The sequence below is a fragment of the Nelumbo nucifera genome, chromosome 7, assembly GCF_055504915.1.
Source record: "Nelumbo nucifera cultivar China Antique chromosome 7, China Antique-T2T, whole genome shotgun sequence".
Lineage (NCBI taxonomy): Eukaryota > Viridiplantae > Streptophyta > Magnoliopsida > Proteales > Nelumbonaceae > Nelumbo > Nelumbo nucifera.
This window is the reverse complement of record NC_142655.1, coordinates 51,418,627-51,562,805: the sequence shown is the minus strand read 5'-3', so window position 1 is coordinate 51,562,805 and position 144,179 is coordinate 51,418,627. Positions and strand designations below refer to the sequence as shown.

General features: G+C 38.8%; 2 protein-coding genes across 11 annotated transcripts; one reads left to right on the top strand and one right to left on the bottom strand.

Annotated features, from left to right (window-relative positions):
* The first annotated feature begins 11,019 nt into the window (after nucleotides 1–11,019).
* Nucleotides 11,020–41,212, top strand: LOC104586504 (zinc finger CCCH domain-containing protein 65-like). Of its 10 annotated transcripts, none has more exons than XM_088890961.1 (11): nucleotides 11,020–11,224; nucleotides 11,372–11,510; nucleotides 12,981–13,165; nucleotides 13,303–13,338; nucleotides 31,775–31,819; nucleotides 32,444–32,509; nucleotides 32,833–32,898; nucleotides 33,608–33,727; nucleotides 33,988–34,284; nucleotides 34,897–35,130; nucleotides 40,791–41,212. In XM_088890961.1, the coding sequence occupies exons 2-11, from the start codon at nucleotides 11,399–11,401 to the stop codon at nucleotides 40,890–40,892; spliced, it is 1,263 nt and encodes a 420-aa protein (XP_088747087.1). In that variant the 5' UTR covers nucleotides 11,020–11,224; nucleotides 11,372–11,398; the 3' UTR covers nucleotides 40,893–41,212. The 10 variants fall into 10 exon arrangements, with proteins under 10 accessions (XP_088747087.1, XP_010242062.1, XP_088747091.1 ...); XM_010243760.3 differs by having other exon boundaries at nucleotides 34,888–35,130; XM_088890965.1 differs by lacking the exon at nucleotides 31,775–31,819.
* Nucleotides 41,213–54,969: 13,757 nt separating this feature from the next.
* Nucleotides 54,970–133,768, bottom strand: LOC104586505 (Alkaline-phosphatase-like family protein). The gene is made up of 20 exons (XM_010243763.3): nucleotides 133,299–133,768; nucleotides 132,762–132,796; nucleotides 132,405–132,526; nucleotides 131,531–131,620; nucleotides 131,274–131,393; nucleotides 131,045–131,128; nucleotides 128,305–128,382; nucleotides 121,496–121,621; nucleotides 121,319–121,408; nucleotides 121,039–121,074; nucleotides 120,894–120,949; nucleotides 103,147–103,294; nucleotides 70,725–71,181; nucleotides 70,523–70,614; nucleotides 68,800–69,355; nucleotides 68,571–68,700; nucleotides 56,182–56,223; nucleotides 55,798–55,963; nucleotides 55,436–55,519; nucleotides 54,970–55,346 (listed from the first exon to the last, which is right to left on the bottom strand). Exons 1-20 carry the CDS (start codon nucleotides 133,616–133,618, stop codon nucleotides 55,236–55,238), a joined length of 2,943 nt encoding a protein of 980 aa, XP_010242065.1. The 5' UTR covers nucleotides 133,619–133,768; the 3' UTR covers nucleotides 54,970–55,235.
* Between the last annotated feature and the right edge of the window lie 10,411 nt (nucleotides 133,769–144,179).

Below are 144,179 nucleotides of genomic sequence, written 5' to 3'. Positions count from 1 at the left end.
CCATTCGATTGTTCTCTCTGTCTGTCTCTCTCTTTCTATGACTTTCAAACTGACTCTGATAGTATATAACGGCATTTTGACAAAATACTTCCATTAGATAACCTTGTAATCTCCATGCTGAGAAATTAATTAGTTGGACCAACAATAGTTGATGAAGAGTTCCCTATGAGAAGAATATTGTCAATCGTATCGACATATATAATGTAACACAATCCTTGTTATATATAAATATAGACAGATCAGTCATTGACACTCGAAAGCCTAAATGAATAAGATAAGAACTTAAGAATGCATACCAAGCATGGGGTGCTTGTCGGAGGCCATACAAGGCCTTATTAAGCTTGCACACATGATGAGGTTTCTCAATTCTCAAAACCTTAGGGTTGGCATACAAAAATATCTTCAGTCACATACCCATTCAGAAAAGTGTTATCAAAATCTAGTTGCCGCAAGGACCAACCAAGAGAAATAGATAATGCTAAAATATGGTTCTGATGGTGATCGGTTTGACAACTAGACTAAAGGTCTCAGCGAAATTAGTACCCAAAATTTAACTACAACCCTGCACGACTAATCTTGCTTTATAGAGCATATTAATGCTTCATTAGGGCATTGAACAAGTCAATTTGGGATTGATCTGGACCAAATCCATGGATGCCTACACAAGAAAGCACCAACAAGTAAATGGGAATATTCTTGTTCACTCCTAATTATTGAATAGTCTAGACTAGTGGCTGCACCAATCTCTTCTTTGTAAGAAAATTATTTTTCCATCAATATTTTTATCTATGTCCTGCTATATTGTCAAAGCTCTCTCTCCCTCTCTCCACATCTATGATGCCCATATATGAGTACCAATGGACATTGATATTTAAAATAGGGATACAACTATCTATTTTCTAAAATCCTAGACATGTGTATGGGGTATGGGTATCATATATAATATGCCTATAGCATGCTTCTCTAACAAGTTTTTGAAGTTAAATGCCATTTCTCAATACTTTGAAAATTTTAATTAAAATTCTAACATATACAAACTTTTATAGTATGATTTGTTGAAATATGCCATTTTACAGATTCTAAGATTATTAATGTTATAAAATATACCAAGTGTCCATGTTAACACTATTTGATCTAGCTTAGGGAAATACTTAGACAATCCTAAGTTTATCACAACTCTTAGGAGTTCTTTGTTTATCCTAACTCTTAGAGAGTTTCTTGTTGTTATCTTATCTTTTCTCAAACTTATATTGTAATCTTAGAATTGTACTCTATCACATTATAATAACTATATAAACACACTTAGGATTGGTTGAAGCTCACAACATGAATCCTAGAATTATTCTCTATTCCCTTTATTATTTTTCTTTTATTAGTTTCAACTTGGTATCAGAGCTCTATGGCAATCGATCTAGAAGCAAGTAATACAGCATCCAACACTAGTGGTAGTGTAGCTCTATCGAGTGGAAGCTCTCATGTTCCTTTAATTCAGAACATGTTGCATTTTCTACTAATCAAGTTACGGAAAAACAACTATCTACTATGGAATGCACAACTTCTACCTATTCTCCGTCATCATCATTTGATAGAGATGGTAGAGGGTAAAAAGAAACCATCACCACCATAGGAGATTCAGAATCTGAATAGTACTGGAACCATTCCAAATCTTGAATTTGAAATGTGGAGTGATCTTGATCAAGTCATGTTGAACTGGTTGATCTCCTCTCTCACTGAAGGCAACATGGTGCAAGTGGTGGGTCTATTAACCTATGCAGAAGTTTGAGGAACACTAGAAAAGAGCTACTCCACTCACTCTAGGTTAAGAATTCTTCAAATGAGAAGACAACCTTAGAGTCTCAAGAAAGGATCACTATCCATCTTAGCCTATGTACAATGAACAAAATCAATTGCAGACAACCTATCTACTATCTCTAAACCGGTATCAAAATCTAATCTTGTTCTCTTTTTTTTCTAGCTGGTCTTGGTAGTGAATATGAATCAATTGTTGCTGCTATTACTAGTTGTCTTGATGATGATAGTTTCGGTATACAAGAGATTCTTGGATCACTCCTCAACCATGAAAATTAGCTTTAGGAGCAATCTCGTTTTTTGAATGATGGTTTTGTTAATGCTAATTTTTCTTGTACAAAAAATAAAATCTCTCCACAACAAGGAAAACCCAATTAGTAGTTTATTCTCAATTTCAATAACAACTACAATAGGTGTAGGGATTAAGGACCCTTTCTGTTTAATCATCAACAGTTTTATCAACAAAATAACTTCAATAATTAGCAGTAGTTTCATGATGGTGGTTGTGAAAACAAAAATCCTGGTTTATTTTATCAGATATGAAATAAGAATGGGCACAATGCTCTACAATGTCACAAGGTCAGGTATGTCTTTGGTTTTCAAAATGATAATTCACCCAATGATCCAGCGGCATTTTATGGAGGTTTACATACTCCTTGGTATCAATTTGTCAATCCACATAATGGGAGTCTGTCATTTGACCCAACTTGATATCCAAACTCGAGTGCTACACATCACATTACTCTAGATGTAGAAAATTTGCAGAAACGGTAAGAGTATATGGGTCCTAATCAAGCTAAAGTTGATAATGGGCAAGGTTTGTGTATTCTTCACACCGAGACTTCTTCTTTACAATTAAATCAATTTGCTTTAACTTTAAATGGTATCATCCATGTTCCTATTATTTGCAAGAGTTTTCTTTTAGTTAGTGGATTTACTAAAGACAATTGTTTATATTTTGAATTCCATTGTGATTGTTGTTTTGTGAAGGATTATACCGGAATAATTCTTCTTTGAGGGGTCAGTAGAGATGATCTATATTGTTTCCCATTATGCATGTCTGGAAACGACTCACTTGGTTTGGAAACGGAGTTGCCACCCATTAGTTATGGAAATGGAGGTGATGGGACCTCTAGAATTTTCACTAGAAAGAATTTTTGGTTTACTAGTGACTCCAAACCCAAGGCACCAGTCAAACCAGTCCAGATAAGACTCGGATGGGAGAGGGAGGAGGTTAGGCACCCCTCTCTCGAGTCCAATAGGCAGGGCCCACATGAAATTCCCAAACAAGCATAAACACAAAACAAGCAATTATTTAAACAAATTAATAATGAAAGCAAACCATAAGAATAGACCATCATAAAAAAAATCTACCTTATCATTTTTATTATTTTTGTTTTTTATATTTTTTTATTATTTTCTTTATTTTTATTTTTTAATTTTTATAGTTATATTGTCACTTCCTTGTAGAACCTTATTTGTTTATTTCTTGTATGGAATTACCTCCTTTTTTATTTTTTTTGTTTAATTTCAATTTTTATCTTATATATATACATTATTTTTCACCCTTTTTATTTTTATATTTTTTTACTTCATTTTTTATTTTTGTTTCTCTTTCAGTAGTTTGTTCCTTCCCTATCACCTGAGTATGCCCGGCCCCTTTGGGTTAGCCTCCACACTTCACCTTTGTCCACTTTATTTATTATTATTATTGTTTTTGTTTTCTAATATTAATGTTTTTTATTTTTTTGTAATTGGATTAATTTGTTCTTCTTAACTAGTCTTCCTCCCATTCTGAATCCACAAATGGTAGGGTCATCTTTAATCTGCTACCCGCTTCTCACTATTATTCACTACCTTCTTCCTCTCTTTTTTATTTTTATCTTTTATCATTTTTCTATATTTAGTTTTACTGCTTACTAATCTAAGAAGATCCTTGACTATGAATGTCCACCACAACCTCCCTAGTTCAACCAAAAGATCAACATGTTTCAACATCCCTCCCCTCAATATTCTGAAGCTAAAACCCAACAAATAATCCAATTCTAACATATCTAATCAGGCAGAATGAAGAACCGATAAACAATCATAACAATCCATGGCAATAAAATGACTGAAAGAAAGAGATGTAGTTGGATGTGTGATTTACTAGCCGCCTTAATCAAACAGAATTTAACCTTCGATTAGAGAAAAAGAAAATCCTAACTACAACACATCTGGGTAGGTACTGATAGAAAATCCTAACTACAACACATCTAGGTAGGTTCCAAATACTGTAGAGAAGCCAGTTTGGTGGAAGCTTCATTACCAGCTTCAATAGGCACCCTGATACCCGCTACTCTAGATACGATTTCAGCCTAAATTAGGATGATGAAATAGGATCATCTGCTTCGAGGTACAATGCTGACTCGGGTTGTAACTAGAAGATTGGTGGGAATGGGCAATAACTTAGGTGCAAATCACATTCAAAGCCAAGGAACTTGAGCTGCCTGTTACGGGGTGACATAATGGGTTGCTTGGCTAGAGGTTTTCTAGGTGTTTCCTGAGGCTCCTAGCCAATTCTGCATGTTTCTAGGATGTTCAGGAGCGTTTGGGGGTGTTCTAGAGTGTTCTCCATGTGTCTAGAAGGGTCTAGATGTTGGTGGAACTCTCTAAAACCTTGTGGAACAATCAAGGTTTGTGTGGAATGCCCTAGAGGGGTTAGGAGTAATCTAGCCTTCCTCTAGAGTGTTCTTGTATCTTATGGAATGGGCATCCCCTAGAAGAATGTAGAAGGTAGAATGTTCTAGAAGTGCTTCTAGATGATACCAAGTGTACATAGTTTTAGAGGATTACTTGAGGGGGTTAGTGTATAAATAGGGGTCCTCTCCTTCATTTGTAACATGCATCCAAGCTGTAAGAGCCTTCTTTGAGTTGTGCAATACAATATCTTCCTCCTATAATACTTGGTGTGCTCTTGTGTGCCTTGGTGTATAACCTTAGCACTTAAGCAACCTACCAAGAAGGGTCTTGGGTATGTAATTTGGTTGACTTGCTTGGAGGGCCGAGTGACTGCCACACGACTTAGCCAATAGGAACAGTCAAGTCATGACAAGTGGTATCAGAGCAACTTTGCTAGGGGTGCATGAGAACTTGTGCATGGGCATGATGTCGGATGGACTTGACAATAGCAAAACACATGAGTGAGAGAAGGGCCACTCAAAGAAGATAAGGGAAGCATCAAAGGATGTCCTTGCTGCCTTGGAGGCCAGGATGGTGAGATTGGAGCTTGCCATGGGAGACATGCAAGACAAGTTCACAAATTTGGGCAGTCAAGTTGATGGCCTGAAGGGCAAGCTAGTGGCGCTTAAGGCAACCATGGAAGAGGTTGTGGATCTTGCCTGGCATGGAGAAGACAAAAAACAAGAAGGGCTAGAAGCCAAGCTGATGGGAAACCTAGCCAAGGTCCATGCTAATGTAGATGAGTTGAAGGCAAACATAGTGTTCTACAAGAAGCTGCTAGCACAGGACAAGGTGGGGACTCTATGGGATGTGCCAAAGGTAAGGGCACCTGAGCCACCTCACTTCAATGGAGCCAGGGATGCACGAGCATTGGACAACTTCTTATGGCACATGGAACAGTACTTTGAAGCCATGCACATAAGGAATGAGCAGGCCAAGGTACGTGTTGCCACTAGGTACTTAACCGATATAAATGTCTTGTGGTGGAGGCAGCGGTGTGCAAACATGGAGAAGGGGCAGTGTCACATTGACACATGGGATGAGTTCAAGTGGGACATCAAGTGCCAATTCTATTCAGAGAATGTAGAGTACTTGGCGCGGTGCAACTTGAGGAAGTTGAAGTATATTGGGTCGATTAGGGACTATGTACAGAAGCTCTCCATAGTCATGCTTGAGATACCCGACATGGATGACAAGGAGTTGTTGTTCAAGTTCATGGATGGACTCCATCTGTGGTCAGAAGTTGAGCTATAGCACAAGGGCATGTAGGATCTAGCCACTACCATGGCTGAGGCAAAGAAGTTGGGGGAGAGCAACATGGGTAAATCAATGGAGCCCAAGTCTGCAAAGGGTGGCTATGGCATAGGTGGGGAGATCACCACAGCCTTAGGGATGATCGGGGAATGCAGAGTGATTACCAGGGCAAGGGGGCCCAGACCAAAGCTCATGACGGCAAGACTAATCCGCCTAAGTCAAGGGACAAGGGCAAAGCAAAGCTGAGTTGCTTCATTTGTGAAGGGGAGCACTATGTTCGTAACTGTCCACAGTGTAGGACACTTAGTGGACTAGTGGCACAAATGGAGCTGTAGGAAGATGGCCATGAGGATGCCAAGATCGGGTTAGTGCAATTACTTTGTAGTGTTTAAAAGCTGGAGGGGCCAGCTAAGAAGGCAACCAAGAGCACGACTAGGTCAAGGCTGATGTACATGGTGGCGTTGATCAATGGTTAGAAGATCCAAGCCATGATCAACACAAGGACAACTCACAACTTTGTCTCAACTAGGGAGGCAAAGTGCTTGGGCTTAAAGATCACAAAGAGCATGGGCATGATCAAGGCATAAGCACGTGAGATTGAGGGCGTTGCTCAAGGGGTGACAGCTAAGGAGCTGAAAGGGTGCCATAGATGTGACCGTAGTGCCAATGGATGACTACCAGATGATAGAATATTGAATTGAAATTTTCTTGGGGGGGGTATTTTAGGATATTTGGGATCTAATGGTAACGTCTAATCTGAGGGTCGAAGCACAGACAGTGGTTGATCAGGGCCATTAGATTGGTATAGGACAGATTTAATGGTGGATTTGAAGGCTTTTGGGATGAAAGTTGGGTTTCTTGGGTTTTTGGGTGTTTTAGAGAGATTGGAGGGATCTGATCAAGCATTTGAGGTAAATTGGAGATTTAGGCAGTGGACTGAGCAAAAATCGGGTGCTGACACCTATCTTCTGTCATTATCTCAGATTCATCTCCTTAAGCATTGATTGGTGAGCCAACAACAATTCAAGGTTGACATTTGCGATTAGAATATGCAGCACTCTAGACTGTGAGGCCAGTTATTTCTGAATATGGTCTTCCTTGTAGTTAAGTTGGGTCTAGTAGTTCAATTTGTGAGTCCTACCAAATGGGTAAGAGTTAGGTTGTTGCAATTGTCTTCTTTTCCATCCAAGCATCAATTAGAATTAATTTTTTCAGATGTCTGGGGACTAGCTAGGGGTGCTCACAGTTTGGTTAACTGAACCATAGGGTTTTTTTGAAACCGAACCGGTCCTACCAATTTTTCCATATACACAAACCAAACTAGTTCCACTGGTTAACAACTTGATTGGTTTGACTCTTTGATTTTTCGATTTCTTATATTTATAACATATATTACAAATAAAAATATATAAAATATTATATTATAAGTAATAAATAACATATAATATATTATAAATATGTATATTATATTATAAATATAATATATGTATACATTTATATATAATACATATATAATTATATATAATGTATAGATAATATGTGAGATATATTAAAGTATATATAATATACATATAAATACATATACCAATCAGTTCAATTAACTACTAGTTTTTTTCTAAGTTAACCTAAAACCAAGCCGGTCCTTTGGTTTTTCAAAAATGCCAAACCGATCGATTCAGTTAACTGCATTTTGATTATTTATGGTTACCCCTAGGGCCAGCCCCTATTAAATCCAATAGTGGACTTTGTTATTATGTTTTATTTTTTTATGATTATTCATAATTTTCATGGATTTATCCTATGACTCAAAAATCATATGTTGTTGGTAACAAATTTTCATGGATTATTTCAAAACTTTTATGAGCACTCCTAGGCCCAATCCCTATTACATCATATGTTGTTTAATAGCAAAATTTGATCCTTCCGATCTGACTGGGGAAGAAAATTTTAAAAATTGTCACAATATTTAAACTCACAGGGTATCACTCATCGAATAATCTGCCCTAACACTCACGAGCAGAATAAAACAGTGGAACAGAAGCACAGACACATAATAAAATCAACCCTCTCATCTCTACTGGCCTCTTCAAATCTCATATTTTCCTTTTGGGTAAATGCATCTAAGACAATAATTTATCTGATCAACAGACTTCCCACTCCCACTCTCAATGGTTGTTTTCCCTATGAGATACTGTTTTAGCATCCTCCAGATTACTCACTATTAAGGTGCTTCAGACGTGCTTGCTATTTATTTCTTAGGCCACACAACAATCATCAATTTAGTGTTGTCCTCCAGGGTATCATTGTTTTCATTTGCCCTCTAGTAAATTATTTGTGGCACAACACATATTTTATGAATCTTTATTTCCAAGTATTTCTACGCCTTCTTCAACTTTGTTAGCTTTCCTTGCCACTAGGACTTTTATTTCAATTCTGCTTTGGGATTTCGGACATGCTGCTGCTTCTCCCTCTCTGGTAAGGTAACCAATAGTTCCTCTAATAATAATGCAGTTTCTTCATCGCCTGTCAAACCTAATTCTCCTACGACTCTCTCTGATTCTGGCACATCCGAACCAGCTCCTATTCAATATTGCAATCTCCAAGAAATTCTTGCTACCAAGCCGGAAACTATTCGTACCATTCTGGCCCTTGCTCTTTCTCATAAATGGTCAATTCATCAATTGGATATAACTAATGCATTTTGCATGGTTTTCCAAGATCCCTCTCAGCCTGACCACATTTGCAAGCTTCATAAAGCACTTTATGATCCTTCTCTATTTATTTATGGTAATGGCAGTACTCAGTTTTATATTCGTGCTCATTTATGTTGGTGATAGGCAATTTTGGATTGGTTCAAATTTTGGGTAGGCTATCAAAGGCTATACCCTAACCCCAAAATGGGCTAGGTTGATCAATGGGTCAACTTGGGTGAACCCTAAAACTAATTGGAATTTCAAACGATAAAGAAAAAACATGAAAAATGCCAAAATTAAAAGAATTAATCTAGAAAAAGAAAAAACTTGAGGATTAAAAAATTGAAAGAGTAAACAATAAAGAGTAAGACTAAATACTAAATATTAAAGAGTAAAAACATCTAACCATACATAAATATTCACTATTTTTTCTTTCCCTTCTCAGTCCGTTACTTTTTATTTTAATTTTTCTATTTACTATTTGTTAATTGTTATTAGTGTAACTTCTAGAGAACATTTCGGTTATTATTTTTCTTTTATCTTTGTGATTTTCTATTATTTTTGTAATTATTTTATATTATTTTCTTTTTCTTTTTATTAATTTATAGGGTTTTTATTGTTACCTCTTGGGTAGAAATTTTTAGGGTAAATTTCTTAAACTATCCTTATGGTTTAGATAATTGAGTAAGTGTATCCTTAGTGTTTGAAAATTGATTGACGCTATCCTATTGTTTCTGACAATTGACTAATACTTCCCTTAATGTTAACATCTCTTAATATTCCATTAACAAAATGATAAAAAGACTATTTTACTCTTTGGATCTGTTTTTATAATTTGCACAAGAATCAGCCCTTTAGTGATTAAAGGCCAGCGACAGTTTGACGGAGATTTCAGGCATCAGTCCTCTTAGTCGTTGGAAGCATACTTGCCGATGATGCTCCATCTCTCTCTCTCTCTCTCCATGCCATAACCCCATCGGCGACCACCTGCGGACGATGCCCCATCTCTCAGCTCCATTTTCATTTTCATTTTTCCATTCCACTCTCTACATTCGAGAGATTCTCTATTCTCGCGCTCCACGACTCTGATTCCGATGTTCCATTGATCTAGATTTAGGCCCTGAACTACTCGAACCATCAAACGTCTACCTTTAATTTTCGTGGGCATCTCTTGCCAAAATTTTGACCCTCGACTCAAATCCCTCAAAAACACCACGTCGCAACATCCACCTGTGAGGTTTCTCTCCACTTCCTCTTCACTGAGCGAATTGATGTTTCTCTTGACGTGAAGCTTCCCCTGCAATACAAGCCACCGAGTTTCAATGCCTCTGATCCAAAACAAAGATCTCTAGATCAATGCAAATGATAAAAAAATGGAACCCCAAAGGATGCATGTAAGAGTGAATTATAACGTTTTTGATTGGCAATAACATGCTCTGTTGTTGTTGGAACTGGTTGAGAATCGCTGATTTGTGAGATGGAGAAAAGATCGTTGACGCTACTTGATCTGAATAATGGGGTGAAGCGTTCTTCGAGGTACACTCGGGAGATGGTACGACGGGGTTTGGTGAAGGAAATTTTTGCGGTATTCAACAAACACATGGTGGAGGTATTGGCCATCAGTGTTGCTATAAATGAGTTAGAGCTGAGAGAATGTCAGTGCTGTTGAGAGAATCAAGATGGACCTCCTAATCTTATTGTTCTAGTTCTTTTGGAGGGGGTTATCGCTGCCACTAAGGGAGTGGGACGAAAGGGTTGATCTTGACAAGAATGTTGATTTGGAAACTGACTGATTTGGTATTGACGAGACAGGTTGGAAGAAGATAGAGGGAAGAGATTGGTGTGAATGCAGGTCAAATCGTGTTCTAAATTGGCGTGAACTCTGCTGCCATCGATCTCTCCGGTGGCACTGCTTATGCATCAATGGCTTCCGTTGTTGGAACGAAGAGAGCCGGGCCATGATTTGCAAAGTTCGAAACCAATGACGATCTGATGTTGACGGAGATGATTGGAGGAAGATAAAGAAAAGATAGAGAGAGGTCGGAGGAGGAAGGGGACGAGGGTAAAATATTGGGTTTTAAAAAATTTTAAACGATGACGTAGTATCACGTGGTATCACGTGTGTATGAATTTTGAGGAAATATTAACATATGCTAACAATAACGATAGAACAATTGTTAAAAACAATAAAGATAGCATCAGTCAATTTTCAAACAGTAAAGTTACATTTAATCAATTAACTAAACGATTAACACGCCCTCCCTCTAATAGAATTGTTACCTCCACCCCAGTCAGTACTAGCGAGGAGTTTAAAGAGCGTGACATCATCAATTTCTGTTATGTTTTTAACGTCACACTAACGGGGTAAGTAAATATAATTTACCCCCAAACATGAGGGGCAATTTTTGGAGAGGTCAAAATTCAAAACAGGTTTAAGTAATATCAAAACTTCGGGAGAGGTTTAAGTAATTTCCCTTAAAATGAATGAGCAACGTCAGCGTCGCTTTTTGGCTTTTGCTCATACAAGAGTGAAGACGACCCTGCTTAGCATTTTCCTTCGCCTCTAAGCATGCAGAGTAGCACTGTAGCAGTTGTAAAGTAGAGTGTAGAGATACTTTGCTTAGAGTCTTTGCTCTTCATATTCGTCTACTGTAGTCCATCTCAGTCCAATCAAACTTTCGAAAAAGAAACTTTTATTTTTCGATTAAAGTTGACTCATGGATGAATCAATGAGCCTGTAGACCAAGGTTTCCTCGATTGTCTAAAAGTCTAACAGACAGATACACACACACTCATAGCTCATTCTCTCTCTCTCTCTCTTGTGCTTTTGTAATTTTGTTGTTGGGTTGGTGTGAATTTGCTCGCCTGTTCGCATTTCTCGTTCTTATCTTCAGCTAAGCGTCCGATCAGCACCAGGGAGAATGATGTCTGCGTTCTTGACTTCAAGACTTGTCTATGCGATTTTAGTATCATCCGCGGCTTTGGGCGTCCGATCGTCGATGAAAGACTGGGAGTTCAACTTCAACGTCCCAGGTGAGCAATTGATCTCTCTCTTGGGATTTTAATGTTGAGTTGGGTGAATTTACTCAAAAAACTCGGTTGTTATTTTTAAGTATTCTCTTCCGACTTGAAGATGATGTTTGTTCGATCAAACTCTGGTCTTTACTAGAATCTTGGTTGATAGGTTTTAGACAAAAATACTTAAATTTTTCCTCACTTTCGTCTAATCCTCGAACATCCCTTGGGAGATTATTCAATGGTTGATCCAGAAAATTCACTTATGCATGAGTAGCTACATTTCGAGATGGATTTTGTACCCGAGGCGACTGTATATGCTCTCGGTCCCTAAAACAAGGTTGCTTTGTTTCCAGATTAGCTTGAGGAACGAATCCATGATGACTGTGGCGGATGTCGATGGATGTTAGTAGTAGATGGGATACACTGATCAAAAACAAAATAAAAGTTAGTGAATTTGGATAGAGCTCCAGCATCCGTTACGATGCTCTGCTTGTAGAGTTTCACTTTCACCTCTTTTCTGGTTGATGTTTTGGAAAGAAAGCCCCACTATCAGACAGCCCTCCATCGTAGGACCTTCTCTTCTTACTTGAAGAGTAAAGAGAAAATTTCATGAAAAAGGAAAAAGAGATACAACAGAAGATGATAAGATATCATCCGAAAGGAGAACACAACTAATGGACCCAACAAGCAAACGTCAAGACCCCTTACCCTTAACAACACCGAAAAAACAAACACCCCTTCTCTCTCTGGTTAATCCTCCGTTGTATTTCCAGCAGACTAGAACGTTGCCAATACGGATCTGAATCTATATTAGTAGAATTTCAGGTGATTAAGAAGGCTGTGTGTTGATTGATCAGAGGGTGCTAAATGCAATTCAAATGTCCCTAGTGGGCTGATTCATGCATATGGAACTGGGAGACAAATCTGTCCATGGAGTGACCTTGTATGGTTGTATGAGGTATAATATGTTAATGAGTACTGCTTCTTAAAATTTATACAACGTTTCTACTCTCTGCCCCATGGAACATTTCTTGCCTTGTTGACATCTCAAGTTTTGTGAACCCAGTGAAATGATCAGAATTCAGAAATCAGAAAACAAATAGGAATGGTTGCGCCTGTGAGTATAGATCTCAGTAATTTAACAAATGGGTGGGCCAAAGACTGACCCAACCAAATCCAGCCCAACTTGAATAATAAACACCATTACCATTTACAAATCGTTTTTGGAAATAAGCCCAACCAATGTATCTGTTCATATGCATTAGAGTAACACAATAAGTGATGCAAATCTTCTTATAATACCAACCATGTAATTGAATAACTAAAAAATGGAAAAGAAAAAGCAGCATTTGACACATTTTATATACATACTTTCACACAGACACATATATTCTAATTGATAAATGCTCAGTTGACAGAAAAATCTTTTATTTTTTTTTTAATATTCCTGAATGGTTTTCTCACAGCTTTTTCTGGTTAATTAAGGTTGGAAATGTGAAAGGGGAACAGGAGATTGTGAGGAAGGTTCAGGATCGGAAAAGAACACTAACAAAAGCGATAAGAATGAAGGTGTTGATAATGTTGAAAATGATTCCACAGTGCAGGAGAAGAAAAATAAAATTTATGAGCTTCTACAAAAATGCAATCACCTTGTTGCAAGGAAAAATCAGGTACTGCTATTGATTGCTATTGACTCTCATCAATTCATTAATCAGATTATAAGTTGGATATGAATGGATTGAATTGGTCATAGTTTGATTCTCTTTCTTCTTGTGGTCTAATGATGGAGTACCATTCTTTTATTTAGCCACAGCAATCACCAGAATCACCAGAACCAGTAGAGGTGAGATCTTGTTAACTAATCAATTACTTCTTCTTTTTTTTATGTAGATAGGGAAGTGTTATGTGGACACCTTGTCTTTTATACAATGAGTTTGATATAGTATTAATGAGATCCACCAAAGAGAAATTTATCTTTACTAAATAGGGGATCACTACTAGAAAAATCACCTACAGAGGCAATAAAAAATGCCTCTAAAAAGAATTAGAGGCACTCAGGTGATTGCCTCTAAATGTTGTAGAGCCACTTGACTTATAATTAGAGGCACATCTGATTAGTGCCTCCAAAAACGAGATATTGAGGCACATAACCTTGCCTCTAAAACATTGATGCTAAAAGCATTTTACAGAGGCATGTATGAATGCCACCAAATATACATTTTTAGGGGCACTTTAATTAAACTTGAGGCAAATTTATTTGCCTCTAAAAGTAATTTTAAGTATCCTATTTAAGCTTTATAGCAACACTTAAAACTGCCACTAAAGTATTATTTGGTCTTATTTAGAGGCACTTGTGACTGCCTCTAAAGATCATTTATTTGTGTTTTGAAAAACTGTTTTATCATATACAAAGCTTATATAAACCTATTTACAAACATTTAATTTGCTATCTAAAACCATTCATTCACATATCTCTTGAAAGATAACCATTGTTTCATATTGATTGATACAAATTCAAAGAGAAAAGAACAATCCATCTGCAAAAAAAAAGTAGGGAATAAAAAATACAAAAAACAATTCACTTCCTACTCTAAGAAAAAAAAAATGTATTTCATCTCGACACCATCTACATTCTCTTTCTTCCACAATCTGCAAGAAAAAAATAATATAACAAGAAAAAAACAAAAAGTAGTCAAATTAGTAACTATAATTTTTCAAAAGCAAAAGATCTTTAACCATCTAATCACATATATATTGCATGATTCTTCTTACCTAAAAATCAACCTTTGGAAGGTAGTCTATTCCTAGTCTTGCATCAAAACCTTAAATCCATACCCTAGCATATGTCAAAGTAACTTTCCATACCTTGTAGTTAAAACTTGAACCCAAAACTTATAAACCACGAATCTTACTTAAAAAAGGGCACTTTGGGGGTTATCTCTGAGAACAACTCCATCTTCAACTTATTAGAATTAAATAAACAGAATACCAACCAAAATACCTAATGTCCCAAAGCCTCAATTATTGATTAATAAAAGATTATGTAATTGCCATGTTCAAGAAACTTGATATCTTCTATATATATTATATATTATATATATATATATATATATATATATATATAAACCCTTCCAGCAGATTGGTTAATTAGCTCCTAGAAGATGGCTGCGTAGCTTTACATTGTACAGTTCCAGGAAAAAGGGAACCAAGCAACAGGTTGTTTAGCTTCAAGAAGTATATTCCAGCCTATTGAATGGGGTGAAGATAGCCAAATTTATAGTGAATTGCCGAGGATATTACTACTGGGGTAAAAAGAGAAACAAAACTTTCCCTCTGATTGTCTGTTAAATCAAACTTGATCAGCATTAAGGCTGAGAATAGATATTTGCTCCTACCCTACCCTTAAGAACTGGCTTAACAATATCCCAATATCATGATATCATTCATCAAGAGCTAGGAAGCCCAGGTGGCCAGATCTACATTGCCACTTAGGGAGTGATTGGTCCTATAGCAGAATGATATATATAATTCAACTCAACTCCATTATTAAATTATATATGGGTTTCAAACCATTATTAAATTATATAAACAGATGGCCAAATCACACCACCTTGTTGCCTAGTGGTGGAACTTTTTTACAAAGAAACCATGAATTCTAGAGTAACTCCCTAGGTTCCAAGCAACCAGCAACCATCTTTCATTGATGGCTATCTATAACCTTCATAAAAAGGTATAAGCTAAATATTAAAACATAGAAAATCAACATATTGGCACAGTATTGGCAGTATTGTATCCAAGAAACAAGCCTTTTTCTATGGGCAGTTCTTAAGAGTAATAAATTTGGGAATTTGAAAAGGATAACATTTGTACATGACTTGAGGAAAAGGCCAATATAAGGTGGATTATAGGTATGGAGAATGGGGCATTGACATTGACATGGATAGACTAGAGATACCATGCAGCTGACATTTTGTGGATTGAGTTGAGTACCAACACATGGCACCAAACACATTAACTTCTTCTTTACATCAGAAGAGAAATTCCCACAAGATCTTATTACTGTGGGTCCCTTACGTATCTTTCCTTCCCCCCTTGCCTGTCACGTGCTACTATGTAATTGGCCCACGACGACCATCATTTGATGGTGTGGACCAATTGATCTCACAGACCAAATGTGATCCAATCAAATGACACAAACAATCCCATCTTATGAATGCCTAAAACGGGTAAGATCAGATGATTAGAAAATTAATTCTATATACACATTATTGGATGACTGCGATATACATCATCTGATGGGCATATTCCTGGATGAACTTTTCTTTTCTTTTCACTTTTAGGGGAAAAAAGAATTAGATTTAGATGGGATATTATATTTATATTTTTTTGAGAAAATTTAACCAAGATTTATTGAGAATAAAAGGGGGGGGGGACAAGAGGAGATATACAAAACAGGGGGGGAACCCCTGCAAGTTACAAAGGAGGAAGCTTGTTGCTATATAGATGCTCCAAGTACACACCAAATTTAGCTAGGCCATCTGTAGTATGATTGTATTCCCTAGGAATCCAAACTAAGTTAACATTCAATCCATCCAAAGAATCCCAAGCTTCAGTCAGATAGTGATAAAGTCTCCAAGGGCCCCTTTTTTTGTCTCTTAACCATTTTATTGTATTTGCTGAATCACCTGCAATGATCAAATTCTGAATACCCAAATTCTTAATTATCCTGATTCCGGTGAGAGCAGCCATCACTGCAGCCTTTGTGGAGTCGACCCAACCGATTGGGCCACTAAAAGTCCAGCAGATATTGCCCCTTTTGTCCCTTTCTGTACCACCAATACCTGCAAAGCCTGGATTGCCTAAGGCACAACTGTCAAAATTAAGGGTTTTCACACCTTCACCGATGGAAACAGGATGCCTCAAGGGAGTTTGCTGAGGATGAGGCAGAAACAGAAAGGGGTGAATATTTCTGATAATATCATTGACTGAAAGTCCTTTAAATAGATCTGAATTCACCAACCAAAGGATGCAAAGATAGGTAATATCTGAGATTAACTCCTCCAAGGTTCTTCTTTTATTGTCAAAGATACGGGAGTTTCTTTCATCCCAAATGCCCCACATTACTGCATGAGGCACTGATTGCCAAAAGACTTTACCCCTTTTGCTAAGCCCTATTCCTTGCCATTGGTTCAAGTTGTCCATAATGTGTTTTGGAAAAGCCCAGCTGTACCCTGCCATATTCAAGAAATGGGACCATATCCTTTCAGTGAAGTTGCAATGAAGAAGGATGTGATCTGCAAATTCACCCTCACTGAGACATAAAATACAAACATGAGGAGAAATGGAGCGTCTTCCCAAAAGCATTTTCTGAAGGAGATCACAGGTATTAACTTTCTGGAGACAGGTTTCCCATACAAAGAAGCAAATTCTTGAGGGGATGTGGCTGCACCAAATTTTCTTGTAAGGAAAAGAGGGATGCTGTTCTTCAGCAGTCAAAGCCCTGAAGAGAATATAAAGTTAATACCTGCTGAAGATCAGCACCAAATTTTCTTATATTTATATTTATATATTAACAAAAAGGTACCCTGAATGCAAAACTGTATTCTAATTAAAAGAATATATAGATTCTTATTGGTTCAAATATAAAGGAAAAGGGAGTTCTGTTTCAACTTTATGTCATTCATTCAGGATAATTCCAGCCCAAAGAGAAGGGAACTGATTCTGGGTTTATTAGGCCTGGACTGTAGAAAGGGTACACCACAGTCTTCACTCTTTAATTCAAACTAAAATCCTTTTCAACTTCCAAAGATGTTGGCGGCAAGAATGATTTCAGCTCATTTAGATTTTAGACAAATTCTCTCTGCATACTAGAGAATCCAACCTCCAATTTTTCTCAGCTACTCAAGTTCAAAACCCTTGTTTCATCCTCTGCAGTAGGGGTGGTGGGAACTGGGGATAAAGATGATGGGGGCAGATCCAAGCAGTTGATCTATTCAGAGGCCTACTCTTGGGTTCCATGGATTGTTTGGTCTTTGCAGATTTTCTTCATTCTAGATACCTCCAGCAACCAAATTCTGGGTTTCTGGACCTTTGGGCACTGAATTTAGGTAAAACTCAAGAAAGAAAATTTGTATAACAGAGGGTGAGTACCCTTTCTTCAAACACAGGGATATTCATCAAACAAGAGCCCCAACCAAGTTGCATTAATTCTTCCAGCTTTTAAGAAAATTTGTATAACAAAAAGGGTGAATACCCTTTCATCAAACACAGGGATATTCAAGATATATATAAAAAATAAAAAACAGTAAAACTTCTGTTGATAACAAATACCAGACAAAGAAAGAAAATGTGGTTAGTCAACTGATGCAGAGTATCAGCCTGTGATGCTCCAAAATAATCAATTGCAGCCCATCTAACCTCCAAGTACCCCATGTTATCTTTGGTTTTATTTTTAAACAGCCCTTTTTAGGTGCCAATTCAGGTTTTTTATTAAAAAAGTTATTTTGTCAATTTAGGAGTCTTCTTATAAGAGTTATTTGTCAGTTTAGAATTCCTACAATAAGAGTTAGTTTCAGTTTAAGAGTCTTTCTAATATTGGTTTCCTAAATTGTTTTCCAAGTCTTTCTAATATTGGTTTCCTAATTGTTTTCCAAGTCTAAGTATGGTAAGGTCTATTTAAGACAGAAAAAAGTAATAAAGACAATTTTTTTTTTTTTTTTTACTTTTTTTCCTGCACAAAACCAGAGTTTATCAGCCATGGTTTGTGTTAGATTCTTCAGAACCTAGCTGGTTTGACACTTCTAGAACTCATCCCTTTCTTCCCTCAACAGGTAGTTTAGGGACTGCTTGGTGGTTTTTTTTTTTTTTTGTTTTTTGATGAATGACTGCTTGGTGGATTTCTAGTATTTAATGTTATCAATAAGATAAGGTGCACTCTTATAATTCTCATCATCTGTGAATTGTTTGGTGCAATCACATTCCCTTTGTTGAAGTTCGACCTGCCCTAGAGTTCTGTTATGTTTGTTGACTGAAAAGTAAAGTAAACAACAAGAAATAGGAGAGGAAAGGAGAAGGAAGAAAGAGGAAGAAGGAGAGAAAAGGTCTGGTTCGAATTAGAGAAAAGTCATCTCCTAATTTCGGCCAGACCTATTATTATATTATTAATTTAGTGGAAAAGACTTAAGTGCCCTTATTTAAGTAAGAGGCACTCAAACTAACATAACAGTACACATCAGCATTCTCAACAGGTACGAAGACCGAAATACCCCTTCACTAACACCACTAACACTCCCCCTCAAGCTGGTGAGTATATATCATATAATCCCAGCTTGTTACATATGTAGTCCACTCTCCCCCGACTCAAACCTTTTGTAAATAGGTCTGCCCACTGGTTTCCCATACTAACATGTGCAGTCTCTATCACTCCATTCAGCACCTTCTCTCTCACAAAATGACACAACTTTGATGTGCTTGGTTCTTTCATGAAACACCGGATTGGAAGAGATATGAACCGCTGCCTGATTGTCACAATAAAGCTTCATTGGAGTACTGATGTCATATCCTATCTCCTGTAAAAGATTCCTTAGCCACACTAATTCACAAGTAGTATGTGCCATGGCCCTATATTCTGCTTCTGCACTGCTTCTTGCCACAACTGTTTGCTTCTTACTTTTCCATGTTACTAGGTTACCCCCCAGAAAGGTGCAATAGCCTGTGGTAGATTGTTTATCAGACATAGAACCTGCCCAATCAGCATCGGTGTATCCTTCTACTTCTAGTTTTCCGCCACTCCTGTACAGCAAGCCACGGCCAGGAGCTCCTTTCAAATACCTCACAATCCTTAGCACTGCGTTCCAATGTGGGACCAAAGGTTTCTGCATGAATTGACTCACCACACTAACCGCAAATGAAATATCTGGCCGAGTAATGGTTAGATAGTTTAGTTTGCCTACAAGTCGTCGGTATCTGCCAGGGTCATCAAATACTTCACCTATATCACTGCTCAGCCTCGTATTTGTTTCAATAGGTGTCTCAGTCGGTTTAGTACCCAACAAACCTGTTTCTTCCAGTAAATCAAGTACATATTTCCTCTGACACAAATTAATGCCATGCTTAGATCGTGCTACCTCTATGCCCAAAAAATATTTCAACTTGCCAAGGTCCTTTGTCTGAAAGTGTTTCTGTAGGAATGCCTTCAATCTGTCAATGCCCATTTTATCACTCCCAGTCACAACGATATCATCTACATACACCACCAGTATTATTTTGCCTGCCGGAGAGTCAAGACTGAAGACAGAGTGATCAACTTGGCACTGTTTCATACCAAACTTCTTGACCACCTCACTGAACCTACCAAACCATGCTCGAGGGGACTGTTTAAGTCCATATATAGCCTTCTTAAGTCTGCATATCTTACCATCCTCCCCCTAAACGACAAACCCTGGTGGTTGCTCCATGTAGACCTCCTCGAGCAAATCACCATGCAAAAATGCATTTTTGATATCTAGCTGATGTAGAGGCCAATCATACATAGCTGCAAGGGAGATGACGACACGAACGGACCCTATCTTAGCAACCGGGGAGAATGTCTCTGTGTAGTCAATGCCATAGGTTTGGGAGTTCCCTTTGGCAACCAGGTGTGCCTTCAGGCGCTCAACATGACCATCTGGCAAGTACTTAACAGTATACACCCACTTACAACCGACAGCCTGCTTCCCAGGAGGAAGAGCGGTGAGGTCCCAAGTGTGATTATGATGGAGAGCAGAGAGCTCTTCTTCCATAGCACAACACCACTCTGAAGAGGTAAGGGCTTCCTAGACATTCTTAGGTACAACCACGAAGGATAACAAAGAGATGAACTGGCGATGGGAGGTGGAGAGGTGAGTAAGTGAAACAAAATTGGAAATAGGGTGAAGGGTGCAGGTATGTTTACCTTTCCGGAAGGCAATAGGAAGATCGAGATCGGAGGCTGGTGTCGGAGCTGGAGCTGGATCTGTCAACAGTGATGAAGCCGGAGGAGTCGCAGCCGGTTCACGTGGGCGATGTGTATACACGTGACAGATGGGTGGACGGTCAACAGACGGTGGCACCGGAGGCAAGGACATAGGCACGACTGGAACCAGGGGAGGAGGATCAGCCACAGGAAGAGGAAGAGGAGGAGGTGATGTGGAGGAAGCAGCAGCACCGGACCCCACGAAGAATGGAGTAGACTCGAAGAATGTAACGTCAGCACATACCAAGGAACGACGAGAACTGGGATGATAACACTTGTACCCTTTTTGAGTTCGGGAATAGCCAAGGAAGATACACTTCAGGGAACGTGCATCTAACTTGTCAGTCCCGGGACCCAGATTATGAACGAAGCAGACACACCCAAATACCCGAGGAGAAAGCGGAAACGGAGACATGTTGGGGAACAAGACACTAAAGGGAGAACGACCATCAAGAATAGACGTGGGCATCCGATTAATTAAGAAACAAGAGGTGAGCATGGCATCGCTCCAAAAGGTTTTGGGGACATTCATGTGGTGCATGAGGGAGCGTGCCGTTTCTACAAGATGTTGGTTCTCTCTCAGCAACCCCATTTTGTTGTGGGGTGTAGGTACATGAAGTTTGGTGTATAATGCCATGTTGTGCCAAGTAGTCTTGAAAAGATGAAGACAAGTATTCACGACAATTGTCAGAACGGAAAATTTTGATGTGAACTCCAAATTGATTGCGGATCTCAGCATAAAATTTCTGGAAGATGGCAAATAATTCACTTCTTTCTTTCATTAAATAGAGCCACGTCATTCTTGAACAGTCATTAACAAAAATAACAAAATATCTGTATCCATTATATGACATCACTTTATAAGGACCCCAAACATCTGAATGGATTAAAGAAAAAAGATTCGACACACGGTTCCCAAACTGACATGACTCACAATCTAAAACAGAAAGTTGACTCAATGAAGGGACTAAGGACCTCAACACTTTCAGCGAAGGATGACCAAATCTACAATGCCACTGGAGAGGAGAAATGGATGATTGAAGGGCCGTTGACGTTCTTCCACCACCATCAAGATAATACAGTCCACCGGCTTCATGCCCTCCACCAATCTTCATCCCTGTCTTGAGATCCTGAAAAACACACATAGAGGGGTAAAATGTGATGGAGCAATTAAGGGACTTGGTCAGCTTACTAACAGACATAAGATTAAATGGAAGCTTAGGTACATATAAAACAGAGGATAGGGATACAGGGTCTAGGTCAACATTACCAACACCACAGATAGAAGATGTGGAGCCATTAGCAAGGGTAACAGATTGTGATGTTGAGCAATGAGTGAGAGATGAAAACACACCTGGAGTTCCCGTCATGTGATCGGAGGATCCAGAGTCAATAATCCAGGGGTTGGGTGTGGATGCCAAACAAGCCATACCTGAGTGTGCAAAGGTAGTTGTGTTCTGCTACGACTTGGATTGAACAAACCTTTCATACTCATCACGAGGAACACTCACCATCTCCTTGCTTGAACCATCTGAGGGAGTAGAAGGCATCGGATCAGCTGACCGGTTCTCCTGTCTAGAGCTGGAACTGGTGTCACTAGTCATGGCATGGTTGGACCACGTCGAGGGTGGACCATGTAAGTCATAGCAGTAGTTAATAGTATGTCCATCCAAACCACAATGAGTACACTTCCGTGGACCCGAGCCACGTCCTCTACCACGAACTCCCCCTGAATCTCTGCCTCCAGTACGACCATCACCACGGATATGTGTAAATCCACCACTACCACTCTGGCCAGGTTAGGCTCCTCGAGCCCCACTTTTGCCACCTCGACCTCTCGACACTGCAAATGCCGATTTATCTGAGACATTAGAGTCCATAGATCCAATGGAAGCCCCCCCGAAGACGAGCAAACACCTCCTCTAAAGATGGAAGGGCAGATCCTCCTAGTATCTGGGCTCGTACTGGTTCATACTCAGACTTCAGCCCCACCAGAAACCGAGTCACATCAAGCTGCTCTCGCTGTTGCTGTTGAACTTTGACATTAGAAGTGAGAGGATGATAGACATTTAACTCATTCCGGATATTTCTCACACTGGCATAGTACTCCTCAAGGTTCTGATTTCCCTGTTGCAGATTGAAGTATTCCTGATACAGTTGATATACCCTAGTGGTATTATCTTGATCGGAATACAGTTTCTTAGCATGATCCCACACCTCTTTGGCTGTGTCAAGAAACATGAAGTTCACATTGATTCTGGGTTCCATACTGTTCCACAACCATGTGATGATTTGTGCATCTTCCTGTTCCCAGTCTTCATACTCTTGAGAATTAGCGGGGGGTTTCTCCTCTCTTATGTGCTTTACTTTCTTCTTCGCCTTCAAAAAAACCTCTACAGACTTGGCCCAAGGGACATAATTCTCTCCATTCAGTTTAATGGAGGTCATTTGGACATTCAGGTAGTCAGTAGATATCATGACACTAGGTTTACTATCATTGTTAACTGCCATTGCCGAACTCCCTTATCACTGAATTCTGAGCACTACACACTGCACACTACACATAGACACTACACCGAAATCTGCACACTGATTTCAGCAATAATAAATGCTGAAAACTGCACTAATCACCACAAACCCTAATCCACAGCTACCGGAGGTTCCACCATTAAGTAGACACTACTGCCCTTCGAATCACACACAAACCAGCATAAACCCTAGCATAAATCCTAGCATACTGCAATCTGAAAACCCATCATACGAACTGTACCACACCTCTCATGTATTCCATAACAAAAATATGCATAAAAAGGAGCCTTTACCTCATCGCCTGAAGACCAACCACGCGAAGGAATGAAACACCACTGCACCACACGTACCAGCCCTAATTAGGGCTCAGAAACCACAGCAACCAATCACCAACGACACAACCGGAGGCAATAGGAACCTCCAAGGGAAGAGGGCGATCACTCCTTTTCAGCCCTTTTCCCAGTCTCCAACTCACAGCTGAGAAACCCAAGAAAAAACCCTAGTTCAAATGCGCAGAAAACAGAATTCTAGCAAGTCGGATTTGTTTAATGTTGCTCTGATACCATGTTGAAGTTCGACCTGCCCTAGAGTTCTGTTATGTTTGTTGACTGAAAAGTAAAGTAAACAGCAAGAAATAGGAGAGGAAAGGAGAAGGAAGAAAGAGGAAGAAGGAGAGAAAAGGTCTGGTTCGAATTAGAGAAAAGTCATCTCCTAATTTCGGCCAGACCTGTTATTATATTATTAATTTAGTGGAAAAGACTTAAGTGCCCTTATTTAAGTAAGAGGCACTTGAACTAACATAACCGTACACATCAGCATTCTCAACAGGTACAAAGACCGAAATACCCCTTCACTAACACCACTAACACCCTCGAAGGTGTCTTTTTTTTATTTGGGCTGCCTACCTGAATAGGATCTCTACAAGAGACAACTTGGTTAGGAGGGGCGTGTTGATTGATTCTTCAAGGTGTGTATTATCCAACAGTGCAGATGAGTCAGGGGATTGGAAAGTGCTAGAAATAGTCTTTCTCTCCCTCTGACATGTTTAATTCTCTGAAGGTCCTTCACCACTCTGCAGACCATCCTTGACCTTGACCAAGAATAATCCTCCTCAACTAACATTCTTTGAAAACTAAATAGTATATCCAAGACCTGGTAGCAAGAATACTATGCTGCCCATCCAATCTGCATGAAGGTGAAATGATCCTATGATCTCCAGTTGTTCATGGGAAGATATGGCAGTCAAATTCCAGAAACAGGACTTCAGTTGGTTGGAGGAGAATGGGAGAGGTGGTAGTAAGGATGGCCGAGAGGGGGAGGGATTGTGGTTGGTAATGGTGTAGGAGTTGAGGAGGTGAGCTGAGAAGGACATGGGTGTTGGAAAAAAGGGTCTGTATTGGCAGCAAATTCTAAGAACCATACGAGAGTGGATCCATTATGAGGATAGGGGAGCCCTAATATTGAGGGTCTACACACACACCCCTTGCTAGTTTATTGGCAAGGCAGTCAGTGGATCTCATAATCCAGCAGGGCAAGGGTGTTGATCTTAATTTTTGTCCCTTGGAACATAAAAAGTTTTCATTTCTCTTCCTGTAGCTTTATCAATTCTGTATTACATAAAAAGTCTTCAAATAGAAAAAAGGCTAGGAGCCTTACTCTAATATAGGACTTGGGCTTAATTCAATAATATGTATATGATTGTTTTATCTACTGAAACAGAAATTACATTTGCTTCTTTCTATGTGGTTTGTCCATTGTTCTATGGGGTAGAAGAAAGATGTAAATAATAAGCAATCTTAACTACAATAAAAAAGAACTGAATGATATATAGAAAACCAGAAACAAGAAAACAATATGTATGGGACACAAGCTCACCAGAAATGCTAAAGAGTTCACAAAAGAAGCTTGGAGGTCTCTAGCAAGAACAAACAAAGAAAGAATGGAGAATGGTAAGTGTGTTATAAGGTGAATAGCTGAATGCAGAGAACTATGCATTGCAACATTTTTTCCTCAAAAAGGAACATACAGATATGAAACATGTGTGTATGTATGCATGTACACATGTTGAAATCCACATCAATCATACAAGTAATCACCACATAAGTTTGCCATTTGGTGGTAGCAGTTACCTAATCAAGTTTAACTTTAAAGTCAACTTAAGTCACAATGGTTCTTCAACCCTCATTTTATGGGAAAATAAACTTCACCCCAAACAAACCCCCTCTGAAAATTAAAAGAAAAAGAGGAAACAACAAGGCAGGCTTTAGTTCCAGCCAAATTTATCCAATATTGAGATATGTTACATTGGTTCTGTTTATGCTCTGTTCTGTGGCTGTTCTAGTTTGCTTTTATCTATTGATGTCTGCATGAACATACTTAATTTTCACCACAATTTATAAATAGAGAGGTGGAATGTGCACAACCCCTATGAAGTTTCTCCCACAATCTTTTCGCTTTTCTCTCTTCCATTTTTCTCTTATCTTGATCATTTTTTCTTCCATTCTTTTAATTCCATCACAGATTTCAGATTTCTTTTGTTAGTACAAACAAGTTGATATCAGAGTAGGTCCAAAACTTGGAGAAAAACCACTCGACTGCATGGAATGTTAGAAGGGTTGATCAATATTATTCAAATGCCTAGTTTTAATAGGATTTTGGAGACATATCAAAGGTGTTTCTAGTGCCTAAGAAGGGTTTTAGAGATTCTGCCCAAAACTCAGAGAAAACCAAAGTTTCGATGTTTCAGCTTTGTTTAAGGCCAAAGTGGGGTCTTGGAAGTCGTGCCCAGTCATTGATTAATCCAATTGATACTTGTATAGTGGGCAGTTGAGATTTTTTGAAGGTTTAAAGTCTTTGGAGCAAATGCCTATCTCTTGTCCAAGTGTGTTTTGCTTTTGGTCTGGGGATAGGTTTTCCCCTTTTGAAATTTCCAGTTTTTCCTTTTTTTTTTCTTTATTCTATAGAATTGACATCTCCTACCTATGATAAGAAAAGGTTGATAAATTAAATTCTTGAGACCTATGTCCTTTGAGACTGGTCTCAAGCAAAACCTAGACCAGACCATTATTACAAGCAGTGCTGGGGAGACCCCAAATGTGCTGGTCTGTAAAGCCAAATGGCACCAACTACTTGGAGTGGGCATGATCTGTAAAGTTGAATATTGGTAGACAAGAGAAGCTTGGATATATTAGAGGAGAAACCCTAAAACATGATATTACAAATCCACAAATTACTTGTTAATTCAATGCAGCCCTACATCACCACAAATTACTTGTGGATGAAGATAACAATATATGAAAGCAAACTAGAATAACAATAAAACAGAACATAAACAGCACTGATATAAAATAATTCTACAAAAAAAAACACCAATATAAAATATCTGAATTGACTGCCCTTAGTGGTGAATAGAAATAATCTTCCAAAGATTGAAAAGATTAAGCAGTTTCTCAGCTCTGAATTTGGTATAAAATATTTGCAAGAACTTCTATATTTCCTTGGAAGCAAAGTGGCAAGGTCAGAGAGTAATTTTTTATTTCCCGAAGGAAATATGTGTTGGATTTGTTTAAGGATATAGGGAAGTTGGATATAGGATGTCCTCTTCTGTTGGCAAACTACTAGAGGTTAAGGAAATGTTCCACCACCTGGCTAGGACCTAGGGGATTACTATACTTATGAATGACTTGACCAAACATATCATATGCTAGCTATGTAAGCAAAACTGAACATGACTCGTTTCTATGGTAAGCTTGAAGGGAATTGTTGAGATGTTTTATACTGATGCTATTTATGTTCTATTATGTTGATGTTCTCATTTGCTTTTTGCTATCTACAGGGGTATTCTTGTGCTTTTTCATGCATGTATAGCCTGCTTAAATGAACTGAAGAGTTATTTCAGACATCTTTTCACCTGAACAAGCCCTTGAAAATAGTACCGATCAGATCTTTATCAACAGATTCCATTTTTTTGGAACCTTGATCAGAATCCTTCACTAGTTTCCCATTATAAGCCTTAAAAAGCAAAAACTTTTGAAAATAATGTTGTAAGACTCAAACTAGACTGGACAGTTGGGCTGTGAAACCTGGGAACTGGAAGCTATTCTGGTGTTTTGATACTCCAACTTTTTAAATAGTACTGGTGTTTACGAAAACTCTGTACTAGAACACCATTGATTGGAACAAAACTCGGAAGAACTGTTTCATTCCTTCACTTATTTAATGCCTGATTTTCTATTTTATATACCATCAATAAATCATGTCCATTAAAAAATATTTAAATAAATAGCATCAGTATGACAAAATAGTAAATCTGGAATAAGAATATGAAAAATAGTATTTGATATATGAAATCATCAGCAAACAAACAGTTTAGAAATGTGAAAGAATGAAGGAAAATTGAAGAAACTCACGAAACTTCTTAGAGTTGTGCATCGAAAGAGTTGTGAAGCCTGTGGATCCGAGACTTGGAATACTAAACCACAACTATTGTCATTCTTCTGATCTATTTAGCTTTCATACACAACTCTGCATTAGAGATTTTGATCCACTGAATCAATTTTTTTTATGTTTAAATAGAAAAAGTGCTCAAATGAAGTAGATTAGAAAGAAAAATCCAAAATCTCAAAGCCCTAACCTGTTGCAATGGAGTTGATGCCATTCTTCTAGCTACTTCAAATCTCCAAAAACCCTTGCAATGTGATTAAATCATTGTTTACTTTCAATTCCATTATCTATATCATGTTGAGAGGGGCTTTTAACAGTCGGCGACACAACCTCTGGCTTTGAACAGTTGGCGACGCAACCTCTATGTGCTATGATTGTTGCGTCTGTTCTCTGTTTGAAATGTAAGTGGAGAGAAGCAGCCTCTCTTCTCCTGATCGTCATAATCCGCACTCTGTCAAAAGCAGCAATCCAGAGAAATGTAACCTGAATCTCTCGTCTGATGAGGAGGATTGCTATGTTTCGGATTCTGAAACTGAGGATACTTTGAGCCTTGGCAGCATCGACCTCTCTCAAACAAAGGACCCCTTTGAAGATGACAGTCTAAACACTGAAGTGCTGTTCCAAGAGGAAGACGGTTGTGGCTCTTTGTTAGGATTTCAAGTGGAAGCTCCCTCCCCCCCGCCAGGATGTACTTCACATAAGGTTTGTTTGGGTTCAACGGCTGTTACGGAAGTTGCACAGGAGACATCTACTCCAACAGATAAATCCACTTGTGGACTGCAACATGCTCAGGTTATCTATCTAGGGGATCAGAACTCATTACTGTCGTTCCACGCAGAATCACTGGTTAGGGGCAACCCTCAAAGGTAGCTTCGGCTGCATTGGTTAATACAGATTTGATTGAACCTAAACAACTTCCAAAATTGAAAGGAGTTAGTTTTCATAGAAAACTAAGGAACTTGAGGACAAAATTGAAAGCCTGGAACAGGGACCAATTTGGGAGGTTAGAGGATTTAAAACCTTCCTTGTTGACTCAGATTGAAGAATTGGACAAAAAGGAATCCCAAAGGACTATGAATGCACAAGAACGGGAGTTGAGAAGGAATTTAACGAAGGAATTAGAAGAGGTACTGTTGCGAGAAGAGATTTCATGGAGGCAAAAATCAAGGTTTAAATGGATCAAGGAAGGAGATGGGAACACAATTTTTTCATGTGATGGCCAATGGGAGGAGGAGGAAAAATTTTATAGGACAACTTGAGATTGATGGAGAGGAAATCTCCTCTCTAGAAGAGATAACCAGATGCATTGTAGATCATTTTAAGTCAATTCTGAGAAGACCTCTTGATTGTAGGGTGGAAGTGGATGGTCTAAATTGGCTACGTCTTTTTGAGAGGGAGAGGGGATGACTGGAAAGAAATTTTGAGGAGGAAGAGATCAGACAAGCAGTTTTCCTAATGGATAGATCTAAGGCTCTTGGGCCAGATGGATTCATGATGGCCTTTTATCAAGATTGTTGGGACATAGTTAAAAATGATTTATTTGAGGTCTCCAGGGAGTTTGAGGATAATCATGTTGTTAGCCCTGGAGTCAATGCTACTTTTGTAGCTCTTGTTCCCAAGAAGGCTGTCGCTAAACATCCTAAGGACTTTAAACCAATCAGTTTGGTGACTAGTGTTTACAAAATTTTGGCTAAGGTCTTATCCTTGAGGATTAAAGTAGTACTTCCCTCTCTAATTAGTCAAGGTGCGTTTGTACAAGGCAGACAAATAGTAGATCAGATTTTGATAGCTAATGAATGTGTGGAGGAGATGAGGAGATCAGGTAAGAAAGGCTTTGGTGGACTGGAGCTTCCTCTTAGAGGTGCTAAGTGTGGATTTGGGGAAACATGGTGCAAGTGGATCAAGGGTTGTCTCACTTCTTGCCATTATTTTATCCTTGTCAATGGAGTAGTTAAGGATTTCTTCCCAACTTGTAGAGGCCTAAGACAAGGTGATCCACTCTACCCCTTTTTATTCACTCTTGTTGCTGATGTGTTAGGTAGATTGATATCAAAAGCAGATAGGGTGGAGGTTGTGAGTGGTTGGAGAATAGGAAGAAATAGTGTGCCTGTGACTCACCTTCAGTTTGTAGATGATACTATAATCTTTTGTGAAGGAAGCGATTTGAGGAAGGTTGAGAACCTTAAGAGTTTAATTAATTTTTTTGAAAAGGCCTCAAATCTAAAAATCAACTTTGAAAAAAGTTGTGTGGTGGGAGTCAATATGGATGCTCAAGAAATAGAGGCTATTGTAGGTTGCTTAGAGTGCTCCACCTCTTCCTAGCCCTTAACTTATCTAGGTCTTCCCCTAGGAGGTAACCCAAAGGAAAGCCACTTTTGGATTCCTGTTGTGGAAAAGTTTGGTAAGAAGTTGGCAAGCTAGAAAAAGAATTATATCTCTGTGGAGGGTAGAGTGACTTTGATCAAATCCACACTTGCTAATCTGTCGGTCTACTTTTTGTCTGTCTTTGAGATTCCTGCTAAGGAAGCTAAGAGGTTAGAGAAAATGATGAGGGACTTCTTGTGGGAGCCGGGGCAAGAGAAGAAGGATCATCTAGTTAGATGGGAGATAGTTAGTCGAAGTAAGGAGGAAGGACGATTAGGAATAGGGAATATCACTTTCAAGAATGTAGCCCTTCTAGGTAAGTGGTTGTGGAGGTGGCCTTTAGAGAGGGAGAGGTTATGGCACGAAGTGGTGGCAAGTATACATGGCTATTCCGGAAATGGTTGGGATGCAGGGGTATCTAGATAGGCAACTCTTGCAACACTTTGGAAGGAGGAATACTTATCAGTTTCTGAGCTCCTATTGTTACTTGATTCTGCTTGCCTGGACCCACTAAATCCTGATAGGAGGATTTGGACTTTGACTCCGAAATGGCTGTTTACTTGTGCTTCTTTCTTTAATTTCCTCTGCTCCAGTTCTTCTCCTCGAGCTTTCCCTGTTAAGGAAGTTTGGTCTAGGCCTATTCCCCCAAAAATTGTTGTATTTTGTTGGGAAGTTTACCACTTATTGATTTCTTGTCCTTTTGCTGCAACCATTTGGAATTGGGTATTTGATTTGTTTGAGTGTAGGTGGAACTTGCCAGCTGAGGTAAATTTGTTGTTTTCCCCTTCTATCTTTGTGTGGACCACAAGAAGAGGGAGAGTCATGTTGAAGTGTATAAGAGCAGCTCTCCTTTGGACTATTTGGGAAGAGAGAATTTTTCAGGAGAAGGAAAGAAGCATTCTTGAGGTCAAAGAGTGTATTGTTACAAGGACTATTTTGTGGCTGAAATCCTTAAAGCTCTTTGAAGATTTAATGAGGAATTGGTCTGCAATTGCCCTCACTTCCTCAACGAAGCCTAGAGTCCAAGTAACTTGGACTCCGCCGATGGAGGTAACCCAGGACCGTCTGGGATTGGTGGTGTACTGAGAGATGAGAACAGCAACATTATTGCCTTTTTTTCGGGACTGGTGGGAATAGGAGACTCTGTGAGGGCTGAACTTCTAGCTGCGGCACAGGGGGTACAAATTGCCTATCAACTCGGGGTGCAAAACTTAATAATTGAAGGAGACTCCAAGGTGGTAGTAGGATGGTTGGCTGACCCCGGTACCGTCACTTGGAACTTTAAAGATATTTTAAAAAAGGTTAAATGGCTATTGAGGGGTATGACAGTTAGAGTTCAGTGGCTGGGTAGATCGGCTAATGCCTTGGCTGATTATCTTGCTAAACAAGGGTCTACTTGGGTTTCATTGTATTGGGCTTCATTGTAATTTTCTTTTTCCTTTGTTATGTTCTTTAACTAAAGGGTTGATGGTTTCTTCCATCTCCCCTCTTTAAAGGGGAGGTAGCATCTCGTGCCTCTCCCTAAGTTGTACTATCTTTGACTTTGATTTAATAAATCTGAATATTCACTGATCAAAAAATGTAAGTGGAGAGAAGAAGACGAAGTGACACTTTCTCTGTTTGATTTTGTAACCGGGAGTGGTATCAAATACAATATAAAGGCATTTGTAAAGTGCCTCTACATCTACCTGTCGCGGTTGGCTTTCTATGGAGGCACTTTTTACCAAATGCCTCTCTGTAAAGCCTCTAAAAACATATGTTTCTAGTAGTGGATTGTGCTTGAGGTGATATAGGATCCAATTTATCTTCTTCTTGCAAGCCTTAAATGGAGTAAGAAAACCCATTTTCTTTTGTATTTAGGTATCACAATAACTATATTTTTGGGCTTGTTCTCAGTATTTGAATTGGACTCACTTCTATAATTTTTTGTCCATATTTTAACTTTTCAAAGGTTGCTAAGCAAAAGGAGAAAGAAAATGAAAGATCTCTAGAGCAGGTATATATCTGCCTTACCTTATCTGAGCTCGTATTATTCAATTGGTTTATCATCAGAACAAACAGAAAAAGGATTGTATGGTTTTGAGGCTTTAGCATGCTTTTAATTACTGAAAATGATTGTATTGAGTTATAAAGAAAAAATGATGTATGTAGTAGCCGGTATTCAAATTGTACTGATTTTCTAGACTTCCTGTTGCTTAAGGAAATTGAGGGAGAGGATGATGAAATTCCAGAAAAAGTAGTTAATCTGTTTTAATGGTTGCTTTTGATTTTCCTCTTATTGTTGGGTGCCTCTGAATTTATATTGTGTGTATTCTATGTTTTTTCCTTCTCTTTTTGGGCTTCTTCTCAGTGTTTTATTTGAACTCACTTCGATAATTTTCTATCCATGTTTTTACTCTTCAAAGATTGCTAAAAGGAGAAAGAAAATATGAGAGAGAGAGAGAGATGTAAATGCCCTGAAATTTGTATTCAAGTTTTTTATGTATCTGCTTTACCTTCTTATCTGAGGCTCTAGTACTGAAAATCATTGTTTTTACACAGAAAAAATGATATACCTAATAGCCAGTATTCAAATTGACTCATTTTCTGGGCTTCCTGACATCGGTTTTTCTTTTTAAAGGTAATCAAGGAGATTGAGGGAGAGGATGATGGACTTCCAGGAAGGGTAGAGGAGACTAAATACATGGTTCTTACCTTTTTAATCTGTTTTAATAGTTACTTTTGGTTTTCCTCTTATTGTTAGGTGCCTCTGAGGCTCTGAATTTGTATTGCATGTGTTTTATATATTTAATTCATTTTTATGCCATTATAAATTAGTTGTTGTAATTAAGAATTTTATAGGGAGGAAAACAGGGAAGGTTTTACCTTACAGTTTTGGGGTTATACCATGCCTTTAATCACTGAAGTAGTTGTTCTATTCCAGTTCTTAATGCAGACAATAAACCTTGTAGCCAGTGTTTACTTACTCTCATTTTTGTATCGATTTGTCCTTGGTTTTACTTTTCAAAGGTTTCTAAGGGAAAAGAGAAAGAGAATGACAGATGTCAGCAGAAGGAACGCCAACCAGAATGCAAGGTTATTACTTTTTATTTTTTCTGTTGGTTGCTTTTGGTTTGATATTTGGAAGATTTCTGAACTCATTTGATTCCTATTGCTATGATAATAGGTTAGCCAAATTTTGTAGTGCTTCTTTGTTACCAAAGATGAGCCATTATACTACATTCACTCTTGTAATGTAAGGACATCAGTGAAGAAATAGAGAGAGAGAGTTCAAATACTTTATGATCACTGGTTCTTTATTCAATGTATCAGTACTATGGCTCTGACCTCTTATTATGAAACCTCTATTGTGATATCTCACTACAAGTTTTATCTAGCTAGTGTTTGGCAATGCAACATGGCTTCGGTACGGGTCAGTGTAACTGTGTAAGATATTGCCAATGTTTCCCACATGAGGCAGGGATGTGGGAATTGAAGTGTCTATTTATTATAGGATACGATTCATCCTCTCCAAGATATTGTAAAATTGTAATGTTGTTTCTCACATTCTTGAATTTGTAATTATTAATTGAATATTGCATTTTATTGGATTTCATTAATATCTATTTTAGGGCCTTTCTGCCTCCATTAGTCAGAAAATATCATTGTAGATGGTAGGTATTTCTAATATGATGCTGTCATTGACATTTAATAATTCCTATTGCCACTAGTTTTTATATAATATGTTCTAGGATCAATATTAAACTATTAATCCATTTTTATATTTCTTCAATAATTGTTGTAGAACCACTCAAGGAAAGGACGCCGTAAGTTTGGGAATGATAGTAGACATAATCATCCTCAAGAAAAGCATGTGGTAGGACCACCACTAGAGTTTAACTTTTTGGGCTTGCCAATCCGACCGGTAACATTTCAATGTTCCCTTATTAATATTCTATTAGTTTCATTTTCTTTCTTCTTTTCATTTCAAATAAATATACCTACATTTATCCTATACATTCCTGAAAACATCCACCTTTAATCCAACCATAAAGACCTGTATGAGCAAATTATATTGTTAATCTCTTTGCAGAATTTTCTCACAGATAAGTATTAAGTTGTTTCCCTGGAACTAATAGTGTAATTACTCTAAACTTATCTTAAAAGGGTTTTCTTTTATCACAGGGAGAGAAAGAGTGCCAATACTACATGCGTACTGGCTCTTGCAAATATGCAACCAACTGCTGGTTTCATCATCCTGATCCTACTACCGCGGAGGACGATTTTCTTTATATTTGCAACAACAGTGTCTCCACCCCATTATGTTCATTAGGTTCATCTGAACATGCTCCAACATCTTTCTCTTTGCCAAGAACCTCAAATGAGACCATTTCCTACATGGAAACTTCCTCATCATATGTATCAGTGCCATTTCCTGAGCCCCAAGGACTGTACCAAAATTCTGAATGGAATAGTTGTCAGGTAAATTATGTTCTACTCGCTGACTAAATTAATCCACTGAACAAATTTTTAGAAATTCTGTTTTAAAACATTTTTTGTTTTGGTGTTATCTGTTTTCTGAAATAAGTTTCATGGTTCTTTTCCCTTCCTTCCCTTGATATTTGAGTGGTTGAATATGGTTCTTCTTTTCTGAGTCAAATATTTAAGTTAAACTAGTTGTGTGGTCCTCTATTTTGTTTTAGGTATCATGAAAACCTAGTTGCCATTATTGAGTAATCTAAGCCTGATGTAATAACGTGCTAAACATAATATTATATTGGAAAGGATGTTGAAATGAAAAAGGAAAATGGTATATTCTGATTCATGAGAGGTAAGTTACCTACATACGTTATATTCCTAGGATATTCTTATCAAACTTTATTTAACATTAATAGGTCTTTGGTTTAATGGTTTTCTCCAGTAGAGGTGCTTTTTTAGGGGTGGTAAAAAATCTCAGTGCTAGGTTAGGCCGATATGATTATTTTTCCAGGAACCACTAAATTATGTTTAAAGATAGTGGGTATAACATCTTTGCTACTTTCTTCTTTCGTTATACAATTACATGCTGATTGTTTGATTGTTTAGAGCTCACAGTGTCCACAAGAAGGGAATATTCGTTCCCCATCAGTTGTTCTTGAGAGCAATATAACAAAGATAATGGATGGCTCTTCACATCAACAAAAGATGCCCATCGAAGAAGGCCCTGTTGGACCTAATCCTGCAATTATTAGAACACATAACCGGATGTGCAAGAATCACCATCCAAAGAATAGAGCCCCAAAATTACCTGTTTGCAATCTTAGTCCCATGGGCCTGCCATTAAGACCTGTAAGTTGACTCTCTTATGTTAGCTTGTCATATGACTGAAATATTTGATTTCCTACTTGACTACATGAATGATTTTGTTGTCTTATTCTGAAGTTATGAACACTTGAAGCTTTTGCAATTACTGCACCCTTTTACTTGCTTGCAGCATGTTGTAGGAAATTGAGGAACATTAGAGAATCTAGTAGTCCTGCATATGCTTATCAAATGTATTTGGGTTTGGATTCTATACAATCCATGTTGCATGGACTCTTCAAAATGGGTGACCTGTCTGAAGTATCTGTGCCAGTAGGGGAGTTCATTAGACAGTTCAAACTGCAAAACCAAACCGAATTTGCAGTTTAGTTCGGTTTGATATTTTCTTAAATTACGGTTTACAGTTTTGTCTTGGTTTATTGGATTTTATAAACCAAACCAAACCAAGCCAAATCGTATGTATATATATATATATAATAACTTCTTTTATTTTATAATGAAATCATAAAAGTTTTAATTTTTAAGTTTTGAACTTTTATCTTTTAGTTATAAGTTTTTAACTTAACTCTCCAACTCTCTCTTCTAACCCTCGACCTCAAGTGGGAAGTTGAACTATCGAAAAGCTCTAGCCTCTCAGTCTCTGAACTCTCCACTCAACACCCTTCTGCCACCGGCTGGCTACTGTCCATTCATTGTTGCCACCCCACCATCACTGACTCACCATTCCTCAGCTGATCTTCATCGACCACTGGTAATCCCTGTATCTGCAACTGTGGTCTTCCACCTACTGATATGGACGCATTCATCGGGAGGAAATATCATCGCCGCCGGCAGCAGCAGTGATCCGATGTTCTCATCCAATTCGGCAGCAACAGAATTCTTATCAATTCGGCAGATTGGATTAGATTACCTTATCTTATTATATTAGGATTAAGAGAGACTTATCTTATTAGATTAGGATTAAGAGAGACTTATCTTATCAGTCTTATCAAGATAGAACTGGAGGTCTCCTTATTCAGCAAGGAGTCTCCCTAAGAGCAGGACTCTTGTAATCTCCTATTTAAGGAGCCACTATTATTGAATAAAGGCATCGAAAATTTCAGTCAAGAAAGAGAGCAAGGAGAGTTAGGTGATCTCTTGGACAAATCACCATTAAGGCGCCAAGATAGGTACCTCAAGAAAAGGAAGGGACAAGGGAAAACAAGAGGGTTTTCCCGTGGACCAACCCGTGACGAGATCCTATTCCCGGGCCCTTAACACCTACCATGCCATCCATCATCATCAGCGTCGTATCTTCCAATCCTCCATTGTCAGTGTCGCATCTTCTTCCAATACCTGTATCTGCAACACTGGATCCTTATCCGTCTCCCCATCATTTTTCTGCCCATATCTCTTTTCTCTGTTTCTCCAATCTCCAACTCAGGGGAGGGCTGAAGTGTAGGGTCCAGATTCAAGATAAAGGACATGAGAAACTGAGATTACAGCTACAAGATACAGGACTGGAACAACTGGAATTAGGAATCAGGTAAAATATCAACTTCTTTTCATAACTTTTGAACCAAAAATTAGGGATTTTTTTTAATTATATGTTTACATATGCATGTTTTTAGTAAGAGAAGGTTTAATTACTCTTCTATTTCATGCTATTTGAATCAAAGTCCCTAAACCGCATTAGAAATCACACCAAACCATAATAAAATGGTGTGATTCCATTTTCTTAGAGGTGTGAGTCCTCCTAATGATTGGTATGACTTCAGTCTGGAATTAGAGTTCTAAGGTAAGTGCCAAAGACTGTAATTCAAGGCTGTGAGACTCTGCCCTTTACTCTCTTTCCCAAAAATTCTACTATGTTTCCAGCTTTTCTCAGGTTGCATACTTGGTCTTTTGACTGTGCTACATTAGGTTTTGAGCTTAATGTCTGAGAATTGTTGATTCACATTGGGACCATAGAAAAATAAAAAATTCAAATAAATTTGTTAAGGTGGAATTTTTCAATGAAAATCTCTTGAGGTTTTTATGATGATGGATTATATGTATCAATTTAATTAAAGGCATTCTGAGCAAGTTTTCCACAAAAGGATGAAAATTTTCTTTCAAAACGAAGCTGCCAAAATTTTGGAAAATAGGGGTTTAGATGGTTCTTTAAGATGAAATTTGATAGGACCAGAGCTCATAGAAACTTATGGGGGACAACATGAAGAATGTACCTAGATCAATTTGCTCGTCTCTCGAGACTACTTTATTTATCAACATAATCCTTCAAATATGAAATCTCAATTTCAATGAATAGAAGCTATAAGTACATGGTGTTAACCATTGCAGAATCTACGATGGAGATCAATGCACAGAAATTCAGTACGTAGAACATAGGTGCGATTGTGTGTCTGAGAACCAGGATCGCAAATCCACATCTTCCAAAACTCAGTGTGCAGAAATACCAAAGTCTGTGATGTTGCTTACAATATCGCATGCACTTCCCCTTCTAGTGGTAGCAATGTCACTCTAAGCACACTTGCGTAAGACATCATTGCAATGACAGCAATAAGGATGCCACATCGCATGTGTCAAATCGTAGAAATTGCAGCACAGGTTTAGATTCATAATCGCAGCAGAGGTTATGTGCCGTTCTGATCACCCCGCTAGCTGATCCGACATCGCAAAGGTCCACTAGGGTGATGCCAAATACGATTGTAGCATTGTGACACTACAACACCCTGGAATTGCGCCATTTCGATGCCACTCTCAAATACTTAGGCACTTCCATGAGAGGGATCACGCCATGTAATGACGGGCAAGATACAAACGTGCCCACATGCGGACTCTGAGGAGAGGGAATTCCCAATCGCACGGACACGTGGCGAGACCAGAATTTCTTAATCAATACCTAATAAATTGTAACCACCTTCCCACAATGGGAAAGTTTCCTTTGTCTTGCTTTCCTCTTAGACCCTGGCCTTTTGTTTATATAAGTAGGTGAAGCTCAAAGCCTTCCAGAGGGAGGACCCTTTTGGACTCTCACATAAGTCTCACCATTCTGCAACCCTGACCCTGAATTTTCTGCAACCTCTTTCCCCCCTTCTTCCCTCATCAACTGCCATTCTCTCCAAACTTTTGGAACATGAACATCAGTGCCGAGTTCACGGGATCAACAGAAACTTCCATTCAATCTCCAGCCAGCATAGAGATCACATTGAATCAGCTCTGACTGTGGAAAAAGAAGAGTCTAGGATTGGTTTCACCATTGGCATTAATGGAATTTCTGATATAATAGCCACAACTTGCAACTCTTGAATTAGTTGAAGTTGAACTTCTGAAACACACTCATATTATATACCTTGCACCTTACCTTCTTCAACTTGCTCCACTATTATATCTTAAAGCATTAACTTCAAGTTGTTCATCAATTTTAAGACTTTTCTCAATAATTTCGACTAGCTCTTGTCCTTAATTTCTTAAATTTCAATGTCTATAATTTTGGTAGATTGGAATTCTAGTTGAACTATATTGCCATGGCTTCTATATTCGTCATTGTTATCTTCATTAGCAACTTCTTTTACTTCATTCCGAATTTGAACCTCAGGATAAGCATTTTGAAAATGTAGAGACTCATTTACTCTTATCTTCAACTTTAGATCTTCTTCTCAATGGGCTTCAAATTCCTTGTGGCAGCCTACTTTAGTTTCTGCATCTTAAGATCTAAGTCAAAAGCACTGTTTTTGGGTTCTATTGGTTTTGGGGATTCTACAAGGGCTGAACCTTTTGCCATGTTTGGAGTACAAAAGCAAAAAATATGAACTTTGATAGGATAATTATGGAAGGTGATTCTCATGTGGTAGTTGGTTGGATAAGGGATAAGGAAAAGACAGTTTGGGATCATAGTGAGGTGTTAAAAAAGAATAAATTGTTGGCACAATATATGCTGATAAGAATACAGTGGGTACCAAGAGCCTTAAAGGGGTTGGCTGACAAGTCAGCTAAGCCGTAAATAGGGAACATATGTTTTGGTCACAGTTGTAATTATTTGTATTGGGGAGAGGTAGGACATTCTACCTCTCCTTGGGAGACTGTAGTGTATCTTCCCCACCATAATTTAGCATAAACAATTAGTTTCACTTATGCAAATTTAATCTTTTTATCAGTTTCTTTGACAGTAACATCAATTTAATTTGTTCTTATACCATACTACCAAAACAGCTGGATAGCAGTGAAAAGAGTACATAGCCAGCCAAAACTGGAAAAAGCAAAAAATAAGACACTACATTTAACCTATTCACAGCCATAGAATTCCCCATACAAGGGTTTCCCTGTTCTGATTTTTGCTAAATCATCAGCCAGAGCAATTGCAATAACCCATTGTAGTGAGCTGTTCAGAGAATGTCCTAATGTCTGTGCAATCTGACTAAAGGAATATTTATCCAAATTCCAAGGCTTTTTCCCCTTCTGATTTCATCCAAGAAATTACTACTTTGAAGTCCTCTTCAACAACAATATTTCTTCAATTGGTGAGGAAAAACGGAACAGGTATTGTTGTTTTCATCCCTTACCACCCCACCTATCCCTGAATCACCCGGGTTGCCCAAGCTGCAACCTTCAAAATGAAATTTAATTCTTCCATGTTCAGCTGCTTCCCATTCCACTTCTCTTTTCTGGTTCCTGACTTGAAATGCAGCCACAGATACAATACTTGTGGGTCATCCTCTCCTCTGGAATTTAGCATTTCCCTTTTCCTTATAAGATTCTTGGTAACACACCCCTATCGTCAACATTATTGGATCTGTTTCTTCCACGATCTTCTCAAACAATTGGTATATGGTTTAAAAAATCAGTTTTATGGCTATGAAATTGACAATAACTACACTTATAGATCTAGAAACAACAATAATTGCTTCAAAAAGTGATAGATCCTACAAGCATAAATTCATTGATGATTTTGAAGTAGAGCTGGAAAGCCCCCATGTTTGTCAAACTATAATCATTACGAAAAGCACTGAGTAGTTGGTGGATTGGCATCATAAAACAAGCTATTTAACAATGGAATAACCAGTAAGACTTTGTTTCACACACACACAGCTACAAGTATAAAACTCAAATCACAATTATTACTCGTACTCCAACTTAAAATGCAACTCCCATAGTACTTAATTAATGACTCCGAAATGTTAACCACAACTATTAAAAGTGCAACTCAAACTACAAGCCAAATCCCATGTATGATGCATAAAAGATAGCAATACACTTGCTGGTACAAAATCCAAAAATACCTAAAAATTTCATAAAATTCCATATGTAACCACATGGATCCTGAATTAGTGGGTCAGAAACTGATTCACCAAAGTGGTCTGAAAAATTCAATTCAACATCATATGCTCGAGAGTAGATGAAGTTAATGGCTTCCAGTCCATTGGGAAATTTTTAGGAAATTCAGTTTTGTATTATTTGGTCATTTTATGCAATGATATTTTTCAGAGGTGGGTTCCTGTCAGATTTCAGGTCCACCCCAAGGTTTTTGAACCACTTGTCCTCCAATAAAAGGTGTTTTTATCATCATGGTACAAGATCCTTGCCTGAAGGATTAGACATGGACGCATATGTTATTTTATTTTTCTTCTTTCTTTTTCTACTATTATCTGCCTGTCCCCTCCCATCTGTACTTGTGTATAAAACTTATTTTTCCCCTTGTCATCCAGGGTCATAATATCTGCAGACATTATAAACGCAACGGGAACTGTGGGTTTGGGCCAGACTGCAAATTTCACCACCCAGTAAATTGCAACTCTCAAGCTTCATGAATTGTGTGGTGTCCCCTCCAAGTTATCCCCATCTTTGGCATGAGATTGGAGGGTGGGTATGGTGGAATGTGGAAATGGTGGCCCCAGGTAAGTAATCAGCAATGAGCTTGATTGTATTCGTCCTGCATTCCATTTCTGGAAGGTATGGTCCTCTGTCTAGAAAAACAAGGTGGCCTCTGATAAGAGTTGTTGAATGTGGAAATGGTGGCAAAGCTCTTAACTAACAGTCTGCATGAGATTTTTGTATAAATGTATTCACATTTTCTATCAAAGAACATAACAAATAGAATAAAATGATGTGCAATTTCTTTTTTTTTTTATTTGGAAGGCAGTTTCTTGTTGCCATGGTTTCTGTAGGCTGACATATGTGTGTATGTGCTTTGTTTTTGTTTTTAATAGATGCTAGTCAGCACGGGCTTTATTTACAAGCAAAATTGAGGATGAAGCTCAATGAAAGTTCCAATTAAGTGGTACCCATCTTAGTCCAATTCAAGTATTTTTTTTTAATTATATCTAGTTTATCCAATCACAATCTAAATTGCGCTTTAGTGAGAGTGGTCAATTTCCTATTCTCTACATGAATTTGTATTTTTTTCTTAATTTTAATTTTAATTTTTTTTTCAAAAATAAATTTTTAATTAATTTTTATTGATTTATTGTAATTCTTTTATTATTTTTAAGTCAAATTATAAAAAACATCCAAATAACAGTAAACCACCTTTGTGTTTTGACCCTAACAATGGCCTCACCTGTAGTTTTGAAAAAAAAAATGAAAATACCTCCTTTGCCTCAACTTTTCAACAAAGACTTACCAAAATACCCTTATCATTGTTAACATATTAAGTTTCAACTTTATCCTCTACTGATTTATTTTGCTAGACAACCTTCAAAGAACAATTCTCCTTATTCTTCTTGGACAAAGTAAGTAAAAAGGATGAAGTGAAATAAAATTAATGCATTACATCAACAATTTTTTTTGGAATGATGACTAAAGGAAGGTATTTACACATTTTTTCAAAACAATAGAGGAGATTTTTGTTAAGGTTAAAACACTAGGAAGTTTCATAGGATTGTTAGAAAACCCGACTTTTCTATTTTTTTTATTTTTAAATGGAATTTAAAATAATTAAATTATATTTAAAATTAATATTCTATATTAATTTTTGAAATTAGTAAAAATTAAACTTAAACAAGTATATTAAGTTTTAATTTTTTGATAGAACTCAAGTTAGTTTTAAATTAGTAAAAAATGTTTATAAAACTAACAACTTTTAGATAATTGTGTATTAGTTTTATATATTAATTTTAATTTGATATTAGTTTTTTATTTATCTTATTCTTTTTATTAATTAATTTTTTTATGATATTAATAAAATATTTTTGTCAATAACAATAATTAATAATTGTTTAATTTTATTTAAGTAACTTACTAAATTATTTTGTTAGATTAATTAAATTGTATTATTTTCAAATGTTATATAAATGGATTATAATTTTAAGGTGGAGGTAGATTATTTAGTGTAATAATTTATCATTGAAAGTCTTAATTTCAATATAATTAATCTTTGCTAATAATTACAATTTAATGTAAATATATCTAATATATATTTAAAGTTAATGAATTTAATGGAGCAATGGAGATGAGAGAGAATTAGTGGCATTAGTTACTGAAGGAGAGTGTTAAAGGCATATGATTAATGAGAGTTTATTAAAAGAGTTGATGGAAAAGAGGAGAGAGAAAGAGAGAGAATTGATGGTAGGTTAATGAGGAGTGTTTAAAATCTTAAAAGTGATTGGTAAATACTTCAGTTATTTTATTCAATTTTAAAATTAAAAAATTTAAAAGAACCAGAAAAAATATAAGGGACTTTGAGAGAACCAAAAAGCAGGAAAGTGCCCCATTGGCACATTCCATTTTAATATAATAGATAAGTGTAAGTTATACATTTATATATCTACAATAACTACACATATGAGTAAAGTAGAACCGCCCAACAAAGTTTGGACCTTCTGACCACGATACATTCATCCAGTTGCATATTGGGAACATTTCGTGGGCTGATATTCCTGATGTGGGGCTGAATGAACTGGCCAACAATATAATGTGGTCAGCAGATTCGGACTATTATCCTTAAGCGTCTGGATTGTTTGAGAAATTTTATTGGGCTATTCTATTTTACCTCCAGTCCAATCCTGCTGGGATAATGTCTGGTTCTTTGAGTTGGGACAGGGCGTTTTTTTTTTGCAAGATAAATTAATTATATTATAATAACGAAACATTTACAAAGTTTTTTACATCCAGGATTTCATAAAGCAAAAGGAAGTGATCCTGTCCAGTAGATTTTGCTAATTGCACTACCTTGTGGGCCGGCCGGGAGATTGTAGCCTCTATTTAGAAAATAAAAGGAAATAGAGGAAATTTTTTAGCGAAGTCTTTTGGTTTGAAAGAAAAGAGAGTGGACTGCTGGTTCAATGCTTGGATCACTTCCTGAGAGTCCGAACATACTATAAGATCTGAGGGGGCCAAAAAAGTGACATTCTGAAGTGCCTGTAAAATCGCAAATAATTCAGCAGCGTTAATCGAAGAAACAGAATCCGCAAATACCTATACAATCAAAGTTGGGACTGGAGGTGTAAATCTGGCCGTGCCAACTACGGCCCGCACGGCATGGCACAATGGCGTGTGGGCTGTGTCAGGCCCGGCATGATGGTTCGTGTTGTGTTGGGCCTGGGGTTTGAAGTTCACGGGCCAGTACGGCATGGCTCACGGACCCATAGCAGGTTACGCTCGGCCTGCCCGAGAACTAGCGTTGGGGACTCTCCCCCCTCCCCCTTGCTAGTTTCAGCATTGTAGGGGTTATTTACAGAAATACCCCCCCCCCCTAATAGCTATATAGGAGGTATTTATGTATTTTGGTTATTGGGGGAGAAGAAATGATACAAATGCCCCCAACAATTATATAACAGCTAGTTTAGGGGGACATTTTTTCAATTCCTATAAATATAACCATATCCTCCACCATTCTCATCACACCAATTCAACAATTCTCTTAATCTCTTCTCTAGTTCTCATACTTTCTCAAGTTTCAATCTCCCAATCTCTTAAATTCTCAATTTCTCATACATTTTCTGAACTCTGATTGGTTGATTCTTCAATTCTCAACTTTATTGAAGTTTCAACAAGAAAAAGGCTTGTTCAACCGGCTTAAGTATCTCAAGTTAGCAATTTGGGAGCCTTGGACTCTTGGAGTTGAAAGGCTTCAACGTTGAAATCAATTTGGGATTCCGAATCAGTAATCTGGGTAAGTCTAATTAAATTAATTTTTATTTTTTTAGAATTTAAAAAAAAATGATCGGCTCCTCCTGAAACCAATTCCCCAATATGTTCAATGTCGATGATATTTAGTCACATCATGATAGTGTTAGCACCGATATGGATGCTATTGATATTGATGAAACTTCCACTCCTACTATAAATACTAAGGGAAAGAAAAAGAGGGCCTCTTGAGGGGAAGGGAAAAAGAGTTGTTTGCCAAAAATGTAGGAAAGACTTTAGCTATTGCAACAAGGGTGGTACTGGCCATTTGAGCAGACATTTGAGCACCCATGAGAATGAAGACGAAGAAGAAGAAGAAGGGAGAGAAACAACACAAACACAAATTGGGCGTAGAGGGGGTGGTACATTTAAATATTCTCAAGAAAAAATAGTGCAAGAATTAGCAAAATACATTGTACATGTTGAACAACCATTTATTAGCTGAAGATACTAAACTTGAAAATGGTTACGTAATTATGTAAATCCACAATATAAAAAGTTTATAGGAATACTATTAGATCAGATGCTTTAAAAATTTTTTATTCTTATAAATAAAATTTAATTTATATGTTATCAAATCTTAATTCTAAAGTTGCAATTACTTCTGATTTTGGACTTCTAAATTTAACATAAGTTGTATTTGTGTTACTAGTCATTTTATTGATGAAAATTGGTTTTTAAATGAAAGAATTTTAAGTTTTACTAGGCTTGACACTGGCCCAGTTATTGTTGCAAGAATTTTAAATACTTTACATGCTTATGGAATTGAGAAAAAACTATTTTCTATTAGTTTTGATAATGCTAGTAATAATGATTTAGTAATAAATATTTTAAAGTCCCAATTAAAACCATGTTTAAATGGTAAATTATTTCATATCAGATGTGCATGTCACATCTTAAAGTTATGTATTCCGGATGCTTTAAATATTATTTCTACTCATATTTCTAAAATTAGAAATTGAATTATATATATATATATATATATATATATATATATATATATATATATATATATATATATATATATATATATTAAAAGTTCTGGAGCAAGAAAACAAGAATTTAAATATTTATGTCAAAATTATAGTTTAAAATATAAACATTTTATATTAAATGTTAAACATAGATGGAACTCTACCTATGTTATGTTAGAAAGTTATATTTCTCACAAACAAATTCTTAGTAATTTTTATAATGCAAAAATGCCTAATGATATTATATTTGAGGAAGACTAGGAAATGACAATTTGTATAAGAGATTTTTTAAAACATTTTTATGATGCAACTAATGAAATATCAGGTATATATTATGCAACTAGTTGTAATTTACCTTATCAATTAATAGTGATTAGTGATTGTTTTGCAAAATATAGAAATAATCCACAATTTAAAAGTATTGTTGAAATAATGGAAAATAAATTTAAAAAATATTAGAAGAACATTTCAACTATTTATTGCTTAGCTACAATATTAGATCCTAGGATTAGGAAAGATGGTTTATATATTTTACTTGAAACATATTGTGAAAATACGAATATTGAAATTGGAAATAAAAAAGAAGAAATTAATACTTTATTATTTGAAATGTACAATTTATATGAATCTGAAGTAATAGGAAATAATTCTACAAGTTGTACAGCTGCATCTTCTATTGTTATGAGTTTCCCTTTGGCCTCTGTCAGACAAGGTTCAGAGTCGTTTTCAGGTAAACCTTTCTGTCCAGTGAGTGTTCACCCATCATATTCAGGTTACGCCAAGGTACCATGAGAGAGTTCCCATTTTTTGGTGAAGCCTCTCCCACATCGGTCTATGACGCCCCTATCATCTTATGAAACACTATGACAGATCCAACAGCAAATGGATAGCCCAATTTTATGGTGTGTTTCCTCATTACTGAAGGACCCATCATTGTGCTAATGACGGAAGACCTTTAGAGAATCCATCATATGGATCTCCCTATCTCATGCACTCATATTTGCTGGAGGGAACAAAATTACGCCCTAGTTCTAATTTAGGTCAAACCAGAGTGGCTTCGACTGACTTTTATAAAGTCATATTTCTGGTGGGCCTTAATCGGCTAGGGTTTCCACACGCATCCCTTTTCAGGGTAGTGGGGCCCACCAAGTAAGGAGGGGGTCATCCAATGACCTTAAGGGATGCCATGGCAATGATGTGCATTCAGCCATGGTATGCGCAAGAGCCACTAACGAGTTATCATGGGCCAAGTCCTTATGGCCCATGGTCGCAGCACATCAAACATCCAAACATCACATGTAAAGGAAGAATTGATCCAATCAATTAACTGTTGTAAAGCCCATTAAACAGCCAATTTAAAATCCATAACATTAACAATTAATGTCTACTAGGTATATGGGCTGAATCGCAGTTAGCAATTCGGCCCATACAGCTCTTCTTACAAGAGTGAGCTTTTGCAATTTTAACCTTTTAAAACTGGGCTTTACAGGTGGGCCGAATTAATCTCTGTAATTGAACATCAGATTTGGAATTGCAAGAGGGAGAAAATGGACTGAAAACAGTCCATTTCAAACCCTAGATTCGGTCCAAATAATTTTGGTCCAATCTATTCCGAAATTGTTCGAAACTGATTTTCAATTCAAGAATTAATTCATGAATGATCTGAAATTAATAAGATTGAATTAAACAAACACAAAGCGAGTATGGACTGTTCGCACCACCTGCAAAACAGAGGTTAATCACTAGGGTTGCAATTTCAGTAACTGCAAATCGCAGAAAGCGATCTCTCTATTTGCAGATCTCCAGCGCCACCTTCTTCTTCCTTCTTCTTCAATCAAGAAAATAAAAAAATACAGAAATCCTATTTCTATTAATTACATTCTTGATCAAATCCTATACATTCAGTCTAGAAAATAAAAAAAAAAAAAATATTTACAGACCGAATTGAATAAAATAAATAAAGAAAAGGAAAAAGGGTGTGCACCATCTGCACCAAATCTGCACTGCGATCTCCAGGTTCGAAATTAATTTCAGATCAATCGCCCTTAACAAGAAACAGTTTCTTGAAAAAAAAAAGAAAGAAAGTAATCTGCGCAAATCTTGATAGAACAATTTATGTCCATTTGCGCAGGTTCAGATCTGATTTTCTTTTGGTTCAAGATTCGAACCTATGGCTCTGATACCACTGAAAGTATGGTAGGATCCATCTAATGGACGCCATAAAGATTACGGAATGGGTGGGCGAATTTCAAAAATTTTCCTACCTTCTTCCAACTAGGAATCACATTCCATAATTTAAGAATACAATATTCAATGATCCTACTTGAACCATAATCGAACCAGATCTAAACCAAAGACAAGGGAGGGATTATACCTGATCCAGAGATGTAGTATCTCCCAAAGTTGGTGTTCACGCCCAAAGGAGGAACCAAGATCTGCTCCTGCTGAAGATGACACAGCAACTGTGGAACAGAACCAACAGGGTGCGTCCTACACACCGAATCCTTCTCAAGAACCCTCTGGAAACTTTGAGCACCAAATATTTTCAGTCTCCTTTTGCAAACTAATATCAAGAACTGATTTCTTGATTTCTTTCTTCTTCAAAGATCGAATCTTGTTAGAAAGAATGGCGGCGGCTGGAGGAGAACTCCTGGGACGAAGATGGCTGAACTGCTTCTCTTCTCTCTGGAGTGAGTATGAGATCTAATCTCTATTCGTAGAATATTTTCTGCACACAACCCTTTGCTCGAAATCTGATGATGTTCTCTCTTAGGATTTCTCCTCTTTTCTTCTTGATTAAGAAACCTCCCAAATCTAATTAGGAGTTATCCCAATCCAAATCAGTATTTGGATAGGGGATAATCTTAATCCTATCTGCATATTAGGTTAGCTTACTCCTGATCTTATCAGGAGGTTACCAGATTCAAATCAGATTTGAATTTGGTCTCCCAAAGTGGATTAGGTTAAAGGCCCAATCCTTTTGCTAACTTTAATCCCAGATCCGCCCCATTAGTGGGTGATTATATCAGCCCAGTTCGAAATGGGCTTTTGGCCCATTAAGTGTTCAGTGCTTAACTAGTTTCCAATCTACTGCCCAGTTGGGCTTCTTTGTATGGCGTGGGACCCAAGCATTGATCTACACACCAGCCACATGGGTTCGGCCCATCCTTTATTACAAGGCCTAGCCGAATTCACTGAGAAAACTCAATGAACCCCTGAGCCCATCACATGGACCCTATGGGCCCAACACTTACATTAAGTGGTCCCTGGGCCAAGCCATCTTATAAAAACCTAGGGACTGTGGGCAGGTGCAAGATTAGCCCATCAGGTATTATCCTAAATGGTCTTATACTTAACCTCTCAGCCCATAATGATCAAGCACTGCCCGACAAGAGAGGACCTCTCCCTCGACTGCAAGGAACAGTGCTGCACTCTCCACTCACATGGATCCCGAGAATTAAAACCATTTGCAAACATTTTGAAACCGTAATATATATATATATTAATTTTGCAAAAAAATGAAATTCCAACGATTGAAATCAACTGCTGGCAGTTTGGTTTCCATCAGAGAGAGTGCATTCCCGATCATTACCTTTGTTCGACAAAGAGGCTGATCCTATCACTATGATCACCCACTCAGATGAATTCTCAGATTGCCCCAACATGCTCAGGTTTTGACCCCCGCTAAGGATCTCACTGATTGACATATCAAAGGCAACCCGATCCGACACCTAGTGAAGTATCATAATCGAGTCTAGGGGTCAAGTGTAACTTTCCAGTTTTGCCCATCTATCTCTAAGGTCCAGGGTAATACTGGAAATCTGGTCCGGTTCAAGGATTCGAGTAATCCCATACTGCATGTGCCTTGGGTCTCACCCTGGTGGCCGAGACAGGCCATCCCAACACTTGGTGTGGCACACCAGCATCAGCCTTGGCAGGATGAATCTCCTCAGACTCATCCAATGACTGTGAACATTTAAAACTAACACGAGTCTCAATAAGTGTCCAGTTTTAGGGTCTTACACATAATTATACCAAACATGAATCAAACATGCACTTTATTTATTTACACTAAATATCAAAAGTACATCAATTCAGATTGAAGCTAAGGGCATACAAAACTGTCCAACAGTACAGCTGCATCTTCTACTGCTGAACTTGAGCCTAGTAGTAGAAGAGAAAAGATTTTTTATTTAATAAATAGAAGGCAGAAATCTACTACCTCAACAATAAGTTCATTTACTGAACTTAATTTTTATTTACAAGCAAATTTTTCTACTTTAGGTGAGGGAACAAATAATTTTGATATTTTAGCCTAGTGGAGTGAACATTCAAAAAAATTATCCATTTCTCGCCACCATGATACGTGATCTACTAACCCCTCGGGTACCTACAATTTCATTGGAGTCTTGTTTTAGTGTAGGTATTAGGACGTAGTTGTCAAGGCAACTAGGCGAGGCTAAGCGACCATGGGGCGCCCAAGCACCTAGGCAATGGAATCTATAAATATAAAATCAATAGATTTCAGCCATATAATCATATTCATATATATATATATATATATATATATATATATATATATATATATATTAATGATAGGTTCAGCTGTTAAAAATTGAAGTGAGAAGTGAGAACAATGACTCAATCAGTGAAGGGAGGAGAGGAGTATAGGGCGGAGCCCCTGTTTTTTCAAAAACAAAAGCAAAAAAATAATAATAATAAAAGATGATGATGAGTGGAGAAAGGGAGGACTGAGGAGTATAAGGGCAGAGTCCCTGTTTTTTGAAAAAAAAAAATGTGTCTGAGCTGAGAAGAGAACTCAGGACTGATTTGACTGAAATCTAGAAAAGAGAAGAAGAAGAAGAAGAAGAAGAAGAAGAAGAAGAAGAAGAAGAAGAAGAAGAGCTTACCTGCTGAAGCTAAGGTGCGATGGAGTTGGGCTGGGGCTTGAAGCCTTCGGTTCTCTTCCTCTCCAATCGAACAAAAAAAAAAACCCTTATGACATAAAGAAAAAACAGGCTGTATACTTGGTCTTAATACTAAAATGATATCATGTAACCAAATTTATTTTAAAAGAATAAAACATCCAATAAAATATCAAAATAATAAATTAAAAAAAAATAGTTTTTAGATGAATGTAGGTGCCCACCTAGGCGCCTGCTTAAGTCTTTGGGCGGGCGCCTAATATGCAAAACTTATGGCGTTTGGGCAAGGTGACCATGAAAAACCGCCTAATCGCCTAGGCGTCACCTTGACAACTATGTATTAGGGTGTTGGATAACAAGACAAGCTGTATGAATGATGAATGTATAAAGATGTGCATCTTTTTTAAAGATTGGTCGGATGCTAAAGACAGATTACAAGATAAAGGAGGGCATGACACTACACCCAATATTTCACCTGAAGCAGATAATGAAAGTCATGAAAAATAAGAGAAAATCAAAAAATGGTGAAGTCAACATCAATAGTTGTATAGCATTTTTTCAAATTATTGTAAATTTTGTTTTAATTTTATTTAATTTATTTGCTATTTTTTAACAATGTAATTTTGTATTTTCAATTTGTAACTATATTTTATTTTTTATATTTTATTAATTTATTCTATTTTCCAATTTTCATATTTCATTCATCCAAGTATCCAACCATTGTATGCTTTGTAATTTGTATCATTCAAATTTAAATGAAATAAAATTCCTATTTTTCTTCCAATTTGTTATTCCATTCTTATTTGGTTAAGTATTTTTTTCATTTATTTGTTAGATTTCTCATTTCTTATTTTTTCAAATAGTTCTCAAAGCCCAAAGAAAGTTAAATATTTTAGTTTTACACTTTTACTTAGTAATGAAATAAAAATATCAAAAAAACAAAAAAAAGGTAAAAAACCAATTTGGCCCAATTCAGCCCACGCCCAAGGCTCAGCTTGTGGCCCAGCCCGACATGGCCCAGGCCACCCGCAGGTTGTGCTCCGTTTTACACCTCCAGTTGGGACAGGGCTTTGTTGATTGAATCTGCTCAACTTATTTGGGAAGGCCATTCTACGTTCAATCAAAACCATAAAATATGAATCTAATGGAATCATTTGTTTTCTGCACATACCAAATGGAGACTTGATGTAAAATAGGCATAAAAGATATCCGAAAGTTTTTAATATTTTCTTACTTTTTTGGCTTTTTTTTTTCATTTGAGCAGTGTTTTTGAACCGCTGTTGACCCAGACGGTCAGACCGTTTGGCTCAGGAACCGTCCAAGCAACCGGTTCCATTTTTGTATAAACCTAGAATCTGGTCAAAAACCGTTGAAAAAATCAACTAAACGTTGACTCGAGCAGTTGAACCATTGAACAGTCGACCCGTTTAATGGTTTTTAACCATTTTTTTATTTTTAAATTTTCCTGTTAGAACGAACCATCCATTCAAACCGGACGATCAGACCATTGACCCGAAAACAGGTGATCAAAACGGTTCCATTTCCGTATCGTTTTTTAAAACATTGCATTTGATACAAATCAACACCCGGTGGCGGCTTAAAAAAACATTCAGAACCCAGCGGCCAAATTATATAGACAAGAGTCTTCGCCGTTATACTATAATTTATGTAGACAAGAGTCTTTAACTTCTTAGAAGGTTATTATTATTATTATTATTATTATTATTATGATTTACCATTTCCCAGTATTTACTCAACATATTGCACAGGCATGACGCTAACAGATGGCACAGGTGGAATGACCAGTTTCGGTGCCATTTTACCCATGTGGGACGCATACCCCCATTCATATTATACCCAATTACCCATGGATGTGGAAACAGACAAACAAACAGTTTGTGGTTAAGAGAATCATTTGTGTCATCCGTATAATTGGGGGCACATACCAGAAAAGAAAAGGAATTCGGATCTCTACCCACACATCACGAGTTCACATTTGTGTCCAGTAGGCACTCCACATGTCATGTACATTTCAGCATGCATTAAGAGATGTTTTCAATACACGATTGAGATGTGCCATGGGACACTCAAGGTGCACAGATGTAAATTCACATATCACTAGTCACACATTGAGAATATGTCCCGTATTTTCATATTATCATTCATGGGGATATGTTCCCACTGTTCAGCTGTAGTGTGCTGTGGTGTGTGGGTAAGAGATTTGGATTGCCACAAAGGTTGTGTGTCCAATAGCAGCATTCAATCATTCAAGTCAATTGAGATTTTGATTTGGTCTTGACAACCGTGATGATATATATAATAAAAATAAAACATAGAAACTTTGTAGAAAAATAGGACATATATCTTGCATTGGTGCCATTTGGTAAGTTGGATCTTACAGCATCTCATATGGACAAAAGATGAAGACTATTTAGTAAGTGGCTCGGTCTACCAGGCTTTTAAAATCATAATATATCACACAAAAAGTCCAAAAAACTTTATTCGAAGCTTGCTGAAATTTGGCGTTTTGATCTTTTCAAGTCTTTCCGCGCATGCATCTTTCCATCTCCAAGCTTGCTGAAGCCCAAAAGACCATGCAAAAACATTTGCCAAATGCTGCTGTAATGTGGGTGGAGCCACCAAACAGGCTAACACAGCTCAGCACAACTCAGACCATGCCAGGCAGTCAGGCACAGCCCACCTGCTGCAGTAATCGAGCCGTGCCAGGCACGGTCCCAAACCCTAGGTCGTGCTAGGTTTAGGTGGTCCAGGTGCACGGGTCAGTAGGGAACAACACTAGAAAATGGCCCGATGTAGCATGTCCCTCGTATATATAAATAAATAATGTATATAATACCAATAATTTATATATACACAATTGAATTTAAATATAATGATTATATACACAAATAAATAATTCGATTTCACTGTAATATTTTTCAACTTCATTTTATTATTATTTCATATATGAACAATTGTATACATTAAATTTCATATGGAATAAAATTTTATTATTTTGTTCAATTTATTGTCTATCTTATTAACTTACTATTTTTCCATTATTTTTTAAATTTTCTTAAAAAGAGAAAATCATATTAGACCACAACCTGGCCCAGTTACATACTAGCTAACTACGCCCAAGCCTTAGGCCATTCCAGACTCCCCTCTTAACAAATTCATGGAACCGAATCTACTCTTCACACATGGCGCCCCACACCGACTTGACGGGCACATCCCACCGTACATTGGGAACATCTCCCGTACTTATGTGTTATTATTTATGGAAGATGTTCTCAATACACAGTGGGATGTGCTTGTGAGACGCTGTGTGAGAAACAAATCCAAATTCCAAAATCACACCAAGCAAGCATAACCCACCATGGCCTGCATGTTTGTCACGGGGCTAATCGGCAAAGCCCCATACGGCACTCGAGTGGATCGAGTAAGCCTAAGAAAGCAAACAATCACATACAAAAGACAACAAAGATGGCACACAAATTAGTAAAAAGGCACTTTATATTGCAATAGATGGCTTCAACATTTTGGTGGAGCTCATCTACTCGATCACGAATCTCACCCATAGTGGCTTCACAACGTAGAACTCATAAGTCGATGGCAGAATGCTTGACCATGGATTTCTCGCGCACGCTTGCCTTTGATGCGCGGTCTTCAATGATTTGTCCTTGACTGTGTCATTGACGGGTGCATCGTTCACCTCATGGGATAGGGAGAGTCCATGCTCAATCTCCTCCATGATGTGCTCGCATCACGGGTCAACGGGCTAGGAATGAGCTTTGGCTCTAATACCAACTGTCACGAGGCTAGTCGCTGGGGCCCCGTGCGACACTCGAATTTGACGAGTTAGCCTATGTAACAAGCAACAACACAAAAAAATGCAACAAGATGGCACACGAATTAGTCAAAAATGATACTTGTATTGCATTAATGAATGGCAAACACAAACACATAGTTCAATGTCAAGGAGAGGTAGGTAGTCGTGTGAGTCATAAGCATGTAAAGGTTAAGCACGAGATCCCCTCGACACTAAACTGTGTGCTTGTATTTGCCATCCATTAATGCAATACAAATAGCCTTTTTGACTAATTCATATGTCATCATGTTGCCTTTTCTTGTGTTGTTGCTTGTTACATAGACTTACTCATCACATTCGAATGCCGCACGGGACCCCAACGACTAGCCCCATGACATGTTGACACGGCATGCTATAGTGCAAATGGCCCACCTGGCATGACTCACATTACAACTCTATCATATTAAATTAAAATATGATAAATGAAAATTATTATTATTATTATTGAAAAAATGTCTAAAAATTCAAAAAAAAATGGTTAACAGATCACGGTCAAACGGTCCAACCAACCAGTTTGAATGCGGATTGAAAATAATGCATTATTATGGATATAGGGTCCCCCGAATGGAATCCGGATCACCTCCCAAGAAATACATTCCATCTCACTCCCAACGTCATCTAACACCACACTTCAGTCCCAGTTTTATGGTGAGTCCCAATCTCACGGTGAGTTGTGCAATGTCAGATCATGTTGGAAAGGTGTTGGAATGTTTTTGGGAGATTCCAACTCTCCAAAATAAAGCCACACCTCAACCGGGTCGGGATCTCCTGCCAAGGGAAATCCCTTTCAACACGTTCCAACACAATGTGTCCACATACCACATGCATAGTGGGTCCCACAGGTTCATATAGATCATGTTGGAACATATCGGAAGGAATTTTTGTTGGCAAGAGATCTGGACTCACACTTCAATGGATGTAGGATGCAGATTACTTGCATTGACTTTTTCTTCCTTTTCTTTACCTTTTTTTTGTCCAATTTTAGCAGAAATGAATAAAAAATAATTTTTTTTTATAAAAAAAAGAACAAAAGAGTAAGAATAGAAATCTTCCCAAAAAAATGAATAAAAAATAAATAAATCTGCATGGCACCAAACTATGAACTAGCTACATCATAATCCAATATCAAATATTTTGCAGAAGCTTCCTCTTTTTTTTTTTTTTTCTTGTTTTCTTAGGTTGGCCGGAGGGAGGGGGGGAAGTCCTCTTGATGATCCTTAAGTTGAATTTTCTGGGATTGCCTTTTGTGCTGTCTCATCATTCATCAATGCCAGAGAAATAGTAGATGGATGATAAACAAATCAGGACATCCGTTAGGAGGAGGCCAACGACATCAAAGACAAACTTCGGAGCAAATAAACCCCAAACCTGCAATAAAGTGGTTTGATATAAGGGAGAACAGTACTCGTTTTTTTCTTTAAGGTTGACCGCTATACAATTCCAAAAGAATGTCATACCATCAAGTGCCGCCTTTGAATAGTGACACACACAATGGTCAATGAGGTTGTTACGGCAGTAATGAGTCCATACATCAAAAGTACCTAAAATGCAAAACATAAAGATCAGCCTATCAAGCATTTTTTAGAACCAGAGTGGACATAAACCAAAAGGTTCACTGGCGGGTGTCAATCTCACTTTAACTGGTGCTTAGAACATTCATCTCATTTAACAAAAAAAAAACAGACTTGGAAAGCTCTCTGGATCGCCAGTAAACTATTTTTGGGAGGTTCTTGACAGACTATAAAAATGATTCTGAAACCCAAATTGATGAACTGAAAATTTATCAATGATTTCTTATAAGCAAATGCCACCAGTATACCTGAGATAATTTGATGAAGAGTGTTCCCCTTTTTTTGTTACTCCCACAACACTGATGTTTGAATGAAACAAGAAATGGCAGGGCCAAAATTGGAAGGATGTGAGATGCACCAAATGTTTCAATTGCAAGAAGGATTGCTTGGCGAACAAGGATGAACTCATCAAACCTGGAATAAATCCAGTATTATAATCATAAATCTATGATAACATTTTTTGAAAGGTAATTCTTAAAAATATAAAACTATTTTTTTATTGACGATAAATATATTATTTTCAAAAAATGTAAATATATTACAGTGGGGATCAGGATGAAATTTCCGTTAGAAAGCCTGAGTTCTAGTAATCATGTATAAAGTAAAGAAATGTAAGCCATTGGTTCACTCACCCAATAAATGCTGCACCATATCGAAGGCCATCAAAAGCACACCTGAAAATAATTGTAGATGATACAAAACATAGTTAATAGGGGTTTAGTACTCAAAAACAATGTTGGAAAGATTTGCACAACTCTGCCCAATACCTTGACCTTTCTTATCATCTAAGCCTTGTCCCAACCTACATGAATCCTTTTTCACCATTCTGTTCTATTTAGTGGCATATCCATCACTAAATTATGACTGCTTAAATCATTTCTTATTACTTCCTATAAATACATTGATTGTTAGAAAATATAGCTACCATAGATAGAAGATAACTGTACCAAGCTTTTCCCTGTGACATCGAGAGTAACCACCTCACGGGCAATTGTTTTTGCCAATGGTGGGTTACTAAGAACCAAGTTTTCTCTTGACTATATTTAGACACGATTCAATCAATGGGCAGTAAACCTTGAACCTTGAACCCCCCCAACCAGATGGTTTCTACCTTGGTGCAAGCTGGAAATAGAGCGACACTACTGGTATCTGCGGAAAAAGGAGAGTGGACAAACAAACTGATTGTTGAAGTTGACAAACCAGGTAGATCTTGGGAGGAGATTGCTGACTTGGTGACAAAACAGTTGAAGATGAAAACCACATATATCGTAACGCCTTTTGACGGGTGCAAAGATTTGCTTGATCCTCTGGATAACAAGCAAGAAGTTGAGGCTGTGTGTTTGCAGGATAAACTTGGCTCGGTGAACATATTCAGGTGGTCTCTCCATCAAATTCGAAGGATTCCTCGGTTCTGGATGGGGTGATAGTGCGCGTGGTTGGTTTACCAATCCATCTCTGGAATGATGAAGTAGCAGAAGCCATTGCAGTACTGTGTGGAGCAAGACTGGCTGGTGTTTTTCGGGGAAATATCAGGTTCGCGGCAGTCTTACTAAATGAAGTCAAGCCTGAGGAGATTCCCAGGAAAGTGAACTTGAGAGTTGAAGGAGTTTTCATGGCGATTTGGTTGGCTTCCTCCATAGAAGATGAACTGTGGAGGGCAGCTCGAAGGGAGGAAGGCAGCAAGGTTGAAGAAGAAACCTTACGTGGCAGCAAGGGGTTGGTAGACCTGCAAGGAAGAGAAAGTTACACAAAAAAGGGCAAGCAAGCTTTTAGAAATTCAAAAGCCTTGCCGAAGATGGAAGCCAGAGACGTGATCAACAAGGTATTAGCTGGGCTTCTGACAGATCATATGCTTCAGCTGTAACAAAAATGGCGTTAAAGCTCATTTTTCAAACACACCTGTTCGAATGAGAGAAGACGTTAGGGGAGCAGTAAACTCCTTTGGACCGAAGTCAAAGGAAATTAGGGGAGTTGAACTGTTGGGTCCATTAAAAATAAATAGGGCCCAATCTCTAGCTAATCCAGGCCAAGCAAATATGAGTGGGCCCTCTTAGATAGGTGGGCCCCAGAAATAAAAAATTGGGCTATGTAACATACTAGGGGAGAAAATTCCTAGTGGGCTGACTGTTGTGGGGTAGACGGAGCAAGCTATTAGACCAATATATGGGCCGAACTTTATCAGCCCGTCGAAGGGACCCAAGACTAACTTGAAGGGTCACATGACCAAGGGAGTGGCGTCGATAGATGGTAATTACCATCTATTTTCTTCTTCAAGCACAACAGCTCAAAATTCAGCGAACTCGAACTTTTCTCTTCATGGAAGCTCAATGCAATGCGTCGGCAAGATTAAATAGGTTGTCGCCGGAGAAGCGCAACCCGAGGAGTATCAGGCGAAGTGATTTAGAGGAGCTTAGGCAGGATGATCACTCTGAGGAGGAAGATTCTAGTGACACTGACTCAGACGACACGGTAAGCTTAGGGAGCATTGACCTAAGTAGTTTGAGGAATGTTTTTGAGGAAGATAGTTTGGGCATGGACGTACTTTTTCAGGAGAACAAGGAAGATGATTCACAAACAGTTGAGGAAGACATAGTGAGAGAAATGGATTGGCCGGCGAAGACTACGGCTGTGGCTCAGGTGTTGCCTTCATTCGCAAGGGAGCCAATCTAGTAGCTCAGGAAAAACAAGATATGGTTTTGGAAGGGAAAGAGCCCAACACTTTGATCCGTAATGTAACACTTTGACAGAGTATTGAATCCTACTATAAACTCTCCAAACAGATCTAATCACATGGGGGTTGTAATGAATCTAACAACCCCCAAAGAACAGTTACAACCATAATGAGAAAATTCAATGAATTGATTAATAGTTGTGGCCTAAAGGATTTACCCCACAATTTTACACTAACTTCCAAGAAAACCCCCTTTGCTTGAAACTAGATAGATTCCTCTTTAAATGAAGAGTGGGAGAACCATTGGAGGAATTTGATGGCTAGAGCTTTACCCAAAGTCACTTCTAATCACTGCCCTATCTAGTTAAGTCTTGAAATTCTAGGCTCCGGTCCACATGCTTTTAGATTTGAGAATATGTGGTTAACTCACCCGGACTTTGTGCACTTGGTTGGGGAATGATGGAGAGAAGAATTGAGAGGTATGGAGTGGAAGGGAGTGAGATTCCACAAAAAGCTAAAAAGATTGGTATCCAAAATCAAGGAGTGGAATAGGGAGCACCTTGGAAGGATAGAGGAGCAAAAAACTAACTTGTTGTCCAGGATTGGGGAACTAGATTCCAAAGAAGCCCAAAGGATTATGAGTGAGCAAGAAAGGTTTTTGAGAAGAAACCTAAAGAGGGAATTGGAAGAAGTTCTTAGAGAGGAAATTTCTTGGAGGCAAAAGTCAAGACACAAATGGATTAAGGAAGGGGATGGAAATACAAAATTCTTCCATGCATTGGTTAATAGAAGAAGAAAAAATTTTGTGGCTAAGTTTGAGGTGAATGGATAGGAAGTCACAAACCAAGATGAGGTAGCCAGATTGTTTGTGGATCATTTCAAATCAATCTATAGGAAACCATTGAATAATAGGCCAAGATTAGAAGGAAGGGTTTGGACTAGGCTGCCTGAAGAACAAGTAAATTGGTTAGAAAGGGATTTTAGTGAAGAGGAGATCAGATAGGTGGTGTTCAATGGATAGACCCAAACCACCTGGTCCAGATGGCTTCACCATGGCTTTCTATCAAGACTGTTGGGATGTGGTTAAAGAAGACCTTGTTGAGGTGTTTTAGGAATTTGCAAACAAGAATAAGGTAAGCCTTGGAGTTAATGCTACTTCTTAGCCCTAATCCCAAAGAAGATAGATGCAAAGGACCCAAAGGATTTTAAGCCAATTAGCCTAGTGTAAAGTGCTATGTGAGGATTCGAGTAATGCTGCCCTCCATCATTAGTCAAGCACAAGGTGCCTTCATGCAGGGAAGGCAAATAATGGATTTTATCTTAATAGCAAATGAGTGTGTGGAGGACATGAGAAAGTCAAGAAATCAAGGTTTCTCTTGTAAGATGGATTTAGAAAAGGCCTATGATCTTGTGGATTGGAGCTTTTTACTGGAGGTCCTTGGGTCTTGTGGATTTGGAGATAAATGGTGCAATTGGGTAAAGGGCTGTATTAGCTCCTGCCATTACTCAGTCTTGGTTAATGGGGTGGTCAAAGATTTTTTTCCCAGCATGTAGAGGCCTTAGACAAGGTGACCCCCTCTCCCTTTCTCTTTTCACCTTAGTTGCAGATGTCTTCAGTAGATTAATTTCTAGGCAAATAGGGAAGAGGAAGTGAGAGGCTGGGGGGTAGGAAGGAACATGTCCGGGTGACCCACCTACAATTTGCCAATGACATCATAATCTTCTATGAAGGGGGTGATAGGCAAGAAGTGAGGAATCTCAGAGCTCTGCTACAACACTTTGAGAATGTCTCCAATTTGAAGATAAACCTAGACAAGAGTTATGTGGTGGGTGTTAATTTGAAATGAGAGGGTCCTTGAGTCTGTGGCGGATTGTTTAGATTGTCCCATTTCTTCTTGGCCCTTGCAGTACCTAGGTGTCCATCTAGGGGCCAACCCAAAGGAGAGTAGTTTTTGGACCCCAGTTTTGGAAAAGTTTGAGAAAAGATTAGCTTTTTGGAAAAATAACTACCTCTCTATAGAGGGTAGAGTGACCTTATTGAGAGTCACCCTAGCAAACCTATCGATCTATTTTTTTCTCTATCTTTAGGATTCCGATTAGGGAGGCTAAGAAGTTGGAGAAATTAATGAGAAATTTTTCTTTGGGAGCCAGGGGAGGAAAAAAAAAAAAGATCACTTAATTAACTAGGAAATAGTTTATAGGAGTAAAGAGGGTGGACTGCATTTAGGAAGGCTAGTTCTCAAGAATAAAACTCTATTAGGAAAATGGTTGTGGAGGTGGCCCATAGAAAGGGAGAGGTTGTGGCATGAAGTGATAGCTAGTATACATAGCAGATTGGAAAAATGGATGGGATGCTAGTGTATCGCATCGAGCTAAGTTGGCAACTCAGGGCTAGTGGTGAGGATTGCTCCCACTTACATTTATCTTGTTTCTTTTCTGTTGCTATTTGGAGTTGGATTTTTGCTTTGTTTGGGTGCAGGTGGAATCTGACCACAAACATAAGTCAGCCTTTTGATCCTTCCTTTTTTGTGTGGCCTACAAAAAAAGGAAGAACTATGTAGAGATGTATTAGAGCAACTTCCTTGTGGACAATCTAGGAAGAAAGAAATGCAAGACTATTCAAAGAAAAGGAAAGAAGCATTCAAGCTGTAGAGGCTTGTATCTTGACTAGGACCATTCATTGGTTGAGAACTGTGGACTACTTTCATACCTTTAATTTTGATGAAATTTGGAGAAACTAGATAGTTATGGCTAATAGTCATACGAGGAAGGACAGGATATCTGCAGTGTGGGTGCCTCCGTCTGAAGGTTGGGTAAAGCTGAATTTTGATGGTAGCAGCCAAGGAAATCCAGGCCCATCAGGGATAGGAGGGGTGCTGAGAGATAAGGATAGCAACATCTTAGCCTTGTTTTCAGGCCCCACGGGAATAGGAGACTCTAATAGGGCTGAGATTTTAGCGACTATACAAGGTATTCAGATTGCAAAACAATTAGGAATTCAGAATTTGGTAATTGAAGGAGACTCAAAAATTGTTGTGGGATGGCTAACAAATCCAAGCTCAGCTAGGTGATACAAAGACTTATTGAGGGAAGTTAATTGGTTCATAAGGAGCATGATTGTTACCTCTCTTTGGGTGGGAGATGTGATTTAGACCAATAAAAATAGTAGAATAATTTAGATTATAGCAAAAGAAGTAGAGAAGAAGAAGTAAGAATGGAGAAGAAAGGAGAAAGGAGTTTGATAATCTCCTCTTTCCCCACTCTAATCTTTTATTAATCTTAACTTACATAATTTACAAGTCTGCCCTTAAGTGGACGTCCACCTCATTAGCATACTTAGAAAACATAAACAAGAATTAAAAGGCCCATAAAGAAAATGCCCATTAAGAACAAATAACAAGAAAGAACTAATCAATAAGACACTAATGGGCTAGGGTCCATTTGGCCTGGTCTCTCTGCACTCCCCCTCAAGCTGAGCATAGATATCAATCATGCCAAGCTTGCTTGTATAGTGAACCAGCTTTCCTTTAAGAACACCTTTTGTCAAAACATCAGCCAACTATTCTTCAGAAGCAATAAATGGTAAATAGACTTCTCTTGAAGCAACTCTCTCCTGTATAAAATGCTTGTCAACTTCTAACTCTTCCATGATACAATGTTCCCTGCTACCATAACACAATAACCTGAAGTGGAACTCCTATCATCAATACACCCAACCCAATCAGCTATATGCTTCCAGCTTCATGTGTCCATGCTTAGCAAGCAGGATACCTTTCCCTGGAGTCCCTTTTAGATAGCACAGAACTCTCTCAGTAGCTGATAAATGTGTATCTCTAGGAGAATGCATGAACTGGCTAATTACACTAACTGCATAAAAAATATCCGGCCAAGTCATGCAAAGGTATAATAACTTCCCAACCAGTCTCTGGAACACTCCCCTATCAGTCAACAGTTCACCATCAGTAGCTGACAACTTATGATTTAGGTCTATAGGAGTAGAAGCTAGTCGAGCACCCAGTTTGCCAATCTCTGCAAGAAGATCAAGAGCATACTTCCATTGAGAAATGAAGATACCATCCTTAGATCTGGCAACTTCAATTCCCAAGAAATATTTGAGTTCTCCCAAGTCTTTAATTTCAAACTCAGTGTTAAGAAAACTTTTGAGATGAGCAACTTCCTGAGTATCATTACCAATAACCACAATATCATCAACATAGACAATCAAAAGGCTCACTAAGGAATCTCTCCTCTTAACAAACAGAGTATGATCCGACTGAGTGTGTGCACCCAAAATTCCTCTTCCTATCCCTGTTGAGTCTCTTGATGTGTCTTGTTCTCCTTCAAATGTATCAAGGGTGGATCAGTCGTTCCATTCTCCTTGTCCCAGCACTCTACCTCCTCGTCCTATCCTCAATCCCAAAGTGTATCAAAGGCAAAGATCCAGAAATGTGCAGGTTGTTTCTCCTACAACACATGAGCCTCATACACTTCCAGTCACAGAAGAGACAATAGGTATTGTTTCAGCACCTTTGGATTCATCCTTCCCTGACCTTGATATTCCCATTGCTGTTAGGAAAGGAAAACGGAAGTGCACTGCACACTGCATTTCCAAGCACCTTTCTTACAGTTTGCTTTCACCTTCATACTTTGCTTATCTCTCTTCTGTTGCTTCTCATCCTATTCTCAGGTCTGTGTCAGAAGCTCTTAAGATTCCAGAATGGAGGGATGCTATGAGATCTGAAATCGATGCCCTACACAAGAATGACACATGGGAAGTGGTGGATTTGCCTAAAAGGAAGGATCCAGTTGGTTGCAAGTGGGTCTTTACTATCAAATACCGAGCTGATGGCACCATTGAAAGGTACAAGGCCAGGTTGGTTGCAAAAGGCTATACACAGACATATGGGATTGATTATTTAGAGACCTTTGCACCTGTTGCCAAGATGACATCTGTGAGGGTTCTTCTATCTTTAACTGCTCACTTTGACTGGCCCCTTTATCAATTGGATGTGAAGAATGCATTTCTGAATGGTGAATTACATGAGGAGGTTTATATGTCTCTTCCTCCAGGGATGTATGGAACTGATATGAAAGGGAAGGTATGTCGGCTGAAGAAATCTCTTTATGGACTAAAACAGTCCCCTAGAGCATGGTTTGAGAGATTTAGAACAGCACTTGTTAACTTTGGTTATGTGCAGACACTGTCCGATCATACTCTTTTTGTGAAGAGGAGTGGACCTCTGGCAATATACCTCATTGTGTATGTAGATGATATTGTAGTGACTGGTAATGATGTTTCAGGAATTCATGATCTAAAATCTTTTCTCCATACAGAGTTTGAGATTAAAGATTTGGGGGAATTGAGATACTTTCTTGGCATAGAAGTGGCTCGATCCAAGGATGGGATTCTTATCTCCCAAAGGAAGTATGTTCTTGACTTGCTCTCTGAAACTGGAAAGATGGGTGCTAGAACAGTTGCTACTCCTATTGATATGAGTCATAAACTCTCAGCCTCAGAGGGGACATTGTTAGAAGACAAAGGAATCTTTCAGAGACTTCTTGGGAAACTTTTGTACCTATGCATGACTCGGCCAGATATTGCATATGCAGTCAGTTGCATTAGCCAATTCATGCATGCTCCCCAAGACACTCATATGGCAGCAGCAGAGAGAATCCTATGTTATTTGAAGGGCTCCCCAGGAAAGGGTATTATGTTTGCCAAGCATGGTCATATGAAACTTGAAGCCTACACCGATGCTAACTAGGCCGGAAACATTGATGACAGAAGATCTACTTCTGAGTATTGCAGCTTGGTGGTTGGTAATGTGGTTTCTTGGAGAAGCAAGAAACAATCGGTTGTTGCTCGGTCTTCTGCTGAAGCAGAATACAGGGCCATGGCACATGGAATTTCTGAATTATTATGGCTAAAATCTTTGATGGAAGAACTTGGAGTTGAATATGACAAGCCAATGATGTTGTACTGTGATAATCAGGCTGCCATCAACATTGCTCACAACCCAGTGCAACATGATAGAACCAAGCATATTGAAGTTGATCGACACTTCATTAGGGAAAGGGTCTCTTCGGATGAAGTGTGTCTTCCTTTCATCACACCTGAAGGACAGTTGGCAGATTTTCTCACCAAAGGCATTCCCAAGGCAAAACTTTAGCATGATACCAGCAAGCTTAGAATGATTGACATCTATGCTCAGCTTGAGGGGGAGTGTAGAGAAAATGGGCCGAATGGCCCATAGGTTGTTTATTCTTTCTTGTTATTTATGTTTTTCTGTAATGGGCCTTATTCTGGGCCCATCCTGTCTATATTAAGTTCTTTGTAAATTCTTGCCCAACTAAGGGCCTCCTTGTAATTATTCAAATATATCTTAATAAAATAGTGTTAGGGTGCTGAGAGAGAGTAGATTCGAAACTCTCATTCAAAGACCCTCATTGCCGAACTCTCAGCTCTCCTCTCTTTAGTTTTCTTCATGTTCTTATGCAAAGCATCTAATTCAGTCATCATAGCATCCCTACATTCTGGTTTGGACAAGGCTTCTGGGACAGATCTAGGAGTCACATGTGTGGAAACAGAGGCAACGAAAGAATAGTAGGAAGGGGAAAGAAGGTTGTAGGACAGGTGTTTGGAAATTCAATAAGTACATTTTCGTTTGCCTTTGCGAAGAGCAATAAGGAGATCAAGGCCAAGGAAGGTATCAAAAGTGGTAGAAGAGGGTTGACTTGTTACCTCAGTAGTAATGGGAGGTGCAAGAGGCACATTTGAAGGTGTGGAAACAACTTGCATGTCCCTGAGTCTTTGTCTCTGGTACCACCTTTGGACAATAGGATGGGAAGAAAATGTGGGAGAATGAGCAGGAGGAGGGAGAGTAGGAACATGAGAAGAAGAGCCAACAGAGGACTCGATGGAAGGAGACACAAATAGAAGACTCAATGGGAATTGGAAGAGGGATAGATGGTGACATCGCAAACAACTCCTCTGAATGCACCCCCTTAGGAGAAGTACCAAAGAAAGGAACAGACTCCGCAAATGTGACATCTCTAGAAACAAAGCGAGTGCCACGAACTGGATCGAAACAACAATACCCCTTTTGTGTGGAGGCATATCCCAAGAAGACACACTTGTGTGTTGTAGGCTCAAACTTATGTCTTTGGTGACTGTGAACATGAACATAGCAAGTGCACCCAAACACTCGGAGAGAAAGAGAGAAGAGATCCTCATTTCAAATAGGAGGCTAAAGAGAGTTTTAAACCCTAGGACTCGGGAAGGCATCCGATTTATCAAGTATGTAATTGTAAGTACAACATCCCCCAAAAACTAACAGGAATATGAGAAGCAAAAAGGAGGCTCCTCGCAACCTCAACCACATGTCGGCTCTTCCTTTCTGCCACTCCATTTTGTTCTAGAGCGTAGGAACAAGAAATCTGATGAATAACTCCAAAGGTATCAAAGTAGGAGGAAAGGCTCTTCTCAAAATATTCCTTTGCATTGTAAAATCGGAATATTTTGATCCAAGTACTAAACTGGGTGAGAATAAGTTCATGAATTTTTTTTACAATATTTGGCATTTCATCCTGGGATTTCATAAGATAAATCCAGGTGTAATGAGAGAAATCATTAATGAAAATGATGAAATATTAGTAATCCCCCATAGCAGATAAATGATATGGCCTCCACACATCAGAGTGCACAATATGGAAAGGAAAAATTGATCCTTTATTACTCACTGAAAAAGATTGTCTACAATGTTTTGCAAGTTCACATGACTCACAATGAAGAATCGATAGGGATATTCCCTTAAAACATTTCTGGAAACAAATGACTCAAAGCTAAAAAAGGCAAATGACCAAATGTCAAATGACATATCATGACTCTATCAACTGACTCTGATGAAATAGACTCCAAGGCTACTCCACAAGGTGGTCTAGGAATTTTATCAGAGATATCTAGCAAATACATTTCATTCGCCTCATGGCCATTCCCAATCGTCCTCTGAGATTTCAGGTCCTGAAAAACACAATAAGTAGGAAAGAAGGTTATGCTACAATTCATTGATTTTGTTAAGCTACTAACAGATAGAAGTCTAGTGCTAAGTTTAGGAATATGAAGGACAGAGGATAATACAAGGGAGTCAGAGGCTCTAATATTCCCCTTGCCAGAGATGGGAGCAAGAGACCCATCGACAAGAAAAATCTTCTCTACTAGAGAGGAGCTGGTATGAACAGAAAATATTAGGTATGCTAGTCATATGGTCTGATGCACCAGAATCTATAATCCAAGGAATTCTACGATTACCTGAGGTTGTAGCATGATTTGCAGAAACACGAATACCTGAATGGGCAAAAGCGGATGAAGAGGTGTTGCCTGAGGAGGAAGCTGCAACAGTAGTCTCCAAGTGATTAATCAACCTCCCATATCTCTCAAACTCTACCTTTCTTAAAGTTGTTGTTCCGAAACCTCTCTGGAAGAAGATTTGGATGAAGTTTCCAACAAGTATCCCTAGTATGTTTCGGTTTCTTGTAGTATTCACATATCACCTCCTTCTTCTCAGTTACCCCCTTTTGGTTTTATTCCAGCATGTGAAAAATGTTCTGAAGGTGGTGGACCCTGTAGTTGTACTTGTCGCCTGCTCTCTTCACTGCTCACCATAGAGTAAGCCTAAGCAAGTGTTACTTCATCCTTGGCCAAAATATTCTGCCTCGTAATATCAAATTCAGGATTAAGTCTTGTAAGGAATTCAAACACCCTATTTCTTTCCACAAATTTCTTGAAAGTCTCTACATCTTTGGTGCTTTCCCATACAACTGCTTCCATAACATCAATCTCCTGCCATAGTGACTTCAACATCGAGTAGTAGACAGCTACACTCTTCTCCCCCTGTTTCAAATTTTTCACATCATTCTTCAGTTTGTAGGCCCTTGCAACATTCAATTTTTGAGAATATGTTTCTGTAACACTATCTCAAATCTCCTTGGCTGAAGTCATCCAAAGATAGTGTTGACTTATGTGGGGCTGCATAGAATTTACCAACCACCCAATAACTGTGTAGTTATCCTGCATCCATTTATCATTTGCAGGATTAGTCTCTTCCAGTTTCACCTTACTACCTATGGGAAACCCTAGTTTACCTCTACTATAGACATGAATCTTTATAGATTGTGCCCAAGCTAAGTAATTTGTTCCGCCAAGTTTGATTGTAGTCACCCCTATCAGAATGGAATCTACGGGACCAACCCCAGACACCGGGATCTACTTCATCTCACTTCCAGATTGCTTCATCAATCAAACAAAAATCAAAAAACAATGTTTTCAACCTTTATAAACCTAACTGAGGTCAATCCAGTACTTAAAAATCCCAAAACTAGGGTTTCACTGTACCTTGCCTCCGGGGAGAGAGAGAAGTAGCCGCTCAAACCAAAGCTTCCCAAACCTCTTCCAATTGCAACCACCCACTTTTGGAGATAAAAAGGAATCCTCAAAGCCTTGAGCGCCACACCCAAACAATCTCTTTAACCTGTAACTGGAAACTCTCTAGTCGACTAGGGTTTTGGGTAAAAAATCTACAACCCCACTTTCTTAGCAATCTACAACCAGATTCTGACTCTCCAAACCCTCTACCAACTAGGCATACAAGTTCTCTGAATGATCAGAAATTTATTTCTCCATACACCTTTCAATTAGAAAAAGTGTATGGGAAAAGAAAAGAAAAAAGGATAAAAGCAAAGGAAGACCTTCTCTGATACCAAGATGTGATTCAGACCAATAAAAAATAGTAGAATAATTTAGATTATAGCAAAAGATGTAGAGAAGAAGAAGAAGACAGCAAGAAGAAGGAAGAATGGAGAAGAAAGGAGAAAGGGGAAGGAGTTCGATAATCTCTTCTTTCCCCACTCTAATCTTTTATTAATCTTACTTAAGTTACAAAATTTACAAGTCTGCCCTTAAGTGGGCGTCCACCACAGCAGCATACTTAGAAAACATAAACAAGAATTAAAAGGCCCATTAAGAACAAATAACAAGAAAGAACTAATCAATAAGACACTAATGGGCTTCGGCCTAGTCTCTCTACAGGAAGATCAACAAATACCTTAGCGGATGGGTTAGCTAAGCAAAGGGCTTCAAGGGAACATTTATTTTGGGCTGCACTATATTTTTTATTCTATTTTATTCCTGTTTTAACTTGATGTAATACTTTGTTAGGAGAGGTAACAGCTTGTACCTCTCCATGGGTTTCCTGTAATGCCTTAATTTTCTGGTTTAATAAAATTATCTTCATTCATCAAAAAAAAAAAATCAATGGGCAGTAAAAGCTGAAGAAAGTGAATCAAGCATCCTACCAGTGACCGGTGAGGTAAAATAGAGACACGGCTAGAAGGCTCCATTGCGTGACAGAAAGAATATCTGTGGCTCCAATAAAACCATTCATGGTATCTTGTTCCAAATTCTCTAACCTTATTATGCACCATCCTGTCATAATAAGAAAGTAGAGAGCATTACACCTACAAGAAATGCAAAATATCCAATAAAACAAGCACAGGATGAAGCAACTATATAATGGAAAGGTACCTGCAATTATAGATACCAAACTAACCAAGAAACCTTGTCTTCCCAGTAAGATTATGATGGTTGAACTCCATGCAGATAACATAGTCACTGTTTTGATAACTAGAACTTCTTTGTAATCCGAAGTCTTTCCCTTCTGCTTAAACAATTGAGCAACTGCTAGTAACACTAATAACCCACATCCAATAGCATAAATTATCCGTGGGACAGAATTTCTTCCTATGCCTTCAAGCACCAGTGGAATTTCCAGCATGTTACTTTCTAAGGCCCAATGCACTGCTATGAGCATATAACTTAAAACGGTTGCTGTGGTAAAGATAATTTTAAAAACCCTCCAACATGAGCTGCCAGAAGTGGTTGTATACAGAAGGTATGCTAAAAAAACTAGTGCTAGTATTGGAACAATCTCAGAAATAAAAACCCAAAAGAAGTGACTCTCATCAATACCAAGCATCCTCAGAGGATATGTGCTCATAAGCATGGCACTGACAGCCTGCTTTGATAGCCCAATTTCAACAATAAATCTGGAAATGGATATCAATAGAAGAAACGCAACTGCCTGCAAATGTCTTATGAACGATTAGCTTCAATGAATGATGTCTACAGATATAGAAAAAAGGTTCCCTAATCACTTAATCAGGTCAAGTAGGGAGCTCCCTACATGAACCCACCAATTTTACCACATAGAGAGATCTTGTGGCTGATTCAGAATATTCATCTGATGGGGGACCCACTGGATTGCCCACATACACAATTCTACAGTCCCCATATCTGCCATATTTCCCACCTTGCACTATTGTTTTCACAACTAATATTAGCTGTCCAAGGTTTTAATTTCTTAAAACTTACCTAAAATGTTTGTTTAATTTGCATATGTAGCAAAGCTTTCTGGGCCTAATCTTTTTCCAAGAATTAGGGTGGAGAGAGAAACTTGGAGACTCCTATTGAGCTCCAAACTAGTTTGCCATATGCAAGAGTCTTGGTCATTTAGGATGCTTACAAAACACCCCTACAGTTGCCATAGTTACGCCATGTGAAAGAATATGTGGCAAGCCAAGCCATCTACCCAGTAAGGGACCCTCTGGATCAGGAACCTGTTCAATTCTCCAGTCCATGTTAGCCTTACACCCAAACTTTTATTAGTTTTTCCATAATTAACATTGACTGTTGAAAGTTTCAATACTTTAATACTGAACTTGTTAGAAAGACAGACAGACTTATTCTGTCCATGTGCCAAATTTCTTGGGGCGATTGAATTTGCCTCATGAAAGAACCTGTGGAGCCATTTTAGGCCCCAAACCAGTTTGCCACATGGAAGATTCCTTGGTAGTTCAACCTTCACCAAAGAACCCAGATATAAGGAGTGGGCTTGCTAGTTGGTTTGTTTAGTGAGCCTTCTCTTAAGGGGTCTCAAAATTCCCTTCCTTACCCTCTATATATAGTTTCTATAAAAAAATAAAAAATTTGAATAGCTAATAATATTTGTGAAAACTACCGATATAATGTGGGATATGGGGATGACACAGATTCTGGATTGGACATGTCACCAATACAATGGGTTCATTATAAGATACCTCTACGTGCCAGAATTAGGCTTGTTCATGTAGGATGTCCCTACTTCACACTAGTAGGGAACACAGTTGCTATAAAAGCACATCTAAAATAAACAAATTAGTCAGCAGAATCTCTGAGAAGAGAAATAGAGACATGATTTAACAATACTTACTTCTGTTAACATCTTATTCTCCATGATTGAATAACGTAAATTAAGGATACCAGTTGTACCCAAAAGAAAGTTTGCTACTTTTCCTTCTGTCACTGATGCCAAGAGAATAAAAAACATAATCAGAAAGAAATGCAGAATGGAAATAATAAATAGAAAATCCATATTAGAGAAGATATTGAGCAATTATACAGTGAGAACTTACAGATGTAACTATTTGAAAGAAAACTGCATGCTCGCATTGCAACCATAAAAACAGCAAAAACGACCCTTGAAGAGATACCCGAAGCCCTAACTGAAGGGTAAGTGGCCTGGCACAGCATATGTGCCCTCCTAAAAGCAATAAAGTGGACGAGTAGCGAAAATAGCATAATGCCTATACCAGCACCCATCATCCATAAATCAAACTCGGTCCATTTTGAGCGTGCAAGTTCTGCAACACTTGCCAAAAAATTTGAATATGTATTAATTTGCCCCTCAAGAGATGATAATGTAGAAGCAAAGTTATCATTAAGGGTTTCTTGCCCAGACAAGAATGACTTCTGTACACTATTTGACCAATTATTCAGCGCTTGAGCATAGATCTCTTCTACATGGAGTAAATCTTCAGAGGAAAAACCAATAACTGATGATGCTGAATAGACATCAATATATCTTTTAACCTGCAAATGAAAGATTAAAATCATGATGGTGTCATAAAAAAGGTATGATACATCATGATATCATCAAGAGAAAAAGGTGTTGCATTAGCAGAAGTATCACTGTGCACAGTAACACATACATGCCCAAGTCTATGTGTATGTTCACACATACATATGCATACCGACAAATAAGTTTGGGTTAAATAACTGCCATTGCACACTCAGGATGCTTACCAACTTCATACCAGTAATTAAATAAGTGGCTTTGCAACCTTATCATTATGATGCCCCTTTAAAATTTTCCTCTATTTTCTAACACAAAACAATAAGATTCCCTAGATACATAACAAAACAAGGAGAGGTATGATCAGCAGCAGCAGGCCTTAGGCCCATTACCATTGAGCTACGTTAGTGCCTAAGGCTAAGTTTGATTACAATTCTGCTCCAAAGAACCACTATTCGAAGAATGAAATCTGAGCCAAAAATTATTCTTCTTTGAAGATAGATTTAGCTTTAAAGATTTTCTTTTTTTTTATATCTTTTGTAGGGCTACCCAACCAGGGGTAGCCCATCCCCCAACCCACCCACCCCAAACCCAGGTGCAGGCAGGATTCGATCCCAAGTCTGCTACAACTAGCAGGAGACCTTACCAACCAGCTGGTTGGCACCTTTCAGCTTTAAAGAATCAACACTTAGAATAAATTTTTGAACCCAGAAAAAGAATTACTTCCAACAATTTTCATAAATTCAAACATAGAGTGATTCTTAGAATCACAAAATTCAAGCATAAAGTGATTCTTTTATTCGTTTGGGGAGGAAAGGAATAGAAGAATTTTTCAAAATAGTTCCAAGGAACTCAACTGTTTAGTTTCTATTTCTTTTGGAAAGCTAATCTCCTGGACAGCAGCTGCAAAAGGTCTCCAAAGCAGGGTGCTTGGAACGCAGCTGGGGTCTAGTAGTTTATTTGAGTTGTAAGTCAGTGTTGGGTCCTTACCTTTTTTCAAAAAAAAAATCACCAGAATGAATTCTATGAAAGCATGCCAAATGGAGCCTAAATATTCTACAGCCATGGCAAACTTCCCTTAGGCAAGCTAAATATTCTATGAAAGCATGCCAAATGGAGCCTAAAAAAATCACCAGAATGAATTCACTACTCAACCTATATGCAAGCCCATACCAAGCCTGTTCCAATAGGCCCAATGAAAAAGGTACTAGAAAGAGGATGTTCCAAGGAGGACTCCAACAAGATAAGATTAATAGTTAAATTTGTCTCTTTTTTGGTAGTAATAAAAAATTAATAAGGAAAAAAGGTACATCCAAGGGATGATGAGAGATCACCAAGAAAGAAAACAAAACAAAGAACAAAGATTACAAAGAGATCAGATCCCATGTTCTAACTCTAAAGCAACTCAGAAATTATTCTATCTTCCTTTGAAATGCTTTCAAACTATGGTAATATCAAAATTCAATTTCTAAATCTCTTTTGCTTAAGTAGACAACTTGATCCCTGCGCTTTGAACAGCTATCAAAAATTCTTCTATTTCTTTCATTCCAAATTTCCCAGCAAATAGCGAAAGGAATACAGCTCCAAACTATCTTTGCCTTCCTATTTCCCTCAAAATAGGCAATTAACCAAATACTTTTTTTGGCAATCTCAGATTCCACATGTCAAGACTAGAAAGGCTAAAATAGTAACCCCACACATACTTTGTAAAACAGCAACCAAAAAATAAATGCATCACCTCCCAACGGACACATTTTTATGGATTGATAAACAAATGAACACACTTCTACCGATAAGCTTGTAAAGCCCTGAACATAATTTACAAAATATACCAATACCCGACCAATGATCCTCCCAAAATCTTATGTTAGCTCCGTCTCCCACCTCGAAAGAGAAATAGTTCAACCGTTCAACAAGGCTGATTGAAAATTCATAATTCCTTTCCACACACAACCTCCATAGGAAGATTTTACCTCTTTTGAATCCCACCCAAAGTCTGTAACCCCATATTTATAAGCCACCACCTTCTTCCACAGAGTTTCTTTCCTCCCCAAAACTCCAAAGCCATTTCCCCAGCAAAGCCTTATTCACAGTCTTATTCTTGTTATCTCAAAATCACAATCTTTCTTATCCCTACACACCCAGCCCCACTTCACAAGATGATACTTTTTTTCTCCATATGTAATATATTCCATGAAAACTCTTTCAATCTCTTCAATTGCATCCACCACAGATAACGGGATCTTGAGCAGTGAAAGAGAAATCCGATTTTCTGCCAGTTATGTTCAAAGGAACGAACTATGCTTTGTGGAAGTTCCACTTTCAGTTTTATGTGGAAGGGAAGGGTCTCCAAGGACTGGTGGATGGTACACGTAAGAAACCTGATAGTGGGGATGCTGAGAAATTGCAAACCTAAAAAGTCAACAATGCCAACGTGGTTTTCTGGATCCTCGGTTCCTTCACTACAGATGTTGCTATACCTATACAGAGTTTCGTGTACTGCTAAGGAAATTTTCATGTAGGTGGAAAAAGTGTATCAGCACTCCAGTCTTTCCCGTCAATACCAAATTGAAACAGAAATATTCTCTTACAGCCAGGGGGAAAAGAGGATCCCGGTGTACTATGCTAGCTTTATAAATCTCTGGACTGAGTATAAAGTTGTTGAATATTGGTGAGACCTCCTCTGCATGTTGTGTTAAGGTCCTGAAGGAACACTTTGATAATAGGAAAGGTATGCATTTCTTAATGCATATGAGACACAAGTATGAAGTTATTAGAGTGAATATTCTCAATAGGTGAATCACTCCCTCTCTCGATACTATTTTAGGAGAGTTTCTGAGAGAAGAAACTCATTCAATGACAGTTAACTATGGGCAAGGGATCGGATTCAAGAATGGAGACTGTTTTTCTTGAAAACAAGCACAGACAAAAGAAAGATCTATTAAAGATGTGCTATGAATGTAAGGAATATGGACATGTTTCTTCTCATTACAAGAGGAATTTGTATATATACTACAAACAACACGGCATATAATTACTGAATGCCCACTAGGCCACCTAAGGGCCAAATCCAGGGCACTAAGAAGAGTTTGTTGAAAGCTTATCAAGCTACGATGGATAGTTAAGATGATAATTCTGTGATTTCTTCTTCTTCTGTATTGAAAGGTGATACATCAGGTGTCTTCACTGAAGAGGTGAGACAACTTGTATCCTCTGCATTCTTAAGCATTGGTCTGTCTGATAAGTCTTCTCTCCAGTGTTCTTCACCTCATCATATTTGGATTATAGACTCCGGTGCCTCCAAATCCAATCACATGACAAGGGCATACTCCGGTTCTGGTGAGTCAATTAAACCTCCATCCTTGAATAAGCACATTGTTACTGCTAATGGTGAGAAACTTGATATAGATGGATATAATGATTTGTACTTATTTACCTCTCCTACCTCTTAATTTCACTTTCGCAAAACCCTTTTTGTACAATTGTACCCAAGCTTACCACTAATTTGGTTTCTATTGGTTAGTTAGTTGATGATGGTAATGTTGTTTCCCTTTCTTGTGATGGTTGACTTATACAGGACCAACAAAGTAGAGCAGTAAAAGGGAAGGGGCATAGGTTGGGATGATCGTTTGCCTTGGATTTTGGACAATCATCTAATTAATCTCGTTGCTTATTATCTATTTCTTTGAACTCTGAAGTTATTTGCTGAAATAACTTATGGCACCTTTGGCATAGACGCTTGGGACAACCTTTTGCTAACAAACTTGATTCATTGTTTCAATCTGGTTGTTTAAATTCTAAGAATCTTTCTTTCAAGAATGTTGATGAATCTTGCATATCTTGTAGTTTGAGCAAAATCTATGTGTTGCCTTTTCCTTCTAATTTTGGGCACAGTAGTGTAACTTTTCATATTATACATAGTGATGTTTGGTTGTCTTCTGTGGTTTCCAGACTTGGATATAAATACTTGTTTCTTTCATTGATGACTGCACCAAATACGCATGGATATAATTTTTATGAAAGAAATCAGAAGTGCTCCCTACATTTAGATTGTTTCTTGTTATGGTGAAAACTCAATTCAATGCCTTGGAGAAAGTTTTACATTCCGACTCAGGGAAATATTATGATGGCAACTTGAGTGCTTTTCAAAACTTTTTAAAAGAACAAGGAATTCAATCTGGAAGATCTTGCTTTGGCACTCCACATCAAAATGGGCTGGCAAAACGCAAGAATGGCTGAATGGGCATATTTTGAGTGCGGTGAGGACCCTTGTTTCTAACTCACATGCGCCTAATCCCTTTTGGGTGGAGGCCGCCAGCACTACTATTTTTCTTATTAACTTGCTTCCCTCATCAATGTTAAAAGATTTGTCACCATATGAATGTTTATTTCATCATTCTCCTAACTTTTCTATGCTTCATGTGTTTAGATGTGTTTGTTTTGTTCACCTCCCTCCTCATGAGCATGCAAAGCTCACTTCTCAAGCAACTATGTGTGTATTTGTGGGTTATAGTCTTGATCACAAGAGATTCCTTTGTTATGATCCCAAACTTCGTTGTGTTCACATCTCACAGAATGTTATATTTCTAGAAAACATTTCTTTCTTTTCTCACATGGCAAAATCATCTACCACCTCTGGATATTTCTTGCATTCTTTTGATTCTACAGGGCTTGCAGATCCTCCTCCATCTGTTTCTTTTGCTTGGCCCTTCCAGGTCTACATGAAGAGGCATCTAATGGCTTCAACACTTGCATCCTTGCCCCTTTTAGCACAAGTTGTTGGCTCTCAGTCCCCTCTGAAGGGATGGGAGATCCATCAAATGGATGGTCGAACCCTGCAGGAAGGTTGGGCGAAATTCCAAAATTTCTTTCTCTCCCATCCGGGAATCGCATTCCCTAATTTAGAAAACTGCATTTTCAAGGTTCGTTCTTGAAACCAAAATCGGACCAGATTTGAAACTAATAGGAAGTGAGGGATATACCTGATACGAATTAGCATTAACTCCCAATGCAGGTGTTCATGCCCAAAGAAAAGACCAAAACCTGCTTCCACTGAAGATGACACAGTGTGTAGTGAAGCAGGATCAGTAGGATGTTCTTCAGCAAGAATCGAGCAAGGGCTGGTGAGCACGACTTCAGATTGCTTCTTCTACCAAGAAGCAATATCAAGAACTCTTCTTGATCAGATCCACAAGTGGAGATCGAATTGGGTAGGGGCGGCAATAACTAGGGAAGAATTCTGCAGTTTGTTGTTGTGTGTAAAATCTGAAGAATTCGCCTCAACCTCCTAATCTAATTAGGAGAGAGTTTCCTAATCCAGATCTGATATTTGGATTTGGGCTCTCAAAAGGATAAGAACTAATCTTATCCTTCAGCTAATCCTAATCAGCTTAAAAGCTGAATTCGCCCCCTTTTAATTTAACTAACTTAAGCCCAGTTCGAATTGGGCTTAAGCCCATTAAGCTTATGTGCTCACTTACTCTTAATCTGTTGGCCCACTTGGCTCTCTTTGTATGGCATGGGACCCTAGCATTGATCTACACATCAGCCACATGGGTTCAGCCCAGCCTCTGTTACAAGACATGGTCGAATTCACTGTAGGAGACAGTGAACCCCTAAGTCCATCACCATGGGCTCTTAATGGGCCCAACATTTACATTAAATGGTTCTTGGATCCAGCCACCCTATGAAAACCTAAGAACTGTGGGCAGATGCAAGATTAGCCCATTAGGCATTACCCTCAATGGTCTTACACTTAACCTCTCAGCCCTTAATGATCAAACACTGCCCGACAAGAAAGGACCTCTCCTTCGGCTGCAAGCTGCAATGCTACACTCTCTACTCAGATGGATCCCAGGAATTAAAGCCTTTTGCAAACATTTTGAAATCAACTGCCGGCAGTTTAGGTTTCCATTAGAGAGAGTGTATTACCCAATCATTCACTTTGTCTAACAAAGGGGCTGATTTTGTCACTATGATCACCCACTCAGGTGAATTCTCGGATTACCCCAACATACCCAGGTTTTGACCCCCTCTAAGGATCTCACTGATTGGCATATCAAAGACAGCCCAATCCGACACCTAGTGCAGTACCATAATCGAATCTAGGGGTCAGGTGTAACTTTCCAGTTTTGTCCATCTGTCTCCAAGGTCCAAGGCAATACTAGAAATTGGTCTGGTTCAGGGTTTCAAGAAAACCCACACTTCGTGTACCTCAGGTCTCACCATGGCAGCTGAGACAAGCCGCCCCAACCAACTTTGTGGCACATTAGTGTCAACCTTGGCAGGATAGACCTCCCCAGATCTATCCAACGGCTGTGAAGATTCTAAACTAACACGAGTCTCAAAAGTGTCCAGTTTATGGGTAAAAACACAGAAACATACCACAATGACATGAATCAATTATGTACTTTTATTCATTTACAATAAATGTCAAAAGGTACATCAATCTAATTAGAGCTAAGGGCATAACTGTCTAACAGCTCCCACTTGCACTTAGGTCCAATCAGGTACAAGCCGGAGTCCCATACTATCCACGTGTTTCTCAAACACTTTCTGTGTAAGCAGCTTAGTCAATGAGTCTATTACATTCTCCACTGGCGCTATTTTCTGAATCAGGGTGTCCCCTCTACCAACTATCTCCTGCAGTACATGGTACTTCCTCTCGATGTGCTTCGACTTCGAGTGGGCTCATGGCTGCTTAGCTTGAGCTATAGCTCCAGTGTTGTCACACAACGGTGGAATGGGTGATGTGCTGGACGGAACTACTACTAATTCCTGAATGAATTTCTTCATCCAGACAACTTCTTTAGTAGCTTCACTTGCGGCAATGTATTCGGCTTCGATTGTGGAACCTGCGGTGGAACCTTGTTTGCTGCTTTTCTAGCTAACTGCACAGGCCCCCATCGTAAAGATGTACCCAAATGTAGACTTTCTACTATCTAGATCTGACTGGAAATCGGCATCAGTATACCCTTGGATCTGTAGTGAACTACCATCGTATACCAGACAAAACTCTTTTGTCCTTCGAATGTATTTTAGTATGTTCTTCACAGTTGTCCAATGTTCCTGTCCTGGGTTAGACTGGTATCTACTTACCACACTCACTACCTGAGCAATGCCAGGACGAGTGCACAACATGGCATACATGATGCTCCCTACGACTGAGGCATAGGGAATCTCCTTCATGCCCTCAAATCTCCTCGGGAGTCTTGGGAGACATACCCTTGGAGAGAGTGACTCCGTATTGTATCTCTTGACAATCTTGTCAATGTAAGTAGACTGGGATAATCCGATTATCATCTTCAATCTATCTCTATAGAGTCGAAGTCCCAAGATATAGGTGGCTTCTCCAAGATCTTAGATGGAGAATTGCTGTGAAAGCCACACTTTCACCGCAGTTAACATTCCTACATCATTCCCAATGAGTAGAATGTCATCTACATATAGAACCAAGAATGTAACCTTATCCCCATTGGTCTTCCTGTAAACACAAGGCTCATCCGGATTTTACATCAAATGATGGTTTTAATCCCAAAAAATTTATATAAATAAAATATTAATAATAGAATAATTATCTTAGTACTTAAAATTTATAAATTTGTGCATGATATATAATATAATAGGTTCATATTTATGCATCCCGGGTATCAAGTATCGGATACCCTAAAGTCAAAACCCAAACCCGTCCCAAACCCTATAGAGTTTTATCTAAAATCCCAAACCCTATAGGGTTTTGATAAACGGGTCCTATTAGGGTCGGGACGGGTCGGGTACCCGAAAATTCGCACGAAATTGCCATCCCTAGTTTTGGGACAACCACCAAAACCCGTGTAAGAGCTATACTCTCCCCTATTCATCATCTCCCATTATCTCATCCCTTTCACCTACTGAAACACCTTCCAAGGACCCATTTTCACAACTCTTGGGATGAACAAATAGTCAAGGTTGACTGTACCCAAACTAAATTTAAGAATCGAGTTCATTAACTCAACCTAGCAACTAGTCCACCCTAGTTTGCTTACTAGACTGTCCATGCACATCTCCTTGTCTTCATCAAAACATTAGCATCTTTATGCAACCGCCCCACAATAAAATGCATCAAATGTAAGTGTTCAATTGGCATCCTCCATATTTTGAAACTAATCATGTATCTCCACCTCAGCGGTGAAGCTCTTCCTTTTTGTTTTGCTTCCAATCACCAATATTTCTCCTACCCTGCTTTTCTGGACTGGTTTTCTTCCATGTCTTGCTATCTTCAGACTTCTCCCTTTCATAGGACCAACATCTGCTCAAACCCAATGGCTAAACTCCCTGTGACTACTATCACTCCCAATCTCTAGACCTCAATTCTTGTCATCAACCAGTTTCATACAATGCCAATTATCATGGCCTGCATCTCCACAATAAAAACAAAAAAAAGGTAGTCTTCAAATCTAATATCTACTCGTAAAGGCTTTAATCCTCTTCTATGCACAAGGACTTTCAATTTCAGAGGCTTCGTTAGATATCCAGCTCGTCTCTGTAGGCTAAATAACTCAGATACAAAGTCATCCTATCCACCGTTATATCTTTGACCAACTTTCCAACCTTCCCAACTATCTTCTTCCCAATATCATTGATCCTACACTCAATGGGAAGTTGTGTATTTGAGTGGTGAAAACTGAAAGGTGAGAGTAGAAATCACTTATTGAAGTTTTAGATAAACTCCTTGTGAAGAGAAAGAAGAAGAAGATGAAGAGTTTCAGTAGTAGAGAAGAAAAGAGGAGAAGGATGTCAACCAGAATTGAATTAATTTTGGCCACCAGCCCCTCTTTGTATTATATACTCAACTTAAAAGAATAAGAGATTACAAGAATGCCCTTAGTAGGGAGGCTACTTAAGTAGTTGAACAGTTACAACTTAAAAAGCATAAACTAATGGGCCTAATGCCCAACAACTCCCTAACTTAACAACTTAAGAATAAGAAATAAATAACTGGGCCCAATAACTAGAAATCGGCCCAACTCAACACTCCCCCTCAAGTTCACAGTAAATGTCACACATTCCCAACTTGCGTAGATCATGCTCCAACTTGTTTCTTGCAACACCTTCATCAGCAAGCTGCAGATCAGAAGCAATGTATGGGAGACAAACTTCCCCAGAAGTCACCCTTTCTCTAATGAAGTGTCTATCCACTTCAATGTGCTTTGTCCGATCATGGTGAACTGGATTATGGGCAATGTTAATTGTTGCTTGATTATCACAGTACAGCACCATAGGTTCTTCTGCCTTTACACCAATCTCTCCTAACAAGGAACGGATCCAGAGAAGTTCTGAAACTCCATGTGCCATGGCCATGTATTCAGCTTCTGCACTTGATCTTGCCACCACTATTTGTTTCTTACTTTTCCACGAGACTATGTTACCCCAACAAGGGTGCAGACTCCTAAAGTATATCTCCTGTCATCAAGGCATCCTGCCCAATCAGCATTTCTATAAGCCTCTAGCTTCAATTGTCCATGATCAACAAACAATATGCCTCCGCCTGGGTGTCCCTTCAGATAAGCAAGAATCCTGCCAACAGCCTCCCAATGCTAGACTCGTGGAGCATGCATGTATTGGCTTACCACACTCACTACATAGGAGATGTCCGGTCTTATCATACACAAATATAGCAGCCGCCCCACAAGTCTCTGATATCTCCCAATGTCCTTTACCAGCTCACCTTCTGATGCATTAATTTTGTGATTCTGATCAATAGGAGTGCTGATTGCCTTTGTTCCAAGCTTCCCTGTTTCTTGCAGAAGATCCAAAACATACTTCCTCTGATAAATAAAAATTCCATGTTTTGATCTTGCAACTTCAATGCCCAAGAAGTACGCTCCAAGATCCTTAATTTCATATTCTCTGTGTAGATTCTTCTTCAGACTATCAATCTCACTTAGGTCATTCCCTGTGACAACAATATCATCCACATAAACAATTAGGACTGACACCAAGGATCCACTCTGCTTCACAAACAAGGTATGGTCAGATTGAGTCTGAGTGTAGCCAAAAGCAACTAAGGCCTTCCTGAACCTGTCAAACCATGCTCTGGGTGATTGCTTTAAACCATAAAGTGACTTCTTAAGTCTGCATACCTTTCCCTTTTCAGCATCAATGTAGAAACCAGCAGGAACATCCATATACACTTCCTCTTGCAGATCTCCATTTAGGAAAGCGTTCTTCACATCAAGTTGAAACAGGGGCCAAGAGTATGTGGCAGCAAGAGAAAGAAGTATCCAAACAAAAGTCATCTTCGCAACTGGTGCAAAGGTCTCTAAGTAATCAATGTCATAGGTCTGTGTGTACCCTTTTGCAACAAGTCTGGCTTTATACCTTTCTATACTTCCTTCTGCTTTATATTTGACTATGTAAACCCATTTGCATCCGACAGTCTCCTTGCCCTCAGGTAGATCCACAATCTCCCATGTTTGATTCTTAATTAAAGCTTCCATCTCTTCTTGCATAGCTATTTTCCACTCAGGTTTGGAGAGAGCCTCACTGACACCCTTGGGTATAGACATAGAGTCAAGAGAGGAAAGGAAAGCACGGTAGGAAGGAGAAAGTCCACTATAGGATAAATACTGTGTAATACAATGAGCAGTACACTTTCTCTTCCCTTTTCTAAGAGCAATAGGAAGGTCCAGGTTATCTGTAATGGGATTAGTAAAATCAATGGGAACTAAAACAGTAGAAAGATTAAGAGGAATACCTGAATCCATGTTAGCTGAATCTAGAGTCTCCAAGGAACCGACAGGAAGCGATGTGAGTTCTACTGCAGTGGAATCAACCTCCCTGTGAAGTCTTTGTCGTAAGTAACGCTAAGAAGCAGGATGCAAGGGAGGTGGTAAGGTAGGTGACATAGGAGGATCAGACACAGGAGTAGACACGGGAACTAGAACCGGAAGAGGAATAGACTGCTCACTCACTTCCCCAAAACACTCCCCCTGACATCCATAGCAACATACCGACTCCCGACGACCGGATCACAGCAGCAATACCCTTTCTGATTTTCTGCATGACTTCTTTGCCTTCGAATCAAGCTTCGAATGATGAGGCCCAAGAATATGTGCAAAGAAAACACACCCAAACACTCTAAGAGGAATGTAGAACATCTCCCCCTCAGGAAAAAAAGAGGTTGAATGGGGTGCTGAATCCAAGTATACGGGAGGGCACCCTGTTAATCAAAAAGACTACTGTGAGAACTGCATCACCCCAAAAATGAACTGGAATTGTAGATGTGATCATCATGCTTCTTGCAATCTCAACAATCTCTTTGCTATGCCAATGTGGAAGGTTATAGCAAAGAGAAGAGAAGAGAAGAGAAGAGGAGAGAAGAGAAGAGAAGAAGGAAGAAGTGTTGAGGCAATGGAACAGTACTGGCGGCGCCAGCTTCATTATAATATTAAGGGCGTAAAAAATAAGAAGGGAAATGATCCTTGTGCCCCTACTGAGTGATAGTACAACAATGGATTAAAATAAAAAAGGCTTTAATCAGCCAAACAAACCCTAACAAACATAAAATTAATTATTTTAACACTTTCAACACTCCCCCTCAAGTTGGAGCATAGATGTCAATCATGCCCAACTTGTCACACAAATCATTATGTCGCACATGATGAAGGCCTTTGGTGAAGATGTCTGCAAGTTGTTCTTCTGAGCTGACATATGGGGTGCACACTTCTCCACTTACAAGTTTCTCTCTAATAAAATGCTTGTCCACTTCAATGTGTTTCGTCCTATCATGGAGGACTAGATTAGCTGCAATGTTGATAGCAGTTTTATTGTCGCAACAGAGTAACATAGGGTTGCTAACTGTAAAACCCAGTTCTCCTAACAGATTTCTTATCCACATGATCAGCAACTCCATGAGACATAGCTCTGTATTCTGCTTCAGCACTAGACCTAGACACCACACTTTGCTTCTTACTTCTCCATGTGACTTGGTTTCCCCCTACAAAGGCACAATATCCACTGGTAAACTTTCAGTCATCAACTTGCCCTGCCCAATCAGCATCAGTATATAACTCCACCTTTAAATGTCCATGTTTCTAGAACAGCAAACCAGCTCCAGGAAACTTCTTGAGGTATCTGAGGATCCTCTCTGCAACTTCAAGGTGAGTTGTCTAAGGATTGTGCATGAACTGACTAAGAACATCCACTGCATAAGCAATATCAGGCTTGTGTTTCACTATGAACACCCACTTGTTGTTAGACAGTTTTGTATGCCCTTAGCTTCAATCCGATTTGATGTACTTTTGATTTTTAGTGTAAATAAATAAAGTGCATGTTCGATTCATGTTGTTTGGTATAATTCTGTGTAAGACCCTAAAACTAGACACTTATAGAGACTCGTGTTAGTTTTAAATGTTCACAGCCATTGGATAAGTCTGGGGAGATTTATCCTGCCAAGGCTGATACTGGTGTGCCACCAAGTGTTGGGATGGCCTGTCCCGGCCACCAAGGCACATGCAGTATGGGATTACTCGAATCCTTGGACTGGACCAGATTTCCAATATTGCCCTGGACCTTGGAAATAGATGGACAAAACTGGAAAATTACACCTGACCCCTAGACTCGATTATGACACTTCACTAGGTGTCGGATCGGGCTGTCTTTGATATGCCAATCAGTGAGATCCTTAGCGGGGATCAAAACCTGGGCATGTTGGGGCAGTCTGAGAATTCATCTGAGTGGGTGATCATAGTGACAGGATCAGCCCCTTTGTCGGACAAAGGTAATGATCAGGAATGCACTCTCTCTGATGGAAACCAAACTGCCGGCAGTTGATTTCAATCGTTGGAATTTTGTTTTGCAAAATTTATATATGATATACGGTTTCAAAATGTTTGCAAATGGTTTTAATTCCCGTGATCCATGTGAGCAGAGAGTGCGGCACTGTTCCTTGCAGCCGAGGGAGAGGTCCTCTCTTGTCGGGCAGTGCTTGATCATTAAGGGTTGAGAGGTTAAGTGTAAGACCATTTAGGATAGTACCTGATGGGCTAATCTTGCACCTGCCCACAGTCCCTGGGTTTTTATAAGATGGCTTGGCCCAGGGACCACTTAATGTAAGTGTTGGGCCCATAAGGTCCATGTGATGGGCTCAGGGGTTCATTGAGCTTTTCAGTGAATTCGGTTGGGCCTTGTAATAAAGGTTGGGCCGAACCCATGTGGCTGGTGTGTAGATCAATGCTTGGGTCCCACGCCATACAAAGAAGCCCAACTGGGCAGCATATTGGAAACTAGTTAAGCACTGAACACTTAATGGGCCAAAAGCCCATTTCGAGCTGGGCTGATATGATCACCCATCTATGGGGCGGATCTAAGATTAATGTTAGCAAAAGGATTGGGCCTTTAACCTTATCCACTCTGAGAGACCGAATTCAAATCAGATTTGAATCTGGTAACCTCCTGATAAGATCAGGAGTAAGCTAACTTAATCTGGAGATAGGATTAAGATAATCCCCTATCCAAATACTGATTTGGATTGGGATAACTCCTAATTTAGAAGGTTTCTTAATCAAGAAGAAAAGAGGAGACACCCTAAGAGAGAAAAAGAGATTTTCGAACCAAGGGTGCAAGCAAGAAAGCTTCATGCGAATTGAGATAGGATCTCATACGCACTCTAGAGAGAAGAGAAGCAATTCAACCATCTTCGTCCCAGGAGTTCTCCTCCAGCCGCCGTCATTCCTTCTTGCAAGATTTGATCTTTGCAGAAGAAAGAAATCAAGAAATCAATTCTTGACATCAGTCTTGTAGAAAAGACTGTAAAAGATTTGGTGCTCAGAGTTTCCAGAGGGTTCTTGAGAAGGATCCAGTGTGTAGGACGCACTCTGCTGGTTCCGTTCCACCTACAGCTGTGTCATCTTCAGCAGGAGCGGATCTTGGTGTCCTCTTTGGGCGTGAACACCAACTTTGGGAGATACTGCTTCTCCGGATCAGGTATAATCCTCCCTATTCTTTTTGGTTCAGATCTGGTTCGATTATGGTTCAAGTAGGATCCTTGAATATTGTATTCTAACTTTAGGGAATACGATTCCCAGTTGGGAGAAGGTAGGAAAATTTTTGAAATTCGCCCACCCATTCCGCAATTTTTTTGGCATCCATAAGATGGATCCTACCATTCTTTCACTTGCACCCCACTGGTTCCTTCCCTTCAGGAAGATCCACCAACTCCCAAGTGTCACTTTTGTGTAATGCATCAATCTCTTCCTTCATTGCATCTGTCCATTTAGGTTTGGATAAAGCTTCTGCCACATTCTTAGGAACGGGGATACTGTCAACAGAGGAGAGGAATGCACGATATGAAGATGAAATATGATCATAGGACACAAAATGAGAGATAGGATGGTTAGTGGTACAAGATCTAACACCCTTTCTCTTACCAATAGGAACATCAAGATCATTAATGACAGGGGATCAACATTGAGAGGAGCAGGCATATCAATAGAAGCAAGTGTACCTGGCTGATGGGAAGGATCAACCTCCGATGAAGCCGATGATGTTGGTTGCATAGTGTCAGGTTCCACAGCTCTTGAACTCTGCTGGCATTTTTGGCGGCGAAGAAAGTCACGAAATGGAGGGTCAGGTAGAGGAGGTAGTTGAGTCTAAGCCTGTTTCTCCTCAACCCTACTCTCCCCCTGAGGAGAAACCGAGAAGAAAGGTTGATTCTCGAAGGACACATATATTGAGCAACGGTACCCCTTTTGAGATAGAGGGTAACCAAGGAAGACACAAGGAATAGCACGAGGATCAAGTTTACCCCGAGTAGGTGACAAGTTATGAACAAAGCAATGACACCCAAAAACACGCATTGGAATGGGGAACAACGGAGTTGTAGTAAACAAAAGCTGATGTGGGGCCTTATACTCTAGTAACCGAGAGGGCATATGGTTGATGATGTACGTAGCACACAGAACAGCATCCATCCAAATGCGCTTTATAACATTCATATGGATTAACAAGCCACAAGCTACTTCAAGAAGATGACGGTTTTTTCTTTCAGCAACACCGTTTTGTTGAGGTGTCCTAGCACAAGAGCTTCGTTGAAGTGATCCACTCGAAGCAAAGAATTCTGTGAGATCACTATGGAAGTATTCCTTTGCATTGTCCGACTGGAAAATATGGATTTCAGTTTGGAACTGAGTGAACATGCGGTGAAAGTCTTTCACAATTTTAGGTACTTCCACTCTAGATCGCATAGGGTAAACCCAAGTGTATCTAGAGTAATCATCGACCAAGGTAATGAAGTACTTATATCCAGCCTCAGTAGGTAGAGTAACAGGGCCCCAAACATCAGAATAAACAATATGAAACGGAAATTCAGATCTTTTATTTCTCAAAAGAAAAGAACTTCTACAATGTTTACTCAATTGACATGTCTGACACTGCAACTGACTCACTGACAAAGACTCAAACAACTTTGGAAACATAACTTTTAACGACTCAAAAGAAAGATGACCAGGAGACTATGCCATAAATAGGCTTGACTCTCACTGGACGAACTCAAAGACTCTGTAGCCACAAGACCAGCTTTATTCTCCAACACGTAGAGGCCATCCACCATGCTTCCTCTACCAATCGTCTTCCCTGAGGCCAAATCCTGAAACACACATGAATACAGATAGAAAGTAACTGAACAGTTCAAGGAGTGAGTAATACTACTAATGGAAAGCAGATTTATAGGTAACTTAGGAACATGTAGTACGTTAGAAAGGGTAAGGCCGAGTGGGAGAGATACAGTTCCTTGGCCGGCTATGTTGGAGAAAGAGCCATTAGCTAGTCTCACCTTATCTCTCCAGAGAGAAGATTGTATGCCTGAAATAAATTTGACTTACCGGTCATGTGGTTTGAGGCTCCAGAGTCAATTACCCAAGGGGAATCAAAGGTATGAGATGACACATGGAAGGCAGGGGTAGTGTTACCTGAAGCAGATGCAAAAGAGGTAGGAGTAGGACCAGTATCCATCTGGCGAAGAGTCCTACTATATAACTCCAAATGGTTACAGAAGGGGTTGATGATCTTTTCCTTAGGGTCAGAACTGGGATGCCTTTCCTGAGTTACCATGGGACTAGTCTCTTGAGATGCCATATTAGCTGAGTTATACCTTCTTTGATTCTGCTGACTTGGTTTCTTGCCCTGATCAATTGTTGACTTCTTACCCAAATCCTGTGCCCATGTAGGTTTTCCATGTGAGATCCTAGCAGGTATCTATGGTGTGTCTTGCCTTCTGGTAGTGAGTGCACCAAAGCTTACTCTTATCATCTGTTCTCTTCTGAGAGTCGCCCTTCTTAGAACCACCTCCAACATTAGTATCTAAACTTCCCCGGACAGCTAGAGCAACTGGCTCCCCCTCTATAGAATTCAACACATTTCTTCTACTTTCTTCTGACTGAACCAAGGCATAAACCTCCTGAACTGATGGCAAGTCTTTACTTCCCAAGATCTGCACCCTGATGGACTCATATGAAGGATTCAGCCCCAAGAGGAAGGCAAATACCCGTTAGAGAGATACAAGTGATTTGTATGCCTTTGCATCCTCATCGCACTTCCAATTAACATTCTGATAGTGATCAATTTCTGTCCATATCGATGTCAGATCCGAATAGTACACCGAGAGACTCCTTTCTCCCTGCTTACAAGTGGACGATTCAGCTTGCAGTTGGTATATCTTGGCATAGTGTCTCTGCTCTGAATAGGTGGACTTTGCTTGTTCCCATATTTCACAAGTAGTTTCAGCCCACATAAAAGTTTTTCTCACCTGTGGCAGCATGGAAACTAAGAGCCAAGACATCACCATACTATTTTCTTGGTTCCATCTATCATATTCAGCACTTCCGCACTTCGGTTCCTTCACTTTCCCATTGATGTATCCTATTTTTCCCCTAGCAATGATGTAGAGTTTTATTCCCCTAGACCACTCAAGGTAATTCAGACCATCAAAGGGAATGACAGCCATGGGGAAACTCAAATCCATTCCCCCACTTACCCCATTTTGATTTCCAGAAATCCCTGAAGTAGCAGAATTCTCAGAAGACATGGTCAAGACAGAATTTTTTTATCAAAAAACTTCAACTTAGGATCCCTCCTTATGTCAGAACAAAAAACTCCACACACAACAAGTGATTAGTCCACCCACACTGAAGTTTTTGGACTTAATTTGAGCATAAGACCAGCACCAATTTCCAGAATAAACAAGATGCCAGATCTGATTTTCAGACCTGTACGGAATAGCAATCCCAGCCTACTAGTTTTCTCAACAGGTCTACAAGCAATAATCACAAGGGGAGATCCTTACACACAAGGCATCAAGCCAACAAGTAGAGAAAACAGGTCATGTGTGACCTACAGCATCCTTTCACAGGTACAGGATCACACGATCCAAAACAAGCAGAGGAAAAACCTCACAAGGGTGTGCCAACATTCAGTGGTTCAGGTCCATTCGTTTTCCTCTTGGTACACGACCAAGGGAAGAGAAGAAAAGAAAAGAAAAAAAATGGGGCGGTACCAGTTGCAGGTCTGATTCGAACAACCCAGATGTACTCCTCTATTCCGCCCAGATTCAGCAGCTTGGAGAAGACACTTGATCACCCAGATTCAATGGCCACGCTCTGATACCATCTTGACAGTAAATCTGATTGAAAGTTACAGCAAAGAGAAGAGAAGAGAAGAGAAAAGAAGAAGGAAGAAGTGTTGAGGCAATGGAACAGTACTAATGGCGCCAGCTTCATTATAATATATAGGGCAAAAAAATAAGAAGGGAAATGACCCTTGTGCCCCTACTAAGTGATAATACAAAAATAGATTAAAATAAAAAAGGCTTTAATCAGCCAAACAGACCCTAACAAACATAAAATCAATTATTTTAACACTTTCAACAAACACCATTCTGCTGTGGACTATAGGAACAGCTGCTCTGATGGACAACACCATATTCTAACAGATACGAAGCAAGATGTTTTTCAAAATATTCCCTTGCATTGTCTGATCTGAACACCTTTATTCGTATCCCAAACTGTGTTAGCCATCTGATAAAATTGCCTTACCAAGGATGGTACCTCATCTCGGGATCTCATTAAGTAAATCCATAAATATCGAGAAAAATCATCCACAAATAAGAGAAAATATCGATAACCACCCATAGAAAGAACATGATAAGGTCCCCACACATCAGAATGAATAACATCAAAAGGAGATGAAAAACTTTTATTACTAGCTTTAAAGGAATGTCTACAATGTTTTCCAAGTTGACAACCTTCACACTCCAGACTTGATAAATTAACAGACTCAAAAAGCTTTAGAAACAAGAAACTCAAAGAAGAAAAAGACAAATGACCTAAACAATTATGCCAAAGCATAATCTGACTCACAAACCCTGACTCACTATCCATGCTGGCATGATGACCCTGATGAGGAGGAAGCACATCCAGGAGGTAGATTCCATTCACTTCACGACCACTCCCAATCGTCCTCTTTGAATCCAGATCCTACAAAATATAATGACTAGGAGAAAAAATTACTGAACAGTTCAGATTTTCAGTCAAACTACTAACAGATAACAGGTTAGTACTCAATCTGGGAACATGAAGGACAGAGGGAAGGGAAATGGAATCATTAATCTTGACAGACCCCTTCCCAGCAATGGGAACATGAGATTCATCAGTTGTGGAGACTGCCTCTACCAGAACAAAACTGGTAAGAGGAAAAGATAGTAGAACTATGGGTCATGTGCTCTGAGGCTCCAGAATCTATAATCCAATGAGGTCCCTCCTTACCTGTAGTAGAAACATAATTTGCAATGGCATGTGAACTACCTGTGTAAGCAAAGGAAGTAGAGTGTGCTCCACTAGAACCGCCTGTACCTGGCTGTCCATCTGTTACTGAATTAGAACTTACTATATCCTGCTGATTCAAGAACTGCCCATATCTCTCAAGTTCGGCCCTCACTGCAGTAGCTGCAATAGACTCTAGAGTAGTTGTAGTGGGAGGGGCTGGTATGTCACCAGTGACTGCCATGTGAGCATTTCCCTTCTTGTTTTTGAGTCTATTTGGCACCAGATGAGGATGAAGCTTCCAGCAAGTATCTCTTGTGTATTTAGGCTTCTTACAATAGTCACAAATCAAATCATTTTTGTCTTCCTTCTTGATTTCACTGCCACCCCGGTCTCCACTTTGTTTAGGTCTCACAGTGCTAATCATGGCTAATTGATCAAAACCAGAACTTTTCATCATCACATTTCTCCTTCTCTCTTCCCCTGACACAAAGGCATATGCCTGGGAGAGAGTAACATTGTCCCTGGAAAGAATATGTTGTCTTGCAATATCATATTCGGGATTAAGGCCAGCAAGAAATTCAAAAACCCTATACTTCTCTAGGAGCTTCTGGTAGGCAGCTGCATCCTTAGTGGTTTCCCAAACAATTGTCTGCAAATGGTCAATCTCCTACCACAGGGTTTTAAGGGCTGAAAAATAAACAGAAATAGGTATATCTCCCTGTCTTATAGCAATAATCTGATTTCTCAACTGATAAGTCCTAGCAACATTCTCCCTCTATGAATAGGTTTCTGCTACCCCATCCCATATTTCCTTAGTTATATTTGCCCACAAAAAATTTTTACTTATACGGGGCAGCATCGAATTACACAGCCAAGTCATCACCATATAATTTTCATGTACCCACCGGGAGCTGTTAGTTTCGGGTTTCACTTCTTCAGCAGTGATATACCCCAACTTCCCACGAACATCAATGGCCATCTTTGCAGATTGTGACCATTCTAAGTAATTTGGACCATCCAACTTAACTATAGTAATGGTTTAGCCCCGAAAAGGTCTCCAGCACCTCCTTCCACTGGTCCCATTTCACTCCCGGGCTTGTTTTCAACTCCATTACCCTCCATAATTAACAAAAAGGGGGTAGAAGGTTACTGTAATATGCAAGAATATCAAATAAATCACTTTTGGTACCAACGACACCCTTTGGGTGCCCTAGATGGTCCTCCCACAAAAGATTCCTTTCCTGCGAGACGAGAGAAGAGAGAGAAGAGGCAGCCACTCTCTCCAGAAACCTCCAAAACAGGTAGGACTTGAACCGCCCCCCTCAAAAAACTCCAAGAAACCCTAAAAAATTAAGGCGCCACTTCCTAGGTCAAAATTGAAGAGTCCAACAGAAACAGGAATCTCCCCCTTTCTCCAGTTTCTCTTGATTTTGATGAGAAACCCTAGACCAGCTACAAGGCAAAACAGATCCACCAAAAAATCCAAAAACTGGGCTTACCTGAGATCTTCGATCAGCCTCTTAAATCACCATGCAGTCGGCCGATCTAGGGCTGCGTGATAGAACAGCTCAAGGAACCTTCGGCCTACTCTGATACCAAGTAGAAATCACTGATTGCAGTTTTAGATAAACTCCTTGTGAAGAGAAGAAGAAGAAGATGAAGAGTTTCAGCAGTAGAGAAGAAAAGAGGAGAAGAAAGGAGAAGGATGTCAACCAGAATTGAATTAGTTCTAGCCACCAGCCCCTCCTTGTATTATATACTCAACTTAAAAGAATAAGAGATTACAAGAATGCCCTTAGTAGGGTGGCTACTTAAGTAGCTGAACAGTTACAACTTAAAAAACATAAACTAATGGGCCTAAAGCCCAACAACTCACTAACTTAAAAACTTAAAAATAAGAAACAAATAACTGAGCCCAATAACTAGAAATTGGCCCAACTCAACAGTAAGCAAGTAAACTCCATCGCTGATAGTGGGGTATCAAGCAACCATCTCTGTAACACCAATAAGTAACCAGCTACCACCGATGGTCCCCCTTGATAATATGGATCTGATATCCACTTTATGAGTAAAAAAGGATAGATAAATGACTTCTTGTGTTGTCTCTACATCTACCATTCTCAGTAAATCCAATGCTTTGGGGAACAAGCTCCACACAGTAGCAGCATGAATTGCCTTTTCACCAAAAATCTTACCTAGTAAACAACGTTGCCACTTGCCTTTATCATTCCTCCTTTCTTTGAAGAGTAAAAGAAAAGATTTCATTAAATAAAAAAAAAAAAAGAAAGATACAAACAGAGAGGTGTCAAGGTGACACCCCAGCAAATATATATAAAAAATTGTTCATCATTATAGGCTTGAATTTCAAGTATATTCCAGAAGCTCACCCCCAAATCTGATCTATTAACCTGGTTAAACTCAGGGAGCACCAATACCCAATTCGACTCTAGTTTCCCAACATAGGCCACTAGGATTTCATAACAACCTCCTATTCCTATCATTCCAAATGACCCAGCATATAGAAAATGGGATGCAGCTCCATACTATACTTGCTTTCCTGTTCCATACTATGTTTCTTATTAAATTCCTCACCACAATCTTCCTGCTTCTCTCCCTCAAGCCCCTAACTTTCCAACTTAAATCCCTCTCCCCCCCCCCAACCCTTCTATTTTCCTTGAAAATTTTCAAACTTCAACTCCTCACTATTCTTTAACTAGCAACTCCTCCTCACCCCCTGGCCCCTTCTTCGTCCCACCCTCTTTCTTTCTCAATTATTTCTTCTCTCTTGTTTTTCTCCTCCCTCCTATTCTTCTCAAACTGTACAAAGGAAATCCACGCAAAGCCTTCCCCTCCCCAAAAGAACAAGCCCAAGAATTTTCCCACAGTTACCTCCCTCTCAACTAATTTACTAATTTTCACTTCTCCATTTCGAATTATTTCAATGTTTTCTAGTACCTCTCTCCCTCTCTCCTCCTCCCTACCCCTTCCCTCCTCCTCTGAATACCCCTCCTAATCTCTCACCTTACCACCCCCTACCCCCCAGCTACCCCCGTGGCAATTCCAAAAGACCTCCTCTTCCTATTATAATTTTATTCCTGCTCATTTCCCCCTTCAAACTCAAATGTAAACTCTCTTCCCACCTTCGACCCTCTCCTCTTCTTCCTCAACCCTGTGATTCACCTTTGTTTGACTCCTATGCCGCTCCTCCAAAGCTAAATCCTTATGTTTGAATTGTACTTGCCTCTTCTTCATGCAAACCAACATCAGACCCCTTCTCACAATCATCTTCTCCTTCCTCATTAACCGAACCAGTATCTTCTTCCTCCGATCAAGATCTTACTAAACCAGACAAATCACCCACCCCTGGCTGAGGAGAATGGGCATGTGTTGGCACTGAACTCATCTCCCTTATCAGAGCTTTTGCATCTTCAACCTACAGCTGAACATTGGCTCCCTACACCTCTTCCTTCCCTTGTAGTTCTGCACCTCCCCAAAGATTCCTCACCTCGGCAGCCTCTTCGCCACTTCACCTTCATCGTTGAACTTCTACCATCTTTTTGCACTTCTCAAACTTAGCAATCACACAGAACTAGTTTTCCTTTTGATCTTTCAATACCCTTTTCTTCCAAATTTTGAAATGACCCCCTCTAATTGGCTTTTTACTAATTGTGCCCCTATCTCTCATAACCCTCAACCCATTCGACTGAAGGCAAACTTTAACTTTTTTGAACCTCTTCTCCTTTTGTGGGCCCCACTCGGATTAACCTCTCTTCTAACTCCTTATGCCCCTTGTGACTCTTAGTCTCACACTGTTTTATCATGTGTCCCATGAATTTCTTTTCTCCCGTCCTCCTCCCCCCTCCATGTTTCCATTATTAACTCCTTCATTCCCCATATAATCTAAAAGTCCATTTATGCCCTTCATGCTCTCCACCTCAACTCCATCTTCCTTCAACCGGCCAGTCCGACCCTTCGACTTCCCTCCACTTGCTTATTCTCGGGGACCTTGCCCACAATCCTTTCCTGCCTCTCCCCCAAGCCGAATCGAACTTAAAAACGTTTCATCCACCCCTTCTACAACTAGTCTCAACTCATACATTTCCCCTACAAACCGCAGCTCCAATCTGTTTGGGATTTTTGAGACATTCTCCACCTCCACCAACAATCTAGCTATATCCAATCTATCCCAAGTCCTGCTCTTATCGTTGAACCTCAGGGATCTCCCACAAACATGGTGATGCTCCATGCATGTAAAGGGATCCCTACCACAGAAATCCAAACTGCCCTTCTTCTTTCCTTCAATGCACCTACTGCTGAGAACTACCTCCCAAGTTGGAGATCAAACTCCCTCTCCTTCAATGATTCTCTTTCCACCTTGTTACAGAATAGGAAGTAAATACTAGGGAGATATGATTTACCTTGATTGTAGGACTGATTTGTAGGAATTTAATTAGTCTTCTTTCCTAACATAGAATTTGTAACTTGTATATATATACATACGAGATTGATGAATACATATAACAAATTCTTCTTCTTCCTCTGTTTACTCTTGTTTTACATGGTATCAGAGCATCTAGTCCCTGCCTGCCCTTTCGTTTTTTTTTTCTTAAGTAAACAGTAGGTAGAGGAAAATTTTTGGGTGTTTCGGGTCACCTCCTTGGAGCAGTTTTTTTTACTCTCACCGCCCATCCAGGAAGAAGCACCGCCCGCCGATCGGAGGTTCTGCAAAGTCCGACAGTCAGCAGCGCCGCCTGAAGATTCTTCCACAGTCACACGCGTGTGTCTCACGCGCGTCTATTGCCGGAAAATTTTTCGATCGTTGTCTTTTGGCTCGCCCCGTCCTGTATAGCACATATTTGTGCTTTGTTACTTGCATATCCATTCCGGTGTTTTCAACAGGTGTGCTCCGTTGATTTTCGGTGTTCAAAATATTCTGTTTATTTGAATTTTGAGATTATGGCAGATAAGAAATCAGTAGTTATGTCGGATGTTGTTCCAGTGATGTCAAAAATAACTGAGAATAAGCTTAATGGCTCTAATTATCTGGATTGGAGTAAAAATGTTCAACTATATTTGTTGAGTATTGCTATGGATAACCATTTGACTGATGACCCTCCTAATGATGACTCGAGAAAGTCTTGGTTGAGGGAGGATGCTCGTTTGTTCTTGCAGATACGCAACTCCATTGAAAGTGAGGTGGTTGGTTTAGTCACTCACTGTGAATTTGTTAAGGAATTAATGAACTATCTAGAGTTCTTGTACTCCGGAAAGGGGAATATTTCCCGCATTTATGATGTTTGCAAAGCCTTTTACAGGGCAGACAAAGGCGATAGATCTCTTACAAGCTATTTCATGGATTTCAAGAAAACATATGAAGAACTTAATATATTGCTTCCGTTTAGTACTGATGTGACTGTTCAACAAGCTCAGCGAGAAAAGATGGCTGCTATGAGTTTTTTAGCTGGCCTACCTTCTGAATTTGAGACTGCTAAATCTCTGATTCTTTCCAGTTCAGAGATCTCTTCTCTACAAGATGCTTTCAGTAGGGTCCTTCGTACAGAAAGTTCTCCACCTGTTCAGCCTAGAAGTGCCCTTGTCAGCCGCAATAATACATCTGAATCAGGGAGACAACAATACAGGAGTGGTAGTGGTAGAGGATCCAGCAATTATGACAGGTCAAGTAACTATGACAGGAATACTAATACTCGTGGACAGGAGTCAAGAGAGATAGTGTGTCATCACTGTCATAAGCCAGATACGAAGCGGGATTGCAGGAAGTTGCAGAATAAGAAAACCCAGTCTGCCCATATTGCATCCACCACGGATACTTTTGAGAAGTCTGTTATGATATCTACAGATGAATATGCCAAATTTGCTCAGTACCAAGAATCATTGAAACCTCAATTTACTCCTATTACTGCCATCGTCGAGTCAGGTAAACCCAATACATGTCTTGTTTCCTCCTCTTCAAAATGGGTCATTGATTCTGGAGCTACAGATCATATGACAGGTAATTCAAGTCTGTTTTCTACCTTTTAGTCACATAAATCTACCTCTCCTGTTACTTTAGCAGATGGGTCAACATCTTATGTTATTGGGTCAGGCACAATTAGTAAGGGACATGAGTCTGGAGGTCTCTAAATCCTTGATACACAAGTTCAAAGATCCATAGCCTGTTCTGGAGTTGTAACCCCTTTCGAAGCACATTGTCGGTTGGGCCACCCCTCTCTCCATGTGTTAAAGCAAATTTGTCCTCAATTTCAGAGTTTGTCGTCATTAAATTGTGAGTATTGTCAGTTTGCTAAACACCATCGTCTTAGTTCGAATCCTAGAGTCAATAAACGAGCTAGTGCTCCTTTTGAGTTAGTCCATTCAGATGTTTGGGGTCCGTGTCCAGTTGAGTCCAAAACTGGGAATAAGTATTTTGTTACTTTTGTTGATTACTCTCGTATGACATGGTTATATTTAATGAAAAATCGTTCTGAGGTGTTTTCTCATTTTTCTGCTTTATGTGTTGAAGTTAAAACTCAATTTAATGTTTTTGTACAAATATTGAGAAGTGATAATGCTAAGGAGTACTTGTCAGAATCCTTTCAAACTTACATGCTTCAGCATGGCATTCTTCATCAAACTTCTTGTGTAGATACACCATCTCAAAATGGGGTTGCTGAACGGAAAAATAGACACCTTGAAACTGCAAGAGCTTTGTTATTTCAAATGAAGGTTCCTAAACCTTTCTGGGCTAATGCAGTTTCCACCACATGTTTTTTTATTAACCGTATGTCTTCGTCTGTCCTTCAGGGTAAGACTCCTTATCATGTTCTGTTTCCAAATAAAACACTGTTTCCTATTGAGCCTAGGGTATTTGGGTGTACATGCTTTGTTCGGGATGTTCGTCCTCAAGTTACCAAACTAGATCCAAAATCTTTGAAGTGTGTTTTTCTTGGGTATTCTCGTGTTCAAAAAGGGTATAGATGTTATTGTCCTACTCTTCACAGATATCTTGTGTCAGCTGATGTTAATTTTCTAGAAGATACACCTTTCTTTCCATCTACTCCTCATTCAAGTCAGGGGGAGGATAATGATTTGTTAATCTATACTGTCACATCATCTGTTTCACATCCTATTGAATCTGCTCCTGCCAGGCCTAAGCCACCTATAGTATAGGTTTATTCTCGGCGACCAACCCCTCCGGATCCATGTCCTGCACCAGCTCCTTCGTCAGTAGATCCAGTCTCAACTAATCTTGTTCCTTCGTCATCAGAACCAGTCTCTAATGATGATCTTCCTATTGCTCTTCGTAAAGGTAAGCGTAAGTGTACTTATCCAGTATCTTCATTTGTGTCTTATAATCATTTGTCGTCCTCTTCTTGTTCTTTTATTGCATCTCTTGATTCTATCTCTGTTCCTAAGACTGTTAAAGAAGCCCTTTCTCACCCTGGATGGTGTAATGCTATGATTGAGGAGATGAATGCTTTAGAGGACAATGGTACTTGGACCTTGGTAAATTTACCTACAAATAAGAAGGCTATTGGGTGTAAATGGGTGTTTACAGTTAAAGTCAATCCTGATGGGTCCATTGCCCGATTGAAAGCTCGTCTTGTTGCTAAAGGATATGCTCAGACTTATGGAGTGGATTATTCTGATACCTTTTCTCCTGTTGCTAAACTTACTTCTGTCAGGTTGTTTATTTCTATGGCAGCTACTTATAATTGGCCCCTTCATCAGTTAGACATCAAAAATGCTTTTCTTCATGGGGATCTTCAGGAGGAAGTTTATATGGAGCAACCGCCTGGCTTTGTTGCTCAGGGGGAGTATGGGAAAGTTTGCTATCTTCATAAGTCTTTGTACGGGTTGAAACAGAGTCCTCACGCCTGGTTTGGAAAGTTTAGTCAGGTAGTCGAGAATTTTGGTATGAAGAAAAGTAAGTCTGATCATTCTGTTTTCTTCAAGCACTCTGCTACCGGCATCATTTTGTTAGCTGTGTATGTGGATGATATTGTAATTACTGGGAGTGATACTACAGGGATTTCATCCCTTAAATCCTTTCTCCACACTCAATTTCATACCAAAGATTTGGGAATGTTGAAATACTTTTTGGGTGTTGAGGTAACAAGGAGCAAGAAGAGAATATTCTTATCTCAAAGGAAATATGTACTTGACTTGTTGTCTGAGACGGGAAAATTGGGAGCTAAGCCATGTAGCACTCCAGTTGTTCCTAACTTGCAGCTCACAAAAGATGGTGAATTATTTGAAGATCCTGAGAGATATAGAAGATTGATTAGAAAGTTGAATTATCTTACTGTAACTCGTGCAGATATTGCGTATTCAGTTAGTGTGGTGAGTCAGTACATGTCCTCTCCAACAGTTAATCACTGGACAGCTGTAGAACAAATTTTGTGCTACTTAAAAGGAGCACCTGGGCGAGGAATTTTGTATGGCAATCATGGTCATACTAGAATTGAATGTTTTTCAAATGCTGACTGGGCAGGATCCAAGGAAGATCGAAGGTCTACTTCAGGCTATTGTGTATTTGTTGGAGGGAATCTAGTTTCATGGAAAAGCAAGATGTTATGGGCCCGGGAATAGGATCTCGTCACAGGTCGGTCCACGGGGAAAAGCTCCTGTTTTCCCTTGTTCCTCCCCTTCCTAGCTGAACCTATCTTGGCGTCCTAGAGGGTGATTTGTCCAAGAGATCACCGAACTCTCCTTTTACTCTCTTTCTTGACTGGAAATTTGATATATTTATTCAATAAATTCAGCTCCTTAAATAGGAGATTACAAGAGGTAAGAGTCCTCCTTGTAGAAAGACTCCTTGATAACTAAACTGCTTACAAATAAGATAGATAAGACTAACTAAACTGCTTACAGATAAGATAGATAAGACTCCCTACTCAAGAAGGATAAAAACTCCCTAAGATAAATCAGACTCTATACTAATCCTTATTGGAACAAATAAGATAAGAGTAAGAAAGCAGATAAGATAAGGATAAGGTAAGATGAACTGTGGCTAGCTAGATAATCTGATGAGGGTCCCACGTTACTGCTGCTGCCGGCGGCGGTACTTCTTCCCCACGAATGCATCCATAACATTACTCCCCTCCTGGACTACGAGCTTGTCCTCAAGCTCGAAATCTGGATATGTGTCATGGAGTTCAATCAAGGGAATCCGGGATAGGTGGAATGATTTAGCCCTCCTGGATCAGGTTCCAATGAAGGGGATTCATCCTCATCGTCCTCTTGTTCCACCAGGAGGCAGAAAAGTCTCTTGCACTTGTGCCCTACTGAAAAGAGTTCATCACAATTAAAACACTGTCCCCTTGCCCTGCGTTCCACCATCTCAGCCCTGGACAAGTGCTTAATAGGGGGTGCAACAACGCTGCTCCCCTCACTGGATGCTGATCTGGAATTGTGGCTCGTCTATGGTTTCCGTTCTTGGCTAGCTACTGAAGATGGAGCCATTCCGAGTGGTTCCGGGGATGCCCATGCGGATGGAGGCCGCCCCATACTGAAGGTTCCGCGGCTAAGCTGCATCTTTTGTTCGAAGGCGCGAGCTAGATTCATGGTTGTAACCAGGTTGGGGGGTGTTGCATCTCCACATCCACCCTCAAGGGTTCTGCTAACCCTGCGGTGAACATGTCTACCTGCTGGTCCGGTTGTACCGAAGCTGCTCTAGCAAGGAGGGTTTGGAATTGGCGTTGGTATTCAGCCACCGTTCCCGTCTGTTTGAGGTTGATCAGTTCACCTAACGGGTTGCTCGTCAATGGGGACCCAAACCTGAGGAGGCAGTAGGATTTGAATTGGGTCCAACTGAGCCCGGGTTCCTCCTGCTCCAATTTATAAAACCAGAGTTGCGCCTCCTCCATCATGTGGAATGCAGTCAACCTTACCTTGTCGTTGTCCCCTGTCCGTTGGTTGCGAAAGAACTGCTCACATCTGTACAGCCATCCCAAAGGATCTCCGGCACCATTGTATGAAGGGAACTCCAGCCTGCTGTACTTGGGAACGACCGCGGCTACTGGGGCGACGACTTGTTGTTCGCCGGACGACTCCGTCAAGTCTGGTCGGCGGCTGTTTGTGGTTACAGCCCCTTCTGGATTCCTCTCCTTGTTAGAGAAATACGATTCCAGCAAGCGTCGCAGCTCCCGGACATCGTCTTTGACCTCACAAACCTCCACGCTGGTTTCCACAAGCCTATGCTCCAGTTCGTGGACCCTGGATGATAGCTGCTCCAGATCTCCCATGACGGTTGGCTCTGATACCAAGTTGTTATGGGCCCGGGAATAGGATCTTGTCACGGGTCGGTCCACGGGGAAAAAGCTCTTGTTTTCCCTTGTTCCTCCCCTTCCTAGCTGAACCTATCTTGGCGTCCTAGAGGGTGATTTGTCCAAGAGATCACCGAACTCTCCTTTTACTCTCTTTCTTGACTGAAAATTTGATATATTTATTCAATAATTTCAGCTCCTTAAATAGGAGATTACAAGAGGTAAGAGTCCTCCTTGTAGGAAGACTCCTTGATAACTAAACTGCTTACAGATAAGATAGATAAGACTCCTAGATAAGACTCCCTACTCAAGAAGGATAAAAACTCCCTAAGATAAATCAAACTCTATACTAATCCTTATTCGAACAGATAAGATAAGAGTAAGAAAGCAGATAAGATAAGGATAAGGTAAGATGAACTGTGGCTAGCTAGATAATCTGATGAGGGTCCCACGTTACTGCTGCTGCCGGCGGCAGTACTTCTTCCCCACGAATGCGTCCATAACACAAGAAGCAGAATGTTGTCTCACGTTCGAGTGCAGAATCGGAATATAGAGCTATGACCAAGTCTGTGTGTGAAATAATGTGGATATATCAGCTTCTGACTGAAGTAGGTCTTAAAACTTCAGTACCAGCCAAGTTATGGTGTGATAACCAAGCTGCTCTTTCCATTGCATCTAATCCTGTTTTTCATGAACGAACTAAGCATATCGAGATTGATTGCCATTTCGTTCGTGAAAAGATTCAGCAAGGTTTGATTTCCACAGGTTATGTGAAAACAGGAGAACAACTGGGAGATATCTTCACGAAGGCTCTTAATGGGGTCCGAGTTGATTATCTTTGTAACAAGCTGGGCATGATTAATATCTATGCTCTAGCTTGAGGGGGAGTGTTACAGAATAGGAAGTAAATACTAGGGAGATATGATTTACCTTGATTGTAGGACTGATTTGTAGGAATTTAATTAGTCTTCTTTCCTAACATAGAATTTGTAACTTGTATATATACATACGAGATTGATGAATACATATAACAAATTCTTCTTCTTCCTCTGTTTACTCTTGTTTTACACACCTCTTCTATGTCTACATAATCCTCTTCCTTCCCTAAAACTTAAAAATCCCAACACTCCACAGAGTCCACACTGTAGCCAAGATGACTAGAAGGGAAAAATAAATGCCACCAAATGCCATGGCAAAAAACAGTCCCCACTAGGCAACACTAGGGAGTAAAGGTTATTGAAGTGATGGAAGGCGCCCAGTTTATCAATACTTAACTGCTTCAAATCTCAGATCATGCATCTATCAATAGAGCTAGTTGTCACCTTCACATGGGTGCAAAGAACAGCCAACAGCTTGGCTGGTTCCAATGACAAAACAAGGGGAAAATAGGGCACAAGTGCTGTGGAAGAACAGATGTACAAATAAAAAAGACACATTTAGGTTTGGGGTTGGATACTTGAATAGATTTTTTTTTATCAATAGATACTTGGATAGATTTGGCTAGTCCAAGAAGACATTTAAGCACCTCTGGTACATAGCATCGATTTTCATAATTAATAAAAGTTCCCAACTAACATGCGTGCAAAGACCAGCCAATAGCTTGGCTGGTTCAATGGCAAAACAACAGAAAAATAGGATCCAAGTTCTTTGGGAAAACAGATGTCATATAGAAAAGACACCTTAGGGGTTGGATAGCTTTGGCTAATCCAAGAAGACATTTTCAGTTGTAGACATCATTCATTTTCATAATTAATATATTTCCCAACTACTGACAATCAAAAGATAGAACAAGCCTAAGGTTTTATGGCCTGGTTCCAGGATGTTTAGAGCCCATTCCAAACACTTAATTAGTTGCTGTTTGGGTGGGTCTTGCATTAGATTTCACTCCTATTACTATCAAATTTGCATTGCATATATGATTTTTAGTCCTTATTTTAATACCACATCCTGATTCCTGAATATGTTCAGTCAATTCATCCATGACTGCAAATAAATAAGGACTGAGTGCTCAACTTTGGTGAAATCCCATCATAACCGGAAATTCTGACATCTCTCCCACAGGTGTTCTGAAATTGGTTGCTATACCCTCATGGATGTCCTTGATTAGGTCCATGTACCTATTTGGTATTTTTTTCTTTCCCAAAACCCACCACAGTATCTATCTAGGAGAAACTCTATCATATCTCTAGAATCTAGACCAATAAATACCATATGAAGATCTCTCTTCTTCCTAAGATTTTCAATCTATCATCTCAATAGTAAGATAGCTTCCATGTTGATGTCATTGGCATAAAACCAAACTAGTATTTTGATATACTTGTTTTATGCCATAACTTACCAATTACTCTCTCCCAAAGTTTCACAATGTGGCTCATGAGTTTAACCCCACGGCAATAGCAATTATTATAGGTTAAATTTATTGAACTAAATAATTTACAGCTCTAGAAACAAAATGAGAATCCTAGATGCATAGGCATATACTGTCACTAGTCAACATAAGAATATCTCCTGACATCCCCAAAATAACCAATAAAATTAACAAATCCTTAGTAAAGCAAGTATTATGCTTTCAATTAACTTGGTAACATTTTAAAGAAAATTGGAGTAATTTTTTTAAATATTATTTTGGTGAAAGACAAATTTTATTGGGAAAAAAATATGATGACAAAGAGGCAAGTTGCCTCAGAAAGAAGAAAAATAAAGCTGGTTACAAGTTACAACAAGGTACACAATCAATATGGTGGTAAACTCTCCACAATCTCAACATTTATCAAAATAAAAAACTCTCCACAATATCAACAAATTCCCCAAAACCACTCTTGAAGTAAACTATATCAAAATTCTCAAATTCCTTGAAGGCCAAAATCCAATCAAGAACCAAGAGCTAATATCAGAGAAAATTTTGGTGTAAGTAAAATACCTGCCAGGAATTGATACAGAGAACATGAGCATAGTTTTGCATCCATTCTTCCAAATTCAACCAATCTTTGCAGTTTGTGTTAGTAGTGCTTTGTTGATTCCATGTACCAGCAGCTAAAGCATATATCTCAGGATTAACACGCCCAATGCTGTAAAAGATTCCTTTTAGTGAGTATTTCCAAATTAGATGAGAATTTCCATGATACATTAATCAAGTGTAAACATCTCAAACAAAATATCATTAAACACTATGATAAGGAAGGTGAATTTTAGGCGCAGATCAAAATGGAAATAGGTGTAGTAACAAATGATTTAAGGTCTCATAGTTTAACAATGGATGTGACACTGATAAAAATGGAAATGGGTGACAGGATTCATGTAGTGTTATCCCATATAGTTAGTAGAAGGTTTAGGCAACGACAACGATGATGATGATCAAGGAAACCAGATATCAGAAGTTCAGATTTCACTAATGATTTTCTTCTAACACCACAAAGATAGTCTTGGTTATATACGAACAAGGTAAAGGACTGAGTGAACCATCAGGTAACTGCTTACCGTGATTTGAATAAAGCACCACCTCAACAAAGTCTTATAGATTGGCCCAAACTATCTGAGGAGGCTAAGGAGTGGCTTGAAAGAAGATTTGAAGTGGAGGAAATAAGGGAAGCAATATTCTCAATGGATAGATCAAAAGCACCAAGACCGGATGGTTTTACCATGGCTTTTTACCTAGATTTTGGGAGATACTGAAGTAGGATATCCTTAAAGTTCTCAATGAATTTTTTTTCAGAGGGGAGTGATAAATCCGGGGTGAACTCAACTTTTACTGCTTTGGTACCAAAGAGAGTTAGAGCAAATCATCCAAGAGATTATAGACCAATCAGTTTGGTTAATGGCTTGTACAAAATTATTGCTAAGGTCTTGTCTCGAAGAATTAGAGAGGTGCTTCCAAGTCTAATCTCATAGAATCAAGGGGCTTTTGTGGGAAATAGACAGATTGTGGACCAAATTTTAATTGTTGATGAATGTATGGAGGATCTAAGGAGAACAAGGAAGAAAGGGATTGCGTGTAAGTTGGATCTGGAGAAAGCTTATGACATGGTAGATTGGTCCTTCTTAATGCAAGTGATGGATTGCTTTGGCTTTGGGGAGAAATTGTGCAAATGGATCCTGGGATATATTGAGAGATGCCATTATTCAATCTTGGTGAATGGAACAGTAGTAGATCACTTTCCGGCCATTAGGGGATTTTTTTTATTAATAACAATAAGCTTTATTAAAGATGTGAAACTTTAATTACAAGAGGAAGGGAGGTAAAATGTCTTAACTCCCCACCAGCATATTACAAAGAAAGAGGAATTAGAAATTACCCCAAAACAAAGAATCCCTATTCACCCCCTGCTTGGCTAACCCATCAGCAATTGAGTTAGCAGTTCTCTTCACTCAACTTTTTTTTTTGAAGATAAAGTAATTTCTTAAAACAAAAAGAAGTACAAAGAAAGGTGATGAGCATTCACCCGAGGGAAATTAAACACCCAATGAACAACCAACTAAAATAAAACAAAACCCTGCCAAGCAAACACCCCACACAAGCCAACCCCCTTACAAAAGGAAACAAAAGCAATTTAAGACAAACAATGATCCCGATCATCAAACAAACAAACAGCTCCCTTTCTAGCCCCAAGCACCCACAAACACCACCCAACAAGAACCCAAATCAAAACCTAAACCCCTAACAGACTCTTATTCATTCAATCTTCTTGTTCGATTTTTGAATGCAATCTTCTTGTTGTCTTCTGACTCCATTTTTGTGTTTTCTTACTATCTTGCTAGGCCCAATGCCAAACAGGCCTCCTCTTATCCTTGCAAAAACCCTTTGACATTGTTATCTGTTGTTGACTCTTTCTGTTTTTCTGAGTTCTGCATCTTCTAATTGTGTTTAAATTTCCAACTGCTTCTTCCAATTCTCCAACAGATTTCTAACCTCTGACCCATCCTCCCCTCTCAATTTTTCTTCCTTTTCCTTGAATCTATTCTCATAGCCTTCTTTCAGCTCTTTCAACTCTTGAGTTATTAGATTACTCGTGTTACAATCAGCCACTAGATTATCCTTATTTTCCTTCTCTCCCTTTCTTTACTCCATAGACCTGAATGCTTCCTTCACAAACTCCTCCCCACCTAAGAACAGACCCAAAATCTTGTTGACTTCCACTTCTTTATTTACTACTTTTTCAATGTCGCCATTCTTCTCCACCTCATGGACCTCATCAATCATCACATCATCCTCACTTTCCTCCCCAAATCCCTCTCCTAAGTCCGCTTTCTCCCTCTCCTAACTGCTTCCTTCTAAAGGAAGAGTCCTATATCTTTTCCTTTTATAGATACAAACCCCACTTTGATTCTTCGTTCCTACACCCTCATTTCCCACTCCCTCATTCCCAACCCCTTTCTCCCCTTCTTTCACCTCTACTGAAGCAATATCCCTTCTCCTCCTTCGTCCCCTCCTAGCTCTTCCTTGTCTGTTGTTTTCTTCGTCCTTTCCACCCCACTCTTCTCATCTCCTCTTCCTCTCTACCTTCTCTTTCCCGCATAGTCCTAGCTGCCTCTTCACCCAACTGTACTTCACCTCAATGTCCCTAGTAAGCCATTTGAAATTTTTCTTTTCACTGTTGTGGCTCCACATGCCACTGTTGTCTTCCTTTAGCCATCTAACCACCACCTCCGAGTCACTTTCAAGGACCAATCTTCTGATGTTCAACTCTCTTGATCTTCGGATTCCTTCCAAAGCCACAAAGATTTCAGCCCTAAGAGAGTCACCTTCTCCAATTGGGTCTGAAAACATGACAAGAATAATCCCTTCCTCATTCCTGAACACTCCCCCAATCCCAAAAGGCCTTGGATTCCTTATGCTACTGCCATCAAAAATCAGTTTTATGAATCCAGAGGGTGGAGAGGTCCAAGAGGGGCTGGGAGTCCTCTTAATCTAGGCAGAGTTAGCTATCTCTTTCCAATTTCTCAGCAAGTCAACCATGGAATAATCTATGAATAGCTCCAAAGATTTCAGCCAGTGGGTCGCCCTTAAGTGTATCAGCTCTAATAAGTTATCAATGGTTCTTTCCTTGTCTAAAAAAAAACTATTCCCATAAAGGCCAACACACTGCTGCCCTAATGCTTTCTTAGGCCAGCTGAAAAAAAAGGGAGAGAACAAGCTTTGCACCCTCAAAGGAGGATTCCAATTACACCCAAAAAGAGAGAAAACCCACTCCCAAATAGTTTTAGCAACCAAGCAAGTAACCATAAGGTGGTAACCAGTTTCCCCATCAACTTCGTAGAGAGTACACCTATCTACAACTAAACAAGAATTGGGTCTCTTTCTTTAAAACATGTCATTTGTGTTGATTCTTTCTAGGAAAGTTTCCCAACAAAAACTACCAACTTGAGGAGGAATGGGCTTGCTCCATATCTCTTTAACAGGGAAGGACAACCCAAGAGGAGCAGGAGGCTGAATTAAGGTTTCAAAAAACAAGGCACAAGAGAAGGTACCCAAGGAGGAAGGTGATGTAGGACCAGCTTAGTTCTAGCCCTTGGAGAATGTTGAATGGTCTTCTTAATCAAAGTTTTATGGTTGTTGATGGCTGTAATGGTTTCTTGAAGGAATAAGAGAGAAAATAGAGAGAAAAAGAAGAGAAAAACTACCTGGAATCACTCAAAGGGTGTCTAGAATCACTCTAGGGCATGGGAATTCACCATAGCTAGCATAAGCTGAAGAAAACTCAATATACTTCATTGTCTTTGTGTAAAACGTCCATACATATTTATAGACTCTAAACTCATAAAAATCCTAGGAGTCAAACTGCTAGACTCGTAATAGTATTAGCATAGTTTTCAAGGCGCCAAGGCGAGGCTAAGCGATAAGGGGCGCCTTGTTGCCTAGTCGCCTAGGTGGGCACCAAGACGATGGATTTTTTTATGTTAAAAACATAGATCCTAGGGTAGTTCCCTAGGAACCATAGCCATATTTCCTTGATAATTATTTATAATTTTCATAAGAAAAGTATAAAGTTCATATTAAAGTATAGAAAATCAACATACTCGTGAGAAGAAAAAGAAAGAAAATAAAATTCAAAAAATATAGGGTATGAACCCTTATTTTGTAGTGGTAGTCATGGTTTCAAATGTCGTGAAATGTCACTAATGGCGCCCGACATATGTCGATGTCGAGGCTCACCGACATGAAAATGGATGGTAAGATAAGAATTACATTATTTCGGTCGACATTTCCTGTATTTCGGAAATGTCGACCAAATCGGTCCAAATAACCAAAAAAAAAAGGCAATTTTTCCTATTATGTCGACAGGATGTCGATAATGTCGACAAGATGTTGATAATGTCGATAGGATGTAAACTAATGTACATTAATATATTATATTATTATAATAAGCATATTAATATAAATTATTCCATTAATAATTTCTATTTAATATTTCAAATAAAATATTTATAAAAAATAATTAACAAAATATAAAAACAAAAGAATAAATTAATTACTTTATAATATTAAACATAAAATATTTTTCAAGTAATTAAATATTAACTAGTTAGTATTTTTTAAAATATTTATTAAAATCAGAAAATGTTTATTAAATTTTTTAATAAATCATATTCTACATTTAATATAAAAAATCAGAATAAATTTATTAAATTTTATACTAAATCATAATTTCTTATAAGTTTAGTATTAAACATCATAATAAATTCATTAAGTTTTATAAGAAATCAGAATTTATCATAATCTTAATACTACAAAAAGGAGAATCAGTTTATTAAATTTATAATAAAACATAATGTAATATAACTTTAATATTTAAAAAATCAGAATAAATGTATTTCTATACTAGTGTGAAATAAATATATTAGAATTTATAATTAATCAGAATTAAAAATAAGAAAAGAAAATATCAGATAACCTTGTAAAAACATCAAAATGCATAATAAATCAGTAAATTGTCATTTACTAATTTGTTATTGATCTTAGTTTCTTAGCTTTATATAATGGTTGGGAATAAGATAATAGTCTAGAAATATGTCGTAATGCTTCTTTTATAATTTTACAAAATATCATTGCATATTTCACATATTTCATAATATTTCCACAATGTCTCTAATTTTTACAAATTTCCCCTCGACGTTTCCGACATTTCCGACATACGTCCTATATTTTGGTAAGCGACATTTCCATCGACATCGACATTTTAAACCTTGGTGGTGGTGGTGGTGGTGGTGTTTGTGTTGATTAAACCCTAATAAATAAGACAATAATAAAAATAAATTAGTATATAAACACACAAAATGATTATTTTAGTTTAATAATGTCTATTTTATAATTATACAAGAATGAACAAAAAAGTATTTTATAGTAGGAAGTAAAAAATTGCTTGGCGATTAGGCAATGATCCAAGGGTGTTGATCGATTCCTATCAACTCTCCCCGGCTTGAAAGAACTCAACCCCGACAAGTTAAAAGCATGGTACCTTTCATAAAGATCCAGGTTGAGACGATGAAAGTCTTCAGTAGTGATCCAAGAACTTTCAGACATAAGCTTGCCTTGCCACTTGACAAGGAATTTTTGATACCCTTCTATAGCAGTAGATATTATTTCCTCATCTAAAACTTCCTTTGGAATGTCATTTGGAGCTGCAATAGTTGGCAATTTAGGTATAGGAGTCTTAAAAGAATTTACATGTCCAATGTAAGGAGTCAAGTCTTCAACATTGAAGATAGGACTAATTCCCATGTCATCTAGCAACTCTAAAACATAGGCATTAGAACTTATTTTCTTGATGATTTTGTAAGGACCAACATTCTGAGTGGAGCTTCTTATATGCACCTTTATGAAGATGTTCTGGTTGTATATGTACCATAACCATGTCTCCCTCTTGAAAATTTGCCAACCGTTGATGAATATCAGCTCTAACCTTGTATAAATCATTGCTCAATGCAATTTTTCTCTTAACATCATCATGTACCTCTCTTATGTGCCTAGCAAATGCTTTTGCTTCAATGCTAGTACGTGTATCTGGTGGTAAGGTAACAAAGTCAATTGGCCGCTTAGGCTGAATACCAATCACCACTTCAAATGGACTTCTTCCTGTGGATCTATTTACTGAGCTGTTATAAGCAAACTAAGCTATTGGAAGCACTAGATCCCATCTAGAAGTATGATCACCAACTAGACACCGTAAAAGATCTCCCAAGCTTGGTGTCCCAACCTAATACAATAGTAGAAGGTACTCCATGAAGTCAAACCACTTCTTTGAAAAATATAGTAGCAATATGTGAAGCATCTTGTGTTTTGTTACAAGGTAAGAAGCCATCTTGGACAAATGACCCCTAGCAGTCTTGGGCAATCCAAGGACAAAATCCATGGATAGATCTTGCCATGGTTCATGAGGAATAGGTAGGGGTGTATATAGCCCAGTGTTCCGCTTTCGTCCTTTGGCAAGTTGGCATGTCCTACATTGCTTTATTATACAAGCAACACCATTCTTCAAACTAGGCCAATAAAACATATCTTCCACCATAGCAATGGTCTTATCTCAACCAAAATGACCTGCTACACCTCCAGCATGTAACTCCCAAATAACAAAATCCCATAAAGAGGTATTTGGTAGACACAAGCGGGTATCATAAAACAGATAACCATTATGCAGTGAAAAAGAAGGATACTCATCTTGCTTCCCAGCTTGTTAGTATAGATGATGTTGAAATCCTTACAACCAACATAGTCTTGCTTTAATTGATCAAAACCAATGACTTGGACATTCATGGAATGATGTAAGCTAGCTGAATTAGCACATCTGCCACTTTATTCTCATTTCCAACCTGGTGCTTAAGAACAAAGGTGTATTCTTGTAGGAATGAAACCCACTTTCTATGCATATAGTTTAGTTTCTTAATTCAAGTACTTTAACGCTTCATGATCTGAATAGAGCACAAACTCCTTGGATATTAAGTAGTGTCGCCAATGTTGTAGAACTTGCACTACTGCATATAACTCCTTGTCATAAGTTGAACATTTCTGCTTGGCTCCATTTAGTTTCTCACTATGAAATGCAAAGGGATGGCCTTCTTGCATGAGAACCCCTCCAATTCCTACACCGGATGCACCACATGCCACTTCAAAGAATTTAGAGAAGTCTGGAAGTTGTAAAATAGGTGCCTCTGTCATTTTCTTTTTGATAGTCTCAAATGCCTTTGTTGCTGCCTTGGTCCAACTAAATTCACCTCTTTTCATTACATCAGTTTGAGCCATGATAGTGTTGAACCCCTTAATAAATCTTCTATAAAAGGTTGTTAGGCCGTGGAAGCTTCTAACCTCTTGAAGATTGGTAGGGAGGGGCCATTCTAAGATAGACTTTAATTTCTCAGGATCAACACTTATACCTTCAGCAGAAACAACAAACCCCAAAAATATAACTTTGGGTGACATGAAAGAGCATTTCTTTAAGTTGATGTAGAGTTTCTCTTCGTGTAAAACTCTCATCACTTGATGTAGATGATCAATATGCTCTTTTGGACTATGGCTATATATAAGAATATCATCAAAATAAACAACTAGGAAACAACCAAAGAAGGATCGAAGTACCTGGGCCATCATCCTCATGAAAGTACTAGGGGCATTGGTTAGTCCAAATGGCATAACTAACCACTCGTATAAGCCATCTTTTGTCTTAAATGATGTCCTCCACTCGTCACCAAGCCTAATCCGTATTTGATAATAGCCACTCCTTATATTAATCTTAGAAAAAACGGTCGCTCCAGTCATCATATCAAGCATGTCATCAAGCTTAGGAATTGAGAACCTATACTTGATAGTAATCTTGTTGATTGCTATACTATCAATGCACATACGCCAAGAACCATCTTTCTTTGGAGTGAGAAGAGATGAAACAGCACATGGACTAAGGCTTTCTTTAATAAAGCCTTTCTTTAGGAGGCCACCAACTTGTCGTTTAAGTTCAGCTTGCTCTATAGGATTCATACGATAAGCTGGTAAGTTAGGCAATTGTGACCCTGGCTGCAAATCAATAGCATGTTGAATGTCTCTCATGGGAGGTAACTCATTAGGTAGCTCTTCTAGTGCCAAATTTGAAAACTCATCCAACACTTGGACCACTTCTTTAGGCATTTCAATAGGTGGAACAACACCTGGTTGCTTTACCTCCTTGGATATTACAACATATACAACTCATGTCTCCTTGCTTTCTACTTCAAACTCTTTTTTGGAGAGCAAATGCAATGGTTTTTTCTTAGATTCAGCAACAGGCCCTTGGGCTGTAATCTCCTTTGGAGGTGGTCTGGCATGCCTTTTAATAACTTCTGATGACATTGGCTTCATGATAACTCGCTTGACGCTTCCCATTAAATAGGAAGTGATAGGTATTCTCCCTTCCACAATGGTAGATATCCCTATCTTACAACCAAGGCCTCCCAAGCAATATGTGTGTAACATTCATAGGAACAATGTCACACCAAATAGAATCAGAATAACTACCATAAGAAATAGTAACAAGGGCTCGTTTAGTTACTGAAATTGTTGTCTTATCAACCCAAGCAATCTTGTATGGTTGTGGATGTGGTTGTGGTGTCAACTTTAGCCGATACACAGTGACTTCAGAAATCACATTCATATTACTACCACCATCTATGATAAGCTTACAATATTTGTCTCCACTCTTTACTATAGTTTGAAATATTGTTGTACGAAGCCAATCTTCCTTGATTCCTTTGGGGATGCAAGAATACGCTAAACTACACCAACATAGTTGCTGTCTTCATCTAAAGCATCATCATCAGTGAAGGAATAATCCACTTCTTCAGCTAAGTCATCACCTGGGTCACCTACCACTTCAATGCCTCCTTCATAAATGATATTAAGACTTTTGGTAGGACATCGGTAAGCCATATGGCCCTTTCCTCTACATCTAAAGCAACTAGTATCAGGCTATTTTTTTCTGAGTAACACCACTAGCAACTGATTTACTCTTATAGTCAGCCCCTTGATAAGGTCTAGACCCACTAGGCTTATTAGAGCTAGCATTAGAATATGCCGGCCTAGAAGTCTTTCCCCCATCAGCTTGCTTACGAGCTGCATACTCCCCAACTTGTGATACAAATTGCCTTGTATTTGTTTGCTTTAAACTCTTCTCAATTTTGACAGCAACTTGGTAGGCATCCTCTAAGTCAAAGACTCGAGCAGTTACCATCTCTTTCTTGATTTCAACCCTTAGTCCATTCTAAAATCGAGCCAACTTTTGCCTCTTACTTTCAGTAGTATCATATCTAATAGATAATTCATCAAATTTAAGCATGTATCCAACTACAGATAGCATACCTTGCTTGAGGTTAGTAAATTCCTCATATAACTCATCTTGGAAGTCCATTGGGATGTACTTGTCTCTCAAATGTTTCTTCATTTCTGACAATGTAGAAATAGGACCATCACCTCTATTCTCTAATCGTTACTCCATGCTTCTCCATCATACTTTAGCATGACTACCAAGTTTCATACATGCAAATCTGATTCTCCATTCATCAGTCATGTCATACCAGTCAAAATATTCCTCTAGTGCAGCCACCTTTACCTTCTTGGTTAAATCATCTGCATAACCACCATGTTCAGCTTGTTCCATCATCTCATTAAATAGATTTGTGAGCGGTGCTTCTTGATCAATCCCTTGATGGGTATTTTGGGTTCGATTAGCCTGTGCAGGTGGTACCCTTGTGCAGTTTGCGGCTCTTTGTCGTCCTCTAAGTCAACATATCCTTCATCTTCACCATTATCATCTTCATGGACAGCTCTGTTGTTTCATCCTCCATCACTTTCATTGATTAGAGGTGCTTCTTGCTGGGTTTCTTCTTCTTTAGCTTCTTGAAGTTCTTTTACTTGTGCTTCAAGGGTTTCAACTCTCTTGCAAAGGGTAGAAATCAATGAATCTCTTTGTGTATCAGCAACCAACCCCTGTACTGCTTGCCACTACGTGTAGCCATGATGATAACAGCCTATAACCTTGGGCTCTAATACCAAACTGAAGTAGGACCAGCTCAGTTCTAGCCCTTAAAGAATGTTGAATGGTCTTTTTGATCAGAGTTTTATGGCTGTTGATGGCTGTAATAGCTTCTTGAAGGAATAAGAGAGAAAATAGGGAGAGAAAGAAGAGAGAAAATACCTGGAATCACTCACAGGGTGCCAGTGCCTAGAATCACTCTAGGGCATGGGAATCACTCACCATAGCTAGCATAAGCTGAAGAAAACTTAATATACTTCATTGCCTTTGTGTAAAACGTCCATACATATTTATAGACTCTAAACCCATAATAATCCTAGGAGTCAAACTGCTAGACTCATAATAGTATTAGGAGTCAAACTGTTAGACTCAATAATCCTAGTAGGACTCAACTAAGCTGTCATATCCCATTTCAGTTCAAAGAAGACTCAATAACAATCCTACTTATGCAATGACTCTGAAATTTTAAACATAAACAAACTATAACTAGACAATCAAACCCTATTATTGGACCCTACAAAAAAAATTATAAAATGGAAAAAATACCCTTGGTATTCAAGTCAGTCCAAATCCCAAGTACCATCACTATGCCATATTAGGACCTGTTGTAAGGCCTTCTCTCTAGAATAAGTCTTCAAGAGTTCTGATCGATTCCTATCAAAAGGGGTCCAAAATCTGATGTCTTCCTTATTGGGGTCCAAGAAAACATTTTCAATGATGGCTAATAGAGTCAAAATGCAGCCCAAATTTGTATCCCTAATGGCCCTTCTCAGGCCCAAGTTCCACCCAAAACCAGAAGTAGAGTTTGAAGGAACTAGGAAGGAAGAGATAGGTTCATTTTTCAGATCTAACAGAGCATACAAAGAGGGAAATAAATCATCAGAGGGGAATCCCCAACCCAAGTTTGCTCCTAAAAGTTTATTAGGTTACCTGAGTTCAAACCATACCTGATCCAAGGGGAGAATACTAGAAGTAAATTATCGATGGCTTTCCAAGGAGAAGCAACTGTAGTCCTTTCCAAAATTCTAGGAGCCCAGCCATCGTCCTCTAGTCCATGAATGCTAGCTACTATCTTTGTCCACAATTTGTCCCTTTGCAAAGGAAGCCTCCACAACCATTTCCCCAACAATGCCATGTTTCTTTTCCTAATATTCACAATCCCAAGGCCTCCTAGCTTCTTACATCTAGTTACCACCTCCCAACCCACCCTATGATCCTTCTTTTTCTCTCCTAGCTCCCACAAGAAATCCCTTGCCAACTTTTCCAAAATGTTTTTTTTTTTTTGCTGTCTTCTAAAGGGCTACACAATGGGGGGTAGCCCATCCCCCAACCCAGGTGTAGGTGGGATTCAATCCCAAGCGTCCACTATGGCCAGAGACCTTTGTGGGAATCTTAAACACTAACAGGAAGTAAACAAGTAAGCTAGCTAAGGTAGGCCTAATCAAAGTGATCCTCCCCCCTAAGGAAAGATAATTTTTCCTCCAAGAAGCAAATCTTTTCTCAAATCTTTCCACCACCGAGTTCCAAAAGCTTGCTTTCTTAGGATTATCTCCTAAGGAGAGGCCTAAGTAACTCAAAGGCCAAAGCGAGATTGCATAGCCTAACACACATATATATTCTCTTAAATCCCTCTCCTACAAGTTCACTCCCACTATATAGCTCTTATCAAAAGTTCACCTTGAGATTAGACATATGCTCAAAGAGTTGTATTGCCAATTTTAAATTCGTAATCCAATTCATGTCCCCACCATCACAGAAAAGAATTGTGACATTTGAAAATTACAAGTGTGTAATTCCTCCCTACCTACTCTCCAACCTCTTAGTAAGTTTCTCAAATCTACTATGGATCAATTTCCCTAGGACATCTGCAATCAAAGTGAATAGAAAAGGGGAAGATGGGTCCCCTTCTCTTATTCCTCTCAAAAAAAGAAAGAAATCCACCACAGTTCCAATCACCAAGATAGAATAGTGGCAACTCCTAACACATCCCCAAATCCATTTGTACCATTTGTCAACAAAACCAAAGCTTCTCAACACCTCCAACAAGAAAGACCAATCAATTAGGTCATAAGCCTTTTCTAAGTCTAATTTGCAAACCACTCCCTTCTTTTTGGATTTCCTAAAGCTCTCCAGACTCTCATTTGCAATCAGGATTTGATCAATGATCTGTCTTCCCTTCACAAAAGCTTCTTGGTTGGGTGCAATTATAGTAGGGAGGACTTTCTTTATCCTTAGAGACAGCACTTTTGCAATTATTTTATACAAGTTGTTCACCAAGCTTATAGGTCTGAAATCTCTCGATTGTGATGCCTCTTCTTCTTTAAGGCCAGAGCAATAAGTGTGGAGTTCAATCCCGGATTAGTTATTCCCCTTCTATGAAATTCATCAAAAACTAACACAAGATGCTTCTCCAAAATATCTCAATAGCCCTGATAGAAGGACATTGTGAAACCATTTGGGCCTGGAGCTTTTGTTCTATCCATTGAGAACACTGCTTCCTTTATGTCCTCCAAATCAAATCTCCTTTCTAACCACTCTTTGTTCTCTACACTTAGAATCGGCAACTCCAAACCCTCTCATTTAAAGGCCTTCTAAAAATATATTTGAAATGATTTACAAAGGCCTCTGCTTTTTCTGCCAGGTGGGAAATGACTATTCCTTCAACTTCCAATTTTGAAATGAAATTCTTTCTTCTCCTACCATTTGCCACATAATGGAAGAACCTAGTGTTTCTATCTCCCTCCTTAAACCATTTGCACCTAGATTTCTGTCTCCAGCTTATTTCCTCTTTATGCAAGAGATTCTCCAATTGCTTCCTCAAACTCCATTTATTCACCCTGTCTTCCTCTCCAAAAGCCCCTTTCTCCCCTCCTCTTTACTTTGAGTGCAGAAGTTTTAAGGAGATTAATAGAGAGGGCAGATTTGAGGAACTTAGTGAGGGGTGGAGGATTGGAAGAGACAAAATACCTATCACACACCTATAGTTTTCTAATGATGCAATTCTTTTCTGTGAAGGGGAGGATGTGAGGTGGGTCAGAAATTAGAAGATGGTAGTTCAACTGTTTGAAAAAATGTCAAATATGAAGGTGAACTTTGATAAAAATTGTGTGGTGGGGATTAACATGGAAGAAAGAGCTATGAGGGTCAGGGCTGAAATTCTAGGATGAGTGGTGTCACAATGGCCTATGAATTACTTAGGGATGCCTTTAGGGGATAATCTGAGGAATAACAATTTTTGGAGCCCGGTAATTGATGGGTTCACGAAAAGGTTAGCCTCTTGGAAGAAGAATTATCTATCTTTGGGTAGTAGAATCACTTTGATCAAGTCTACATTGTCTACCTTTCTAGTGTATTATCTATTTGTTTTTAGGATCCTAGAAAGAATAAGTAGAGTGTTGGAAAACTGATGAGAGATTTCTAGTGGAAGCCAGAGGAGGAGAGGAAAGACCATAGGGTGAATTGGGAAATAGTCTCTAAGAGTAGGGTTGAGGGTGGCTTGGGATTAGGTAATATTTGGAAGAAGAACGAAGCTTTGTTGGGGGAAACGGTGGTGGAGGTTTGAAGGGGATAGGGATAAGTTGTGGACTAAGGAAATTTTGAGTATTCATGGACAAGTAGATGATGGTTGAGACTCTAGGATTGTGGCAAGGACTACTAATAGCTTCTCATTGGAAATCCATACATGCCATTCTACCATCCTTTCTACAGTACATCGGGTACGACCTTTGCTTTGGGAATCGGGTAAAAATTTGGAAACACCTTTAGGTGGAAGATGTACCTTTGAAAGATCAATTTTCCTCATTAATTTCCCTCTCTCGGTATAAAGGAGAGTGTGTCTGATTTTTTGGTTCCCTCTGAGTCAAACTTTGGGTCTGATTGGGATTTGGGTTTTAGAAGAGGCCTTAAGAAGTCAAAATTTGGAAATGACCTGGATCTAATCCAGATTTTGAATGGGGTGATGTTGGTTTCTTCAAAAAGGGATAGTAGACTTTGCCTTGTAGATTTGGTTTAAATTAGGTTCACCCATACTTGAAACTATTTCATCAACTATTTTCTCGAGAAAAGCATTTTTTGGAGAATCAAAATAAAAATTTTCATTAAAATAGAAAAGAGTCATACAACTTGGGGGTGTTAAGATAGCACTCAACCGCAACCTAGCATGAATGCTGATTACACTACACTAGAAAAAATCAGAAAAACAGAACTGGTCAAGATTACAAGACTGTAACTCAAGAAAATTCCATAAATTCTTCCCCAACTTTGTTCTACTAGTCTAAAGGAAGTCTTGGAAGTCTTTAATGAATTTTTCTCCAAAGGGGAGGTATCACCAGGAGAAAATGCCACATTTATCACTTTGATTCCAAAGAAAAGGGAGGCCAAAACTCCTAAAGACTTTAGACCAATAAGTCTCATTGGGAGTGTTTACAAAATTCTGTCAAAGGTCTTAGCAGAAAGACTAAAAAAGGTGGTACCCTCGATTATCTCTCCTTTCCAAGGAGCTTTTGCAGAAGGAAGGCAGATTGTGGATCAAATCTTGGTGGCTAATGAATGCGTCGGGGAAAGAAGAAAGGATAGAGAAAAGGGGCTGGTTTGTAAGGTAGATCTAAAAAAAGCCAACGACCTGGTTTATTGGGAAGTCCTTCTAAAAGTATTAGAAAGACTGGCATTTGGAGACAGATGGAGGGCTTGGATCAAAGGATGTTTAAGTTCAGCTCATTACTCAATCCTAATTAATGGTACAGCAAAGGATTTCTTCCCGGCCAAGAGAGGAATTAGGCAAGGTGAGCCCCTATCCCCATTCTTGTTTACCCTAGTGGCAGAAGTATTAAGTAGAATGGTGGCAAAAGCTGACGCTCAAGGCCTTATCAGAGGTTGGAGGTTAGGTAGAAATCGAGTGATTGTTACCCATCTCCAATTTGCAGATGACACCATATTTTTTTGTGAAGGAAGCAATGAGGAAGGAGAACTAATAAGATTTGCAGAGATCTTGGGGTGCGAGATCAGAAGCTGGCCTATTAGTTACTTAGGTTTACCCTTGGGAGGAAATCCCAAGTCAGTTGGGTTCTGGAAACCAGTTTTAGAAAGGTTTGATAGAAAGTTAGCCCTTTGGAAGAGGAATTACATTTCTTTGGGTGGAAGAAAAACCTTGATTAGAGCCACCCTGGCAAACCTCCCCACCAATTTCCTTTCAACCCTTTGAATCCCTTCTAAGGTAGCAAGGTGCTTAGAGAAGTATATGAGAGATTTCCTTTGGGACCTAGGAGAGGAAGGGAAGGATCACTTGATCAAGTGGGAGAAGGTTAGTAAACCTAAGGAACAAGGGGGTTTAGGAATTGGGAACATCCTTTTAAGGAACACATCTCTACTAGGTAAGTGACTTTGGAGGTATCCCTTCAAGGGTGACAAATTGTGGCACAAAGTGATTGAGAGCATTCATGGGGTGGCTAGAAATGGTTGGGATGCAAAAGTTTCCCCTCACAGTTCTTCAGCTTCTCCTTGGAAAGCAATTCACAAAATCTACCCTACTTTCCTCAATTCCATCCGGTTCGATGTGGGACAAGGTACTAAAATTTTGTTTTGGGAAGATCTATGGGTAGGGTAAACCCCACTAAAAGACCAATTCCCTGATCTCTTTGCGCTATCTAACCTTAAGGGAGAAGCTATTTCCATGTTGGGATCATTGTGTCCAAACGGTGTGAACTGTAATTTGGGCTTTAGAAGGGGGCTAAGGGAAAACGAGTGTGAATCTTTAATCCGATTGCTGGACCTCCTAGGGCAAATCCACTTTGACCCTTCATTGCAAGACTCTAGAATCTGTGTAGGCTCTCCAGACGGCCTCTTTTCTTGCTCCTCTTTCTTCAAAGTACTTGCTTCCCTCAACCTTCTAGGTGGGATGTTCCTTGTGAAAGAAATTTGGAGCAATCCTACTCCCCCAAAGATCCAAGCCTTCTACTAGGGAATATTCCTTGGTAAGGTAAACATTTGCGATATGCTGCAGAAAAGGAGGCCATAGATTTGCCTTTCTCCTCATGTGTGTTCTTTGTGTAAGGCTCATTTAATGATATCCTATTCTTTTGTGCATCGAATTTGGGAATTCTTTTGTACTCTCTTTGGCTGCAGGTGGGTTCCCCCTCAAGACGTGGCAGGACTCTTCAACCATGATTTCTTGAGACAGTGAAGGAAAAGAGGGATGGTAATGTGGAAAGCAACAAAGGCAGCAATTTGCTGGGTAACATGGGAAGAGAGGAACAACAGAATTTTCTTGGAAAAAAGTAGACAATAGAGGAAGTGATTGATAGTATCAAGGTGAAAGTAGTCCATTGGGTAAAATCCTTGGATAGCTTTCAAGTCTTCTCAATCGCAGACATTCTAAGAACATGGTCCGAAGTAGCACAATCTTCGAGAGTAAGAGATAAAGTAAGGCTGGAGTTGAAACCACCAGAAAGCAATAAAGTAAAGCTGAATTTTGATGGGTGCTCCTTTGGAAATCCAGGCATCTCAGGAATCGGAGTATTAAGAAACTCTGACAGGAGGATATTGGGTATGTTCCCAGGACCGATTGGCAACGGAAACTCGCTGAAGGCTGAACTATTGGCATTACTACAAGGGTTAAAGCTAGCCAAACAACTAGGATGTAGACATGTTGAAGTGGAAGAGAACTCAAAAGTCGTAATATCATGGGCAACAAATAGCAGCCATACCCCATGGATGTTTAAACATGTGATTAGGGATGTGGAGAAGATTGCAAAGGAGGTTGATGCTGAATTTAAATGGGTCCAAAGAAGTGCAAATGGACTAGCTGATGGATTAGCAAAACAGGGGGCATTGAGACATCAATTATTTTGGGCTGCACTGTAATGAGGGGTAGAATAGAATGATTAAAGGGGATCAACAGTCCCATCACCAAGTTGTATAAACTGCTTATAATCTGAATTTAATAAAATACATTTTTTTGATAAATTTAATAAAATACATTTTTACTTATCAAAAAAAGGAAGTCTGGATGCACCAGGATCCAATCTGACACCAGATTCACAATCAAGGCTAAAAGACCTTCAATGTTCTCCTGTTTGTTCTCAAATAATCTTCTATTTCTCTTATTCCATAAGACCCAGCAGACTGCTAAAGGGATACAACATGTGTAAAACAAGTAGAAAACTGTTATGCTAACATGCTGCATCTTGGCCAGGAGGAAAAGAAAAAAATAATCTCTAATGCAAAAAAAAAAAAAAGAATAGACAGGAGATTAGTAGGTGGAGCAAAGTCTTATACTTGCTTGATGAAGGAAACATATATCCAGTGAGAGGTATCAATTAAGGCCTTCTCTTTTGAAGATTCTTAAAAGTATAATGCCCCAATGTTTTTCCTAAACCTTCCACAAATTTCCTAGATTTTCTAATATTTTGAGCAACAAGGGTTTTTGAAAGGTAAATTGCGCAACAAGGGTTATATACTCAAATAATCCCATTTCCACAAGATGATCTCTTCAGCAATATTAAAATATTGAATCTAGAGTTAAATATTGTTAAGTATATTATAATATTATATACAACTCATTACAGTGTTCCACCAAAGACTAACTTCATACAAGACAGGCACAAGATAATAACATTGCATGGAAATATCAAATTGAAAAACTGATATTTTGGTTAGCATTGAAAGGATGCTTACACTGCACCTTCCGAAAGGAAAAGGGACACCAAGCAGAGCTGCCACCGTTACTGCAAAATCAAGCTGCAAACAACAACAAAATGCAATCAGAAGTAGGAAAAAATTGCTAGGCAACCAAATGCAAAATAGCTACCAGGGAAGAGACCATTAACCTGCTGGACAAAGCTAAAACACATCTTATTTCCATCCTGGAAAATTGAGAGATAAATGAATATGTATAGCCAACAAGAAAACTAAGTAAAACCATGCTTTTGATGTAAATCATGTTTCTTCATGCTAAGTCTTTTTTCTCAGTAGAAAAGCACAGATGTTGCCCATCTATAAGTGGACTGAACAAGTAGAATTACATTCTGCCCCATCGACGGGGATGGAGAGTGTGTGTGTGGGGGGGGGGGGGAGTAGATAGACAAGTATACGCTCAATAGAGAGTACCAAATCTAACTTGCACACAGAGCTATCAAGTGCAGCTGGTACAGAAGCTGGAGACTTTTTCATACTCATTGCAAAAAGCGAAGTCTCAACCTGCATTTGACATGCCTGTAATCAGCCTAAAAGAAATTTTGTAGTGAAATTAAGCTTCCACACATTTTGAAACATAATGAAATACACCTCTTCAGCAGTCCCTCCACCATGATCACCATTTGTAGTTTGACCATGATCTCCCATTACAAGAAGAAAGGTATTTTCATGTAAATCACCAGGTCCTGACTGGTTTTTCAGCACTTCCGTAACTTTCTGAAGAAAAGGATGGCATGTCATCAGTCAATTTGATTGAATAAGGAAAGCATGCTAACAGGAAATGCTCCATTACAAGTTTAAAAAAATCATAATATAACAAAAAGGTACTCAACAATTCTCCTAACCTAGCCTCCAGTGACTAGTTGATAATAGTCAAGTCAAGTACAAAATCATCATTATCTAAGCTTTATCCCAACTATATAGGGTCAGCTACATGAATCCTGTTTTACCAGTCCATTCTGTTTAGCGACTTATCTATTGTTAAATTATAGTCAAATAGAAAAATGCATATCTGAAAGCCGCACAAGTTGATTTGAGTAAATGAAATCTTTTACTTCTTGATGTGCAAAACAAATGAGAGGGAGAGAACGAATGAATAAAAAAATGGACTGGGTACACAGAACCACCTAAATCAAGTTGATACCCAAAAAAAAAGTCAATAACAAGTCAAGTGCACAGTAATACAGATCATTATGTCAAAAGACAATGTGGCAATAACAGTCATTTATTATCGGGATCATAGGTAGTAATATCAGGAGCAGAGCCAGGAATTTTCTTTGTGGGGTCAAGGTAGGGGGAAAGCATATATAGAAAACATATACAAGAATCAAAATGATGCTCAACCTTCTTTTAGTTTTATACTGCAATGATCATATAAAAAATGTATAAATAACTTTGCTGGATATTTCAGTTAAACCATTTAATTTCTATCCCACCATGACATCATTTATCTATATAGTACCTTCTTTTAACCTTATATCTTAAAACATACAAGTAGAAGAGGGATTAAATAAACTACATCAAGGGACCTTAACCTTTATAGATACAATTTTTCAAGGTAATTGTTCAACCATGTACAAGATGTCAGACATACCAATGAATAGGCTAGCTTACTTCCATCTATCCCTCTAACTCGAATCAAATACAATTGAGCCCAATATAGTTGGTCCCTATTCAAATTGTGTTTTGAATTTTTCCAGTTTTACATTTTCCCTACACCAAGTCATGTACTCAGCCTCTTCTTCTTCAGGTTCCTTGATCTTTCCATTTATGTATCCCAATACAGCTCGGCTTGTGATAAACAACTTAGCTGAAAGAACCACTCTCAAAATTATACTCATCAAGCTTCTTGTAGGCTATGTAGATTAGGATTCTCAAAACTAGTAGCGTTCACCCTACTATCTTTAAGGCCCCGTTTGTTTACAAATTTCTAACTTACCCGGGTAAGTGCACTTAACCAAGTAAATGTTTCCTGGGTAACACTTACCCATGTTCTTTTGATTCCCAAGTAATATAATGGCTTTTTTACCCATAAAAAACTAATGTTAAAATGGGCAAACTTGTCCCATTATATTTTATGAACTTTTCCTCCAGGTGGGGAAGTTACTTACCCACCTGGGAGATGGGTTAAGTTTTACCTGGGTAAACAAAGCTCTCTTTACCGTGGGGCCCAGTACTTTTTGCAAAAAGAACACTATAAAGTTGGTCAATAGGTTTCCCATTGACCAATTTTCCCCCTCTTATTTACCGGTAAATGAACGGGGCCTAAAGGTCACTCCCCCTGAAACCAAAGGCATCTTAACCATCCAAAACAAGAAAAAACTTACAGCAGATGAGAACCTTGGATTGTTGAGGGCTGGAACACAAATAACTAAACTCAAGGAATAACACCCCTGAACTGTCTCCTCAACTAGCAGCACCTAAACCCTAAAACAAGGGTGAATCCTGGGACTAATTTCCTCAGTCCAGCAAGATCTAATTCAAATCAGATCACTCTAATAGTCAGATGGCTACTGTTTGCAAAAAAGGTCCATTAAGGCATCAGCTAATCTGTCTTTGGTCCCTACACCCAAGGCAGAACCCTAGATGCGGATCTTAATAACCTACAATCAGATCTGCTTTTTTTGGCAATCTAGGATCAGATCTAGGGCTGCTAAAAACGCAAAACAGAAAAGGAAAGCATGAATAGACCTGAAAGAGAAGAGAATGGTAAATCAATCCAAGTACTGTTGCAGCCTTCAGTGCTCTGATACCATGTTCTCAAACCTGCAACAGTAATGGAGAAGAAAGGAAGGAGAAGAGAGAAAACGAAAGAATAGGTGGCAGAAAAGAGTACTCTGACCGGCCCTATCATTGGTATTTATATTAAGAACCAATTACAAAAGAGTGTACAATTATACCCCTGACAAGTGACAGCAACAAAGCTACAAAGACTCAAATGGGCCAAATAACTTTAATAAAGAAATAAAAACATAAGAAGATTCCATAAGTGGCCCAGCACAACATATCTACTCCTTACAACAGTATATACTCTTTTTTAAATAATAAAGGATTTAGTAACCTACCAACATAATTAGTTGCAGAGAAACACTTTTTGGCCCTTTACACCAGTTCAGTGACAGGAATGAAGCATTTATATGTACTTTTGACCCTTCAGTTTTGAAAATATGTGGTTAACCCACCCAAATTTTGTGCCTTTGGTGGAGGAATGGTGGAGGGAGGAAGTGTTAATTGAAAGGGAGTGAGGTTTCATAAGAAGCCGCAAAAACTGAAGAGTAGAATCAAGGAATGGAACAGGGATCACTTCGGAAGAATAGAGGAAAGAAAATTGAATCTTATGGCCCAGATTGAACAGTTTGATGAGAAAGAAAATTAATGGATTTTAAGTGAAGGGGAAAAACAACTTAGATAGAATCTTAAGAAGGAACCGGAGTAGGATTTTCTTAGGAAAGAGATCTGCTGGAGGCAAAAGTCAAGACACAAATAGATCAAAGAGCGAGATGGCAATACAAAATTTTACATGCAATGGCAAATGGAAGAAGAAAGAATTTTGTGGCAAAATTGGAAATAAATGGAAACTTGCCAAGTAACCAAGATGAGATTGCTAGAGCTTTTGTGGATCATTTTAAGTCTATTTACCAAAGGCAGTTGAACGACTGATTAAAAGTGGACTAGATTAGCCATCCTTGGATGCCAAGGCAGCTAACTTCCTGGAAGCTAGGTTTGAGCTTGAGGAAATCAAGAAGGTTATGTTCTCTATAGATAGATCTAAAATCTAAATTATCAAGTCCTGATGATTTTACTATGGCCTTTTACCAAGATTGTTGGGAGTTGATTAACAGGGATTTGTTTGAGGTATTCAATGAGTTTGCAAGAAAAGCATTTTACCACACGGGTTTATTGCTACCTTTATAGTCATAGATCTGAAAAAAGCCGGATATGGTTCAGCCTAAAGATTTCAAGTCTATAAGTCGAGTCACAAGTATTTTATAAAATCATTGCTAAGGTCTTTCTCTAAGTTTAAGAACTGTCCTCCCTCCCTTAAGGTTTATCAAATCTTGATAGCCAATGAATATGTTGAGGAGATGAGATCAAGAAGAAAAGGTTTGTGTGTAAACTCAGTTTTGAGAAGGCCTATGATTAGGTGGACTGGTCATTCCTTTTATAGATAATGAAATTGCATGGTTTTGGGGATAGATGGTGTAAATGGATAGAGATGAAAACTTGCCATTATTCAATGTTCGTAAAAGGAGTGGTTAGGACTTTTTTCCAGCTTGCAGAGGTTTGAGATAGGGAGACCCACTCTCTCTCTTCCTCTTCACCTTAATAGTTGTTCAGTAGATTAATTTTCTTACATGATAGCTCGAAGGTGTTCAAGGAATGGAGAGTTGATAGAAATAACACCATAGATGCACACCTTCAGTTTGCGGATGACTTAATTATTTTCTGTGAGGGTGATGATCTTAGACAGGTGGAGAATCCCAAATGGTTGGTGAAATTGTTTATGTCAGTTTCAAACATGAGGATAAATTTAGAGAAAAGTTGTGTGGCAAGGATGAATTTGGAAAACAGTGTCATAAATTTAATTGTAGTCTCTTTAAGGTGCTCCACATCCCCTTGGTTCAATATGCCCTTTGGAGATAATCCTTTAGAGAGTAGGCTCTAGAACCCAATCTTAGAAAGATGTGCTAAAAAGTTGGCAACTTGGAAGAGAAAATATACTTCCCTAGGGGCACAATAACAATAATCAAGTCCACTCTTGCAAACTTGTCAGTCTATCACATCTTTGTGTTCAAGATACCATGTAAGAAAATGTTGAAATTAGAAAAAACCATGAGGAATTTTTTGTGAGACCCAGGAGAAGGGAAGAAGGATCACTTGATTAAGTGGGAAGTAGCGTGTAGGACAAAGCAATAAGGGGGGTTAGGACTTAGGAATAGGTAATGTTGACAAGAAGAATTATGCTCTCTTGGATAAGTGGTTATGGAGGTGGCCTAATGAGAGTGAGAGAGAGAGAGAGATTGTGTTGCAAGGTACTAGAGAGCACTCGTGGAAGCTCAAACAATGGTCAGGATGTTGGGGTATCTCATCGGGCAGCTTTGACTTTTTTATGGAAAGCTAACTTTGATATTTTTCCTTTGTTCCTCAACCTAGTTAGGTATGATGCTTGCTCTAGAAACAAAATCTCATTCCAAGAACATGTGTGGATTGGGAATGTTGCGCTTAAGGATTTATTCCCTTCCTTGAGGGCTGAGATTCTAAGAACTCTTGAAGGGATTCAAAGGGTCAAGGACATGCATATTAAAAAATTGATCATAGAAGGTGATTCTGAAATTGTGGTGAATTGGCTAAAAGAGGATAACTCTAAGCTCTGGAATTACAACAATGAAAAGAGGAAATTTAAGTGGCTGACTAAGGTCATTGAAGTTCGTTGTACATGGATAAAGAGAAGTGCAAATTCATTGGTAGATGGTTTAGCTAGGCAAGGGGTGAACAGAAACTCTCTCTTGCTGTTTTGTAATTGTTTCACGGTTCGGTGTACATTGGTGTAGTAGGGAGTTAAGATTCTTTAGCTCCCCTTCTATGTAACTTCTTAATTTCTCAATTATTAATAAAATTCACTGTTATTGATCAAAAATAAAATTGTTCCCTTCCTTGCATGTTTTTTTTTCTTGTTTAAAAAGGAGATAATTGTTAAGTTTGTTTCTTCCATGTCTCCATATCTCCATGTCTCTTACTAATAGTATTTCTTTTTTTTGTTTTTTATCAGCAACACAAAATTGATTCATTAGATTAAAAAATAGAGATACAACAAAGAGTTGTGGGCACAAAATAAAGCCCAAACAGAAACTATTCACCATATACAGAGCTGCCCAAAACATAGGTTGCCTTTGACTTCCTTGCTTTGCTAGACCATCAGCCAAACTGTTTGCAGATCTCCTTATCCACTTTATTTGGATCATCATATCTTTAGAAGTCTGCTTGAATCTCCTGAAGTCATTCCTTAACTTCCATATGATTCCTTCCCCCTTTTTCAGCCAGCCCACAACCACTTTTGAATCACCTTCAATAATCAGCTTAGTAATCCCCATTTCTTTAGCTTTCCCTACTCCATAAACTGCTGCCAATAATTCTGATCTCACCACATCTCCATGCTGAATAGGACTTTAGTACAAAGCTAGAATCTTACTAATGGTATTTCTTGGGATTTGGGCTTCAAAAGGGGTTTGAAGAAACAAGAGTTGGATTCAGCCTTATCTCCTGTTCATTTACTACAAATAGTTGGGAAAGGTTTTCTCTTTATTTGGGTGCAAGTGGACCCCTATGGAGCTACATAGGCTTTTTGATCCATCAACTTTTAGGTGGCCAAGGAGGAGAGGTATAATTCTTGGGAGAAGTACAAGGGCAGCTCTAGTATGGACCATTTGGGAGTAAAGAAATGCAAGAATTTTCTTAGAAAAAGAAAAAAGCATGGAAGTGGTGGAATGTATATATTGCAACAAGGGTGATACATTGGGTGAAAACTTTGGACTTATTCTCACAATTTCCCTTTGATGACGTTTGGAGGAATTGGGTGCTAGTAACAAACAACTCCTCAAAGAAGAAGATTATTTCCAATTGGTTACCACCTGAGGACAATTTAAACAGAATTTTGATGAAAGCAGTCAAGGCAACCCAGGCCCTTCGGGTATGGGGGTGTTTTTAGAAAATAGAAATAAGGAAGGAAATGTTGTCGCTTTGTTTTCAGGTAGCAGGAGTGGGAGACTCAATTAAGGCTAAGCTCCTTGCTGCATTTCAAGGGGCTCAGTTAGCAAGGCAGTTGAATATCGATAAATTGGTTATTGAAGGAAATTCTCAGTTGGTGACAACTGACAAGTTGGTTGATGAACACAGAGGTAGCAGGTTGGACTTTTAGGGAGGAGATAAAGAGGTTTAGATGGCTTACCAACAATATAACTATAAGAAGTCAATGGGAAAGAAGTCAGCAAACGCAATGGCAGACTCTCTAGCCAAACAAGGGGTTTCTAAGGAACAATTGTTCTGGGCTCAGTTTTAATCTTTTGTCGTTTCTATTAAGAGGCTGCACCTTGCACCTTTCTGTGGAATTTGTATTTCTATTGTTTTTCATAACAAAATTCTCCTTATTATTCATCAAAAAGAATATTAGATGTACACACCTAGCATGTACAATTAACCTTCTTTTACCATAAAAAAAAAACGAAGGGCAGGTTTAAGGGTACTAAACCTGCCCTCCGTTAAGGTTCTTTAATTTTTATGATGGGGACATTTCATATAATAACAACGATAAATAGCCAAAAAATAGGGAACCATATTTAAGTTTCTAAAATTCTAAGGGGCCATAACCAGTAACATAAACAATGCAAGTTTAAGAAACATACTTCTAAAATGGCATTGTATTGCTCCAACTTTTCTACCATTGGACTAGAGTCAACTCCAAATATATGACCTGCATGGTCCTGCCAGAGAAATATAAGAGTTACTTGCAAATATTCTTTGTTTTTACTTGCAAATATTTATGTATATGAGTCAACTCCAATATTTATATATATAATTGTACTATTTTTACTTTATCAATAATATATATAAGAGTTACTTGCATGGGTTTCTTATTTATAGGCTTACAGTAAGTTTTTATTTTTTTTATTTTTTATCAGAAGCTTACAGTAAGGTTTCTCTCCGGAAACTTGGATGTTTATGCTATTCACATGGTAAGATGAAGAATGAAGCAGCAAAACCAAAGAAAGTTCACAGGATATTACAGCAGAATAAGATAAGCTATGAGACGTCATCATGGATAGACTCTTTGTTAAAAACTTCAAAATAACAATTGTTTTTCTAGGGATGGAACCTTTTTGTTGCTTTCTCAGCATCAGTCCTGTCTCTCTTTCCACAAAAATTAAAGAAACAAAGAGTTCAAGGTAGTAAATAATATAAAAATGGATGAAGGCAAGTAAAATTGCATTACAAGCTCCGAAGACATGCTATGTAAAAAAAGAAAATGTTGTCTCTTTACTCTTTCGTGAAAACTTTGGTTGGTTATCATGAAGATAATAGACAGAATACTATAAGTGGTCCCTGGGCCAAGCCACCTTGTAATACACAGGAACTGTGGGCAGATGCAAGATTAGCCCATCAGGTATTAACCTCAATGGTCTTACACTTAATCTCTCAGCCCATAATGATCATACACTGCCCGACAAGAGAGGACCTCTCCCTCGGCTGCAAGGAACAGTGCTGCACTCTCTATTTATATGGATCCCGGGAATTAAAACATTTTGCAAACATTTTAGAAAAACAAATCTCAACGATTGAAATCGGTTGCCGGCAGTCTTGGTTTCCATCAGTGAGAATGCATCCCCGATCATTACCTTTGTCCAACAAAGGGGCTGATCCTGTCACTATGATCACTCACTTAGATGAATTCTCATACTATCCCAACATACCTAGGTTTTGACCCCCGCTAAGGATCTCATTGACTGGTACATCAAAGACAGTCCAATCCGACACCTAATGCAGTATCATAATCGAGTCTAGGGGTCGGGTGTAACTTTCCAGTTTTGCCCATCAATCTCCAAGGTCCAGGGCAATACTGGAAATTTGGTCCAGTTCAAAGATTCAATTAATCCTACACTGTACGTGCCTAGGGTCTCACCCTGGCAGCTGAGACAGGCCACCCCAACCGACTTGGTGGCACAACAGTGTCAGCCTTGTCAGGATAGGTCTCCCCAGACCGATCCACTGGCTATGAACATTCTAAACTAACACGAGTCTCATTAAGTGTCCAATTTAAGGGCATTACACAGAAACGTACCAAGGGAACATGAATCAAATATGCACTTTTATTCATTTACAATAAACTCATAAAGTACATCATTCTGATTGAAGCTAAGGGCATACAAAACTGTCCAACATCTTCTCCCCCTTCTCCCCAAATTTCATTCTTCAATTTGTTATCAAAATTCTCCAACTTTGTTTTTGAGTCAAGACCACATCTAGTTTGTGATTCCTAATCAAGTTCTAACCAAATCCCTTCTCCTCCCTTCCTTTAGACCTATTACATTCCAACCGAGGACCTTCATCCCCCTCTCTCTCCTTCTACTCTACCTCTTCAGCTTTTAGCCTTTACTCCACCTCATCCAAACCGCCTCTCCCCCTTCCTTATCCCACCCTTATTTTTTTTTCTAGACTCTTCTGCCATCTTTTTTTCTCTTCTCTTTTCCTCTTTTCAAATTTCTCAAAAGCTAGATTCGCAAATCCTTCCCCTGCCCAAAAGACTAGGTCAAGGGATTTTCCTATCTTAACCTCCCTCTCAACCAGTTTGTTGATGTCCACTAATCGAACATGCTCACATTTATTTCTGTTTTCTTTTATCAGCAACTCAAAAAATGAATTCATTAAGCAAATAAAGAAGTTGTGAAGGATACAAATAGACACCCTGTATCTAAACCCCAAGAGTTACAATTGAGCCCAAAACATAGTCTGTCTTTGTACTCCTTGCTTAGCTAGACCATCCGCCAAACAGTTAGCAGATCTTATAACCCATTGGACTTGAATAAACATGTCCCTAGAAAGCCATTTGAACCTCCTAAGGTCATTCCTTAAGATGCCAAGAGACTCCTTCCCCTTTATTTAATTAGTCCACCACTAATTTGGAATCACCTTCAATTATTAGCCTTTCAAACACCAACTCCTTGGCTTTATCAAGGCCAAAAACAGCTGACAAAACTCCTGCTGTAGCCACATCATTTTGCTCAACTGGACCTGAGAAGAAACCACAAATATTTCCTTCCTCATCCCTGATCATTCTGGATTGCCCACACAACTCCCATCAAAATTTAGTTTCAACCAGCCACAAGGCGGGGGTGACCAGTCCACTGCTGCAATCTATCTTCTAGAAGATGAGGAAGCTATAACCCCCCAAGGTCTGAAGAAATCATCTACTTCAAAGTCTGAGAAAAGAATCAAGGTCTTGGCCCACCATGCCACTCTTAGGATTATGACCTCAATCAATGCTTTATTCCCCTATGCAGTTTTTCAAAATTTCAAGGACATCCTAGAAACCATTATCCACAGTTGCCTTATCCATATGTTTTTCTAACTTAACAAAGAGCTACATACCACACCAAGGAAGTGTGCAATGAGGACATCCCAATCTTCCCGATAAAGAGATGGAAGCAAGTGCTTGATGCAGCCATCATCTACCTGCAAGAGAAATTTCCATACAATCAGGTTGAAATTAAAAATAAAAAGAAAGGAAGGAGGGAAGGACAAAAGAGAAAAAGAAAAGCAACTTCTCTAAATTTTATGAATATAGTTATAAGAAGATTAGTTTTTCTGAAAGACATACTGTGTGAAGATCTTTAACATTGAAGGATGGGTAGGGGTAAGACTTTTCAAAATGATCTGGGAACAACTGTAACCATGTGTCATCTCCCATCATCAGTACACGCTTTCCATTTTGCACCAACTTCAAATGGACCAACATTATGAGATTAAAATTACTGGTTAAAAAAGACATTTTAGGTTGTAAATGTTTAAAATTTAATACAAGCATACATGATCAAAACTAGATGCCCTGACATGAAGAAAAGTCCAAATCTATACCTGGTGTATCAAATTATCTTCAACAATTGCTGGAGCCCCAAAGCTATTTCCTACATCAATGAATGTTGGCAATCCACCGGTTGTCAAGCCCTATAAAATTTCCAAGGGGGAGAGTATATCTGTTAGGCAAAAGATCAAATTTTTTATACAACAAATGATAATAAAACAAGAAATAGATTGGCATTTCAGTAAATTAAGTTCAAAACTCTGCTTCACATGGTCTCACCAAATGGAGTGATGGCATTTATTACATATTTAACCTTTTAATCTTTGCTTTAAATAAAAATAAAACAACATTAAAAAACATCAGAAAAAGAACATAGGGGAAACAATATTCCCTATGCACAAATGGTTCTCTTTATGCATGAAAGGCATCTATCTGTATACCTGCTTTAATAGATGTCAATCTATACAATATTTAAGCACCTGACAAAATTTATTAACGGAAGTAAGGTTTTATACTTCTAATATTGACCAATTTAATTCAATATAGAACTGAAATGTAAAACATTTTTCTATTTTCATTATGGTATTAACTGTAAAACCCTATATATTAACTAGTTGCATTTTCTATATACTATTCTCTGTAAAAAAAAACAAAAAAAGGTAACAGAAACATGTCAATCATAAATAACAGCTCAACATTACATGAAAAAAAATATTACTCTAAAACCATAACTTGATATTTACTGACATAAATTGGATTTCAAGAAGCAAGCAAACCAGCAGGCAATCTGAAATTTTACCAAGAAAAAAGATTAAAAAGAAAGAAGCTGCAAGAAATGGTTCATGATCAAAATCATAATTAGATAAAATGTATTTTAGGCCTGTTAAAATCACATTCCCAATCTCAAATTATAAATGGAAATTTCACCTTCAGACGTTGCAAACTGGTTGTAGGTGGATCAGCAAGAGCCTTAAAAATCCGAGCTGATGATCCTTTATCATAGGCTAGCTTCTGCAGCACCTTTAACTTGTCCATCCATGGCTTCTTCTCTGGAATAAAATTTGTGGGTAATCCCCCATCCTATAAGAAGTTCTTAAGGTAAACAGCTATGCCTATGCATTTGATATGCCATGCACTAATCAAAATTCCAAATAGCAGACAGAGTAAAAATATGTCTCACGCTGTCATGCTTGCTGCAGTTTCCTACCATTACCGCATTACCAAGTATAGAAAGTGTAACTACACTCTTCCAATAGTAAAGAAAAAAGATAAAGAAATGCTAACCGTCAAAGAAGATACTGGGTGCAACAAAATCAAATCTGCAAGGCAAACAACAATTGTGGGGAAAAAAGTTAGTTTTTCGAAGATGATAATCAGTCCCTTCAACAATAAAATCCATGCTCAGTTAGAGGATGCTAAGTGGTATCTCGTAAACTAGGCCAGAAACTGATGTAACTGGTGTAGGCATCAAATCATCAAGAATGGAATAGAGCTTCAGGAAAAAAGATGATATTTAATGGAAATGAATGCTTTTCATACAACAGTAACAGATACGGTGTATTATCTTCCTTCTGTGACCTTATGTTTTATGCTTGAGTTCCACCAAGAAAATTAATCAAGAAGAGATTTTTTACAGAGAATTCAACAAGAAAATCACCGCCTTTAACCGGTCAAAAATTAAACAGGATCCTAAGGAAACCCAAATGTCTCTATTTCACAGCATTAAATATGAAACCAACTCAGATTTCCTCACAAATCTCAAAGTGAAAGGGGGGAATGAATCACCATCAAATAAAATGAGCCAAAGAACCAAAAGCTTACCTCAGCGCATCGAGAACGATAATGACGAGACGGTCGATAGCAGGTTTGGTCCAACAACGTTCACCACGTTCGTGTCTGTTTACTCGATCTGTTTCGGAGAAATTTCGAGGTGAAGAAGAAGAGGAACATGTTGAAGGAGCTTCAAGTGGAGAAGGAAAACAGGGAGACTGGGAGATATCGGCGCAGTGACTAAAAGATGAGAGCTCTGTTCGAGTAAGGAGAAACCCTCGAGTGAAGAGCAAGATGGCAACGCAGTGAAGGATCAGAATCAAGAAGAACGGCCATATCAGTCTCCGTTTTTCGTTTGACGATCCCGCCATTACCTTCACAGAGAGGACCCAAACGGCCAATACATCGATCTTTCAAATATTTTAAGTTTTTAACCATCGATTACCCTCACACTCACAGTGTTCAATTAGACATTATACAAATAATAATAAGTCAATATCAATAATAATAAGAAAAATGTTAACACTACCGCCCGTCTTGGTTTCTATTAAAAAGAAAAAGAAAAATGTTCACTAGCCAGCACTCAGCAGTCACTACGAGAAACTTCAGGTGTGATGAGTCTTGATCCGTGAGGATGGTAGATGCAACTTGGGTGGGTCCACGTCTACCCACAATACACTAGCCCTGTGAATTGGGAACATCTCCCCCTGCATAATACTATACAGAGGATGAGATGTTCTTCATGTATGGCTGCGATAAACGTGGGCAAAATTCTCGTGGGTAGGGGATCCGGATTCAAAAGGAACGGATCACGAACATCTCCCGTGAATAATAACTTATAAGTACGGGAGATGTGCCCAATGCATGGGGTTTAAATACTTAAACACACAGAAAAAGTAAAAAGACTTTACTATCCTTCTGTTAAGTGAATCTATTAAATTGCTTTGAAGGCAACATGTCTTTCTTGCCCTCGCATATTTAGGCGAACTATCTTCACTTTTATCTTTCGCTACCGTAAAAAACAACACTAGACTAGGGGTGCTCACGGTTCGGCAAACTGTGGGACTGAATCGTAGGGTGATTTTCTGGACCGAATCAAACTGTTTGGTTTTTCAATTTAACCAAACCGAAACTGAACCGATGCAACCGGTTAACTGCAGTTCGGTTTTTTGGTTTTTTTATGCCCTCAATATTAAAAAAAGGGGGGAAAAACCTTCCTTCTTGCAGGGAACTAAGAGAAGGGGAAAAACCTAGTTGTCGATTTGTCAGATGCCGACCGAGTAGCCAATGATCTGGAGACTAGTTAGCAAAATTATTGACAAGAAAAACCCTAGAGATCAACTGTCAATTTTGCTCGAAGTGAAAGTGTAAATGGATGGATACTACTAACCAGTAGGTCACCTTGAAGGGTGCCGCTACCGAAGCTGAAAGAGGCCTTGGGCTTTTTCCGGTCTCTATTTTCTTTAACGTAGGCTACCTAGACACTGAAGAAGCATCATAATTAGACCTATTCATGGGCCGGGTCGGGCCGGGCTTTTACTCTCCATTAACAAAAATATGTTATGCCTGAGCCCGAGCCCGGCCCTAATAAAAAGCCCGAAGCCCAAGCCCGAGCCCGAAGCCCGACCTAATAAAAAAATTTAGAAAATTTCCCTATTCAATAATCAATATAAATCAGAATTTATTTACATTAAAAAAATATATAAATTCAAAATTTATTTATATTAAAAAAAGAATATAAAGAAGGGAAAGAGGATGTGGAGAAGAAGAATTCGGTTGGAAAAAGAAGGGAAGGAGGTGAAAAAAAGAGGGGTATTCAACTGGGGTTTTTAGGTTTAGTTATAGGTCGGGCCGGGCCGGACCGTTTTGGCAAATCCCGAGCCCGGCTCGAATTTTTTGTGGGTCGGGCTTTTTGGCCCGAGGTTAAGCCCGCAGGCCTATATACCTATTCAAGCCCATCCGGGGGTCGGGCCGGGCCGGGCCGGCCCGTCGGGCCACCCAGCCCATGAACAGGTCTAATCATAATCCATGGAAGAAACATTTTGGCACAGACATAGAACTTCTCCCTGGCTGCGATGGAAGTCTTGAGATCAATGAATTCCCAATTCAAACCAAAATGCCTACAAAATTGAAGGAAGAGGAAGAATTAGGATTTCCTCTTTCTTTCATTGTCACCTAGGGTTTCTATTCGGAGTCCCTTTAGAGATTAATTTAATCAAGGAACAAAAACCTCCAGGTCTGAAGAGCAGTCTTTTCATAGGTCTCAGGACTAGAACCAACCAATATGCGGTTGTGATTGAGGAAGAAGCCATCTTTTGAGAGGTCTCCATCATCTTGGAGAGCGGAGAAGGGCTTGGAGGTGGCGCCTCTGTACTCGGAGTCGTAGTTGAAGTCTCCTGACCTGTGAGTGGATCACTAGAGTGAGCAAATCCATCATTAAGAGCAAAGATGGAGGGCAGAGAGCCAGAGGCCGTCAGTGATTCTATCGGAGGGCAGAGCATCGATGGTCGTCAATCCGTCGGGAAAGAAGAGAACTAAGAGTCTGAGAGAATGAGAGTCTGAGAGAGAGAGAGAGCTGAGAGAGGGAAAGAAAGGGGAAAGGCGCGGCAGGCGGAGGTAGGAGGTATTAGGGTTTAGGGATTCAATTTTAAATTTTAAAAATATTATATACATTATATAATATATATATATAATTATATAATATATATTATTAGTATATACCGGTCGGTTCGGTTAATTGCCGGTTTTTTAATAGGCTAACCCAACCGACCGATTCGGTTAACCATTTTTTCTGTTCGATTTCGGTCAGGTTTTTTGGTTCTTTTTGCTCAAATCCTGGCCTCATGTCTGGTAACTACTGCAAATCTTGGAAAAATCTATAATAACCAACAATAAGTATCTTATTTAAGTTGTTGCCCATTGGCTAAACCTCTAAATAGGGTTTACTTTGGATGAGAGCCGGTGGCTAAAATAACAATGTTTTTTTTTGTGGTTTGTGCAAAGAGTTTGGGAGGGATTTGTGGTGAGATTTGTGGGAATATTTACTGTTCTGTATGTGACCACCAAGGTAATCGCAAAAGTTGCCAATCTGTCATGTCTGATTACATTGACTGTGTACTTGGTTGGACTAGGAATGGCAACAGGGCAGGTCGGGGCAGAGATCATATTCCCCGTCTCTGCTCCCGATTATGAAATTAACCCCCGTCCCCGTCCCCGATCCCTGCTGAGGATAAAATTTGTCCTCCATCCTTGATCCCTAACGGGGATGGGTTCCCTATGGGGACCCGAATCCCCAAAATTTTTTTAGATAACAGTATTTATTTGAAAAATAAATTTACTTAAAATAAATAAAAATTTTAAATTATAAATAATTTTTTAAATATGTTTTGATATATATAATATAAATAATAGAATAATATAATAATATATATACATGATCACGGTCAGGGTGGGGCCTTCAATCCCCATCCCCGACCCAAACCCGTCAGGATGGGGAAAATTGCCATCCCTAAGTTGGACCAGCTGCTTGTTCGAATGCAAGCATTGGCCTTACACATGTATGAGGCATAGGTGTTTGATGTAAGCATTGGTTGGGCCATGTGTTGTTATGTTGTGGTTCAAATGGTAAACCATAAGTGTTTGATGAAATGTCCAGATGATGTATTCTTAGGCTATCCGAAATTGTATTCATGAATGGATCATACTTTAATGTATGGTGAAACCACAAGTGTTTGATGCCTTGAATGGATTATGGATTATACTTTTGCATATGATGAAACCATGTGGGCAAAAGGACATGTAGTTTTGAGTTCAATTTTGCATGCCTAGAGTTCAAGGGGGGTATGGAGTTTGCTAATGTTAAAGAGTTCAAATTAGCTTTGAGGTAGTATGTTGTTGTTAAGGGTATCCAGATCAGGAGGGTGTGGATGGGATAAGTAGGTAGATGGGTGGGATGGATGGACAGGTGTGGGTAGGGTAGGCAGGCAAATGGGCAGGGGTGGGCGGGGGCAAGCAGAGTGTGCGGGATGGATGGGTGGGTGTAGGCAGGCAGATGGGCAGGTGTGGGCAAGGTAGTTAAGCGAATGGACGGGGGTGGGTGGGGTAGACAGGCGCAGTGTGCGGGATGGATGGGCGAGGTAGGCAGGCGCAGTGTGAGGGATGGATGGGCGAGGTAGGTAGGCGCAATGTTTGGGATGGATGGGTGGGTGTAGGTAGGTGGGGTAGGTGCGAGCGGGATGTGCAAGCAGGGGTATGCACTACGCACGTACATGGCTATCTAAACTTGGCATTTCATTGAACAATTGCAATGTAGGGAAATGCATGGCTGCATGCATTGAACTTGTTCTACACCTTCGCGCAATGCACCCCTACCTATCTGGTGTCCCACCCATGATCAAACACCTTATGACCCACCTCACTTGCTCACTACTCCAAGCCAAGTATCCATTACCAACATAGGCAAAATCTACTACAATTTTCTCACTGCAACTCCTGCCTTGTTGTGGTTATCGACACAGTAAATGGAGGAGAATCTGTAATCAACAAGTTATGGTAGGGGATATCTTTGTCCAAATACTTTAAAGAAAATCTATAATCAAAGGTTGAAGGTTTTTTTTTTTTTGTATTCACTAATAACCTCCCCTTGACCCCTTTTCTCCCCAATGTGGTGGTTGTGGGATTCGATTCTGCACCAATGCTAGAACAAACCAACTAACACACCAATGAGTCACCCCTTAGTTGGTTGGTTGAAGGGTATTTTTGATCATAAAATGGTAGTTTTGACATTTTAAAAAACATAATAATGGCACGTGATGGCACATGCTGATGAATATTAACAGGGAGCTAACAATAAGGGTAACATTTGTCAATTGTCATAAATGTCGAGGGTACTTTAAGTAATTTCTTAAAAAGTAGGATAAGTTTGTGTACGTTTGCTAAACCATAGGGGTGTTTAAGTATTTAACCTAGGGGGTGTTTAAGTATTTAACCTAAAAAAACTCAAGTTCAACCTGAATTTGGGTTGGGCTTAGGTTCTGAAGTTTATCCATGCAAAATCTCATGTTGGGTATGGTTGGGCTTGTTTTGCATAGTTGGGCTTGAGTTTTTGGGATTTAGGTTGGACTAGGTTACGTCAGTCTTAAGTTACCCAAGACCTCAACCCAAGTCTAACCCGAGCCCACCCAAAGCATGGGCATCTTTTATCAAACATAAAAATATCATTTCCCCTTATATAGACATATATAAAATATGTATGTATGCATTTATTGATGAAACTTATGCATGTTTTTAACCCATTCTACTTTTAAGTTGGGATTTAAAGCCCAATAAAAGATGATTGTGTAAAAATATAATCTTAAGATATTTTAAACTTGACCAACACACCCAAGCATGGCCCAACCCATCATGAACTTGAGCCAACCCAAATAGTGTTGGGTTAAGCTCGAATTGGGCTTGGGTTGGTAAACTCAAGCTTGACCTTGAGTTGGGCCAGGGTCGAGCCTGAAGTTTGTATCTTAGGGTTGGACCTGAGTTGACCCCTAACCCACCCAAGTTGCACCCTAGGATGATAGGGCATAGAGGTGCAACTTGAGCTGAACCAAACTTATATTGAACCCACCTAGTCCAAAATTATACATGATCTACGCTTGGATTATTTTGTCTTTAGATGGGTTGGGCCTAAACATTGTTTTTTTTTTTTTTTTTTCTATTTTGTGGCTTAGCCCCTAGTAGCTTAAATCTAGCTTAATATCAACACAATCCTAATCTAGTAAACCTACCCTAAGTGTACATATACAGACATGTATGGACACATAATACATACATCATGCATATGTTTAACATACATATTTAGTGCTTTATATTATTAATTCTAAATAAGTTTAGGGAAATTGACAAATCTAAGCTGTCTGTACTGAAGTCCAACTTGAGTGTGTCAAATTTCAGTTCAAGTTGGGCCTAGGTTGATCTTAAACCTTATCGAGCTTGCCCAAGTTGCACCCCTAATTGATGGATCTTGTGGCCACCCCAAACCATCTATTAGAGAAAAAATTCACTACATTGGCCACATGTTCAACTCTGTAATGGTTTCAAAATTGTAAACTTTTAATATAAAGCTAAATAACAAAGCTTAAATTGCCCCCATTACAAGTTCAACTCTAAAATGGGTACACATTTTTCTCAAAACTGATATCAAATCAGCCCCCACAACGTTCCACAACACATCCCCACTGTGTATTGGGAACATCTCCTGCTGGTAATACCAAAAATGATGATACCATCATCAGGAGATGTTCCCAATACACGACAGGGATGTGTTGTGGGATGTTGTGGGGGCTGATTTGAACTCCTTGAAACCTATGCAATCTTTCCTACATTCTCATGGTGTGCTCCATCAATCTAGTTGTGTTTCCACTCCACAACAAAACGGTGTCGTTGAGCACAAACATAGACACATTCTCAATGTGGATCGCGCTCTCCAATTCCAGGCTGGACCCACTTCAATTTTGGGTGATTGTGCTCTTGGTGCCACTCACTTGATTAACCACACACCTACATCCCTTCTTCATCATAAATCACCCCATGAAGTTCTCTTTGGCAGACCTACGATCATTTTTGAGTATTTGGTTGTCTTTGCTATGCTTCTATATCTTCATTGGTTGTCCCCATGCTCAACGTGGTTATAAACTATAAAACCTACAATCCCACTCCACCTTTGTTAGCCATGATGTTACGTTTCATGAAGATACTTTCCTGTTCCTCTCCCCTACCACCACCAACACCTCCTCTATTGTCTTGCCCTCCCCAACTCCACATACCATGGTGGATCCAATGGCGCAACACATTACTTGCCCCACTCCACCTGAACCGACATCTACCCATGCTTCCTTGATTGAACTGGTCCCTGAACCCATTTCCGAACCTGAGCCACCATCGTTTACACCTACTATAGACCCCCCTAGTCTCACACCTGCTCTTTGTCAATCTACCTAGGTCCACAAACAGTCAACTCACCTACATGATTGCTGCTGCTCCGTTCGCATTCTAGCACATATCAACACCCTGTCTCTAGGTTTGTCTCATACCATTACCTATTACCTTTCCTACGATCACATTAATTCATCCCATAAGGCCTTCTCCTCCATTTCTACCTCCTCCAACCCTACATCCTTCTCTGTTGTTGTCAAAGACTCATGTTGGCGGGATGTCATGGCTATAGAAATAATGGCTATAGAGGATAATGGTATATGCATTACCACTGATCTCCCACCAGGGAAACAGGCTGTAAGCTATAAATGGGTCTTTAAGACAAATACAAATTAGATGGCTCCATTGAGCGGCACAAGGCCCACCTTGTTGCCAAAGGTTTTACCCAAACTAAAGGCTTAGATTATACTGAAACCTTTGCTCCCGGTGTGAAGCTCACTATTGTCCGTTGTTTACTTGTTGTTGTTGCCATTAAGGGTTGGTCCCTTTTCCAATTAGACGTGAATAGTGTTTTTCTTTATGGTGATCTCCATAATGAGGTTTACATGAAAATTCCACCGGGGTTTGCTAAACAGGGGGAGCACAAAGTTTGTCGTCTCTTAAAATCTCTTTACAGCTTGAAGCAAGCCTCCCATAATTGGTTTGACAAATTCTCTTCCGCATTACTCTCTTATGGATTTTTCAATCCCGGTCTGATTATTCACTATTTGCGTGCTCTTGTGGCTCCTCATTTACTACAATTTTAGTCTACATTGACGACATAATTCCTACAGGCAATGATGACGCTACTCTACAAGCCATCAAGCATTACTTACATACACAATTTCACTTAAAAGATCTTGACCCTCTCAAGTATTTAATTGACATTAATATATGGTTATTAATTTATTATTCTTAGTAAATTAATAAACGATAATTTATTCTTAAATAAATACTAATTTATTATTAATAGTAATTACAGAATATTAAATTTTACCAATTTATAATTAGTATTTGTTTTTCTTTTTGTTACTTTAAATAAATGAATGAAATGAATGGAAGTCCACGTCAGATCTTCTGGTAGCTCTGACATGCAAAAGACACATTGAGCTTTTGCATGAAGATTTGAGCAGCCCGAAGCACATTTGGCAGATGCACGTCTTTCCACACGAGATTAAAACGTGAAAGACGTGAGAAGCTTCATTTAGAGCTTCCCGAAATCAGTCCAAAATGGACTTCTTGCATCTTTTTGGCGTTCCGTCTTTTGGCCGTTATATCTTATGCGTGCCAAATGGAAAAACATAGAAAATTGGTCTTTCCGGTTTGTAAACAGCCAAAATATCACATGGAAAGACGCACCAAATAGGCATGTAGTAATGTCTTTATTGTGTGTGAGGTTCTCATCCAATCACGATTAATGATAGGCTCTCCTTCCCAACTTTTTGTTATATTGGTAATTTGGAGTTTCCATATTTCAAGCTTTTTGTCATCTTTTGAAAAAACAAGATCTCTTAGGCTTGAGCGGAATTTTTTTTTTGGCTTCCACGATTTCACTAAATCATTCGATCAAACAAGAAAAAGAAAAAAAAAAACATTGCAGCACTCTTAAACTCCATTCGTTTTCCACTTTTGCTGTCTCTTGCAATGTAACAAACTGATGCAAAGACAAGTTTTCTATTTGCTAGTCAAAACTCATTCTTATCAAAGGGAGGAAGAGAACAAAGAAGCTTTTAGTTTTCACATACGCCCATATTTCTATTAATATTGATGCTTTTTCATCTTTCATTGTTTATTCTGGTTCTCATTCTATTGATATGGGGTAGAGTGAATAAGAGAACCTCTATTATCTTTATTAAGATCCTGAAATAATGAAACCTCGAATCATTATAATGAAGTTTTAGGAACATGGCTAGCATGTCCGCCAAAGATAACCTAAAAACCCAACTTATGTTGTCATTATGTGATAAAAATAATATGTTGATGGTTCTCCATCCTTGGTCAACTCTCAAAATTTATCATCAATAATGGGTGATGATCCTACACATCCAACATCAAGCTCCAACTATTCAACTACACTAGTAAATGAGGTTGCTAGTAATGATGAAGCAAAGCAACCAATATTGGTTTCAGAAGTGTGGAAATATTTTAAGAAAGAAAAGGTTAATGGTTCATGTAAGGCAATATGTAATAATTGTCATAAAGACACTTAGTGTTGAGTGCTGACAACAAGCATGGGACAAGTAACTTAAAAGATCTTATTAAGAAGTATTGTCGTAAATGAAATCAAGCAAATCTTCAGCAAATGGTTTTAACTAGGAATATGAAATAAGATGGGAAAGTGAGGGTTGGAGTTTATGCATTTGACCAAGATGTGTCAAGGCAATAGCTTGTTTAAAATCCCTTGCCGAAATACAATAAGGAGTGATATTATGAAGTTGTATAAAGAAAAATGACAAAATTGATGAAAGATCTTGGTGAAAATGAAAGTAGAATATCTATTACCACCAATATGTGGATTGCATAGCATCAAAAGAAGGGGTACATGGCTATCACATGACACTACATTGATGATTCTTGGACCCTTCAAAAGCGCATCATAAGGTAATCATGCTTACTTTATTTTTTTAAATAAAAGTCTTGATGAATTGTTTTATTGAGTGGAAAATTGATAAAAAAAAATTTGCACACTCACTTTGGATAGTTGTTTTACTAATGGAGTGGTAGAGAATATAATATGAAGACTTTCTAATGGCTCTCTCTTATTGGATGACTCATTTTTTTCATATGAGGTGTTGTGCACATATCTTAAACTTGATTGTGCAAGATGGATAGGAAGTGATTGGAGATGCCATAGAAAAAGTGGGGGAGAGTGTTATATATTGGACAACTACACCAAAACGAATGTAAATGTTTGAGCATGCTGCTAAACAAGTATGTGTTGCAATTACAAAAAGTTGTCTCTTGATATTAAGATATGATAGAATTCCACATACATGATGCTTGAGGCTACATTAGTCTACCTAAAAGTTTTTGAATAGTTGAAGAACACTGTGCAGTCATACAAATGTTATCTCCTAGTGATGCAGAGTGGGAGATTGCAAAGAATATTTGTGGGAAGTTAAGAATCTTTTACGATGTCACAAAGTTGTTTTCAAGTACACTTTATGCAACTGTCAATCTTTATTTTCCAAATATTTGTGAAATTAAATTGACATTGAATGAGTGGAGTTTAGATGAAAGTTCAATTATTCAAGTTATGGTAGTAAAGAGGATTATGAAATTTAATAAGTATTGGGACATGATACATGACATTATTAGTGTTGTTAATGTTTTGGATCCAAGGTACAAGACTTATCTCCTCCAATATTACCATTAAAAGGTGTATGGAAGTAGAACTAAGGAGGAGGTTCAGAGGATTGTAAAAATTTGTTATGATTATTTGGTTGAGTATTATCAAAGAAAGCTTTCTAAGGAGCAAGACGAGAGAACTACATTTTCTCATCAATTAAACCATCATATCACCCAAGAGTAAGAAAAGATGAATGAATTTAACTTGTTTATTCTTAACCTCAAAAGAAAAAGGATAAATGTTAAGTCTGAAATGGATCATTATTTGGATGAGGATGTGTTGCGTTGGATATCAGATTTTAATATTTTAGCTTGGTGGAAATCACATGGTCCCAAATATCCAATTTTGCAAGATATTGTTAGAGAGATTTATGTTATTCCAGTTAGCACAGTTGCTTTAGAGTCTACCTTCAGTACAGGTGGTAGGTTGGTGAATCCACAACGTAGTAGACTCCTTCCAAGTATTGTGGGGGTTACTGACATGTTGTCAAAACTGGTTATTTGCTGAAAAGAGCGGTGCAAAAATATTTTTATAAATATGTTATATTAATTTTGTTACATGTTTTGTACATTTACTAAATGCTAATATGCATTTTATATTTTGTATAGTTTTGACTTCAA

Coding starts and splice junctions, on each gene's coding strand:
- LOC104586505 (XM_010243763.3), bottom strand. CDS start 133,618: ATGGCGGGATCGTCAAACGAAAAACGGAGACTGATATGGCCGTTCTTC. Junction 132,797..133,298: donor ATCGTTCTCGATGCGCTGAG/GTAAGCTTTTGG, acceptor TTTGCCTTGCAG/ATTTGATTTTGTTGCACCCA. Junction 131,394..131,530: donor AAGATAATTTGATACACCAG/GTATAGATTTGG, acceptor GTCCATTTGAAG/TTGGTGCAAAATGGAAAGCG.
- LOC104586504 (XM_010243760.3), top strand. CDS start 11,399: ATGATGTCTGCGTTCTTGACTTCAAGACTTGTCTATGCGATTTTAGTA. Junction 32,899..33,607: donor AACGCCAACCAGAATGCAAG/GTTATTACTTTT, acceptor TAATTGTTGTAG/AACCACTCAAGGAAAGGACG. Junction 34,285..34,887: donor CTGAATGGAATAGTTGTCAG/GTAAATTATGTT, acceptor TTGATTGTTTAG/AGCTCACAGTGTCCACAAGA.